The 143,044-nt window shown below is 46.8% G+C and overlaps 2 protein-coding genes across 2 annotated transcripts; both read left to right on the top strand.

Moving 5' to 3' along the window:
* Positions 1-22,219: 22,219 nt before the first annotated feature.
* Pla2g4e (phospholipase A2 group IVE) lies at positions 22,220-57,097 on the top strand. The gene is made up of 19 exons (XM_059258925.1): positions 22,220-22,247; positions 28,988-29,124; positions 30,940-31,071; positions 32,032-32,072; positions 33,872-33,914; positions 34,802-34,865; positions 35,936-36,099; positions 36,220-36,306; positions 36,680-36,717; positions 39,060-39,195; positions 40,361-40,497; positions 44,688-44,910; positions 48,854-48,968; positions 49,447-49,584; positions 51,587-51,694; positions 52,195-52,398; positions 53,300-53,466; positions 54,609-54,792; positions 55,185-57,097. The coding sequence occupies exons 1-19, from the start codon at positions 22,220-22,222 to the stop codon at positions 55,400-55,402; spliced, it is 2,364 nt and encodes a 787-aa protein (XP_059114908.1). The 3' UTR covers positions 55,403-57,097.
* A 10,982-nt stretch (positions 57,098-68,079) lies between these two features.
* Ehd4 (EH domain containing 4) lies at positions 68,080-142,480 on the top strand. The gene is made up of 6 exons (XM_059261187.1): positions 68,080-68,375; positions 86,569-86,745; positions 96,305-96,402; positions 123,124-123,536; positions 131,214-131,378; positions 140,105-142,480. The coding sequence occupies exons 1-6, from the start codon at positions 68,140-68,142 to the stop codon at positions 140,639-140,641; spliced, it is 1,626 nt and encodes a 541-aa protein (XP_059117170.1). The 5' UTR covers positions 68,080-68,139; the 3' UTR covers positions 140,642-142,480.
* The last annotated feature ends 564 nt before the right edge of the window (positions 142,481-143,044 follow it).

The following is a 143,044-nucleotide window of genomic DNA, read 5'->3' as shown; positions in this document are numbered from 1 at the left end:
TAATAGACCATTTAAAACACTCAAAATGCTACCAACTGTAGCTTGGAAATCCACTCGTATGCGGAGAAAGAGTGAGGAGTGTGGACATCCAGGGCTGCAGCAGATCGGGCTTTTCCTAGGAGGACACAGGGAATGTGGCAAGTGCCTCCTTCCCCTGGGGGCTTCTATTCTGTTCCAGTGTTATTTTTTCAGGTGGGTAGAGGATTGTCTCCTGGGTGTTCGCTTGATTGTTCTTTATCGACTTCCCATATCATTGCTTAATACATTTTGAAAAGGAGGAACTCAGATTAGAAGATACTCAGGTAAGGCACACTTTTCTAGGGGCAGAAAAGCAAGTCAGCTTCTGCCTCTTCTCCCTGACCTCTCCCTGACCTCTCCCTGACCTCTCCTTGACCACTCTCAGACCTCTCCCTGGCTTCTCTCCAGCTTCTTCCTGCCTGAAACCTTCAGAGTAGAAGGCATCCTGAAGCCCAATGTCCAGATCACTTGTGAACCCTTTTGGAACTTTGATTTCGTTTAATCAACATACATTTTATTCAACATATAATAATTATCCATACTCCTGGGGCATTTGGAAATCCTTATCTGAACTGTCACAAGCCGTCACTTCATTTCCTGTGCCTTCTTTGTCCTGTCTGCTGATCCTGCCTCAGCCTGTCCTTTGCCCTTTCCTCAACTAAACCTTCCTGTGAGAGAGGCTAGCTGATGCCACACACACACACACACACACACACACACACACACACACACACACGAAAAATGGCACCACCACCCTGTCTTCATTTCTCACCGTCCTTCCCACAGAGGCCAAAGTGAGGACCTGCCACAGAAGGGGACGGGCGAGAGTAGACAAACTGCTTCCACACAAGAGGCAGAGTAATTGAAGCCAAATTTGCGTAAGCTGAAACAAAAAGTGCCCTTGTACTGTCCCTGCACCTGTGGCTTTACCCCTTGACTCCAGAGTCAGTAGCAAGGACTGCTGGGATGCCCTTGGTCATGATGCTCTTCCTGAAGAGCGCCTGCCCCTGGCTTTAGCTTAGCACAGCCTGGAGCCCAAGGTCACCACAGATGGAGTCAGGAAGGCTGGGCAGGGACTGACGGGTTTGCACCAGGTGGCACCCACCATCCTACAAGGCCTCACTGTGTCACTACAGCCAGCTCAGCCAGTCTTCCATATCCTCGCCAATGAACTTGAACCTTAAGCCACAGGAAAATGCCCAGAGTGTTTCCTTCCCCAGGACCATTTATGAGGCTGACATCATCCCAAGTCTGGCTGGACCAGTGGAGCCAAGTCTTGTGTGGACAGTTAGAAACGAGCCTTTCCAGTCATACTCCAAGGCCCACAGGCTAGTCACTCTTGTCTAGTCTTGTATGATGGGCTTATTCACCTGTGACACTGCAGAAACCTTTTCTTTCCAAGGTCTGCATCCAGGAAAGAACAGGAGCAACCTCTGTATAAACCAAGGACACGAATGCCCCAAGGTATCTCGGAGGGGAAGGTTTTTATTGTAGCTATGAAGGAAGAACAGCCAGAGGCATCTGGAAGAGTCCAGAGCAGAGAGAGAAAGGAGTAGACTGAACGTGGCCAGCAGACTGGACCAGGCCATGAGAGAAGAGAGAGGAGATAAGGAGAGGAGAAGATAAGAGTGAGGGAGACCCGAGAGAGGGGGGCAAGAGAAGAAGACAAAAGAGAGCACGTGGCCAAAATGGCGGGAAAAGGGAAGAAAAGCCCATGAGCTGGAGAAGTTTAGGGTAGGGGCCAGGGTGAGAAACGCTGAGAAGAGCCACAGGTCATTTTGATACCAAGAAAGCCTGGAGGCCCGCATGCACTTTCGTTAGGTACCACAGATAGCCATTTGTCCCGAGTTTCTTTCAGACTTGACAACCTCCAGGTGCACACAGACACACAGAAATGATCACACACAGACAAGTACACAAAACAGATGCACATGTGTGCACAAAGAGGCACACAGACATACGGACAAGCACACAAAACAGGTGTTCAGAGGCACACATAGACTCACACTCACGCACACTGACAGACATACACATATAGATTTGCAGACACACATAGAACTATACAAGACACATAGTCCACACAAATACATATATACACTCCCACAGATATAGATACATAGTCACATACTCAGACCATGCTCACATACACAGACACACAGAGAAATACATGAATACATTCATAGAACACACACACACACACCACCACCACCACCACCACCACCACCACCACACATGTCACCACATGGTGTCCTTGTCTTAGAAATACCCTACCAATCTCTATCTTATCCCAGTCTACGCTGGTGTCCAAGCATGGCATGGTCCAGCTGGGCACCAAGGAGCAAGCCAGACCCCAAGTCCAGCAAAAGGAGAGGTGTTGTTTTAAAAATGATAAGTGGTGCTGTTACGAGGCAAAAAGGTCATGAGACACAACAAAACCCAGCATCAGAGCTTTATTGGGGGGGGGGGGGGCGACAAAAGAACCAGGCCTGGGGAAGAAGCACATGCAGAGAGAGAGAGAGATTGAAAGAGAGATAGTAGGGGAGGAGAGAGAAGGGAAGGGAGAGGAGGAGTCTGTGTCTGGCTTTTTAAGGATTCCCATGCACACGTACAGATAGGCTTATGGATCTATGCCATGCATGCACTGATTATGTGACCATGCTGCATGCAATGCACAATCATGCCGCACACTGATGATGCAAGACGTAAGCCCCCTTGCTTAGGTGCTGAACTGTGCATGTGCGGTCATGCAGCTGGAGTGGCGTCCGAATCCTAACATTCCAGACTTTTTGCTTATTATAAAAAGCGGGGTAAACAGGAATAGGGGCGTCATTTCTCCCGGAAAAACTGCTTTCAGCTGACTTGGTGGGCGTCAGTTGACTCTTGGGGGCGGGTAGGGAAGGGGGCTTCTGAGGTAGCCAGCTGCCCTGGGGTCGCCTGCTGCTTTTGGGTGCTGTCCAGGTGGATCCAAGCTGGTTCTGGAGCTTGCTGACCTGTCCAGGTGAATTTTCTGGAGCTTGGAAAAATTTTGGACATATTACGAAGAAGCCATGAGAAAATTAAAGTCTTGAGCTGGTGACCATTGTAGTGTTTAGTACTCTGCTTATACTGGTTAGTGTTAATGAGAGAGAGAGAGAGAGAGAGAGAGAGAGAGAGAGAGAGAGAGAGAGAGAGAGAGAGATTGGAACATGTTTTTAATTATTACCTGAGATAAGCTTTATCAGAGACAGATACTTTTAAGACACCTATTTCTTTTATTAGTTTAGCATCCAGGAGACACAGGTGATCAATTGCTGAGAGCATTTAACAGTAATAGATTGTTATATTAAAGTCTGTTTTTTTGCAGTGCCCAGACCCTTTTTGGTTTGGGGGTGTAAATATCTTTTAACTGTTACTATTCTTTACCACCTGGGTATGTCTGATGGTCCTTGGACTCCAGCTCTATGGTGATCCTGTAACAATTAGCTGAACAGTTAATTAGAAGAGGGAACCAGGAAGAGAAAAGCTTGTGGAGTGAAACCTCATTCTTCTGGAATTGGTGACAAGGCAGTGGATCCTGATGTCCCCTAGAACTTGAGAGAGAGCAGGGCCCTGTCTGTGTCACTGTGCATGAGGAGGAGAAGCACTGCTGACTGGTCTGGAGTGAGGCACATGGAGGGAGCAATGAAATGAAAGCTCCTACTTTAGCCGGAAAATCTTTTCCCATTAAGTAACCCTGAAAGTACAATTAAGTCTGGTGAGGTGGGTAAGGCTGTCCCCCAACCTGACAATAGGGAAATGAGAAGGAGAGGTGGGACCCCAAAACTCCCTCAGGACTGATTAAGTGGCTCAGTGTCCAACAGAAAGGAAACGGATTGCCCCATGCTGCATCCTGGGTTTCCTGCGAGCCTGTGGCCAAGCCTAGGAGGTCTACTGGAGGTCTTAGTTTGATGTCCTCATGCCCTTGGGTGCATGGGGCAGTCAGCTGATTATCTCTCTAGGTGGCACTTTGAACAAGGCTCATTTGATGGCCCGGCAGGGCACACACTAGCCCACGTGGCCTTTTGTAGCACACGTTTAAAACAGGGACCTGGAAGTTCTTATGCAGCCACTCAGATAGAGTGTGTCAGCATTTGGCAATTCTGCTCATGGGCTTTCTCATCTCTCCCATGGTACATATTAAATGCCACAGCTGAGACTTCCACCTGTGGGGTCAGGAGCCTTGCTCTCCAGATGCTTAAGTTTTAGCCCTAATGTCAGGGAGCTCTGGGAGACAAGAGACAGATTTTATTCCGTGTCTTGAATTAGTTGTTGTTCTTTTTTTGTTTTGTTTTGTTGTTGTTGTTTCTTGGTTTTTTTTGTTTGTTTGTTTTTTGTTTGTTTGTTTGGGGTTTTTTTTTTGATAGTTTTCTGTCTTGAGGACAGCTTTAGGAAGACCTGCCAGAAGGCAGGCTGTAAAATGATCTCTGGCTAAAGAACCATCCGGATTATTATGATGCCAATGTGGGTCCTGATTGTAAACTTATTTGCACGCATCCTAGCCTGCTTCCAGACCTGCCCATGCTTAGCAGCCTGTCTGGTACCGGAGAACAGAGTGGAGAACAGAAAAGATAAGGTTCTTGGGAGTGAGAGATTCCTCAGGTTTGGGAATGCAAGTGGGCAGGAGAGAAAGACTCAGAAAGGGAGGGTGCAGAGCTTAGGTAAAAGCGTGGGGATAAGGTAGCTCTTTTCATTCACTGGCAGAATTAGATAATTCCTGTGAAATATCAGGGTTCAAGCAGCCGTTACACGGCCAAATTTATTGGTATCTATCTGGGAATATTTAAGGCATTTTTCAAAGAAGTAGTGGAACCAAGAGGAGCCAAAAGAAAAAATTAAAATAACAAATGGGATCCCAGGCCTCCATCTCAAGCGTCCCTGAGGATAGATAATCTGTGGATCGGCATCAGCACAAGTTACCCCAGTCGTCAAGAGAAGGGCAAGGGCTGGAGAACATACTTACTGGAGGACTCCCTTGGAGTCCAGAAAGCATTCAATACTTCGTCAAGAGAGAATGTGTCATAGTCCAAAGCCAAGGACCCCCTGGGGGTCCGGTGCGAGAAATATCTCAGGCTACAGTCATGGGAAACGGTGGGGGATTGGGAAGGGAGAACTCATCAATCTCAGTAGTCGGTGGTGTGTGCAGGAATCCGGCACCTGGGCAAATGAAAAAAGTGGAGCAGGCATTTGTAGGTCCAATAAACCTCGGTACAGGGTCCTAGACACAGAGTCCTGGATGCAGAGTGCCAAGACAGCCTGTCTCTTCACAGTACCAACGTTGTTTGTTTTGAAAATGATAAGCGGCACTAGTTACTGTGCGGAAAGGTCATGGTCCAACTGGACAACAAGGTGCAAGCCAGACCCCAAGTCCAGCAAAAGGAGAGGACTCAGAGATGCCTGGTGGATGAGAAGACAGAGGTTCCAGCCTCACTCCTGGGGTTCTGGACTGACCTGGTCTGAGAGAAGTCTAGGGACTGGAGCCCACAGCTCCAGCTCCCGGCCGGTACTCTGCCCCGCAAACCACACTGCCTTTCTAAACATTTGCCTATGCCTGCATGTGTTTTGGTTGGCTTTGAGTATCTTCCTCCATAATTTTCAACTTTATTTATTTTTTTTTATAAAAGGTCGTACTATGTAGCTCTAACTTGTCTAGAACTCACTATGTGGACCAGGATGACCTTGAACTCACAGACATCTTCCTGCCTCTGCCTCTGCCTCCCAAGTGCGGGGGGATAAAGGCCTGTGCTAGCACTCCTACCTGGCTAGCCCACCTTAGTTTTTTAGACAGGATCTCTCACTGAACGTGGAACTTGCCATTTTAACTAGGCTGGCTGGCCGGCTAGCCCCTGGGATCCATCCACCTGGCTCTGTCCCACAGAGGTGGGATTACAGGTGCACCCCACCACATCTGGCTTCAAAGCTGTTCATTCTTAAATACTATCTGCTCAAAACCCTGCTATGAGTCCCACTGCCAACATCAGGGGGGTCCAGACTTTTGCTCCCTAGCTGAGTTTTTAATGTCCTCTCCAAACTTTGCCTTTGCTGATGCCCCCTCACCTCTCTACTGATGGGGCTGCTACCCTTCCTTCAAGGGCAAGGTCACATGCTTCCCCTTCCGGGAAGCCTCTCTGGCCCTATTGGCCAAACTCTCTGAAAGCAGTTTTGAACTCCTCATATATGGCCCAATCACCCTAACACCTTTGTGTCACTTTTCAATCTCACCCTTGGTGCAGGGGTGATGCCTCTGTGTCTTGATGTCCCTGCATTATGGATCACAGCACTCAACAGCCATCCATCACAGAGTTGAGATTAGTTCATTTTCATGCTGCTATGACAAATCCCTGACAACAGTGACTTCAGGAAGGGTTTATTTGGCTCACAGTTTGAGGGCACAATCCCTCATATTGGGGAAGGTGTGGCCATAGGATCCTGAGGCAGCTGGTCACAATATGTCCATGGTCTGGAAGCAGAGAGAAATGAGTGTTGGTGCTCAGTTTCCTGCCTCTGTTTTATTCAGTCTGGGACCCCAGCCCATGGAATAACTCTGTCCACATTCAGGGTGGGTCCTCCATCCTCAGTTACACCTCTCTGGAAACACCCTCACAGACATATCCAGAGGTGTGTCTCCTAGGTGATTCCAAAAGCAGTCAAGTTGATAAAAAAAAAAAATTGAGCACCATAGCCAGCCATGTGCCAACTAAGCCCTTTGTATCTTGACAACCATTTTATGAGGGAATTTTATTTGTGTCCCTCATTTTGAAGATGAAGAAATTTGACAGTAGGTAGACAGACTCACTCAAGTTCACGGGGCTTGTATGTGACAGAAGCCAGATCTTTCACCAAGACACAGTGACAAGGCTGCCATCACCATGGAGACGGTGATGGAGTTGACACAATGTACAAAAGACTCCTAGCAATCTTGCCTCATCAACAAGAGAGTAAAGAGCAAAAAAACAAAAATAAATAAATAAAAAATAAAGATAAAGCCAATTATCTAATTGAGACAAGGTGACAAGTTTTATTAGCAGAGACTTTCACAAGACTGAGAAATGTTGTTCTGCAGCCACAAGCTCTCTGCAGGGTGTTGAGTGGCCTTTACTGCCTTGTAAAGACAAAGGAGGCAGGAAAATATTTGTGAGCCACATGCACTGCTGACACTAAGAAACTAAATCTGGGGGTGGAGGGGTGGGGTTAAGCAACAAGCATGAGGATCTGAGTTCAAACCCAGGCACTCATGTGAAGCTGGGCATGGCCGCAAATGTCTTCAATCTCAGGGCTTCTGCGGGAAGATGAGAGATAAAGACAAGAGAATCCCTGGAAGCTCCAGAGCCACCCAGCCTGGTGTGTGCAGCAGTGAATGAGAGACCATGTCCCAGTCAAGACTGAGGGCAAAGAGCAACCACTGAAGTTGTCCTCTGACCTCTGTACCTGTGGCACCTGCACACTCACATTCAGAAGAGAACACACACACACACACACACACACACACACAGAAGAGAACACACACACACACACACACACACACACACACACACACTAAAAAGAAAACACAAATACAAACAAGCAATTTTAAAAAGAAAATTTAGGAAGCTGGGCATGGTGGTGCATGTCTTTAATCCCAGAATTTGAGAGGCAAAGGATCTCTGTGAGTTCAAGGCCAGCCTGGTCTACATAGTGAGTTTCAGGAGAGCTGGTCACCATGCCTGGCTCAACACATTAACTTTGATGGTTGACATTTTCAAATCTCTCACAACCTGAAGAGACGATAACACTTCGTCTTTCTTTACGTTGTGAGAACTGCCTGTGATCGTTGTTTGTCTTAGGACCCGAAGGCTTGTGTAACAAGGGAGTGAAGGAGCATTGGAAAAGCCTTAGACAACCAACCCAGGACCTTGTGGTCTGGGCCAGGAGCTTCATACCAGAGCAGTGCACCCCAGATTTAGTTTCTTAGTGTCAGCAGTGCATGTGTCTCACAAATATTTTCCTGCCTCCTTTGTCTTTACAAGGCAGTAAAGGCCTACTCATCCTTCAGAGCAGTGCAGGTTGTGTCATACTTCTGTCACCTGCCATGGTGATCCTGAGGGAGCCATTGATCCTCTCTGGATCCCTGTCAGTCTTTAAAAGGAGCTGATGACAGCATCTTCTCCACAGGAAATATAAACATTGGTCCAGTCCCCATCACCATGTAAATGATACATGTGAACCACCTTGTCTCGCTGACGTCGGTGCGGGGCCTCGTATTCCCATCCCCTAAACTGTTGGCTTGAGGTATTTCCAATCAACAGCAAGACAAGCAATGGCCCTGAAAAGAGCTATGCTCAAGAGGAAAGTGAAAAAGGAAACAAACAAGGCCCAGGAGGAGGAAACAGAAAGATCATACATTTGAGTGAGACAGTTGAATGATGGCCAATGTTGGTGGCCATGTGGAGACAGAGGTATCATTGTGTTACCCTACGGAAGAGGAGACTGGTACTATAATTGACCTGGGACTGTTAGTCAAAGTAAATGTTGGTATAGCAACGTTAGTTCCAACACACACCCCAGGGGAGCCTCTTACAGGCCAGAGGGAAATGTGCCTCATGGTCTTATCTACAGCCCAGTCTCCAGTGTTACAAACAGTAAAAATAGAAGCTGGAGGGATGGCTCAGTGTGTAAGAGCACTTCTTGCTCATGCAGAGGACTTAGGTTCAGTTCCCAGCACTCACATGGTACTGCACAACCCTCTGTTATTCAGTTCCTGGGGATCTGATGCCTTCTTCTGACACCCACAGTCACTCACACACACACACACACACACACACACACACACACACACACAGTCACTCACTCACACACACACACACACACAGTCACACACACACACACACACACACACACACACCCAATCCCACACACAAGAAAATGAGTAACTTTGATAAAATATTTTAAGAAGAAAACAATGAAGACATACATAAGGACATTTGCTGTACAGCATCTTAAACTGTGGGCTGCAGCCCCTTATAGGGACATTGTATATGGAAGTCACAAAAATCTGGCAATAGTAGAAATCTAAATGAATCTTGTTTGGGATTAGGACAGAAATTCCAACAATTTCTTAAATATGCCAACATACGCCTGTCATTTTGTACTATGTAGTTTTGAGAAGTGGCAGGGCCTGGGCAATGCCAGTTAGAAAATAAAACATCAGTCTACTAAAAAGCATTGAAGATGCTCGACATTCTGCCATACCAAACATTTAGGCAAGATTTAACTTTTTACATATAAAATAAACACATCTCATTAGTATGGATGTGTTCTTTCATCATTAACAAATGGTATTTGATCAAAGTAATGGGTATATTTGTTTTTAAATACATTGCTTTGTGATTTCTCGCACTAAATGTTTTATTTGTACGCTTATTTTCTATATTTAATTCCCAGAGGAAAAGGGTCACGGGTGGGAAAAGTTTGTGGAGCCCTGCTCTGTGTTGTCAGAACTCCAAAAGCATTGAAAGCATGTTCATCACTGGACAGGAGAAGGTGGGCATGAAGAAGCCAGAGCCGCAAGTTCAATAGGAGCCTGAACAGAAATGGGCAAGTCAAAGTGAGAATGGAAAAGCAGGAAGCCGGGCAGTCTACATCACATACATATAGAGAAATTAAAATGGGGTCACGCAACATAGACACATTATGTATCCAACATACTACAATAGAAGCCTTCCTGCAGGGAATGGAAATGTTATGTGAGGATTGGGAGATAGAAATTTTTTTATGTTATTAATTTTTTTTAATTTATTTTACATACCAACCACAGTTTCCCCTCCCTCCTCTCCTCCTGTTCGCAACCCCCACCTCCTTTCAACCCCCGCCCCATCCACGGGAGATAGAAATTAATCAAGAAACCCAGTGCTAGACCAAAGATGGTAATGGCCGTGTTACAGGCACAGAACTGACTCAGGCCTCTGTCTCTTGGAGAAATTTGGCTTCCTCCAGCCATTGTTGCTGTCAATTGCCCTACTGGGAACCACTACTATCCCCATCTCTGCTCCACATTAGACTAACAAGCCCATCTGCATCTACTTTCACTTTCTTTGTGAGCCATTCTTTGGGGGAGATGCTGGGGATTGAACCCAAGACTTCATGCATGCTAAGCAAACACTCTGCCACTGAGCTACACTCTTAGCTCTCCTCTTAGGTAATCTACAGAAGGACAAGAAGTGGTCTAAAGACATCAGCTGGATATTTCTTTTTCAGATAGCATTTAAGCAAGGGTGCTGTGTTATTTTACTCCGCGTAGGAAGTCACTTTTGTCTGTACCATCTATTAAACTGTTGATTTCTTTCCTATTGATTTTCAAAGCAAATATCCATGATTTTGAGCATCTCTTCCAATACCTGCTCACTTTTTGGATTTCTCCTTCTGAAGGTTACAGATTCAAGTCTTTGAAATTTTTTTATGTTGACATCTCTTTTTAAAGATTTATTTTTATTTGTGTGCGGTGTGTGGGTGTGGGTGTAACACGTGTGTGGGTATCCTCAGAGGTCAGAAGGTGGTGACAGATCCCTACTGGAAGTTGTGAATTGCCCAGCATAGGTATTGAGAACAGCAAGTGCTTAACTACTGTGACCCTCCATCTTCACCAAGGTCATCTTTTTCTTGTGAATTATTTCTTTGTGTATTAGATATTAATCATCTGGTGATGTGCAAACGCATTTGCACAAATATTCTGTCAGTTAATATTTTCTGCTGCATGGAAATGTTTGATCTTTTTCTCCTTTGTTGTTGTTTTTTTTTTTCAGTCTCATGTAGTCCAGGCTAGCCTTGAATTCCAAATGTATCTAGGGATGACCCTGAACTTCTGATCCTCCTGCCATTACCTCCCAAGTGGTAAGATTACAACATTTGGTACCATGCCTGGCTTAAAATATTCAAATCTTATTCAGTCTAATTTAGAAATGTTTTCTTTATGGTTAATGTTTCCAAAATGTTAAAAAAAAAAATTAAAAACAAATTTTTTTCTCCAGGGTCTAGAGGTGTCTATCTCACTGGTGGAACACATTTTTAATATGTATGAGGCCCGGTGCTCAATCTCCAGCACCAATGAAAAGAATTGGGAAAGAAATCCTTTTCCGTTGCTAGAACTCATATACTGTCTTCTATTAGTTTTCTATTTGATGTTCCATGTGTCAATCTTACTTATCTTGTTATGTAGCACTAAATGAAGTACTCTTTTTTATTTCTGTGTAGTCCTCCATGTCTGCATATCATCTGTTAGAAAGTTTGTGTTTTCCCTGTTGATCTGCATTGCCAAGGGTGTGTGCGCGCGCACGTGTGTAATTATGTGTGACACACATACGTGTGCACCTCCCAGTATTGAGATAATAGGTATGTGTTTCTATGCTTGGCCTTTTATAAAGATGTATTTTTTTTCACTTTTTAAAAAATTATGTATATATATGTACGTCTACGTGTGGGTTTGTGCAGGCTCCCAGAGAAAAGGTGAAGGACCCCTAAAGCTGGAATTATGGGTGGTTGTAAGTTGTGCTGGGAACCAAACTTGGGTCCTCTGTGAGAATAATACATTTTCTTAACCACTGAGCCATTCCTCTAGCCCTGTAATGACATTTTATCATATATTAAGCTCCCTTAAATGACAAAGGTTTTCAGCCGGATGGTGATGGCACACACCTTTAATCCCAGCACTCGAGAGGCAGAGGGAGGTGGATCTCTGTGAGTTCGAGGCCAGCCTGGGCTACAGAGTGAGTTCCAGGAAAAAGCTCCAAAGCTATACAGAGAAACCCTGTCTCAAAAAACAAACAAACAAACAAAAAAAGACAAAGGTTTTGCTAGGCATGGTGGCACATATCTTTAATACCAGCACTTGGGAGGCAGAGGCAGGAGGATCTTTGCGAGTTTGAGGCCAGCATGGTCTACATAGAGAGTTTTAAGACAGTCAAGACTAAATACAGAGACCCTGTCTCAAAAAACAGAAACGAAACAACAACAACAAAAGACAAAGGTTTTTCTCCGATCCTTTTGTTTTGTTTCCACTGAGCCTATTCTCAGTTCAACAATATTCCATTTGTATTAGCGTGGCTTTGTAACCGATCTTAGCGTCAGCAGAGCAAGGCTCTCCTCTTCAACATTAGTATCTATAGGTATTTATTGGAAGAGGAAATTGGACCAGGGCTGACAGCATCTTTTTCTTTACTGAAGTTTTTCATTTCCACCCATCAAGTCAGGTACAATTTCCCTATTTACTTCTAGATTTTGAACCTTGTTTTGGAAGATCCTTCCCACCTCAATATTATAGGAATATATTTTAAATCATCTATAGGTTTAATGGTCAGCTAGTTCGCCTCTCTGGGATTTATTTTGTCATTAGGTAGCCTGGCTCTAACTTTCCTCCAAACAGTGAACACCGCCCCCATAACGAATAGTCTATCCTTTTACCACCGATGCAAAATGCATCTTTCATTGTAGAGTAAAATTCCATATGCGCAGAGAGATGCTCCTGGGCTTGGCTTCCTTTATGGAAGGCACTGGACTTGAGAGGTTGTCACCAAGGATGGGAGACAGCAGATGCCTTTGAAAAGGAGAGAGGCTGATGGCCAATCACCAAGCTTCAGCCTGGGGTGCAGGTGACATCAGATAAGATGGGAAGGCAAGGGCATGCCCCTGAAGCCACGTGAAGCTCAAAGGTGAGGATCGTTTGGTTGAGGTGGAGCGGGGCCAGCTGTGCTAAGAACATATAGATATACACTTGTCCAGAGAGGGCTCCCAGGCCAAGAGGCTTCTTGTGAGAGGACAAACCCTGAGGATCAGCTGAGAACAGTGGCCCTAACCTGGCCACTAAGGAGAATTGAGGCTCTCTGCTCACTGAGGAGGTGGGAAGCCAGCTAGAAAGGAGCGGGATCCCTTCGTCTGTTTCCAGCATCACCTCCATGGAACGAGACTATATGAGGAGCATCTGGGGGATCTAGCCTGGAGTGGCTGGTGTGCTCCACAGCGGAGTCCTAGTCAGGGTTTCCTGAGCTGGTGTGGAGACTCGCTGGGTGAGAGCCAGACTTCACTCTGTCAAGGGTCATAGGTGACAGTTCCTCTTTGTCTTGCATTCCTGACACATCTATGCTCACTTCCACCTTCTCCAGAGTCCTCAGAAGGGACAACTGACCATTGAATTCAGTTCCACCTTGACCCCTCCCCTCTACGATGACCTCTTGTCTCCTTCCAGAACCTTCCTGGGTAGTCAGCTCAGAAGTAGACACACAGCAGGCAACAGTGACTTTTTATGCCTCTGTCCACGGGGTCCACGCAGTGGGAGGTTATAGGCTCCACCTAGGTCAGAAGTGCGAGGAAGAGCATGGAGGAAGAAACTTCCACCACAACTTGCCTTAGTTCCAACTGTTTAATTCAACTGGTTTAATCTAACTGAAAGTAGAGGCGTTGCTCTTGAGGCACTGGCAGATGATGAGGAAATTGCCAGAATGGATGGGGTGGCTGGAGTGTGCATGGGGATGGGACATATAGACAGACGTCTGTAGCCAGAAGAGGACCAAATGCTAAACATGAGGAAGGTCTTGGAGTGGTGGGTCGGCCCTCAGCAGACCTCCTGGGAAAGGATGGAGGGGCAGAGGAAAAGGAGTCGGGAAGACTCCCTTGCTTTGTGGACTGCGAGGTGCTTGCCACAGCACCTCCCAATCCTCTTCCTACTGTCCTGTCCTCTATTTTCTCATGTCCTATTTCCCTCTGCTAAGTGGTTCCTACATCACTTTCTAAGCACTCCTCTGCTTCAACATCAACCAGCCTTTCCTTCTAAAAGTCCAACTCTGACCATATTGTTCTCCTGCTCAGAAACCATCGATGGTTCCCTATTGCCTGGAGACTAAGTCTAAATGTAAACTGCAGCTTTTGAGAGGCCGCTCTAAGGCCAGGGTTTATAGAATGCTGTCACACAACTAAGAACCGGCTTGGGGGAGCAGAGGAGGAGGTGACAGGCCCTTCTTCCCTTCCAGGTTTGTCCTTTCCGGCTCCCACATCCTCCTATGTCCCCATCTCTTCCACCCTCCTATATGAGATAATATACAGGAGATACCACGGTAATCATATAAGTCATTTGCATACCTAAGCAAACCCTGCCCTTGTTCCTTCTGTTCCGGCCTCCTAGGGTGCCTTTCCCTCCCATCACAGCTGTTGAAATCCTATTCTGTAAGGCCCACATCAGATGTTATCTCCTCCTCCATGAAGCCTTCTTGGACCCATGCTGTTCCTCCCTAGGTCCCTCAGCCAGGTACTAGTTATATGTCACAACTGAGAACCACGGGGTTTCTCAAACATGGAGGATTTACGTTGATTCTTCTAGGACCCTTGCCAATCTAAAGAGATCTGGACCTTAGAACTACTCAGGGGTTAAAGTATCTGGCTCTCCAGCCAGACTCTGAAACTTTTAGGCCTGGGGTTTCTCTGTTAAGTAAGTACCATGTATACAGCAAGTGCTCACTAGGAGCATGAACTTAGTTGAATTGGTGAAGTTTATTAAAGGATGTGGGCATCGTATTTGCATTCATGGCAATGGGGTTTATGACAAGAGAAGCTTCAAGGCCATTAGGTTAAATGAAGGGCCTGTCCTCTCTGGGGAGCCAGACAACCAAAAAGACACTGCCGACCACCTCCCACAAGTTCCTGTGTTCAGGTCTTACCTGTAGTTCCAAAATACAGCCCATCTGTGGGCCAGAAAAGCCGGTTGTTGAGCCGTCGGCAAGAGCCCAGACAGGAAACTCCCAGTGAGAATTTGGGCAAGCCAGAGGTGAGCCAACACAGGCAGAGATAAGAATCATGGAGGCAGGGCAATGCATCCTCCAAGCTGTGTAGTGGAGACTAGCAGGGGCTGGTGCTCTCTCCTCACAGGCTGCCCAGGAGGCTGGTAGAGGTCACGGCCCTGGACCCTCCCCCTTCTCAGCATGGCTGGGGCAAGCGTTTTCTTTCTTCACCCTCTAATGTAAAGACCTGAATTTTGGTCCTTATATCTTGAGAAGTTTCTGCCTACAGCTCCCGGAACATCAAGCCATGGTCCTGAGGCAGAGCATCTATTCACCTCCCAGAGGAGCAGCCATGCATCCATCTGCATGAATTGGAGAGACAGGGCTTTCCTACATCTTGGCAGAAACATGCCAAAATCCCAGAATGTTCCTTCTACCATCCTGTGTCCGTAACCTGGTCATTCTGAGCAACTGGGGCTTCAGGCTGCTGACCCCAGTGACCAGGGCCCTGACTAGATTCTGCGTTTGCAAGATCTGAAGACCTCTGTGATTCCTTTGGTCCTGAGACCTAGGCCCAGGCAGCACAAATGTCTACCCACTTTAACCCCTCCCTGAGCTGTCTCAGCCTCTGCCCAGGGGCGGCCAGGAGGGTGGAGCTCTGAGTCAGAGTATAAGTTCCCAATTTTACCGTCCAGCTGGAGAGCCGCCACGATGCTTCAGAACCAGATGCCTGCTTGGGTTTCCCACTCCCTTCCAGACCCATGCCAAACAGAAGATGGCAGGTGTTTGGCCTCCTGTGCCTTGAAGGTGAGAGTACAGTGGTCGTGGCGGGAGGCTTGGCCAGAGGCAGATGGCCAGTGAAACATACCCAGGAGATGAAGAGTCTGGGGCCAAAGGGAAGCAGCCAGGTCCCAGGGAGGCTGGTGGGCATTGTAGACTAGAGAGGTTGTCTTAGGATCCTCTCTGCCTAGCACCTGGGAAAGGTGCTTTAGCCCAGTCTGGACCAGGGCTCCTGGCTAGGAATGGAGCAGCTGAGTATACTCAGAAGTTTTACCAGCCTGCATGCAGAGAGTCGGGGCCATCTAGGGCCAGCCAAGCCAGCATCCAGCATAGACAGTGTCTAGCACTGCCAGAGAGAATCCACATGTGGCCTGTCTTGGTAGTGACTGGTTATTAACCCCGTGGGCATCCTAAACTTCTGTGTTTTGTGAATGTGTGGCATGGGGCTATTTTGAAGTAGGAGAATTGGTGATATTGCCAGTTCATTGCTATCAGTTGCCCCTCTGGGTGTGTAGTCAAGGACCATAGACCTAGACTAACTCTCAAAGTCTCTCAGGGAAGTCCCTGGGTTTGGCAAGGTGCTACTTCTTGAGAACCAATCTGCCTTAGTTTTCCTGTCTGGGCAATGGGAAGATGCCCTCCATCTCTCTGTTGGCTGTAGACATACTGTGGAGAGGACTATCAGTAGCAAAGTAGTGCCCTTGGCCAGCCCTTACTAAACCACTTAAGGAGCTGAATGAAACCCTGAGAAGGTTTTGTCCCTTTAGAGTGGGAGATGGAGACACTGGTCAGTCTCCAAAGAGCCTAGGTAGGAGCTCGCTGTGGCACTGGGACAGTCTGCCTTGTTGTTCTGAACAGGACTGACATTGCCTCCTGGTTTTCCCCCAGAAGCCTTGGGTGTCTAGAAGGGCTTCTAATCAGCACTTGTTCTTTGCTGACCCTCCAGAAATTTGGGCTAGGACAGATCTACCACAGATAGGAGAGAGTTTACCTCAAACAGGGTGAGTGAGGCAGCCAAGACTCAGAGTGGGGGCTCCAGGATACAGACAGACAGACAGACAGACAGACAGACACACATACACACACACACACACACACACACACACAAGCTATGCTGTTCCTGTCGGGTCCTAGATGGTCTATGTCTCTCAGCTGTATTTCTTGCCCTGACCACTCACCTAACGTGAGTAATAAGCAAAACAACTCTGTGGGATCCCTCTCATGTGACCCTCCTCCCCCAGTATGGGATGTTGCTCAGATCTCCTGAAACCTGTTCTAGAGTTTCAGATATCACTATCTGGATGGTCTGCTGTGAAGGAGGGACCATGTAGACCGGAAGCTATCACCAGGCTGCTCAGAGCTCTGATACAATGTTTCAGGGAACCAAGAGCTACCCCCAGCTGTGAGGAGATGAGGGGGCCTCACCTGTGCAGCTTACCCTCAGACGCCCCAGGAAAAGGAGCTGCCATCCTCTCTCCAGGCATTCAGGCAATGGCTTAGGGAGGGGATGCCTAGCCTGGATAGACACTGGACCCATCACTTCTGAAACTTAGTGGTCAAACTCTCCTTAGGCCCTGTCATCCAGGAACCTTCTGGTAGAGATGAGGGGAAGCTGTCTGTAATGTAACTAAATAGCTTTGGACTGATTAGAAAGAGCTGGGCCCTTGGATCTGGGGAGAACCCCAACCAAGTAGAGGGAGCTGAGGGTCTTATGGTTGCCTCTGACATTAAACTGCCTGGTCATGGCCGTTCTTTATGGACAGCCAGAACCACTCTCCAGTTGGAAAGCAAGCAAACCAGCCTGGCGAGGTGGTAGGTTCTCACTGAGTCCTGGGTCCTACCTAGCTTCATCATCTCTGGCTGTGCAAGCCTGGGTGATGTGTAACTTCCCTAAACCTGTCTGTGCTTCTGAAAGTCAAGGATTATGTCTTCCTTGGAGGCTGGCCAGAGGGCTAAGTAAGACCCTCTACAAGGCACCTGGTTCTAGGACAGGGGCAAGCACTGGGTTGGCATACAAGATGACAGCAACATATTTCCCCCTTCGTCACCCCCCTAAGAGTCCTATCTCTGAAATTAGGGAGAGGGGCAGGCATTAAACTGTGTAACAGACAATCCATAGCTCTCGCTTTTCCCCTTGTGAGCTGGCAATGTTTCCTGTCTTGAGTAACTCTCAGGAGGAAAGTGGAATCCTGACAAGATCAAGCCAGAGGTCAAGGCCAGGGAGGAAGCCTGGACTGTGCATGTCGGCACCCTGAGCATCCTGGTTCCCTCTCCCACATGGCTTCCCAGAAAGCTGCTGTCCATCGTCTTCCCTGGCACAGCTGTGCTGATTGTTCCAGAGGCTGGATGAACCTCTGTACTGTTTGTCCCAAAGTTCCTGCCTTGACCTCCAAGCCCCTGAGTGCTTCCTGCTCCTCACCCAGGGCTTGCCAAGTGCCCTCTGAGCTGAAGGAGTATGCCTGTCTTTACCCCAGGGATGTAGCCCCAAAGCACCTGGTGATGCCTGTAGTTAAATATTTTGACTTTCGCCCTTAAACCCAGTCCCAGGCAGGGGTGGCTTGTCCAGGTCTCTAAGGTTTTGGCTGGTGTACCAGGGCTCCTTAATCTGACCGGTTTCTGGTTCCCATTAGCATATTCCCATCAGCATATCAGCTCAGGAACCATACTGAGTTCTATGGCATCTTTAAAAAAAAGTTCGTTTTTATTTTATTTGTAGGACTGTTTTGTATGTTGGTGTATGCATGTACAACAATTGCATGCATGTTGGTGTACCATATGCATGCCATCCTCTAGAAGGGCCAGAAACAGGTGTCAGCTCCCTTGGAACTAGAGTTGTCGACAGTTCCAACTAGTTGTCAACTAGAGCTGCCATGTGGGTGCTGGGATCAAACTTGGGTCCTCTGGAGGAGCAGCCAGTGCTCTTAGCCACTGAGCCATCTCTCCAGCCCCTCTATTATATCTTTTTACTGTAGATCAGCTTCCTCTGGGGCTGTGAATGTTTGGTCATCTAATACCATTTGTAATAACCTTGTAACATGAGGAGCAAAAGATGTACTTCTTTACCAAACAAAGGTGTGTGTGTGTGTGTGTGTGTGTGTGTGTGTGTGTGTGTGTGTGTCTCCCTGGTTTGCTTCCCGATTCCTGAGATCACAGGCTTTCCTCACCCACCACTGGGGGACTTCCACCTGGCTCTGTAAATGCACCTAGACCCAGGCCTAAGCCCAGTAGTCTCATTTTCTTTCTCTGCATCTCTCAAATCCCTCCAGCATTCCACCTCTGTGCTACTGAGATGTAAGAAGACGTAAAAACTCCCTTTGAGGGGCTTCAGAGTTGAGCCTCTCCTAAAATTTTTTTGAGCCAGAAGGAATTTCTAGGTGAAATCTGAAGTTCAAGGTAGACCACAAGGTACCCTCAGTGTCTATTACTAAAAAAAAGTCCTCAAGGACCCTGATGGTTGTGATAGGTGTTCTGGGTGCTCACAAAGAGAATGATCGTGGGGTTTGTCTATAGAAACACAGCCAGTAAGGGCACAGCCAAGTAGAAAGATTGCCAAGTTTGGGGGTTAGGAGAGAGCTCCATGAGAATTCAGGGTGGAAAACAGGAACTGGCCAGGAAAATTAGTCTTGAGGGAAGATCAAGGCAGTGGAGTTGAGAGCAAGAAGCATCTCAAGTGAGAGCTGACAGTGGGTGTGAACCCGGGACTGAGAATCAGAGGTGAGTTCAAACTCCGACCCACACTGAGAGCCGTGGGTCAAGGGACTCAGTCCCAGGCTCCCCATCTGTGACGCAAAGCGAGTGATCACTGCCTTGTTAGGTTACTACCTGTAGCACAGGACACTGCAGGATGCTGTGGGCTGTAGACTGAGGGGTGCCCCTGTTAGGGACCTCCATTGTGATGTGGCCAGCCTTGTAATGCAGGAAAGAACTTCAGGACAAATCAGCATGAAGCTGAGCTGGGTTTATTAAGATGAGAGATGGAAAATGAGGAAGAGAGGGGGAGGGAGAGGGCGAGAGAGACTTGAGATACTTAAAGTGCAAGAATTGAAAGAAAAATGTGCCTAAATGGTTGGGTGGCACATGGCTATAATGCCAGCACTTGGGAGGTGGAGGGGGCACAGGAAGACCAGTTCAAAGCTAGCCTGAGCTACATAGGAAGTTCAAGGTCAACCAGGGTTACATGAGATCATGTCTTGAAACACCAATTAATACTCTCTAGTGATTATGCATACACATAATGTAGAAATGGTTTGTGGCTTTTAAAGTGATATTGCTTAAAGGATGTAATTTACAATCAGGTTCAAAGATTTCAAAAAGTTTAAAACTTAGGTTAAAAAAATAATGAACTGGTTTACTTCTTTTCTTTGTTTTAAACAATGTCCTGTTACAAATGAAATTGTAAGACTTATGAGGTTCAGTGTTAGGGGCAAAAGGAGTAATAACTGATGTTTAATAACTGATGTTATTAAATCCAAAAACTGCTCACATCCATTTCAGTTTTAAGCAAGCCTGGTCCATGGTAGATTTTTTGTTTGGTTGTTTTGTTTCATTTTGTTGACACTCTTGTTTGAGATGTCTTTGGGGGAAACTAATTCCATGTAGGCAAATCTCTACTGATTTTGTCAGTTGTAGTCAAACATAAATCAGATTCCGGAGCAAAGGGCCTCTTTTCTTTCCCCATGTCCCTTGAATTTTCCTCGTCTCTCTATACTGTCTCAAGGTGGTAGTAAAACTTATGCAAGAAAATCCATAGAGAGCTGGACATGGAGGTACATATCTGTAATCCCAGCATTAAGAAGGCAGAGGCAAGAGTTCAAGGCCAGCCTGGGCTACATAGCATCTTTCCTCAAAGAAGCTGTCGTGGTCATCATCATCATCATCATCATCATCATCATCCCACCATGACCTCAACACAGCACCTCCACCCTGTGGTAGCCCCATGGTCACTTCTGTCGTTGGTATTGTAGGAGAGAGTGACAGAGGAGGAAGAAACAGCCAGCCTCACTGGCAGACACTGGGGGTGGGAGACAGGAGAGAATAGCTCCCACCTGGACTCTGGGTGCCCTCTGAGGAAGTGAGGAGTAGGGCAAGGCTTGCCAGGACCATACACACTCCTTCTGAAAGTGATGCTTGCCTCCACACTCAGCCAGTCCATGACCTGCTCTGCCAGGACAGGATGAGAAATGAAGAGCTCATTTCCTAGAAAGGTCCTGCCACAGGCCACAGACCACAGGCCACAGGCCACAGGCCACAAGGAGTTAGTATTGTGTTTAGTCTTCAGTCCAATTCACAGGGCTCACATCAGAACGCTGTTTGAACAAGGTATTGGCCCCGAAGACTTCAGAGTACTCACAGAGGGGATCCTTGGACCCACAGGCAACTTTAGGGTAGACTCTTGTTCTGTTCCCACAGTGGTGGGAGACCTGTGTTAGTGAGAATATGTGTCCTTGAAGATCAGCCATTCACAGGCAGAGGGAAGAATGAAACAATCTAAAAACCTGGGGCAGGGACCCTTGAATAGGTAGAGGAAGACTAGGAAGAAAGACATGGTCCTTCCATGTGATGCAGGGACACTTGGAGAGTGTGGAAACATGGTTTGGGGACATCTGGGAAGCAGAAAGTAACAGGATGGAAAAGGACAAAAGTGGACCCGCAGCTAATAAGCAACTCACAGAGGACAAAGACAGCTGCTGAGGGAAGTGGGTCTGGCCTCAGGAAGCCACACGCTGGCTTCAGGTGGGTGGGATTTGAGATGAGGGCAGGGCTCTCATCAAGCCATTAGAGCAAGAGCAAGACAGCTTCAGATGAGCATCGGGGAGCGGCTCAGGGTGTGCCCCCAGTTCCAGCTACTGGGCTAAAGCGCTGAGGGAGAGGCAGAACCCGAGGGCTCCAGTCCCTGGGGTTAGCAATACTGAGAGAGGTATCTGACAGCCATCAGTCATGTGTTGAAGATTATCCATGCTTTTGTCATCGTGAAAGACAAGCCACCACACATGAGCCAAAACATCACAGACATCCATAACAAGGCATGGTGAAATAAGAGGCAGATGCCTTCCTGGGAGAGAAGTACAAGGGCAGGAGTACATGGAAGGGTTACTCTGAGGAAGGGGCCTGCCAGGCAAGAGAGAGACAAACACCCTGAGCAGAAACTATGACCCGGGGTGGTAATCTCCTGGCATGATATGCCCAGGCTTCATAGATGTCTACCACCCCTCCTAGTCAGACTGTGCCTACCTTCTGAGCAAGGTGCCATGTTGGGTGGGCCAGGGGAAATTTTGTATCTGTGTGGCTGGAATAAGAAATTATTCATTGGGCAGGAGAATGGAAACAGAGAGTCTCTGGACTCCTTTAATATTTCTTGTGCGCTTGGGCCAGAACACTCACTGTCTCACAAACATTCATTATTAAATGTGCATATCTCAGCAGAGAGGTAAAGAGATGAAAAGGCAGCATGTCTCAGCTCTAGAGACTTCCATGTAGGAGACAGAAACGAGCCAAACTAAACAATGACAGAACAGCATGGAGGTTGCTGAGAGGTGGGCCGGGAGGTGTGGAGAGGTCTTCCCAGCAGCACTGGCCTCGAGGTGGTACTTGAAGGGTGACTCCGCTTCCTTTTTAATCCACAGGAGGGACCGTCTCCATGCCGTCTGTTGACAGTGAGGGTCATCGGCATGAAAAATGTCCGGCAGGCTGATACGCGTAAGTATCTTCTCCACTCTGCCCCCCCTGTTTTGGGGGTCCGGATAGAGAAAGACGTGGCTGCAGCCAGTCAGGCGTATCTCTGTGTGTAGAATTCCACAGACCCTGAGCCGTTGCTGTGTATCACCAGTGAGTTTAGGGGCTGCTGTGGTAGAGTAGTAGAAGCCCTTTAGCCTCATGGAACTGTCCACCAGCTCCTCTCAGAGCTGCTTCTCAGGACACCAAACCGGGCTCTTGAGCCACAACAGAGTCTGTAGCGTCCAGAGCTGCAGCCCAGCCTCCTCCATGTGGTTGGATATTGAAACCACTGGGCAGGAAGTCCTGGTAGACCAGCTTCCCTTCCCCTTCATCTGTCTCCCGCTGCATCTCCAGGCCACAGGAGCTCAGGGAGCCTCTGCTTTAAGAGGAAATCAAGCCACTGGACTGGGCCAGAAATGCTTTACATGTCTGTTATGGTGTGGTGTTTAAGAAATCAGTTCTCATCTCATATAGACCTCTGCTTGCTTGTAGGGAGAGAAAGCTTGTAAGGCGAGAAAGCTCTATGTCCAGGGTGCACATCTGTGGGAGCTGCAAAGACTAAAAAGGAGCATTGAGGCCCTAGGGTCTGAGTGGCCAGGTTATGAGCATCTGGGGGCCTGGAAGCCTGGGCTGAGGAGGAGCAACCTAAGAGAAGGGGCTCTGTCTTTGGAGCACCTGCTGTGGGCTGGCCACCAGGCATCCAAACACAGTTCAGTTCTCCCCACACCTGAGTGATCATCACAGGAGGCCCACTTTGTAGGTGAGGGGTTCATGATTGCCTGAGGTAGAATTGATTCTAAGCCTGAAGGGCTGGTGAAGAGAGGGGACCCTCTAGGGTAGTGGTTCTCAAACCTCCTAATGCTGTGACCCTTTAATACAGTCCCTCACGTTGTGGTGACTCCCAACCGTAAAATTATTTCACTGCTATTTCGTAACTGTAATTTTGCTACTGTTATGAATCATAATGCAAATGTCTAATGTGTGCAGGATATATGATATGATATATGATATGACCCACAACTGAAAACCACTGTTCCCTAGGGGAAAGATGCTGTGGTCAGATGATAGACAATCAGAAGATGATAGAAAAGGAATCTGCTGCATGATTTCCTGAGGATTGCATGACTTCCGGATACTCATGTGCCAATCATGCTGAAGGGCAGATTGGAGGGAGAGCAGGTGTGGAGGAGTGACAGCCCTGTAGTCCCAGAGACTGCAAGGTGACAGACATGATTCAGACTGAGCCTACAGAGTGTGAAGCATTCAGGGCCCGGGCCAGTAGGAACAGTTCCAGCAAGCATTAAGTTCGGCTTGTGTCAGCCAAGGGACCCACTACAGAGCAAGGGATCCTCAGACACCTGGGGACTTTCTCAGTACACTGTGATCTAAGGAGCCAAGAAGTGTGCCCAGGACTAGACCATCCAGCTTTCCTGCTCATTCCAGAACGGGTCTCTCACTCTATTTCTTCTTGGCAGAGGTCACCTCTCCCCTCAGCCCTAGCTCCCACACACCTTCTTCCTTCAGCTTCTCCAGAGGTGTGTCTGTTTCAACCCCGTCACCAACACAGTCACCCAGGATGCTCATTCTCAGTTTTCATGCCTGCACCTGTATGCGAGACCTTCCATTGTCCAAGGCCCTTTCTTCTGTCATGTCCCTGCCACGCCTGTCCCCTGGAGGCTGGCAAGCAGTGAGGCAGCCTACGATCCGGCTTTACCAGTCTCTTTTCCCCTTCACCGCATGCCCCTTGGCACACAGGCAGACTCTGGGGTTCTCTCTGAGATCCCCTGGTTTGTGTTTTTCTCACCTCCCCTAAGGGACAAAAGGCAGATATGGTTCTGGCAAGGTCACGTTGCGTCTGGACTCCACAGTTGTCCCAGGCTAGGCTATGTTACTACCTTCTAGGGTTCAGTGGGGATTATCCTGACCACTCTTGCTCGGAATGACCGCCTTCTACCTTAACTCCAAAATGAATGGTTTAGACATCTAACTCATGTCTGTTTTTCTGGAGATGTCAAGAGGCTGATAGCAAGAAGTATTCGGAGGTTCAGGGATGACACCTCACTTGCCAAGAGCTGAAGAGTACCTGTCCCAGGCCAGAAGGCAGGCACTCCTAGAAACCCTCAGCCACCAGATGTCTCCTGTGGTAAAAACAAGTTGAAACCCCAACCAGTACCCCAGGGCCATCAGGCAGGTACCTCAAGAGATATTGGGGTATCTGCCGGTAACCACACAGGAATGTTCTGAGCATCTGTGAAGATAATTAAGTCATTTCTGCCACCTACAATTCAAGGAAGGGAACATGTCATTCACATGACCAAGCCCTCTGTCACTTCCTGGGAAACAGGGGCTAGAACCTGCTTTTGCCTAGGAAATCCCAGGCCTTGAAATTCCCAGCTTAGTCACCTCTTCCGTGTGACCCATGTCCGCAGTGTTCTTAGCTAATGTGCCTGCCTCAGACTGTCCCCTGTCACTCATCTCTCCCCGCACTTTGCACAGTGCGCTCCTTGTTCCCAGCCTTTAATGCACTGGGTAGAGGAAGCTTTCCAATGAACCCTGGAGTGTGGGCATCTGATCACCTGATCGACCTTCTCACTTCCAGGAACGTTTTGTTGTTGCTGCTACTCTCTGTTTGCTTGTTAGTTCGTTAGAAGAGTCTCCCTACGGAACTGAGACTGGCCTTGAACTCTGGTTCCTCCTGCATCTGCCCTCCCAGTGCTGGGGTTCCAGGCCGCAGCAGCATGTTCTAACTTGGTTTCTGTTGCTGTGACAAAATACTGACCCAAAGCAACTTGGGGAGGAAAGGGTTTATGTCATCTTACAGAGTTCAGTCCTTCGCTGGGGAAGCCAGGGCAGGAACTCCAGGCAGGAACCAGGCAGCAGGAACTGAAGCAGAGACCATGGAGTGGTGTTGCTTACTAGACTGTTTGCCCTGGCTTGCTCAGCTTGCTTTCCTGTAAAACCCAGGACCACCTGTCCAGGGGTGGTGTGGCTCATAGTGGGCTGGACCCTCCCATGCCAGTCATTAATCGAGAAAACACCCCCACAGACTTACCTACAGTTCGATCTGATGAGGCAATTCCTCATTGAGATTCCCTCTTCCCAGATATGTCTAGGTCTGTATCAAATTAGCTAAAATTAAACAACACTCACCACTATTCCTGGAAAGAATATTTTTTATCTTCACTTGAGATGTAAGCCAAAACACTGAGATACTATTTAATGGACTCGGTGAGAATTTTTTAGGCATGGGTTGACAAAAGAGGAGCAGTTTTAGGGAGACAAAGGCCTCTGCAGGGTCCTTTAAGTCATACATGCTGAGTGGTCTGACAGAACCAATAGGTCGGCAGAATCCCACTGTACAGAAAGCAGAATTGAGAAGAGTGTTCCAGGCCCGGGGGAAGGGTTTGGGACCAGGAAAAGCGAAGGGATGGGTCCAAGAGGACGGAGCAGGTCTCTGGTGAGTCTCCCTTAAGGAGAGCAGTTACACACACTGACTTGCCCACCTGATCCTCTCAGGATCGCTACAGCAGGAAGTTGTTATCCATCCATTTAAAAGTTGTCTAGTGAGTGCCTGCTCTGTCCAAAGGTTGTAGGTCCTGGCTTTCTCAGTACTCACAGTGTGATGAAGACAGTGACTGGACCTGCCCTGCCGGTACAGCATAGCAAGTGCCCTCTCAGGAATGACACAGCCAAGGGGCACCTGGCAGGAGCTGGGCACTCAGAGGAGGGGTGCAGAGAAGATTCTAAAACCTTCTAAAGGGCTAGTGAGGAGAAGGGTGGGTTACAGTAGAAAACAAGGAGCCGGGTGCTGGTGGAGCACACCTTTAATCCCAGCACTCGGGAGGCAGAGGCAGGCGGATCTCTGTGAGTTGGAGGCCAGCCTGGTCTACAGAGAGAGTTCCAGACAGCCAGGGCTACATGGAAAAACCCTGTCTTAAAGAAAGAAAGAAAGAAAGAAAGAAAGAAAGAAAGAAAGAAAGAAAGAAAGAAAGAAAGAAAGAAAGAAAAGAAAAGAAAAGAAGTAGAAAAGAAGGGTGTGAGGGCTAAAGCGATGACTCAGCTGTCAAGAATACTCAGTGCTCTTGTGGTGGACCCATGTTCCATTCCCAGCATGTACATGGAGGCTCACAACCTCCTGTAACTCCGGTATCAAAAGATCTGATCCCCTCTTCTGGACTCTACAAATTACTGCATGCACATTGTGCATATAGCATGCAGACAAGCACACATGCACATAAATGAAAGGAAGGAAGGAGGGAAGGAGGAGGGAAGAAAGAGAAAGAAAGAGAAAAAAGAGGAAGGAAGGGAGGGAGGGAAGAAGAAGGGAAGGAAGGAAGGAGGGGGAAGGAAAGAGAAAAAGAGAGGAAGGAAGGGAGGGAGGAAGGGAGGGAGGGAGGGAGGGAGGGAGGGAAGGAAGAGGTTTCTGGCACTAGGAGCAGTGGGTTCCAGGCCTGAAGAGAGACACATAACCCTTTGGAGACCTAAGAGTGACTAAGCTTGTCCTGGAGTCAGAGTGAGTGTGGGTGGGTGTCAGCATGCGTGTGTAGGTGTATGAGTATGAGCGTGAGTGTGTGCATAAGCACATGCAGGGCAGGGTGGGGAGTCAGGAAGGGTGGAGAGATGAGGCTAAAGCTGAGGAAATAGGAAGGAGAGTCATGATGGGTAAGGATGAGACTCCTTCCTGAAGCCAGATGGGAGCCATTAAACTGGGTAGTGACAAAGTCATGTTTCAGAAGCCCCTGCTCTTATGAGAAAAGGGTGGCAACATAGGAGACAGAGAGCCCGGTGGGGAAGCTCCAGAGATGATGGTGACCTGCACCCAGGTAGTGCAGTACAGATGAGAACTCAGTGTGAGAATCAGGAGGATGCCTGGTTCCTGGTCTGAGTACCTGAGTCAGTGGGAGAGAATGAGGTGGGCCTGGAGGGGAGGGGCTTTGGATCTCACCAGATGGTGAGATCATCATTTTCTTCTCATTCTGTCAAGGTTTGGTCTTTCTGTGTGGATTAAGTCATGGTTAGGACAGGTACCGATGCCATCCTCTTACCTTTACTCAGTGGGAGGAGGGCTGGGAGTGTCCTTTCACCAAATGGTGAGCCATCAGAGACTAACTGTGACCAGAAGCCAGAAGACATGATGTAAAATGGGGTTACAGACACTGCAGAACTTCCGGTGCAGTGACAACATGGACTTCAGTCCCGGGGGGCGGGGGTGGGGGGGGGCGGGGTGGGGGGCTCTGCTTCCACTCACACAGCAATTACTAGTAAAAATTATGAACTAGTTCGAGTCCCAGCCTTCCCAGCCTCACCACCTACAGGACTTCTGACAGTGGAAACTATCAACTTTCACTAAGTTCTACAGATGTGGTTTGTACCCTAAGACTTACCCCAGCAAAGACAGTCCTGGTACCTCTTCCTCCCTCCTCTCAAGAATAATGGCATGAGGAAGCCACTTAGGCTATCCTTAGTCCTGTCTATTCTGCTACTCCTACCAGAAGAGTTACACTAGCTTCCATTTTGGAAAAGCCTTACAGGAGTCACAGCTGTTTCCCTTCCCCAGGACACACAGAGCAACAATCACACTTGGTTTGTCCATTTAAAGGGAAAGAAGGCACTTGGCCACAAATATGGGGGTTTCCTGGATTGTACACCTCATGCTAGGGGATCAGTACCGTATGGAGAACCCACTGAGGGCAGCTGCTTTAAATCATATGGAGACATGGCCCGTGCTCAATGTTTCATCTGATTCCCCTTCCCACAATGGCCCTTCTCGGCTGACCCGTGGAGAGCTATGCTTCTCCTCTCCACGGCTTCTCAGCTCAGCTCTACTTTGGTTCCCTGGTGCTAAGGCCACAGGTAAAGTGGACCTTTGGAGCAGGTCTTCTAGGTATTTCCCTGACATCTGGAGCACTATGTAGCTTATCTTGTTCCAAATCAACAGGCATAGATTAGTCAGGGTTCTCTAGAGGAACAGAACTGATGTAATGAATATTAAAAGGGGATTTATTTAGCGGGCCACACAGAATGTGATCTGAATAGTCCCACAGTGGCTTTCTTGTGATGGGAAAGTCTGAGAATTCAGCAGTTAGTTGTTCAGTCCATGAGGTTAGCTGTGTCATAGTCCCAATCTAGTGCTGTAGGTCTGGAGTATTTCTGGAGAGACACTGGTCTTTAGTATATATTGGAATCCCAAAGAAGTTGGTCCCAATATTGGTGTAGGAATGCTGTAGCAACAGGATAGGCGGTCTTGTCAGTGAGGATGAGGGCAAGCAGGCAAAAAGCAAGTTTCCTTCTTCTATGTCATTTTATATGGGCTGCCACCAAAAGATGTGGCCCAGAATTAGGGTGGGTCTTCCTGCTTCAAATAATCTGATTAAGAAAATTCCTCACAGGAACGGTCCAAAGCTTGGGTTTTAGTTGATCCTAAATTAGTCAAATTGACAACCAAGATTAACCATCAAAGTGTTTGCTCAGGGCCTGGGGTACTTCCACTTTAGGTGACCCTTGTCCATGACAAGGTCAGCAAGACCTGCCCCCATCCCATGTAACGTCTAGCCTTCGGTCTGTGTGGTTCTAGGACCAAGTCAGAGAGGTTGACCTTTGCATCAGGAAAAAGATTAGCAACTGAGAGGAGGCCCTGCTCTAGGAGAGATTTGTCTGAGGTTTTTTTGACTTCCATCTCCATCTCCTCTCCTTTCTCTTCTACCATTGTTGTCCTTGGACAGTGAGTCAGACAGACTGTTTTGTCACCCTCTGGCTGCCAACTGCCTCTCGGGAGAAGCTGAGGACCAGAACCATCTCCAACTGCCGACACCCAGAGTGGGATGAAAGCTTCACCTTTCAGGTCCAGACTCAAGTAAAGGTGAGCCACAGAGGACCACGCCTGTGTGTCCTGCCCACGTGTCTGCTCCCCTCTCCGCCACCTGTCCCTCCCCCACCCTGTGTCCCTCCTAAGGCTGTTTGTCTTCCTACATGTCCCACTAACCTGTCTTCCCACTCACCCACTACTTCCTTCTTCCTGTGTGTGTTCCTCTCTGAGTCTGCTAATCCTTCTACTCTAGCTTCCCCTGTCCTCCTAATTGTTGTTGGTCCGATCTCTTGTTCAGAAAAAAAAAAAAAAAAGTGTTTTCAGTACCTTCCAGAGCATTCTCCCTGCAGGAGAATACACAGTAGGGAAAGTCCTTCTATTGACCAGGTCCAACCTGATCTAATTTCAGCCAGAGGCTTTCCTCTTAAATCTGTTCTTTATTGCTTTAGTACTCTTCTCTTGTTTCTATTTCCTCAGGTGTGCGCTCTTTCACTCCTTAAGCCATTATTTCATGGTGTTGTTTTTCTTCAGAAATATGGTGGGTCTAAGTCATAGTCACATTTCTTATACTTGATCAGCTTGAGTTGAGGCAGCCTTGAGACAAAATTAGCCTGGTGATGAAGGCATCAATCCTGAGATAGTGGTGGCTTGACACTCCAGATAACTATAGTTCTAATTCATGAAGAGTCCTTTTAGTTTTCAAGAGGGTTGTGATCATTATGGTTCTTTTTTTTTTGGTTTTTCGAGACAGGGTTTCTCTGTGTAGCTTTGTGCCTGTCCTGGAACTCACTCTGTAGACCAGGCTGGCCTCGAACTCACAGAGATCCACCTGCCTCTGCCTCCCGAGTGCTGGGATTAAAGGCGTGCGCCACCACCGCCCGTCTCATTATGGTTCTTAAAAAAAATACCTTTTCACCAGTTGTGGTGGCTCACACCTATCATCTCAACACTCAGGAGGTTGAGACAGGAGGATTTCAAGTTTGAAGTCAGCCTGAGCGGCACAGTGAGACCTTATCTCAATAACATAAAGTAAGATTCCTTTTTTATATCTATGATGTACATGAGTTTGGTGAGGGAGGAAGATTTCCATGTGGATGTAGTGTGCCATCTTGGAATCAGTGTTTAAGCTTTCTTTTTTGTTTTGCAGTTAGTGGGTTACTCTGGTACCTATGTAAATTTCTAGAAATTACAAGACCGACAGATCCTATATAGTTGAAGGTGCCCAGAACCACATTTATATCCACTAGATAGAAATCTAGGAGGTAAACCTTGCCTTGAGTCACAGCTCCCAGGATCAGAGGTTAAGAGCCTTAGAAACTAGTCCATGCCACCTGAGGCCATTGAGTACAGACCACTTGCCACTTGAAGAGCTGGTTTGGGATCACGCATGAGATCTTATTAGGGGCTGCTGGATTAAAGAATAGAATTCACACAACTCACCTCAGTCCCCCCAGTCACTGGTACCACAGTAGCCTTTGCTGCCCGCTTCCCTTGGAGTACCAAATCTTAATTTCCTGCCTTTTCTAGCTATCTGCAGCTCCCAGGTGTCCCGTGTCTTGTAGGACCTTGCTTGGCTCTTCATCCTTCCCCAGGTGAAATGAAAACCCTCTCTATTTTCCCCAGGCTTCTCAAGCTTTTCAAGGGACCAAAGTCTCCTGAAACCAGAGCAGAGGGGTGGCAGTCTCTAGAGAGCTGGGGAGCAGGGGAAAGACGCTTCCTCCCTACAACGTCTCTGGCATCCAAGCAGAAGAATCTGTGCCCTCCTTCTGCAGACCTCTTTCTCTGCTAGGACTGAGGTCCTGTCCCCTGTCCTGGGAGTGGGTCACTGTAGCCATGGTAACCAGGTTTCCACTGTCCCCTCTCCTCTAGAATGTACTGGAGCTGAGCGTCTGTGATGAGGACACAGTGACACCAAACGACCATCTCTTGACAGTTCTCTACGACCTCTCCAAGCTCTGCCTTCGGGATAAAACCCACGTGAAGTTTCCACTCAACCCAGAGGTGGGTGCCGGTCACAGACCCCGAGCCTCTAACTTCATGGGGAATAGCCACTTACTACCGTGCTACCCTTGCACGGGCTTCTCTGAGCACATATACAAACTGGGAAAAGGATATGCTTCTGGTTCAAATCCTAGCACCCCCTTGCATGGAAATGACTTAACTCCCCTCATTTTCTACTTCTTCATCCATGTAACAGTGACAATAGTCCTCCAGGCAGGATTGCTGTGAGGCTTCCATGAGAAAGAGTAATGAAGGCACCTAGCAGTGAGTGCTGGTGATACTAAATAGAAACGTGGGTTCCACTTCCGTTTTCTTACCTCCAAGTCCTATTTCTGGAACGCCCTCGAGGTAGAGAAGGCAAGTCAGAGAAGTTCAGAACCAGAAAGAACCAGGGTATTCTAGATTCAGCCATCCAAAAATACCTGGGTGCTTGGGGGTGAGGTTCGGTTCTGGGCTTTGGGCATACATCAGAGGGCAAGCATCTCTACCTTTGCTCTATGTATTCGGATGGGGAAACTGAGGCCCAATGAAGCCATGGTTCACCCCCAGTTACACAAGAGGTATGGAAGCAGAGGTAAGGAAACAAGCCTGCCTTGACAAAGCTGGGCTCTCTAAAGGCACCAGCTCAGAGCTCCCTTGCCCAAGCCCTGAGCCCCATGAGAAGACAGGCAAACAGTGGAGAACCGTGAGTTGAAATAGAAAACCAACACTCTGGGACAGAAGAACGCATGTTCAGGGCCAGGTGTCACATCCACACCTGAGTCCCCTGCATTGCCAGCGCTGTGCCTGGTGTCAGAGACTGGGGCAAAGAGAGGCGGAGAGGGCAGGAAGAGCTGGGAGCAGCCATTCCTTCCCAGTGGGCCCATGGGCAGGGCATGCAGGTCTGCAGGGGTTGAAGAGGGTCCTTGGAGGGAGGTATGCGGACATGGCCGACAGCCTCCTTCCCGTCTCTCTCCTCAGGGCATGGAAGAACTGGAAGTCGAGTTCCTGCTCTCAGAGAAGTAAGTAGCATCAGCCCCATGTGTCAGCGAAGATCCTTGACTTCAGAGCTGTGTCTGCCTCTGGGCTGCCCGCTTTGTCCCAGCCTCACCCCTGCCACGGGTGCTGCCCCCCTTTGTCCCAGCCTCACCCCTGCCACGGGTGCTGCCCCCCCTTGTCCCAGCCTCACCGCTGCCACAGGTGCTGCCCCCCTTTGTCCCAGCCTCACCCCTGCCACGGGTGCTGCCCCCCCTTGTCCCAGCCTCACCGCTGCCACAGGTGCTGCCCCCCTTTGTCCCAGCCTCACCACTGCCTCTGTGCTGCCCCCCTCTCCCCGTCCCAGCCTCACCGCTGCCTCTGTGCTGCCCCCCCTTGTCCCAGCCTCACCGCTGCCTCTGGGCTGCCCCCCTCCCCTTGTCCCAGCCTCACCGCTGCCTCTGTGCTGCCCCCCCTTGTCCCAGCCTCACCCCTGCCACGGGTGCTGCCCCCCTTTGTCCCAGCCTCACCGCTGCCTCTGTGCTGCCCCCCCTTGTCCCAGCCTCACCTCTGCCTCTGTGCTGCCCCCCCTTGTCCCAGCCTCACCTCTGCCTCTGTGCTGCCCCCCCTTGTCCCAGCCTCACCGCTGCCACAGGTGCTGCCCGCACCCCCCCCCCCCGTCCCAGCCTCACCGCTGCCACAGGTGCTGGCTCTCTCCATGTGTGCCGGGTCTCTTGGGTGCCCAGGTCCTAACACTATTCTAGTTCCACTGACGCCAGTATTCTTTTAAAGATTTATGGGGTTGGGCATATAGCTCAGTTGGTAGAATATTTGCCTAGCATGGACAAAGCCCTGGGTTCAGTCCCTAGTACTGTATAAATCAAGTATGGTAGCACACACTTGAGACCTTGTCTCTCTCTGTCTCTGTCTGTCTATCTATCTATCTATCTATCTATCACACACACACACACACACACACACACACACACACACACACACACACACTTCAGTGCTTGCCTCAAGTTCACAGCATTTCCAACAGGAGCTTCCTAGAGAATTCCTGCCACCATGGTACGGGGTCAGGATAAGAGTTCTCCTCTTTGACCCAGAACTATTAGAACAAACATAACCCCTGGCCAGAACAGAAGAGGTGGGCGACAAAACCCAAATCTGGAGGCTGAAGAAATGGCTCGATGGTTTAGAACACTTGTTGCTCTTCCAGGGGACCTGGGTTCAATTCCTAGCATCCACATGGTGGCTCACAACCACCTGTGACTCCATTTCCAGAGGGCCTGATGCCCCCTTCTGACCTCTCCTGGCACTGCATGCATACAATATTCATACTTAGGTACATCCTGCATGCATGCAAAAAACCCATACACATAAAATAACAAAATAACTTAAATTTAAAAGCCAACCCTATTTGCAAAATGTATACATTAATTAAAGCACAGAAGCTTTGTTGGTACAAGAGTATTTGTGTCTGTTCTAGGTGAAGGGCTGCAGTCTTACTGGCCTCAAACCTGTGCATCTATTTCCCCCTGGACATTCTGTTTTAAATGTACATCACTTTCCTCCTCGACAACCTACAGATCTAGATCTAAGTTGGAACAGGTCACAGAGGCTGGCTTAGGGCTCTGATCCTCCTGCCTCTGCTTCTCGGGTGTCGAGTTTACAGATAGATGCTACCAAGTCTGCTTCAAACCTAGTTTTTCAAGCAGATATTTCTCATGAGAACTGAGAAGGATCTGCTATTTTATGACTGATATGATTTACGGCTTTTGTCGCCTTCATAAGAAACCAGCCAAGAATATTGTTACTGACGGAGAGCTCTCTTATTTTTCAGTCTCTCTTCACCAGAGATGCTCATCACCAATGGCGTGCTTGTGGTAATTATCCTTCTGGGCTCTGGTCACTCCAGAGGCCACATGTGGCAGCTGCTCTCAGCAGAGAGGGTATTGGGCCCAGCTTGGAGCCTTGTCCTTATGCTGAGCCCAGGGAGAATTAGACCAAATGGTTAACTAAATGAGGTGCACCCAGGGGTGGGCCTACACTCTGGGATCCTGGATCAAGGCAAGAAGTATGAGGGTATCACCCTTGCCCAGCACCCTACATCCCCAAAAGATCACCCCTTTCCCAGACTTAGTCACTCACAACTCCAATACCTCTGCAAGCATGATTTCATTACTAAAATTATTTCTTAGGCCAGGTGTGATAGCACATGCTTTTACCAGCTCTTGGGAGGCAGAGACAGGCAGATCTCTATGAGTTTGAGACCAGCCTGGTCTACATAGTGAGACCCTGCCTCAAAAAAAAAAAAAAAACAACAACAAAAACAAAAACAAATAAACAAAAAAACTGTTTTAACTGAATGTACCCAATGTCCCAAGAAACCTCTCTCTTAAAAAGCAGTGTTTGGAATGTGTGGCAAAGGCCTTTGTCCAGCCTCTGCTTCTTGGAGGTTATTTCATTCCAAGTCCTTATTTTCAAGGCTGAACACTGCTTTAGGTCAGCCCCTGATGCTCCTGTAAGCGTGACTCCCAGTAAACCGTGATGTGTGCCCTGGCGTGGTCTCCCCGCTCTTGGAGTGAGGCACTGTGCCTTGATTGGGTTCAGAATTGTCTGCAGCATGCTCAGTACCCAGCATGCTCAGCAGAAGCCCTAGGTTAACCAACACTGAATTCATCGTCTGTGTCTTTGCCTCTTCCCTTCGAACTGGAAGCGAGGGGCGTGGCTTGTGCTTCGAGTCCCAGTGACCCTCTTTGCTTTGTCACAGTCCCGCCAAGTCTCTTGTCTGGAGGTCCACGCAGAACCCAGGAGGCCGAGGAAGAGGAAGAAAAGTGAGAGCTTCCCTTCTCTGTCTAATGGCGGGTTTGGGCATGGGGGCGGGCGGAAGACGGCTTCCAAGCCGTGTCGAGGTCAGTTTGGAGTGCAGGGAACCAGGTCAACTCAACCTAGTCTGGGCTGTCCTGGGTTGGGGAAGTAAAGTCAAAACTCTCAGAATCGTTGTGTTCTCAGACACCTAATCTCTTCCGCTGTCTCTGTGAAGAGTGTGTTCTTCCAGGGACCCAGATGGAAGTCCTCAGGTCTGCCAAGCGTCCTGGGGCCTGGGGCTCAGGGCTGCCCTGTGTACTCAGACAATGGCAGCGCCCGGGGCAGGTGGGCACCGCAGCTGCGGGGGTCCTCAGGCCAGACCTTCCTAGCAGCTCCCACTTCACAGCATTTTCCAGTTGGAAGAGACCTAGCGAGCCACACACGCGGCTGTCCACCACTCCCCACCTCTCTGACGCTGGACTTCCAGCTGTTCACAGGAGAGGGGTTGGCGCTGCAGACACAGGCCAGAAGGGAGGGCTTGGAGGGGCTTCCGCTCCCATCAGACTGTCTGATGGGGGTCTGTCTTCTCTAGAGTGGGCTGGTGACTTTGACTTTTGGAGGGGGGGGCGCTCTTCTAACAAAGCAGAACCAAGAGGTCTAATCTTCACTTAACATCTTGGAAGGCTTTCTGGAGAGCATATCTGTCGGTATCCTCCACAGGCCTTGTTAAAATACGGATTTCAGGGCCCTGTCTGAGGCATTTTAATGAGCGCCTAGTGATTGTGAACCCCTCCTGGCCCTTCAAGATAAGATTTTTTTTTTTAATTTTTAAATGTATTTATTTTATCTTCTGTGTATGAGTGTTTTTTTTCTGTGTGTATTTATGTACACCAAGTGCATTGGAGCCCCCCCCCCCCCGGAACTGGAGTTTAAATAGTTGTGAGCCGCTGTGTGGGTGCTGGGAACCATACCAGGGTCTTTGAAAGAGCAACAAGCACTCTTAACCACTGAGCCAAGATAGAGGATTTTTTGCTGGGCTAAATCGGAAGCAGAGACAAGAATCTTCTCATGGGTCTAACTGTATCTTCTTTCTCAGATGAAGACCTCCTGGTGATGGTGACAGACTCCTTCGAGAATACCCAGTGCGTCCCACCCTGCCTGGATCCCTGCAGTGGGGACCCGACCTGTTTCCACTACCCTAAGTACTTCCAGCCCCAGCTGCAAGCGGAGGAGGCACCTGTGAGCTATTGGAACTGTGGGGTACGATGCAGCCACAGCCATGCAGCCACAGCCGGAAGGCGGGCCGGGGGAGGGGAGCTGGGCTGGAAGGGCTCACGGAGGAGCCGCTCAGCCCCTCACAGAGCCCACCCATCCTTCCAGCTTTGCTGCTGTGGAACACGCAGGAGTGGCCCTGTCTGCCAGCCCCTCGACGGCCTTTCTGATGGCCAGGCAGTGACCCTGCCTGTGGTGAGCACCCGGGTCTGGGAAGGGGTCCCAGAGCTGTCTAGCTTCTGTAGGAGGGAGGTGGGACGCGCCCAAAGACACATGGGGAAGGTAGCACGTGGGGTCTCTCATATGGAATGGCCTTGTAGGCCTCGGTGGGAACCAGGAAACACGTGGCGCCTGAGTGAAGAAGGTGAAATGTTAGTATCTAGAAGCAGGATGTGGGAGGGGAGCATGCGCGTACGTGTGTGAGCATGTGTGTGTAGATTGTTGTGAACATGCATGTGTGCTGACTCCAGCCCATGAGTGAGTCATGTAGTAAGTCTCCACCTCTTTGGGTGGGCTCCTTTGCTCTCAGTGGCCGTCTCTAACAGGTATTCCCCCCTTTTCTCCTCAGGGAGAGAACTATGAATTACACATGAAGTCCACACCTTGGTAAAGTACCCTTTTCTGTCCTACCCCTAACTCAGAGGAGCAGGGATGACGTGGTGTCTCGCTGTAGCTTGATTTGATTTTCTTCAGTGGCTAATGAGGTTGAGCATCTATTCCGGAATGACTCGGCCATTAGTAGATCATCCTTGAGACGTCTTTATCCAAATCCTTTGCCCGTGTTTTGAGTGGGTTCTGTCTTGTTATTAACTTATGGAGAGTTCTTTGTATATTCTGGATACAAGTAATTTTTTGTTCTTACCCCTCTTCTGTGGGATCTCTTTATATTTTCTCTGTGTATGGGCATGTTGTTTTATACTGTGTATGAGTGTTTGTTTACACATATGTATGTATGCCATGCATAGCTAGTGCCCACAGGGATCAGAAGAGGGCATTGGGGACCCCGAAACCGGAGTCACGGATGGTTGTGAACCACCATGTAGGTACTGGGAACTGAATCCAGGTTGTAACTGTTGAGCCTTATCTTTCAGCTCCTCTTTCCATGTTCTTTCTTTTTTTTTAAATTTTTTTATTTTTCAAGACAGGCTTTCTCTGTGTAACAGCCCTGGCTGTCCTATCTGTAGACCAGGCTGGCCTCGAACTCACAGAGATCCACCTGTCCCTGCCTCCTGAGTGCTGGGATTAAAGGCATGCGCCACCAACACCCGGCCTTCTTTGCATTTTCTTGGTGGTGTCCTTTGGAAAAAAACGAAGGTTTTTAGTTTTGATAAAATCTATTTTCTTTTTTGTCATTTGTATTTTTGATGCTGAATCTATGAAATAATGCCTACTCCAAAATCATGAAAATTTGCTCCCATGTTTTCTTCTAAGATGTCTTTAGTTTTAGCTCTCATGTGTAGGTTATAATTGATTTTTGTATACTGTACATTTTACATGGGGATAGCCAACTGCTCCAGCATCATTATTGAAAAGACTTTTCCCTGTTAAATTTCAGCTTTGTTGAAAAATCAAGTGACTATAATTTTTATAATTTTTATTTTATGTGTATGAGTGTTTTTCTTGCACATAAGCCTGTGTGCCACATATGTGCAGTGCTAGCAGAAGCCAGAAGAGGGCATCCTATCCCCTGGAACTGGAGTTACAGACAGTTGTAAGATGCCATGTGGGTGCTGGGAACTGAACTCAGGACCTCTGGAAGAGCAGCCAGAGCTTTAAACCTCTGAGCTGTCTCTCCAGCCCCTTGTCTGTAATTTTTATTTATAGTTTGATTTGTTATTTTTCATTAGAAAAATTATTTAATCTCACTGGGTCTCAGTTTTCCTCATCTGCAATTCAAGTTGTTCTTTGACTCTCATGAATTAATGCATGTGAAATACCGGGAATCTAGATGGTGAATGGGATTCTCAGCAAAAGTCCACCATTGCTACTGTTATTATTCATTCCCATGACTGCCAGAAGAAGTCATTTCCTCATAGGAAGAGAGGTGCTGGGAGAGCCCAGGCTGTACCTTCAAAGACACTCAGCTTTGTTAGTAAGCTAAGAGAGGCCAGAAATTGACACCCCCTTGGAGTCTTAAGGGAGCTGGGCCTCAGAGGATTCAGGAATACGGGTAATAAAAAAGAGAGTGGTTCTATGAAGGTAAAGACCCTAACCAAGGTTCAGAAGTCAAGCTCTGAGAATCTGGTGGGTCTCTTCCAGTAGGTAGCTTGAGGTGAGCTTGGACAGATCTGGTCGGGTCTTATATGCCAGGCTTGGTTGGATTTGATGAAAAGAAGGCATACATCAGGCATGTCATGGTAGCTGTGCCTTATCTGCCTCGAAGAACTGTGGGGTGACACAGGGGGGTCAGTGTGAGAAGCCTTGAAGAACTGTGGGCTGACACAGTGGGGTCAGTGTGAGAGGCTTTGTCGGTTGCACAAATACCAGGAGAACGGTGATTCTGTGGGAGGAGGGGCTCAGAAGGAGCAGGGAGCCCCACAGGAACAGAGGGCGAGTTTGTGGGGCTCAGGAGAGTCCGCAGTCTATAGTCCTGGGGGGGGGGTATCAAAGGGATCTAAAGGACCCTTGTCACTCATATCCAGCTTTGGGATAGAGAAGGTGCCTAGGGAAACCTTTTGGAACTTTCCAGATCCTGCTGAGGAGGCAGGAGGTTCAGAGAGGCCCAGGAGTGGTCTTCAGACAAGTCCCAGCTTATTGTGAGCCAGCTAAGGTTCAGGGGCTTTGTGTCTGATGTCTCATTAAGTACTGAAGGTACTTCTGGCCAGTAAGCGTTTTGCAGATGAGAATGCAGATGCCCAAGGTCGAAGAAGAGATACATTAGCAGAAGTGGGCCCCAAAGCCACATCTGCCCGCTGAAGGTGGTGGCTACAGGGTCCCCTTTCCCACAGCCCTAACTCGCTGGATGTGCGGCTCGGATTCAACCTGTGCCAGGAAGAGGTGGAGTTTCTGCAGAAGCGGAAGGTGGTGGTGGCCAAGGCACTAGGTCAGGTGCTGCAACTGGAAGAGAGCCTGCGTGAGGATGAGGTGGGTACGCAGGGGCACGGCCTGGGCTGAGGAGGGCCTGCGTGAGGATGAGGTGGGTACGCAGGGGCACGGCCTGGGCTGAGGGGGACCTGTGTGAGGATGAGGTGGGCACGCAGGGGCACTGCCTGGGCTGAGGGGGGCCTGTGTGAGGATGAGGTGGACACGCAGGGCCACTGCCTGGCCTGAGGGTCACTCTGGGCTACACCGGTCCCCCAACTCCATGTTCTACTCTATCCCAGGGTGACTACTCTACCACCTGGATTTCTGTGTTTGCTCCAGCTAGTGGGCTGCACACACACACACACACACACACACACACACACGAGAGGGCTGGGAAGAGGGAGATGGAGAGAGAGACTAAGCTGTCTTACTGACACAGCATCGAGATGGTATTCTCACCCAGCCAGGAGACATTTTCAAGTTCCAGCACCTCAGGCACCCAGCCCAGCCTTCACCCACTTGTTCTTTCTTCCCTAATGTGCACATGTGCCCATCCCCACCAGAAACGACAGCTGAAGGAAGCTGAAGAGAAGCCTCTTCCCCTGGAGGCAGCCATAGCGCCTCTGAACCTCCATCTGTTAGTCCGGGGAACAGGTTAGCCCCCGAGCACCTTGCTTCTGAAGCTAACGAGAATGTAGGCTGAGACAGGAACAGGGCTGTGACAGGGCTTCAGCTCCAGGAAAGATCTTACGGTCCCCGCTAGATGGAGATAGGAAGCCTCCCTTAAACCTATGTTACTCCCCGCATCAGAAATGTGGGGTCTTTTGTTTGTTTGGTTGGTTGGTTTGGTTTGGTTTTTTCTCTTACTCTCACAAATACTGTATAGACTGAGCATGTATCACATGCCAGTTTGGGGACTAGTGCCCCAACATCACTGTCATGTATAGGTGTCAGTCAGTCACCATCCATGATCTACACATATTCCCCTTAGCCTCAGTTTTAACATCTATTAACAAGGAGCTGGGTTGAGTGCTCAGAACTCTTTAATTTAATTTAATTTAATTTTTTTGAGACAGGGTTTCTCTGTGTAACAGTTCTGGCTGTCCTAGAACTCACTCTATAGACCAGGCTGGCCTCGAACTCACAGAGATCCACCTGCCATGAGATCACTCCATGTCCTTTCTGGGGAGGAGCCCTTTCCAAGCAGCCTCTTCTGTGCCTACAGGTACCACTGATAGCCATCATGGCCACAGGAGGTGGCACAAGATCTATGGTTGCCCTGTATGGCCACCTGCTGGCACTGCAGAAGCTGAACCTTTTGGACTGTTCTACTTACATCACTGGCTTGTCAGGTGCAACCTGGTAAGGAACTGGGCACCATTGTTGGTGGAGCCCAGAGGAAGTAGCAAATGGGTGTGGCCTGGGATCTGGTAGAGCTCTGAACTTTCCCATCCCAAGTAAAAGTGATTCATGATGCCTGGAAAGCTCTGCCATGCCCAGCTGTGGGATTTGGGACATTCAGTTTAATTCCTTATACTCAGTTGCTGGATCTGGAAAGTTAGGTTGACAGTAGGCTTGGCCTTTCCCAGTATTAAACACAGAGCCGCTGTATACATTGGCCATTATTGGCTATGTCCTTGGGGCTGTGGCAGCAGCCCAGAAAAACATGGTGGCCAGCGATGAGTGAACCTGGTGTTGCTGTCCGTCCGTCCTGGTGAGATGCAGCCACCCTCTTAGGGGTGGGCCCAGTCTCTCAGGATGGGTGGAGCTAGCCCAATAGCTCTAGCTTGCTTCCCTGCAGACACTCAATACTATCCTTTCTCTGTATCTCTGTCCTGTCAGACCCCCTCAAGCAGCAGAAAGGAATAAGCAGAGCTTGCACAGGGCTGCCTCCTCCCATTCTGCTGAGACAGGAGGGAAGTGGGCACTGGACCCCCAAAAGGAAACCAAGGAAGGTCAGCCTTAACAGTCGGCATAGCACCAGGAGCCAAAAAAAAAAGTTCGTTTATATTTAAATCATAAGGAATAAAGGAGCTTGTAGGTCAATGAAAATATTTTGATGAATGTCATTAGTACAATTATCTTTATATGACATAGTCATAGCATAGCCTTTTTAGTTTTTGGTTGTTTTTTGTTTGTTTGTTTGTTTGTTTTGGTTTTTCGAGACAGGGTTTCTCTGTGTAGCCTTGCGCCTTTTCCTGGAACTCACTTGGTAGCCCAGGCTGGCCTCGAACTCACAGAGATCCGCCTGCCTCTGCCTCCCGAGTGCTGGGATTAAAGGCGTGAGCCACCACCACCCGGCTAGTATTTTTTATAGTGGAAGTGGTTCACTAAAATCATCAAGCAGCCCTGTGACCACAGGAAGCCTCTTAGCCGGAGCTACACCTTACTCTGTCAGGGACTGAGCCCTGCTGTGTCTTTTCTCTTGATGGAGCTCCAGGTAGCTGTTATCAGAGGGACTGGATGTGAACTTGTCCTGGGAAACCCCTTGGCTCATATCTACTCATCAGATGCTTTGGCTAGATGGGCCAGAAGGTTATCAGGGCTGTCCTCTGCATCAAACATAGCTGTCCATCAACATCCAGGAGGGAGTGGTTACAGGATATCCAGAGGGATATCACTGTCCACTGATGTTCAAGCCCCTTATGTACATGACATGGTATCTGCATAATGAAGCCCATACAGTCCTAGCAGGTACCTTAAGTCGTCTAGCACCAAATCCAATGTAGTCGCTGTGTAAGTAGATTCTTAGTTCCGTCTCAGTAACGACAGTCCATAGAGGCTCAGTAAACAGGAAGGAATTTCTGAATAATTTCCTTCTGCAGTTGGTTGGGTTTCTAGGTGAAGAAGCTGCAGGTTCACCCATAACTTCCCTCCTGTTATTTTACAGACAGAGAAGCAGAAGCGCTTGCCCCAGGTGTCAGGAGTCATAGGCCTGGGATTGGAATTCAGTCCAGGGCCTGTGTTCAACGGCAGCTCTCAGCAACAAAGATAACCCACAGCACTAGAGAAGCACTCAGCTATTAAAAGCACATAACTGCTCTTGCAGAGGATCCACCTTCAGTTCCCAACACCCATGTCAGGCAGCTCACAAGGGCCTGGAACTCCAGCTCTAGGGGGAGCCAATGACTCATATAATTTTTTTTTTTTTTTTTTTGGTTTTTCAAGACAGGGTTTCTCTGTGTAGCTTTGCGCCTGTCCTGGAACTCACTTGGTAGCCCAGGCTGGCCTCGAACTCACAGAGATCCGCCTGCCTCTGCCTCCCGAGTGCTGGGATTAAAGGCGTGCGCCACCACTGCCCGGCCTCATATAATTTTTTTAAAGATTTATTTATTCATTACGTGTACAACATTCTGCCTGCTTGTATGCCTGCACTCCAGAAGAGGGCGCCAGATCTCATTACAGATGGTTGTGAGCCACCTTGTGGTTACTGAACTCAAGACCTCTGGGACAGCAGTCTGTGCTCTTAACCTCTGAGCCATCTCTCCAGCCTAGTCTCATATAATTCCTATAATAATTATTATACCTGACATGGTGGCCCAGCACTCAGGAGGCAGAGACAAGTGGACTTCCATGAATTCAAGGCCAGCCTGGTCTATATAGCAAATTCTAAACTACCCAGGGCTGCATAGTGAGACCTCCATCTCAAACAAAATAAGTAATGATAATAAAATAAAATATGTTTAAAATGATAACTTGCTTCAGCAGGCCTGCGGGGGGGCGGGGTGTTGTATTTGCTTGGACTACTGTGTGGTAGGCAGAACAGAGAGAGGGCTTCAGGCCCAGCCAGAATGTTAGGGGAAAGGCACACAGGTCCCCTGTACTAGGGAAAACATGGGGAACATAGATTTTAAACAAAGGTTAGCAAGCTGAGGGTGGCGGTGCCTGCCTCAGGAGATACAGGCAAGAAGATCAGGAGTTCAAGGCCAGTCTCAGCCACATACTGAGTTGGAGACCAGCCTGATCTACATGAGACCCTGTCAATAAATGAAAAATAAGTAAATAAGTAAATAAAGCACTAAATGGGTTAGGGTAACTTTTTGAAAGTACAAAAATAACAGAGAAAACTTCATGGAGGGCAGGATGCTATTTGTAGAAGAAAGCTGACCATCTTCTGTCTTCTTTGGAACCAGTCCTAAGAAGGAAGCGGCTCCTGTTTATATCATTAGGGTCCTTAGACAAATCCCCCTGCCACCAGGGAGCCCTCTGGAACAGAATAAAGAGGGGCCCTTCCCTATGTTGACATACAGAAGTTTGGTCCAGGCCAACAGAATCAGAGAGATTCAGATCCCTAGGGTTATGGCCTGGATTTTTAACTTTCTTTTAAAAAGTTTTTTAAAATTGTGTGCGTGCGTGTGTGTGTGTGTGTGTGTGTGTGTGTGTGTGTGTGTGTGTGTGCATATGCCCACATGGAGGACACCTTGCAGGAGTTGGTTCTTTCCTCTCACCATGCAGGTCCCAGGGATCAAACTCAGGTAGTCACGCTTGTTGGCAAGCACCTTTACCTTCTGAGCCATCTTACTGGCCCCAAACCCAGGCTTTGAACTCAGTCCCGGGCCTCTGTTCAAAGGCTGCTCCCAAACAGCTGTAAAGTTAACTCACTTCAGCAGAGCCATGTCCCAGCTGGACTTCTGGGAAGCAGGCAGGAAACAGAGAGGACCTTGGGCCTAGCCGTGCTGCTCACCCACCATAGTCCATAGATAGGTTAAGAAGAAAAAGAGGAAATGGAGAACGAGAAAGGGGGAGAGAGATGTGGGGGAAGAGCAAGGAGAGGAAATAAATCATCTCAAAGATTATTTATGCACATGGGTGTTTTGTCTGCATGGTTGTCCGTGTGCCATGTGTGTGGCTAGTGCCTGCAGGGGCCAAGAGAGGCGTCGGATTCCCTAGATTTGGAGTCACTGATGGTTGAAGGCTCTTGTGTAGGTGCTGGAGACTGAATCTGGGTCCTCTGGAAGAGCAGCCAATGCTTTTGACCCCTGAACCCAGGAAGTGAATCTTTAATTAGCGTCCAAATCATGGGGATGAATATGGTACAACAGAAAGTGTCCAGGATCTGGAATCAGCCAGTCCAGGGATCAAATGTTGTCTCCAGCCTTGTCTCACCATAGTTCTAGTGTTTCACACAATGGTAACTTTGTGATTTTTTTTTTTTACAAGAACTGTATGAGCTGGGTACATCAATCACAATTCTCACCACTTCAGTTAAGGAAATAGAGGCAAAGAGTGCTTAAGGAGTTTGTCTAAGACCACATAGCACGTGAGTGGTAGAGCCTGGTTTTGAACCCAGGAATATGCAGGCCCAGAATCCTCATCTCAACCAACAGGGGATTCCTGATGTACAATAGGCATTCAAGAGAGGGAGCCATCAATTCTGAGAAGTGATGTCTGCCTGCCTCTCACCACAAGGCCTTTCTCATTCGGTCTCCTCCAGGCCCTCTGCCAGGTTGGGGACTCCCCATGATCTGCCCGTCTTCTGTCCTGTCTGGACATGGGGTTGATCAGATCAGGGCTGGGGTAGCTCTGTTAGCTGTGTGTGTGTCTCTCTCCAGGACTATGGCTACCTTGTACAATGATGCTGAGTGGTCCTCCAAAAACCTGGAGTCTGCTCTCTTTGAGGCCCGGAGACATGTCGTCAAAGACAAGATGCCCGCCCTCTACCCAGATCAGCTCTGCAAGTGGCAAAAGGAACTCCGTCAGCACAGCCAGGAGGGCTACAAGACCACTTTTACAGACTTCTGGGGCAAGCTGATTGAGTACAGTCTAGGAGATAAGGTGAGTGTTCTGCCTTTCCCGGGTCCCACCTGCCTAGACCGATATCAAGTCGCATTCTTTCTTCCTCAGAGAGTCTGAACCTCCATGGCCAAAGATGTTAGGTTAGGCTTGCAGGTACATCTCAGGCTGGAAGAATCATGGGGTGTCCAAATACATATTGGAGGAAGATGGTGAGGTCATCTTTCACATCCTTTTCAGAGGATGTTGGGCCAATCTGGGTGCCCCCCTGCATAGATGGAGCATAGCTTCTGAAAGCCATATCAGAACATCTGTGGGAGAATATTGGTTGTAGTATTAAGGCCACTCCACGTAGTTAAAAGGGAGGTTTATTTTGTGGGGTAACTTACAAGTAAAGGGATAGGTTACAGGGTCCAGGAAAGATGTAGCGCCGTCCAGCGGTGTTCTCTGGAGAACTCTGCTCGATCTACATCCAGCGACCAGGATCCAGGAACCAAGAGAGCAGGCACATCCGGATCGCAGGTCTTAAGGGTTCCTGTCTCAGCCCCGCCTTGTAGGCGTGACAGTTACTGAAGCCTCAATGGGGGTAGTACTTCCAGGTCAAAGCTGGAACAGCTACTCACTACAGAAGAATATGAGAAAGAAGCTGGGCTAAGCTAGAGAGCTGTCAATCATACTTCTAGTCTGACCCCACGTGGAGGACAGAAAGGTCAAATAAAGCATGCACTGTGTGAGTACTGTGTGGCCTAGGAAGGCTCACAGCAAGGACTTCGTGGGTCCTTTAGTCAAAGCTATGGGCTGTACTCTGTGTTCCCTGGACGAGCCCGCCTTGGCATCTCATCACTAGGCCCAAGGAGATGTGGCCCCAGCATAGACAACCATAGATTTCAGGGAGCAGCAGGCAGGGCCATTCAGTGTTGTTCTTGGTCACTGGAGGTCTGCAGGGTTCATGTTCGTGGCCACTATAAGGAAAGAGACCTGGCAAGGTTCCTTCTCATTCTAAGAGTCAATAGCTAAGTGATACATGTCCCCAAAAAGCCTGCCTGTGTGGGGTACAGCTGATGCCAGCTGTGTGGGATGTGGCAGAGGGGAGTGGGGAGTCCCTAAGAGATGTGATCCTGTACATCAGGGTGAATTCAGCCAATACCCAGATCTGTCACAGCAGGCTTTAGAAAAAAAAAAAAAAAAAAAAAAAAAAAACCACCTCTGGTTGTTGCTTGGCTCCAAAGCAGAGTCTCCCACTTCCCTCCATCCAGGCCACCAGATCTTGGCCCACTTCCAAAGGTGTCTTGGAGGCTCTGAATTCAAACCAGAACTTCCCAGAAGGAAGATGGACAGCATAATATCTTCCAACAGGTTCCCTCGGTTAGGTAATCAGATATTGTGGGCTAGGGAAATAGCTTAATGAATCAAATGCTTAAGTGCCCAAACTTGAAGACTGGTGTTCAGATCCCCAGAACCCACGTAAAAGCCAGGTAGACATGGAACTCCCTGTCATACCAGCGCTCAGGAGGCAGAGACAGCAGCCCTGGGGCAAACTGGCTAGATAGAAATCATTAAGTTCCAGATTCAGGGAGAGACCCTTAATAAATAAAGTGAGAAGCAGTGGGGGAAAACATATGACATCAATGGAACACACACACACACACACACACACACACACACATACATACACGCATGTACACAAGTCCCCCCACACACATGCAAACATGCATAAGTATATGTGTGCATACCACACATACATACACATCAAAAAGAAAAGGGAATGAGACATTTGGAGCAATCAATAATAACTTGATTCATTTTTTGTTGTTGTTTTGAGATAAAGTCTCACATTATATAGCTCGGGCTAGCCTGGGACTCACACTTTAGCTCAGGCTGGCCTTGAACTTGTGGTAATTTTCCAGCTTCAGCCTTTCCAGTGCTGGGATTATATCCATATGCTACCATACTGGGCCAGCTCTTATTCCTCTTTCGTTTTTTTAATTTAAAGAAGATTATTTGGATTTTTTTGTGTGTGTATGAGTGTTTTACCTCCATGTGTGTATGTACACCACACGAGTACCTGGTGTCCACAGAGGTCAGAAGAGGAGCCCACAGATGTCCTCAACCAGAGCAACAAGTGCTCTTAACGGCTGAGCCCACCTCTCCAGCCCCCATTCGTTCTTTTAACTAATTACCCCCTGCATGCCAGGAGCTATGCTGGCCATGAGGATTCTGAGAGGAATAAGATATGACCTGCCTTTGAAAACCCCTCTCTAACCTGATCCCATGATGAAGCACAGGTCGGGGGCAGAGGTTAAGGGTGTTGGCTTCTGGATTCAGATAAAACGCATTTGGAATTCTTTCCCTGCTCTGCAGGACCAGGATATCCACTATTCCTTAGTGGGAATTCCATCAGCAAGTAATTAACATTTTTAAGTTAAAAGCTGAGCATGGTAGCACATACCATAACCAGTGAGGCAGAGGATTGCCTCAAATTCAAGGCCAGCCAGAGCTACCTATAAAGATCCCATTTCAAGCCAGGTGTGGTGGTGCATGCCTTTAATCCCAGCACTTGGGAGGCAAAGGCAGGCAGACCTCTGTGAGTTTGAGGCCAGCCTGGTCTACATGTAGAGCAAATTCTGGGACAGCCAGGTTATTTAGAGAAACCCTGACTCAAAAATAAACAAACAAAAGGACCCCATCTCAAAAGAGAAAAAAATATTTTTGAGGCAGATTCTCATTATGTATCCTTGACTGGCCTAGAATTCACGATATAGACCATGCTGGCTCAAATTCACCTCATGTGTTCTTGTGTTTCACCTCCACGTGTGTACCTGGTGCCCATAGAGGTCAGAAGAGGGGCTTGGATTCACCTGCCTCTGCCTCCCACATGATGGGATTAAATGCATGCAATATCACAACTGGCACCAAAAAATGTTTTTAGCAATAATAATAAACAGCAACACATGATGAGAAGAAAACACCAAAGCGTTCTGGGCTAGAAGTCCGAGCGTGTTGCGGATCTGGAGTGGAGAAGAACTAGGCCAGAGGAAGAGAAGCAAGGCTAGGAAGCTGTGAGAAGGCCTCTGCTCTTCCACTCTGGCTGTGGCAGGAGGCCTCTTTACCCTCCAGCCCCCTTAACAGTAATAGTTGGCTGGGCTCTTTCCTGAGTCTGTGGCTTTATTTCTAGAACATTCAACTCTGTATTGCCCAGATCTCTGGGTCCAGTTGTGATAAACACCCTGTTTTGCTTCAAAGAAGGCCTAAGGGATGCTGGGCGGCACAGGTGTTTGCCACACCGCCCAGGTTCTGGAGTCAGTGTGCAGGGTAACCACGGTCAGAGCTTGGGTGCCTAGGACCTCAGCTTTGCCCCATCTGCACTGACTGATGCCCTTTGGGACACAGTGAGTGGCCCAGGCCTATCTGCAGGGCTTGCCATACTGGTTACACAACACAGGACTCTGAGGACTTGGGGCTTGCCCGGAATGTCGCCTGCTTTTAGGTTTCTAAGCCTCCAGCTGAGAAAGGGGTTGGGAGAGGAAAGGAAAAAAGGGAGATGAGAGAGGAAGAGAGATTTGCTTCTTAAATTTTAAGAGAGTCCAACACACAAGTTAATAAGACAAAAATTCCTGGCACTGCTCAGGTCCCAGTGGTGAATGGGAAGTAATGGCAATCAAAAGGGACCGTGGTGGCTTTTCTTACCATTACCATATCCTCTAGCCCCTGAGATGTGAGAATCCTGAGACCCCAAGAGACAGCCTTCAATTACAGAGCCAGCCCCACCCCACTTACGGCCTGTGTTGCCAGACAGCCCAAGATGACGTTATATATTCTCCAAGTGCATCTGAGGGTTGACATCTGGAGTCACTGCCACTTATACAGCTGCCCGGGGTGGGGTGGGGGTGGGGGGCTCCGGAGTCTGGATGTGAGTTCAGATAGTTCTCTTGTTCTTCACTGACTGCTCGCCAGCCACCTCTCCTAACCACTGGTGTCCCTACAGAAATATGACTGCAAACTGTCAGAGCAGTGTGCTGCTTTGTGCCGGGGGCAGAACCCTCTGCCCATCTACCTCACCATCAATGTCAAGGATGACGTAAGCAACCAGGATTTCAGAGGTAACACCGGTGGCTAGTGACTGGGGTGGGGGTTGGTTGGCTTCTTGGCAGGTACAACACACACTTTGTCAATCTCCACATCAAGAAATAGTGCCCCACAGCTGAAGAACTCTCCTTCATGAATGGGGCTGATTTCCCCTGGGCAATGTTCCTTAGCTTGCTGTGGCTTATCTGATGGGTCCGTGGGAAATGGGTGAAGGATGAGACCCTAAGTTTTTGTTTTTGTTTTTAGGCTGCCCAAAAGGGGGGGCGTAGAAGGTTTAGTTTTTGTCCCTGTTTATCCAGCTTTAAGGGGCAAGCCTAACAGCTCACAGAGCTGTTTAGTCCAGCAGCAAATGCTTCCTTGTGTCCCACATCGGAATTGCAGCTTGCAATTCCAAGCTCCCCGTGGCCCTGGAGCCAGCACTGGAGGGCTGGGGGGAGAAGGGCTGTGTGGATAGCTCCCTAACCTGAGACTGATATTGCTCCCTGTGTATAGAATGGTTCGAGTTCTCCCCCTACGAGGTGGGCATGCAGAAGTATGGGGCCTTCATCCCTACCGAACTATTTGGTTCCGAGTTCTTCATGGGGCGGCTGATGAAGAGGATCCCTGAGCCAGAGATGTGCTACATGCTAGGTAACTCTCTAGGATACTCAGCCCCAGAGCTGGCCAGGCCCGCCTTTGACAAGGACAATGACAGGGAGAATCTTGTCCCAGTGCTGATTGCCTTGGTTAGCCTTGAACTCTCGAACTTCCTGGTTCTGCCACATCACATTAATCCAGGAGGGACTGCTGAACCTACTTCCGGATTGTGACTGCCCTAATCTTACTGCAGCCCTTTAGGCCCACAGAGACATGAGTAAAGGGACCCTCCAGGACTCTCCCAGCACCCTGGTCTCCTGTGGTCTATCTAGATCTAGAAGCAGCCTGGGTGTGGAAGGCTGTTAGAAAACCACTGTCCTGCCTTTCTCCCTGTCTGCCTCCAGGCAGCAGTGTGCCTGCTTCCAAGGAAAACTCAGCCCCTCAGATCCCAGGCAGAGGGGGACCCCAGCAGACAAGGCAGGGCCACTGGGAAAGCCTAGCACAGCTCCCTGGTCTTTGCTCCCTGGTTCCTCAGAAGCCAAGTCACTGAGTACAGGGGTCTACTGTGACATCCAGTCTTTGTTCTTCGCTTCAGAGTCTCATCTGAAAAAAAAAAAAAAAGAAAGAAAGATCTATCTTTATAGTTTCAAGAATAGCTATTCGCCAAGTGGTGGTGGCGCACGCCTTTAATCCCAGCACTCGGGAGGCTGAGCCAGGTAGATCTCTGTGAGTTCAAGGCCAGCCTGGTCTACAGAGCGAGTTCCAGGACAGGCACCAAAACTACACAGAGAAACCCTGTCTCTAAAAAACCAAAAAAAAAAAAAAAAAAAAGAAAAAAAAAAAAGAAAAAAGAAAAAGAAAAACAGCTATTTAAACTTCTTTTATTTAAATAGGATGTCTATATTCCACTTACCCCAAAGCAACCCATTCCAGAAAGTCTAACTCGAGTCCCATTTCTTCTATGAAGTCTACACAGAAGCCCATAGCTGTTGTTGGTTATTTTTTATTCTTTTTTTTTTTTTTTTCTTTTTTTGGTTTTTCGAGACAGGGTTTCTCTGTGTAGCTTTGCGCCTTTCCTGGAACTCACTTGGTAGCCCAGGCTGGCCTCGAACTCACAGAGATCCGCCTGGCTCTGCCTCCCGAGTGCTGGGATTAAAGGCGTGCGCCACCACCGCCCGGCCTATTTTTTATTCTTATTATTCTTTACTCTTTTGGGGAGCCTACCACCCAGCTCCCAAATAAATCACATGAAGGCTTACTGTTTCTTATAAATGCCAGGCCTTAGCTTGGCTTGTTCTTGCCAGCTTTCCTTAACTTTAAATTATCCCATCTACCTTTTGCCTCTGGGCTTTTTCCTTTTCTTACTTCTGTATAACTTACTTTCACTCTTACTCTGTGGCTGGCTGGCTGGCTGGGTGGCTGGGTGGCTGGGTGGCTGGCCCCTAGAGTCCTCCTGTCTCCCTCCCTCCTTCCCTCCCTCCCCCCCCCTCCTGCCCAGGTAGGCCCAACGCTTACGATATAGCCTAGGCTAGTTCCAAATTCTTGTCAATCCTCTTGCCTCAGCCTTCCTACTGGGATTATAGATGTGAACCACCACATCTGGTTTTATTAATATTATTTCATAGTATCATTATATAATTTTTTTATAACCTTATAGTATTATTATATAAATTTTACGTTAAAAAATAAGAGCTAGCTTTGTGTGTATCAAGGCTTACTGCATGCCAGACACTGTCTTAAGTGCTTTCTCAGTGTGAACTGATGCAAAGGTTCGAACTGGGTTTGAACTCAAAGCCTGCACTTGCTGGCTCTCAGCCCCCTGCTGTGCCTGTGTCTTGAGCACCCTCCTGCTCCCTGTCCTGAGGGAAGGGAGAAAAAGACTGGCACCATCAGACATTGCCTGGAACTGCTCAGTGGAAGACAGAAATCCAAGTCCATCCCACCCGCAAGCAGTCTGGCCTGGAGTAGGCATCTAGGCTAAGGCTGGACTAGTGAGATCTGGGTGTGGGGGCAGGGAGCCTGGGGAGAGTTGCTCATGGCTTCTCTGCTTCTCTAGGTTTGTGGAGTAGCATCTTCTCCCTGAACCTGCTTGACGCCTTGAATTTGTCCCACACCTCCGAGGAGTTTTTCTACAGGTGGACAAGGGAGAAACTGCATGACATCGGTGGGTGACAGCCTGGTTTCCCCTCTTGGGTAGTGGATCTATAGTGTATGGATCATGAACTAAGGACTGGTTGCCTGTCACTGTTTCTACATCATCCCCGGGTTCCAGACAAGGGAAGGCAGTTGGGCTACAGCATTTTCCTTCACTGGTGACAGTGGTGGGGGCAGGGTGGCTATAGGTAGTACTTATGCTGGGGCCCAGAAGGATACCTCCAACCTTCGGGGAGCTGATGGTCCTAGGGACCTGTGAGCACAGAGAAAAAGACAAACTTCTGGGCTCACCATCCTCCCTGGAGCCTTTCTTCCTGAGTATCCTCTCTCTCCCTCTACATGTCCTCCCCACCCCTGTCTCATACCTCTGTCCTGAGTCCTCTTGGGTTCAGAACCAGGGCTTGGGCAAAGAAGGCATGAACTGCACTTAAAGTGGCTCACTCTCATGGGTCAAGCAGTCAGGTGCTACCCCAACTTCTGTAACCTGCCCTCCATCCCTTCCCCCTGCAGAAGATGATCCACTCCTGCCTGAAATCCCCAAATGTGATGCTAACCCCTTGGAGACCACAGTCGTGATCCCAGCATCGTGGCTGTCCAACACCTTTCGAGAAATCCTCACGCACAGGCCCCAGGTGTCTGAGTTCCACAACTTCCTGTACGGGATGCAGCTGCACACTGACTACTTACAGAACAAACACTTCTCTATGTGGAAAGGTATGCCCGCTTGGGTGCCCCTCCCACTTGGGTGCTCCTCCAGGGCTGGCTCTGTTGGGAGGAAGAAGAAATAGGTATTGAAGTTGCCATAGAAAAAGATGGTCTCCTCTGGTCACGTTAATGGACAGAGACACAGCTGGCTTTTTTGGGGAAGGCGGGGCTAGTCCATTTATGGCTGAGGGCTTGAATGAATTCGGCTTTGCCAGCAGGGGGCAATGCAGGCATTAGTTAATTGACTAACTGCATTATCTGAGCAACAGTCGCTGCTGCAGAAGTTGGCCCCATTGTACAAATGGAGAGATGTGAGCTCTTCTGGCAATACCTTTTGGGAACACCTTTCACTGTGAGTGGTGCCCCCATTGTAGTTGAGCAAGTACAGCCTAGCTCAGCCTCACAGCCTCAGGCCTGAAACTGCACTCTCATAGCTTTGACTCTGTATGCCTCTCCTTGCTAAGGCTTTAGGGACAAGGTCTAGCGTGCCTCATCTCCCACCACATGGAAATCTTTGATGTTTTATTTGGCCACAGCCTGGAAAGTCCTTCGGTCTGAACTATTATTCTTGTCCTCGCTGTCTGGAGCAAAATGGGCAGCTGGCTCTGGGTCCATGGGTATCCCTAGTTGATAGGATGTTAAGTCCCTGCTTCTCCACAAGCTCTACAAATGAGTCATGGCAGGTTGTGTGCATAACCCACAGAAGACTTGCTAAAGCCTCAAGAGCATGCTGCGGTATGTCAGCCTACCCGGAGAAGTAGGACTCAGTGTCCTAGAGAGAATGTGGGAGGCCCAGGCTGAAGAAAGGAAGCTCCAAGCAGGGTATTCTGGCCATATCAGTGCCTCCACCTGACCCGTAACTGACATCAGGGCACCAGGTACGATGTTAACTAGAAGGCTTGACTTTCAGACACAGTGCTGGACACCTTCCCAAACCAGCTGACACAGTTTACGAAACATCTGAACCTGCTGGACACTGCGTTCTTTGTCAACTCCAGCTACGCGCCCCTCTTTAGGCCGGAGAGGAAAATCGACCTCATCATCCACCTCAATTACTGTGCGGGATCCCAGACCAAGGCAAGTATAGCAGCAACAGCGCCAGCCTCAGCTGCTCCCGAGCTGTCACAGAGTCACTGGCACGACCTTAGAGACCTGTGCAGCTGTCACGTGGGAGGATGTGCTCCGCTGGCACACTCTGAGGCTGCGTGAGGACCAAACCTCACTGGCAACCAGCTGGCTCTCACATGCTGGGACTTGGGAGTTTGTTTGAACTCAATGATGGCAGTTGTATTATTGCTTTTAAGTATCTGATGCACTTGGCCATTTTTTCAGCTGAAAACAATCTTGATAAGTTTGTAATATCTTGTTTTCAAAATAATCTCAGCGTCCATGTAATCACAAGACCTCCATATGATTAAACAAGTGACCAGTGGTGGTATTATTATTATTATTATTATTATTATTATTATTTGTTTTCTCTTTAAGGGAAAACTCTGGTTTTTAGTTTTTCTTTGTTTCTTTTAGGTTTTTTTTTTTTTTTTTTTTTTTTTTTGGTTGACTTTGTACAATCCCCTCCTGAAGCCAGGGAAAGAAAAGGAATTATAGACAGATGGCTGGAATGAAAGCAATAACCATGTCCTAGGTTTGTCAATAAACAACAGTGTGCTTCCCTACCCAGGCTCTCACTTGGTCCTTGCACCAGTTCTGTGTGGTAGACAGGACAGCCGCTGTTCTCCCGAGGTCACAGAGGACGGGACCTAGACTAAGTAGCTAGCATGCTGGGGGGGCATGCAAATAAGCCAGTTGTGGGACTTGGGGCTCTTTGTGACTTTAAAGGTATTTTTTCAAAGTCCAGCCCTTGGACATTGTCACCTCCAAAATCTCTGAGTGGCCAGTCAGGACTCCAGGCAGCCAGGCCCCCCAGCGTCCGTCAATCACAGAAGCCACCCGTGTGTCCCCAGGTCTGTCTTTGGGTGAAGCAGCCACAGCAGGGCTTCTGTGTTTTCATTCAGGGAAGGAGCTTTCATCTGTATGGGCACCAGCCTGCTACCTGGGCCTTTTGTCCTGACCTGGCTTTCTTCTAAAAATACCACCCATTGGCAAAGCAGTTTGGGACCAGGGTTAGCTAGGAAAGATCAGGAAAACAGACCCAGGAACTCTATATGGCTCACCCACACCCAGGCTTCCAGTGCTCAAAGTGTCCTTCCATGATGTTACAGCCCCTGAAACAAACCTGTGAGTATTGTACCGAGCAGAACATCCCCTTCCCCAGCTACGCCATCCAGGAGGATGACAAAAGTCTCAAGGAGTGCTACCTGATGGAGAATCCCCAGGAGCCTGATGCCCCCATTGTGGCTTACTTCCCACTCATCAATGACACCTTCCAGAAGTACAAGGCTCCAGGTAAGCTCCCTCTATGGTATGCTCCCAGCCTCTGCTGGAAACAGACAAAAGCCCTTGTGTTTAGATGTATAGAATCTTCTGATGACCCCAAAGGGGAGGCCTGGCTTAGTCCTAGTCTGAACCCAGAGAATTCCCGCCATCGTCCCCCATGAACTTACAACACGGTCTCCTGCTCTTTTTTTTTTTTTTTTTTTTTGGTCCCCTGCTGTTTTAGTCATTTATAACCATTTACTGATACCTAGGTATGTGGAATCCTGAAATGAATAAATTATGCTGTGTGTGTGTGCCCATGTGAGTGAGTGTGCATGCATATAAGTGTATTTGTATGTGCAAACACGTCCTTACAACCTACCACAATAAGGATCTATAGCAAATTCTTCTTCTGCCCCAAGGTGTAGAACGGAGTCCTGAGGAGCTGGAACTGGGCCAGATGAACATCTATGGCCCCAGATCTCCCTATGCCACCAAGGAGCTGACGTACACAGAGGCCAATTTCGACAAGTTGGTGAAGCTCTCGGAGTATAACATCCTCAATAACAAAGACACGCTTATGCAGGCGATAAGACTGGCAGTGGAGAAGAAACGCATGAAGAGCCAGTGTCCCTCCTAGGCCTGGGGGCGCCCTGTTCATCCTGTGTCTGCTGCTGTTGTCAGGAGCGTCCGCCCACCAAGCCTGACCTCACCCACCGCTGTCCCTGCTCTCCGGCTAGGGCTTCGGGCAGCTTGGCCTGGGCTTTGGAGTGAAACATTACAAAAGGACAAGGAGGAGAGAGGAAGGAAAGGAGGAGTCTGTCAGGTTTATAGCCCTGGAGTTTCTCTCTACTTCCCAGCCTGGAAGGTGCCATGTGCGCAGGCTCCCACCCAGTCTCAAGTGTAGCATGTCAATGTGTGGCCGCACCGAGTGGCTAGTTCCCAAGAGACCTCACCCTTAGAGCTGCAGGCAGAAGTCCCCCAAGCCTCCCTCCTCCCATGACCAGAGAAACGCCCGGGAAGACTGAGAACTGCTCTAAGTTCCTCTGGAAAATGCTTTGTAAATTTAAGGTAATTGCATCCTTGGAATTTTTGTTGTCAATAGTATTTTGTGGTTTATTTTTATTTTTATATTTTACTATGATGAAGAGAGTATTAGTAGAAAGCCTGGTCTCTGCCACAAACAGGTCAAACAGATGACCAACCCATGTCACTGATGCCTCTTCAGCTGCCAGAGCCCTGGACTGGTGTGCATCTGACCCTGACCAGGACCAGGTGTAAGCACTCAGCTCCAGGGAAACCAGGCCCTGCCAACAATGCAGCAGAAACCCACAGAACAAGGACATAGGATGCTGTTCAGAGAGGCCTGGGCAGGCTGTAAGCAAGGGGCACCAGGTGCCAGTCCAGTGCAGGAAGCTATCCAATGCCGTTAGTGCTCTCAGATCTCTCTCTGGCTTCCAGGTGGAGTTAATCATTTCTAAGTATGAATCCTCTCATTTATCACAGAAAATGCCACAGCCGGTTTCTCTAAGTTCTTATACAGTGACTCGGAGAAAAAGGTTAGGAAGGACAGCCACACAATGGCAACTTAGGGCTCTGAGAAAGACCTCAGCTTTGGAGGGGAGTCTCTGGGGGACCCCTGAACACAGAGACACCCAGATCCAGGCTTCACTAAAGGACAGACTGGGAGCCCCTGGGGTGAGAAAATGGAAGCTGAAGGGCAGCTAGACATGCGGCCTGAATGGAGCCCAGCGTGCCTGGAGGACAAGGCCCTCTTTCTGAGCCACATGATCCCTCCACAGTCCTTGGTTGTTGAGAGATTTTTGTGTGTTTGTTTTAAATGGGCTCCTGTTTCCATTATTGCTATTCAGAGCGTGATTGGGGCCCGGCTGTAAACCCAGCCACACTGACAAGAACCTGTACTGTGAAGAGACTGGTGCCCCCCTCTCCTGCCCCCAGGTGACTCCTATGTGAGTAACGTGGGGGAAGAATGGATTTACTGCACGTTTCCATCAGCTTGGAGAGCAGGAGGCCACAGACTCCTTTGAGGTATTGATAAGCTAGGCTTCTTGGCCTGCAGAACTGGTCCCTACCCACTCGATGCTGATGTGAGTTGGACGTCCCTCATCTCCTCTAGCCCTTCACAGGAAGAGCTGGTTGCCATTGCTTTTCCCTCCCTCATGCAGGGATCAGGCTCTGAATGATCGGAGAGAGCCGGGACAGGACCTGCACTTTGCAAGGTGAAGGCAGCCATGCCTTGGACTCACCATAGCCTGTGACATGTGTAAGATCACTGTACCGTTTGAGCACAGAATAAAGTGGTCACGAGGGCGAATGTTGGTCCATCTGCTTTCATTATCTGATGCTCCACAGCACTTCTGACCTGGACCCTCATCCTTTCCCCTACCCTCACTTCTGCCCTCATCCCTGCAATTCTCTGATCTTTCTTCTCCCTAGCGGTTACTAGAGGAGGCCTGGTCTACCTAAGCCTCTTCAGAGAGCTTTGTTGCCTGCTCCTCAGGTGAGGCCTCCCCTGTTTTTATGAACCTGGGGCAGGCCAGGATGCTTCCAGCCCGTGTGTTTGGCAGGAAGAACTGAAGGAAGCCAGATGATAGCTTGTACCAGTGGGGAGCACATGTTATGCACAGCCTGCATCAGTGGGGAGCGCATGCTGTGCACAGCCTGCATCAGTGGGGAGCACATGCTGTGCACAGCCTGCATCAGTGGGGAGCACATGCTGTGCACAGCCTGCATCAGTGGGGAGCACATGCTGTGCACAGCCTGCATCAGTGGGGAGCACATGTTATGCACAGCCTGCACCAGTGGGGAGCGCATGCTGTGCACAGCCTGCATCATTGGTGAGTGCATGCTGTGCACAGCCTGCATCAGAGGTGAGCACATGCTTGAGCACAGCCTGCATTAGTGGGGAGCGCATGCTTGTGCACAGCCTGCACCAGTGGGGAGCGCATGCTGTGCACAGCCTGCATCAGTGGTGAGCACATGCTTGAGCACAGCCTGCATTAGTGGGGAGCGCATGCTTGTGCACAGCCTGCACCAGTGGGGAGCGCATGCTGTGCACAGCCTGCATCAGTGGTGAGCACATGCTGTGCACAGCCTGCATCAGTGGGGAGCGCATGCTGTGCACAGCCTGTACCAGTGGGGAGTGCATGCTGTGCACAGCCTGCACCAGTGGTGAGCACATGCTGTGCACAGCCTGCATCAGTGGTTAGTGCATGCTGTGCACAGCCTGCATCAGTGCACAGCCTGTACCAGTGGGGAGCACATGCTGTGCACAGTCTGCATCAGTGGTGAGCACATGCTTGAGCATAGCCTGCACCAGTGGGGAGCGCATGCTGTGCACAGCCTGCATCAGTGGTTAGTGCATTGGGGTTGTGTTGGCAGTGTGACAGAGTCACAGCCCCACACTGTCACTCCCAGCATCCTGAGGAGTCCCTCTAAGCTTTAGGAACATTGATTAAAGTCAGACTGAGGTTCCTAGCTTCAGCACAGAAAGAATCTCAGGATGACCTGGAACTGTGAAACACAGTTGGTGTTTTTACTAAGGAGATTTTAATATAGGAGGTTAAGGGAAATAGAAGCTCAGAAGAAAAAAAGACACACCCCAGTGGGAGCGTGCTCTTCCGAAGAGGAAGTAAGGGAGAGTGCCCACGTGTGAGCATAGACTCCTCAAGGGAGAGTAAGCAAACTCTCTTAGCACTAGCCATGCATACATTTTATTGGCTCTCAAGTTACATCTCAAAAGGCTGCCAAGAAACCTCTTTTTCCTTCTCCTTTCCCAGCCTCTTTTGAGGTGGCCCCAGAGATGCACTGGATAAAATTATAATCTGATAAGGTAAAACCAGAAGCCAGGGCCAGCGAGATGACTCAACAGGTAAAGCCAAGTTAACAAAACAAAACAAAACCTCATACAAGCCTGGCCACCTGAGTTCAGTCTCCAGAACCCACATGAAGGTGTAAAAGTGTGGACTGTGTGGCACACGGCACATATACACAAATATGTCATGCATACTAACATGTTTCTATTTTATTAAGAGGATGGGCGGGAGGAAGGACAACCCAGAAGCCACTAGAGTTAACAAGGAGTTGAATGTGTGTCTTTTCTTTGTAAATGGGATTTCTGGTGAGATTCCTAGAAAATTGCCGTTTGTGGCTGGGAAGGGAGCAAGGCCTTAAGCATTTGTTGATTGTGTTGGAATTCTTGTTCTGATGCTGATTAGAGGCTTCAACTTGATGCTTGGGTGGGAGCTCTTTTTCCTTCCTCATGTCTCCAAAATTTCCCCCTCTCTCTATCCTACCTCAGCAGGAAAGGAACCATGGAAAAACTTTCCCAGGGCATGGTGGTGGAGTCCCATGCCCACAGCCCTCCTGGGCCCCCTTGTACCTGAGTGCTGTCAGCTCCTGTCTCTTCTCCCCGAGCCCTGAGCTGCCCACAGCTTCCTTGCCCAGCAGTCCAACTTGCAAATAACTGGAACATGTTAGTACTGTAGCTACTGAGACACAAGAAGGGGCCAACCAATGACTAAACTTCAAGGACCTCCCTTCTGGTCCCCCATGGGAGGGCCCACATGGAAACTGATCCTCACAGGCTCTGTACACAAGGGTTCAGGAGGTGCAAACAGCAGGAGCAAAGAGGCCAGGCTAATGATACCCTCCCTCCTGGTTTCTACTCAGGAAGAGGGAGTCCCTCCTTGGCTACTCCTGCTCTCCTGGTGGCTGGTGTTCTGTGAGGTCCTGTACCTCTGCTCCTCCCCCACCTCAACCCCACCCCTCTCCAGGCAACTCCATACTCTTCTTAGCAATCTCAGCTACACCCACTTAATGGCTGCTTCTTTTTTCAACAACTCAACACTCCAGTGCCAGCTAAGCTAAGGCAACTCTCCCTTGTTCTAAACAAAGGCATTCTAAGTCTCTCTCTGCTAACGTGGTTTTTACTCTATAACCTAAAGATCTAAAATTAAGCCACTCAAACAAAACTGAAGCTCTTTGTTTCTCAGAAATCTGGGCCTCTTTCAGCTCTCTATGCCATCCTTAAGACTGCCTTTCGGCCTACCATCACCACCTGTGCCCCACCCATCATGCCTGTCTGCTGAGCAGCAGGGAAGATAAGGGGTCTTGGGACTTTTGGACTATGTATGACGTTACCAAATCAGGCCTGCCTGTCTGCTGCATCTGAACGTCTTTTCTTTGAAAAAGAACTCAGCTCTTATCTAAAGAGAGGAATTACCGGTTGTTCCAGTTCTGGTTTTCTAGTCTCTAACTTTGTAGCCTGTAGCCTAGCCTGGAACTTACAATGTAGCCCAGGCTGCCCTTAAACTCATAGCAATTCTTCTGCCCCAGGATCCCAAGTACTAAGATTATAGGCGTGTGCCAGCACACCCAGCCTTTTCCAGCTATCTGTTTCTCTGAGTGAGGACATAAAATAACCACCGCGTGACTAGGGTCAGAGTCTGTTGGCTCAAGGATCAGGACGGCAGATCAAGGCCAGCTTCTCCACTCCATGTTTGAGACCTCAGCATGAGTGACTTGAGGGGAAGACTGACAGCTTGCCTCTGAAAAGAAGAACCCACTTCAGGATGGCTCCTTGGGCCAGTGAGATGGTTCAGTGGGCAAAGCGCTTGTCATGTAAGCCTGACTGCCTGAGTTCAATCCCCATAACCCACTTAAAGGGAAAAGAGGGCTGACTCCACAGAGTTGTCCTCTGACTGCCATAGACATGCCAGGGCAGCCATGTATATTCATGCATACATCATGCACATATGCAATAATGTAAGTGAATAAATAAAATTATTAAGTTTTTTCAGTTAATCTGGGTGGGTTTTTTTTTTTTTTTTAGATTATAATATGGTGACATAATTTCTCCTTCCATTTCCTCCCACATACCTTTTCTTGCTCTCTTTCAAATTCATGGCCTCCTTTTCATTTTTTTTTAAATGATGGCTTTATTCACTTCCCTGACCTGTGTTAGGAAGTCCGGGAAGGTTGGACAGGCTTACCGAGCTGTCAATCAGAGTACCTTTCTGTGGTCTTCCCTGTGGCCAGTCTCCTGGGTGAGATTGAGATGGTGGCATCTGCTGGTCTGTGTGACTAGATAGAGAGCACAGAGCTGTGCTTCCACAGAAATCTATTGGGGGAAGTCATCACAAGCCAGGCCAGGGACCAAAGAACTCACCTCCAAATAAGAGGCAAGTCAAAAAAAAAAAAAACAAACAAAAGGCCGGGCGGTGGTGGTGCATGCCTTTAATCCCAGCACTCGGGAGGCAGAGGCAGGTGGATCTCTGTGAGTTCGAGGCCAGCCTGGTCTACAGAGTGAGATCCAGGACAGGCGCAAAGCTACACAGAGAAACCCTGTCTCAAAAAACCAAAACAAACAAACAAACAAACAAAAACATGTGGCAATGTTTTAAATCCTAGCCTGTGGTATTTGAATACTTAAACACAGCCTTCGTCCTCATCTACTAAGTGGACATCACATTCCAGGTTCTGTTGTTAGCACGGTCCACTCTACAGACAAGCTGTTAGTTAGGAATTGCAGTTTTGTCTCTGAAAAGTGGTGGCTTTAATGAAGTCCACAGGGATGAGGTCTAAGGTCCCTGCACAGAGTGCGAAGGAGCCTGCTTCTGCTGGCTCTTTGCTTTTCCGTCCCCTCTACAGTTCTTGGCCTCCAAAAGATAGGAGAATTAAAAAAAAAAAAAAAATCAAGAGCCAGGCATGATGGCGCACGCCTTTAATCCCAGTACCCTGGGAGGCAGAGGCAGGCAGATCTCTGTGAGTTCAAGGCCAGCCTGGTCTACAGAGCGAGTTCCAGGACAGCCAGAGAAACCTTGTCTCAAAACACCTCCTCCTTAAAGGAAGAGGGGAAAAAAAATCAATTTTCTTCCTGTTAAGAAGACTTCCTGGAAGCCCTACACCTTGGGCTCAAATAACTCTGACTCAGAACTTAGTCTCATGACCACACTTGCCTGCAGGGAACTTGGAAAATTTAGTTTTTTACCTAGATGGCAATGTGCCCGAGTACAAAGTCAGAGTCATCTTGCTAAAGGTGTCTTCCCTGAAGAACCTACAAGACACCTATGCCCTCCTAACTACATTCCAAGTGACCTCAGTGACATAGAAAAGTGGCCACAGAGAAAGCAGAACAGGGTTCAAGAGTGACGGAGGCTTCCTTCACAGGCCAGAGAAGCTGCTCTCTCCTCCAAGGCCTTTAAGGCACTCTGCAGTGGAAGGCGCTGGCCTTGATCAGCTCTGCAGCCAGCCATTGAACACAACCCAAGACAAACCCGTGACCAAGGAGTAAGGACAAAACCCTTCCACGGGAATAACGATAGAACTTTGACAAATATTACAGTTGTCTCCCATATACAGACTCCATATTTTTTAATTTATTTATTGTTACCACTTTATGTGCATTGGTATTTTGCCATGGATGTCAGGTCCCCTGGAACTATAGCTGCAGACAGTTGTGAGCTGCCATGTGGGTGTTGGGAATTGAACTCGGCTCCTCTACGAAGAGCAGTCAATGCTCTTAACCACTGAGCCATCTCTCCAGCCCCCAGAATGTAGATTTAGAAAGAAGTATGAAGGTAGACTAAGGACTGTTTAGGAAGAGGAAAGAGTGCAGTGGAGAGAAGCGGGGGGACGGGAGGACAGGAGAGGACGAATGTGAGCCAAGTACATGATGTACGGTGTGACAATGTCAGCTGAGGGACTGGAGAGACGCCTCGGTAAATGAAGAGCCTGCTGTGCAAGCATGAGGACCTGATGTGGATCCTTAGCATCCCCACAAAGGCTAGATGCTTAAGTGAACGACTGTAACTTCAGGCGGGGCACTGGCCAGGCAGCCTAGTGAGTCGGTGAGCTCCAGGTCCAATGAAAGACCTTGTCTCAAAAACCAAGGTGGAAAGCAATGGAGGACACTTGACATCCATCTTTGACTTGTACAGACACATGCACACCTTCGGACATGCATCCACATGAACACACACACCTACCCCACATATACAAAATACAATGGGAGGCATAATTTTATACAATGACCACTGTGCTAATTGTATAGTTATATACAATTGTATAATTATTTTTTAAAAAACTATTTTTCCATACAGCAAAGAGAATGGAGAATCTTATCATCAGGCTACGTTTTTTCCCAGGATTATATAGCACAGCAAATTTCCAGGCCTCCCTGTAGAACTAACTGCAAGTTGTAGGATTAGCTTGGAAAAACAACTGGCTTCGGAGGAAAAGCTGAGTGGAGCTGGGACGGTTTAGTGGGAAGAAAGCAAAACAAAGGAGAACCGCAGTTTAGAAATGGATGCAAGAGGACCAGTCACTCCTCCTCTAAGTCAAGGACTTAGCAAGAGCAGGAATGCTGCGGGACAGCTGCAGGAAGCAGAGGGAGAGAAGGGAAGGGCGGGCACCATGGGTGCTGGGAGGAGGGCGAGGCACACAAGCACGGCAGGACTTCCTTTCCGTTTTTTTTTAAAGGACTAAATGCAATTCATTTATGTTTCTTCCTTACTTTTCTTTCCTGCTTGTAAAACAAGAATGTGATTGTTCTGTAAAGTTTAAAAAAATTCTAAAGCCCATAAAGACAAAACTAAGGTTATCTATTCCCACACTCTGGGAGCATTACAATTTGGGGGTTCATCACTTCTTTTTCTTGAGTACTTCAAAATTCTTTAAACAAAAATATGAAATCTTGTACAGCCACTAAAAAGAAAATTTAAGTTGTAGTTTTTTGGGGGTTGTTTTGCTTTGCTTTTTTTGAGATGAGGTTTCTCTGTGTAACAGCCCTGGCCAATCCTGGAACTCATGTTGTAGACCAGGCTGGCCTCAAACTCGCAGAGATCCACCTGCCTCTGCCTCCTGAGCGCTGGGATTAAAAGTGTGTGCCACCACTGTTTGGCCAAGTTGCAGTTTGTAAAACACCATACAGGGCTGAAGAGATGTCTCAGGAGCTAAGAGCATTGGTCATTCTTCCAGAGGACCCAGGTTCAATTCCCAACACCAACACCCACATGGTGACTCAATCATGTGTAACTCCAGTTCAAGGGAATTCGACACTCTCTTCTGGCCTTTGTGGGTAGCAGACACACATGTGGTGAACAAACATTCAGACAAAAACACCCATACATATAAAATTAAGTTTATTTAAAAAAGACAAGACCCTGAACCAAACAACAAAATACAACACAATACCATACAACACAAGATTCATCATCTTAAGCCATTTCTGAGTACACAGCTCGGCAGGAGTAAACATTTCACATTGTTCTGCAACAGCTCTCTGTAGCTTTTCCAACTTACAAAATGGGAACTCTATACCCACTGAACTATACCCTATTTCCTCCTCCCGAAACCTCTGGTAACCTCCACTCTAACTCTGCTTCCTGTTTCTATGAACTTGACTCTAAAACTCCACAAAAGTGACATCCTATTATAGTCATCTTTCTGTGGCTGGCGTCTTCACCACAGAATACCTTTGAAGATTCACCCATGCTACATCATGTGCCCCCCTCCGAGCTACAACCCTAATCCAAAATACTCTGGTTTTTTCAGATCACTAATATTCTTTTTATATGTCACAACATTTAATAACTGCATGGGAAGCCACCATTTGTTTTACTCTGTGGGGAGAGAGCTAGTTGCAGCGTTTCAGTATTATAAATGACAATAAACATCCTCTCAGATAAAGTTTTATATTCATTATTCCTCAGGGTAAATACCCTCCGGTTAGTTTCTTCAACATGTAATTCCTGAGTCAAAAAATATATGAAGTTTTGGCAACTCATCAAGGAATGACTGACATATAATCACCTGCATGTATTGAAAAGTACGTAATTTGGGGTCTGGGGAGATGGCTCAGTAGTTCAGAGTATTGGTTGTTCTTGCAAAGTACCTAGGTTCAGTTCCCTGCACCCACTTGGTGGCTTACAACCGGCTGTTAACTTCAGTCTCTGGGGAGTCTCGTGCCCTCTTCTGGCCTCTTCTTGGACTGCATGTGTGTGGTACACAGACACACAAGCAGGCAAAATATCCATACACATAAAATAAAATATTTTTAAAGAAACATACTATGATTAATGTCCTATGTGTACAAATGTGAACTATAACCACAATCGAGGTCATGAAGGTCATCTTTCATCCCCAAAAGGTTTCTCTTTGCTCTTCTCTCTCCTCTTTATAACTCTGCCTTCTACTCCTCCTCCCACTAGGTCATGTGATAGGTGTGTTTACCTTTCCAAGGAATAACCAAACATCTCCCAAAGATGTCGGGTCATTTCACATTCCCACAAGTTGTATAAGGCAGTTACAACTTCTCACCAACAATTTGTATGGTCTTGATAATTTTACACAATCTACTAGGTATATTGTGATGCTTTTGTGGTTTTAGTTTTCCTTTCCCTAATGATTAATGATGTTAAACATGTCACACTTTTGTGAAGTGTCTGTTGAAACTTTTTCATTATTAAAATTTGTTTTTATCTTTAAAACTTTTTCCTTTATTTTTTGTTTTGCCTTCCTGTATATGTACTATGTGCATACGGTGCCTGCAGAGGCCAGAAGAGGGCGCTGGTTCCCTGAGTCGACATGTGGGTGTGTGTAATTAAACCTGGGTCCTCTGGAACTAGTTCTCTTAGTCACCAAGCCATCTCTCCAACCCCTTGTTATTAAATTTTTAAAGGTCTATGCATTCTGGATATAAGCCTTTGTGAGATGTTATCTGTAAATATATTCTCCAACTCTGCACCTTACCTTTCCCATAGTTCTTAAGTTTGATGAAATCCAGTTTATCAACTAATTTTCTTTATATGGATGTCCCTCTGGGGTTATCTAGGAAAAAATTCCCTACCTTACAACCACACAGATTTTCTCCTACGTTTTCTTTGAGAACTTTTATAATTTGTAAGTTTTACATTTAGCTCTAGAATTCATTTTTAGTTAATTTAAACATAGGGAATGAGGCTTGGATTAAAATTCATGTTTCTCTATACAGGTATCCTTTTGTTCTAGAACTATATGTGGGTCGTGTTTGGTGGTGGTGGGATGGAACCCACTGCTTCATGCATGCTAAGCATCTACATTCTAAACTGTTTATATAAAAGACTTTCTCAGCCAGTCTTGGTGGCATACGCCTGTGATCCTAGCACTTGGAGGCAGAGGCAGAAGAATCGAGATGAGTTCAAGGTTATTCCCATGTATCTGGTAAGTTCAAGGCCAGCTTGGGTGCATGGGACTCTGCTCCAACAAGAAAAAGAAATAGAATTTGAATTATCCACTAAATTGCCTTTGTCCTCTGTCAAAAATCAGTTGGCCATGTATGTGTAGGTCTCTTTCTAGACTCTGTTCCATTGATATGGTGATTCGTCACTAAATGATGGCATGTTCTGAAAAAGCAGTGTTAGGTATTGTGTGAGCTCATGGAGTGTACTTACATAAATTAAATGTGACGTCCTAAGTCAAGAAAACCTTACAAAAGCCCGTCGCCTGCTGAAATGTTATTAGTGTATGCTTATAGGATAATTTTTGCATTAATACCACATTGTCTTGATTTTTTTTTGTAGCTTTATTAGTCTTGAAATGAGGTAATATAAGAGCTCCATTTTTGTTATATTTTACATTCTTTTTGTCTGTTCTGGGACCTTCACATCCACTATATGAAATTTAGAATCATTTTATTAATTTTGACTAAAACAAAAACCTGCTGAGATTTTTATTAGGATTGCATTAAATGAATTGGGGGAAACTGGTCTTATTGTTGAGTCTTCCGGCCCATGGACATGATACAGGCAATGTATATCTAGGCCTCCATTTCTCTTAGAAATATATTGTGATTCTCAGCATATAGGTCTGGTACATTTGATTAGATTTAGCTCTAAACGTTTGTTAGTTTTGGTGCTATTCCAAGGGATGCAGATTTTCCACTTCAATGTCCAATTGTTGTTTCTAGCATGTAGACATAGCTAGCTTTTGTATCGAGAAACCTCACTAATAAATTCACCTCATAGACCAGCAGCTTTTTGTCTGGATATACCATGGTTTATCCATTGTCTGCTGAAGGCCACCTTGGTTGCTTCCAGGTTTTCGTGAAACAAAACTGTCATAAACATTCGCGCTGCACCGGCAACACCTGGACGATCGTTCAAAACGCGGTTTTACAACTACCTCACGAATCAACTCCGCATTTCTTCCAAGTTCAAGAAGTAATTCATGAGCCAGGCGGTGGTGGCGCACGCCTTTAATCCCAGCACTCGGGAGGCAGAGGCAGGAGGATCTCTGTGAGTTCGAGGCCAGCCTGGTCTACAAAGCGAGTTCCAGGACAGTCAGGACTCGGTTACACTGAGAAACCCTGTCTCGAAAAACCAAACAGTAATTCATACACGATCTTTCTCCAAATTTTATGCAATCAAGAATCACCTGAGCTCCATCTCTCAACATTTTAATTTAGTAGGTCTGTAGTGAGAACTAGAGGTCTGTATTTTAGCAAGCCTCTCCGGTTATTCCTATGCAGCTGACCTCACTGACCACGCTGAAAAGGCGCCGGAGCGTTTCTCGCCTAGGATACACAGGTGATGGCCAATTATTTCTACCAGTGTCTAGGTTTTAAACTGGAAAGGGGGCGGCGAGGAGCTGACACCAGCTGTGGTGTATGTTAGTGCTGAAATTAGATTGTAATAATGAGGGTTCCATGCGATAGAAAATCAAGTAAAACCAAGGAGAAAGGGGGCCTTTAATTGATCCAGAATTCAGTGGAGGCAGGAGAAATATCCACGCAAATAGACTGACGTTTATTTCCTCTCCTTCAAAATTTGCCAGTTGTATCAGTGAGCCTGAGTCTCTTCGGCAGTAAACGGGGGTAATAACCTGCCAGCGGAAAAGGAACCTGTCCGTCAACTTTCTGAATTTTCCGTCTCCAGGATCCATGTCCAAACGCTTAGGATGAGTCGAGTTCCAGAAGGGAGGCCTCGGGTGGTTCATTCCTGCCAGCTAAGACTTGCCCGGAAGCCGACGCCACCTGGCCAAAAGGATGTACCCGGGTAGACGCGCCCGTGCCACCCCGCCTGGGCTACTCCCTCTCCTCGCCTAGCCCTCTAGACCGATGTCGTCATCAATAATTCATTAAGACACGCCTTTCCATTGGCTAGAGCCTCCACTCCTCGCTGGCACACGCCCAATGAGGAAGGACCTGAGAGCGCTTCTGAATAATGAGCGCCCGCCCGTGACGCAGCGGCTGATGATTGGTCGTCGCGGCCCGGGGGGGGCGGGCCCGGGGAGCGGGCGGCGGCGAGAGCTTAGCCAGGCGCCGAGCTCGAGCGACGCAGCGTCTGAGTGGAGCGCGGCGGGCGGCGAGTTGGCGGCATGTTCAGCTGGATGGGACGGCAGGCGGGCGGGCGCGAGCGCTCGGGCGGCATGGACGCGGTGCAGACGGTGACGGGCGGCCTGCGCTCGCTCTACCAGCGCAAGGTGCTGCCGCTGGAGGAGGCGTACCGCTTCCATGAGTTCCACTCGCCGGCGCTGGAGGACGCCGACTTCGAAAACAAGCCCATGATCCTGCTGGTGGGCCAGTACAGCACGGGCAAGACCACCTTCATCAGGTAACTCGCCGCGCAGGCTCGCTGCCCCTCCGCCTGGGCACCGTCTGCCCTCAGGTTACACGCAGAGCTCGGTGGCCCATCGCCTCTCCCGACCCCGACGGGCTCTCGTCGAGCGAGGCTCCCCTGAGCACGGTGCTGCGAGCCCCCCCCCCTCCTCCCTGTTGCAAAGGCCTTCCTTGAGCCTGTCACCCTGGCCTGGGAGCACCGGAGAGGGAGGGCGGGCCAGGCTCTAGAGAGCATCATCAGTACAGCCTGGGGCTGGAAGTGAGAGTGGAGGTATGCGGGACCTAGTTGGAGAAGTAAGCTTCCTTCACAGTGGCAATGAATGAATGAATGAATGAATGAATGAATGCCACGGTGGAGGTATTGCCATGTCTTTCCGTGCCACCCTCTGTCACAGCAGCTGCCATCCTTCAGCTTTATGGTCTATAGGAAGTTAGCCTACAGTGGAGCCGCCTCACCAGCCTGTGGAACGAAGGGGAGTGTCAGGTTACTGTTTGCTAGTTTCCATTTCTTCACCCTTGACAAACTGAAAATATTTGTCACGTCCCCGGAAGCAATAACCGTGCTTGCCCTGCGGTTCCATTCACATAGCTTCCTCTGAAGTGACTCGATGAGAAATAATTTACAATGAAACAGACTGCTTTTTAAATAAGGCGTCTTATTTCTAAAGCAACCAGCATATTAAAACTCCTTTTCAATCGGGAGGTGGTGGCGCACGCCTTTAATCCCAGCACTCAGGAGGCAGAGGCAGCGGATCTCTGTGAGTTTGAAGCCAGCCTGGTCTACAGAGTGAGTTCCACGACAGCCAGGGCTACACAGAGAAACCCTGTCTCACAGAACAAAACAACTCCCTTTCTTTGAGAAGATTTGTGTTTTGTTTTGGGGAGGTGGTTTTTGTTTTTGTTTTTGTTTTTGTTTTTTGTTTTTTGTTTTTTTTTTGAGTTTAAAGCCCCTGTCAGTCAAAGCAAAGTGACTCAACATTTAAGATTTGGATCTGGAGTTTTGGAAATCAGAACACTGTCTTCATCATTTGTTGTTCAACAGGTGTTCAGAAAACTGCATCTGTCTTTGGGGTACATGCCATTTCTGTCATAACAGTTTTGTGACCTACATGGTTCCAACAAATAGAGTAGTTGTTACCATAAGAAATGTGTTAAATCCAGGCCCGTAGATACACTGAATGAATTCAGCTAAGGAAATACACTGTGTTTTGAAATATAAAAGGAAAGTGGGGAAAATAATGTTGAAATTGTTTCATTTGATGCTTTTTATTAAGCTGAAAATAGTGTTGGATATATTACCTCAGAAATGAAGGTAGATATGTATTACAGTAACTGACTCCTTGAAAGATGACAAGTGTCTGGCTGTGATGGTGTTTGCCTGTAATCCCAGCATTTGGGAAACTGAGGCATGGGGATTATGCCTTCCAGGACAGCTTGGGCTATATAAGGCATTCTAGGATAACCTAGGCTACACAACAAAAGATCCTGTCTTCAAAACAAAACAACAGTGTTAAGAACAAAAAACAAAACTTAAGAAACCAAATAGATGACAAACAGCTTAGTAGCAGCAGTTGTGAATGATTGGGATAGTAAAGTACTACAAGAGTGGGGAGAGAACTTTTTAAGCTTAGAGCAAGTAAGAGAATAGCATTGTTAAAAATGTTCTGATGGCAGGTCCATAGCAGCCCCACCATTTCCTCCTCTTTATCTTTGCCATGGGCTTCACTGTACCTATTCATAGCTAGGGAGCCTTTCCTTGATGCTATACCAGCCTAGCCTAAAGACGGTGTCCATAGCCTGGCTAATAAACAGGCCTGAGATAGGAGAGTACAACTCAGTTCGAAGGGATGTGTATTACTTTCTCCGCTTCAGATTATTTTGTTATATTCTCATTCTTCTCTGCTTCATTGATTAGGAGAAGTTTTGTGAAATAGTGTTATGACAGGTTCTAAGATTTGACTCATGGCTATACTTCCCAGTTAAGCATTTCTTAGTAGTAGAACTCAGTAGGAGCTACAACCCAGGGGTAAGGGAAGAATAACCTTAACCAGAAGCTTGGACCGAGTGGCTTTGTCATTAACCAAGGGCCCAAAGGGGACCTGGGGGTTAGAAGATCACTGTGGACAGGGAGCTGGATGAAGCGACACTTGTGGCATCTGAAGTTGGTTTTAGAGTAGAGTAGGAGGAAGTGTCTGGTCTCTGGGAGGAGAGCCCCAAACAGAGGGCAGCTGTCCTGGAGACATGAGCACTTGGAGTAGCAAACAGGAGAGAGCTATGAGAGCTGGCCTTCCTGGACCCTGCTTTTGGTAGGTCCTGGGTGCTTTGCTTCTAGCTGTGAGCATAAAGTGCTCATTCAAACTTGGGGAAGGGACCTGTCTATAAGTCACGGGTTCTTTTCCTTCCAACCAGCACAGGACTTGGAATCATGGAGGGAAAGGTTCCTCTTCAATGTAGGGCACAACACCGACTTTGCTATGCACCTCACACCTTTAATGAAACTCTGTTTCTCTCTCTCTCTTGCTTTGGAGAAACTAGGAGTCCCATTGTATGTGGTGGGCCAGGAAATTCATCAGAACTGAGACAGCTAAGTGTGTCCCTTGTTTGATGGAAAGGTCTCCTAGGTGGGATGCCTGAAGAGCCTGGGGCGTCAAGAAAATATGCTCACTCCTTGATGGATGATCACCAGGAGGGGCCGAGTGCCAGGAAGAGGGCAAATTAAAAGAGTGAGGTTGAGGTTGAATGGAAAGAACAGATTGGTACAGTCTCCTGTAGGTCATAGCATTGAAAGGCTAGAGGAGGCGGCAGATGGGTTAGAGATATTTGTCAAAGTCTCTTTAGGGTAAAGGCAGAACAGCTGATAGCTCTCTTGTCTGGTTATTCCATTTCCCCAAAGACAGGATATATAGTAAGAACTGTTGCATAGTCTGCTTCTGACAGGCAAGGAGAAATTGTCCAGAGAAGAAGGGATTGGCAGTGGTGAAAGTGACCATATCATCTTTGATTTTAATAGCCGAGGAAGGGCAGGTGTCGGGCTTATCCAGGATTATGTCCAAAGCTTGAAAGGAAAGGGAAAGTTTCATGGGTTGGTTCAGCAGTTAAGAGCACTTATTGCTCTTTCAGAGAACCTAAGTTTGGAGTTTGGTTCCCAGTACACACATCAGGTGACTCACAACCACCTGTAACACCAGCCCCAGGAAATCCAATGACCTCTTCTGGACTTCATGGGCATCTGCATTCACAGGTGCACACACACCCCCATACACAATTAAAAATAAATCTATTAAAAATTCAATTTTAGAACTTCCTCTAGGAAAAAAAAAATCACCGGGCCCAGCTGCTATAAAGCAAAATCATTCCACTGTGAAACATGGGAGGCTCCCCGGAAATCAGTTAGAACTACAAACTGCAACTTTTGCTCTTAAGGGTTCTACTTCCTCTCTTCCTCCTGTACCCTGGCACCTTCCCCCAAGAAAATTTATTCTAATGAGGAGAAAAGAAGAAGTGACTTTAGAAACTACGTAGGCTGGACTGGGGCTAGCTCAGTGCTTACCTAGCATGTGTGAGGTCCTAGGTTCAATCCCCAGAGCTTAAAAACAAAAAACAAAAAAAAGAAACCAGTAGGCTTTAAAGGGTAGAGAGCAGGGCAATAGGTGGGGAAAGACACAAACTGCATCCTGACTGGAAAAGAGTGAAACCATTTGCAGACCACATGGTCTTTTATATTTAAAAAATCTTGATAAGAAACAGAAATCTATTGCATTTCTATAGACTTGAAATGAACAGTTTCAAAGTGACATTAAGCAAGCAAAACTGTGATAGCATCCAAAACAGATAAAGTATTGACACCTGGGAATAAGCCCAACAAAAAGCAGTGCAGGACTTCTGCATTGAAAACTAGAGTCATTACTAAAAGAAGTGAAGGAAGACCAAGTGGAAAACCACCCTCTCTCTGCGGATTGGAGGCCACGGTAAGATGGCAATGCTCCTGGGCTGCTGTTTGTTTGCTGAGACAGAGTCTCAATGTATATATTGGTGGCCTGGACCCATTATGTAGCCCAGGATAGCCTCAAACTTGTAGTAGTTCTACTTCTGCCTCTGGGGTTCTAGGATTCTAGGGTGTGCCACCATACCTAACCAGTGTACCTGAATTGGTTGTCAGGTTCAAAATAATTTCTGTTAAAATCTTTGTTTTTTAATTGTTTGTTTGGGGCAGCAATTGACAGGCTGACTCTCTAATTCTTGGGAACTCAGGATTGCAAAAAAGCGGTCCTGAAGAACTCAACATTTCCTGATTTAGAATTTATCATGGAACTACTGACAACCGTACAGTGTGGCACTAGCAGAAGGACAGACAGATTAGTGGGACACATCTGAAAGCTCCAAGATAAACCTTCCTATTTATGATCAACTGATTTTTGACAGGCTGTCGTGATAGTTCAATGGGTAAAGAATAGCTTTTCAGCCCATGATGCTGGGACAACTGGATATGCATGTGCACAAGCAGTGAAGAGAGATTGGTCGTGGGCATGTGGATTCTTTTCGGAGGGATGGAAGTGTTCTGAAATTGGGTAGTGGCACTGATCATACAACATGGATCTACTCTTTAGGAGAGTAGGTTTTCTGACATATGAATTGTATTCCAGTTGGGATTGGGGGGTAGCTCAGCTGTGAATGCTTGCCTAGCCTGCACAGGGTGCTGGGTTCAATCACTAGAAATGAAAAATAAAAACAAACCAAAAAAACATTCTTCCAGGATGAAGCAGCCTGTAATTTCCATAATTTCCACTCATTTCCATAATTCTGTAATTAGTGCCAGTCAAGTAATTTGTGCATCTGTATATGCTAATTTAAAACAAAAAAAACATATTTCAGAGAGAAAACAAAGTAGAAATGAGCTAAAGGGACAAAAGAACCAAGAGAGCTAGAGAGTCAGTGGAGGCTGAGGGAGCACAGACAGCTGCCGAGGGACCCGATGGCTTATTCCTCCGGTGTGTCTCAGTCAATAGACATTCATCACTCATGATACTTAGGTTGATAAAATAAAATCCTTAATAAGGACTGGAGAGATGACTCAGTGGTTAAGAACACTGGCTGCTATTACAGAGGAGCCAGGTTTGGTTTCCTGTATCCACAGGGTGGCTCACAACCATCTATAACTCCAGTTCCAGGGCATCTGACACCCTTTACTGGCCTCCACAGGCACTGTATGCAGGTGGTATACTTATATTTATAAATGTAAAACACTCATACATAAAAGAAAAAAATTAATGCTTCATATTATTATGTATTAAACTTTAAAAGTACTATTTTAGATTTAATGTATCAGTTGATAGAGTGCTTCTCTAGCATGCAAAGGCTCTGGGTTTCATCCCTAGTACCACATATAATAGGTGTGATGATACATGCCTATAATTGTAGGAGAGAGAGGCGGCAGGAGCAGAAGTTCAAGGTCACCCTTATCTGCCATAGCAAACTTGAGGCCAGCCTGGGCTGAATAAGACCCTCCCCCTCTCTCTACCCACCCCACACACTTACGTGTATATGTAGGATTTAGTAGGGAAAGGAGGTGGAAACTCCAGCATTTTCACCAAGTTTCTGGTTTTAATCCCATGGATTCATATACCTGTCCCTGTAGAGAGAGAAGACAAAACATGGAATCGGGTTTTCAGCCCCTCACCTACAAGGCTGAAGAGTAGGGGAAGGTGATGCCTCTGGATGCTGTTATCAGAAAAGGGAGGGGGTTGATAAACAGGCAAAATATTGCAGAACCTCACAGAACCTACAGAAACCAAGGGAGGAGAGGGTCCAGAGAACCAGGTATTTCTTGGGGAAAAGGATCGAAACAGAGCATATAGGTGGATCAGCCATCAGGAGCCAAAGTGACCTTGGTAAGAGCTGTGCCAGAAAGTGGTGATGGTGGAAGCCAGGTGGTGTTGGGTTGAGGGATGTGTGGGAGGCATTCAATACAGAAAAGCCTCAGTGGCAGGGCACTGGAGTGGAGGAACCACTGTCAGAGACATTTTACTGGCTTGCTTAAAGAAGAGCATGACCTCAACACAGTTATAAGTGGACGGAAGGGGGAGGGGTGTGGAGAAGAAGCAACAGGTCCCCGAGAACAAAGTGGAACTAGGGCTTGAGGAAGGGTGGGAAGGCTGTGGTGCAGTCACTGGGTGACATTGGTGACAGTATTCAGCACAGCCACTCATTGTATTATCTGTCTGCAAGTGGCTGAGTATCAAGACAAATGTTGGTGGAAAGAGGACTTTTTTGGTGGGGTGGCGGTAGTAGGTTTGTTTTGTGGCACTGGGATTTGAAAGAAGGATGCTGCATGTGCCAAGCAAGTAATCTGCTGCCGAGCTATGACCTTAACCCAAAAAGAGATTTTTTTTTTAATTTAAAAATTCTCATTTAGACAATTACTTCTGAAAGACATCTACTATACATTTCAAACCTTGGGATTGTGACCAAGAAAGTGTTGGTTCCTAAGTCTGGCTGTGTATCTGAATCATCTTTCAATATAAAGATCCCTTGGTCCTGTCTGAGATATCACTTGGAAGGTGGCTGCCATAAGCTCCCTCTGATTCTTCTGTAGCCTTATCCAGGGAACATCTGAGAACCGTTGATACCAGCCAGTGGAATTATGACAGCTGAACCATCAAGCCTTAAGCTCAACCTTGATCCAGCAGAGGGAGACTGACTCCAGTGAACTCTCCACCTGTTCCTGCTTTATTTAATCACATTTTTAGTAATGACTCAGATAAAGACACAGAGGTCCTGCTGGAGATTACATGATAAATACAACTCAGCAAAGTGATGTTTTTTTCCCCACTTAATGTAACCCGTTGAAAGTTTCTAGTATCACTAAGTAGTCTTCAAAAGTAATTTCAAGGGCTGGGAAGATGGCTCAGTGGGTAGGCACACTTGCTCTTGTAAGCCTGAATGCCTGAGTTCAAATCCCCAGCACCCACATAAAAAGGTGGACATGGCTCTTGGGTACCTCTGACCTCAGTAGTGTTGAGTAGAGATGGGTAGCTGAAATGACTAACTAGGAAGCTTGTGATTCAGTGAGACTTTGTCTCAAGTCAATAAGGTAGATAGAGGAAGACTCCTGAAGTACTGCATCTCACATGCATGTATCACCCACCCCAACCCATGCAACGTAAATGGTTGCATCTTCCGGTATCACAGCTTGAAGCGTTTGTTTCTAATCTTGCACTGTTGTGCACAATACTATGATGAATACTTTTGATCAGAAGACTTTATTTCCAATTTTTTTCTTAGAATAGCCTGAGCATAAAAACTGCATTCAAAACAAAACAACAAAAAACTAGGGAGATAGCTTAGGCTATAAAGTGCTTGTCATGCAAGCATGTGGACCTGAATTCCAATCACCAGAACCCACATAAAAATGTCAGGCATGCTGTTGTGCATTTGTAATCCTAGGACTTAGAGGGGCAGAGACAGATGGATCTCCAGGGCCAGCCAGCTTACTCAGTGAGTGCTAAGCCAATGAGAAAACCTGTCCCAAAGCTAAAGGTGATGCTCCTTGAGGAATGTCACCCAATGTCATCCTCTGGCTTCCACAAGCATATGCACACAGGCCCACATACCTATGTACACATGCAAAAACACCTCACTATTTTTTCAGGCTTATGTATATTATTAAATTGTTATATCTGCCAATATCCATGGATACATACTATTTTTCAGAAAGGGTACTCCAAGTTAAACTCCCACCAGAAATGAGGGTCAGGATCACAGTAAATTTGCTTTTTTTAAAGCTGGTAATGTTGAGCATACAAAATAGTTACTAATTTTATTTCTTTGTGAATTCTGTGAACTTTGCTCAATTTCCGTTTCAAGTGCTAGTCTTTTTCATGTCAATAAGTTGGATATTTTCCCCAATTACACTTACTAATAACTTGTTATAATTATTGTAAACATTTTTCCAGTTAGAGGTTTGCTTTTACATTCTAATGAGAATTTGTATGTAAATGTATTTAATATTTATGATCAAATCTAATAGTTTATATTTTTGATATATTACTTTATGGTAAGAAGAATCCTTGTTTATAATCAATCACTTGGGAAATAGTCACTCATTATCTTTTATTTATTTTTTCAGTATTTGTATTTATTTTTTGCATTGTTTGTTTTATGAGTCCTGGGAGGGTAGAGGGCATGCATGCCAAGGTACAAGGGTGACAATTAGAGGACAACTTGCAGAAGTTGGTTCTCTACTTTCAGTATGTGAGTTCTGGGGATTAAACTCGGGTTCTCAGGCTTGGGGTAAGTTCCCTTATCCACTACCTGAGCCATCTCAGTAGGCCCTATTCTCCTCTTAAATAGGCTTGGTTGAAAAATTTATATATTTAAGGCCAGGAATGGTGGCACAAGCCTTTAATCCCAGCATTTGGGAGACGGGGCAGACAGATCTCTGAGTTTGAGGCCAGCCTGGGCTACAAAGTGAGTTCCAGGACAGCCAAGGCTACCAAGAGAAGCCCTGTCTTGAAGAAGAAGAAAAAAAAAGTGTGTATGTATGTATGTATATATACACTCTCTGATCCATTTTAAAAGTAAAACTTGTCTTAGTGCTATTAGTTGTTTTTGTCTTTGGCCATTTTTAACACTACTATTAAATAGTACTAGCTCTTCCTCCTATTATGTGAGGCTTCCTCATAGGCTGTTATTTAATATTAGGTCTATTGAGACCTTTCTCTTTGTTATTATATTTATGAATATTATAATCCCAGCACCATACCATACTGAAACACTTTTTAACAAATGCTAACTCCAGATCCTTCTGAATCTCTTTATTTTTCAACAACTGTTAGTTGTCATTTTCTATTACTTGTTGAGAACTTTAAAATCACATTTTTAGGCGCTTCCTTGAAAAAAATCCCACTGGGATCCATTTGCATGAGAACTGTATTTTGTCTGAGTGAGACTTTTGTTTCCGCTCTTCCCAAGCAGAAACTCCAGCTGCTTTGGTGGGACCTTCTCTCATCCATCCGGCTGCCAAGGTGACTGCTTTACTTCTCCAGCCCTCTGCAGCTCTTAGAAATGTTATCCTTGGGTGCTCCAGCTGCTGCTGCTTTTGTAAGGTTTTTTCCCTCTGTTATTTATGGCCTGCTGTCACTAGTACGTAAGGTAGCTGTGGAGGTTTTGTTTTCATTCTGGTCATTTGGCTGAAGGAGTATTCTGACATCTTTTGATTAGACAGGCCTGTGTCTTCTGGATCCATAACTGTCAATTACACTTTATGTTGTTTCCTCTTGTCTGAGGAAGGAACTGAGAATGGAACATGCCTGTCAAACTTCTCATTTTAGTGATTTTGCCTTTGTTATTTCATGTAAAGGTAGAGTATTCATATCTCATGAATTAATCACATGAAGAGTTTTTTCCATTATTAATTTTTAAAGAATTTTATTTAGCTGAGTGTGGTAGCATGCACCTTTAGTCCCAGCACTCTGGAGGTAGAGGCAGGTGGATGTCTGTAAATTTGAAGCCAGTCTGGTCCATTCCAGTCCCACTAAGGTTATATAGTGTGTAGAATGAATCTTAGAGAGTCTTATTAATAAAATCAAACCTGAGGCCAGTTATTGGGGTGAACTCTGGAAAATCAGAGAGACAGAACAAGCCACAGCCACCTCGCCTCTCCTCGCCGGATCCTCAGCTGGTCCTGTCTCCTCAGACTGGAAGCTTCTGTGTCCTCATCCCAATGGCTCTCAGCTGAACTGCTGCTCGAAAGCCTGAAGCTTAACCAGCCAAATGCTTAACCAGGCCAAATGCTTCTAGTTTCTGGTCCTCACACCTTATGTACCTTTCTGCCTTCTACCACCACCCCCTGGGATTAAAGGCTCGCTTTCTGGGATTAAAGGCGTGTGTCACCATGCCTGGCTGTTTCCAATGTGACCTTGAACTCACAGAGATCCAGAGGGATTTCTGTCTCTGGAATGCTAGGATTAAAGGCGTGAGTGCCACCATTTTCTAGCCTCTGTATCTAGTGGCTGTTCTGTTCTCTGACCCCAGATAAATTTATTAGGGTACACAATATTTTGGGGAACACAGTGCCACCACAATAGTGAGATTCTGTCTCAAGAAAATTAAATAGAGAGATAGATAGTTAGATAGGTAGGTAGGTAGATAGATAGATAGATAGATAGATAGATAGATAGATAGATATAGATAGACAGAAAGACAGACTTTATTGGGGACAGACAGACAGAAAGAAAGACAGACTTTATTGGGGACAAAACAGAATATCTGTAGTTTCAGTTAAGACCATCTGATCTTTCCTTCATACCTGTACTCTGTAGAATGATTACTAGAGAGTATTAGTATTCATAGAAAAAGAAAAGTGTTCTGTAGTTAAAAAAAAAAACTTTGGAAATACTGTATTCTGCAAAGCCCTTATGAAGAACTACAGTGCTCTAAGATCAAAGAATTTACAACCTAAGTCTGTCAGATTATAAATTACAAATCATAACATCAAAAACAATGAATGTTCATTGTGTGATTGAATGAAAAACTAGAAAAATCAACAGTGCTTCAAGAAATTGATTTGATTCCAAGAGATTTCTCCACCCTTCTGAGAGCATGGAAGGAAGGCACAGGTGCTGATAATCATGTTGACAGCAGTTGTCCAAAGCACAGCTCAACCCCAAGTAGTACGAATTCCTCTGAGAGCTGGAAGAGCCATCAGAGGGGTAAGATTTCACCCAGCAAATTCCAGTTGTTTGGTTCAACAGGGTAATGTCCATTCCATTGCTAGGCACAGCAATTTCTAAAATAATATCACCTAAATAAGCAATCCTAATGATAATAAGGCAGATTTCATACTTAAGAAAGACAGTTTTGCCTGGTATGGTGGCACACACCTTTAATCCCAGCACTGGGGAGGCAGAGGCAGGCAGATGACTGTGAATTTGAGGCCAGCCTGGTCTATGTAGCAAGTTCCAGGACAGCCAGGACTATATATAGAAAGACCCTGACCAAAAACAAAACAAAACACCCTAAATAAAACAAAAAATAATAATAAAACAGAAGTTTAAGGAACAAAAAAAAATGGAATTGGAGATTGAATTTATTTATTTGTTTACAGACTGATTTGGGTGTTGGGGACTAAGCCCAGGGCTTCATACATGCTAAGCGCCTGCTGTACCACTGAGCTGCTTCCCCTGGCCCAAGTGATGAAAGATGCCTAGCTACCCAACAGTTAGGAAATGGCAAACTAAATTGATGCCACCTTAGAATAGCTTCAGCCATTAAGCTGAGAGAGAGTGATGGTTTATGCCTGGAATCCTAGCACCTAGAGGACTGAGACAGGAGGATTACTATGAATTAGAAGCCAGCCTGAGCTACAGAATTAAACTCTGTCTCAAATAAACAAAACAAAAGAAAAAGTATATAACCTTTAAAAATTGTGTCAAAGATTTTTTTTAATGGCATAAAGAAAAACTAATGGTGAAAAAAATCTATGTGCAAAATTGTTTAGGCAGTTTATAATTTTAGAAGAAAAATTATATCCACAGAAAAAATACTGGATGGAAATATATCAAAATGTTAAAAATAGTGGTGCTGGAAAGATAGCTCATTGGTTAAGAACACTGCCTGCTGCTCCAGAGGACCTGGGTTCAATTCTCAACACCCGTATGGCAGCCCACAACCAGTTCCAGGAATTTCAATTCCAGGGCATCCAGTATCCTCTTCTGGTCTCCTTGGACATCAAGCACTCAAGTGGTACACAGGCAGGCTTTCAGGCAAGAGACCCATACACATGAATTAAAACAAACAAAAAATATGGTTTCTAGTGTGTCATGGTGAAGCCCACCTGTAATATTAGCACCAAGGAGGATGAGGAGGCAGGAGGAGCCTAGTCTGGCTACATAGTAAGACCCCGTTTCAAACATAAAACCAAATAATTTCAAGTTCAAGACAAGTCAGAATGGAAGGACTCTTTCTTCCAAATCCCTTCCCTTGTGAAATAATGGGTCAAGTATTAGCAATAAAAATACGTTATGTGAGAATCCAAATATAAGTTGAAATGTTTTAAGACTCATTCTCTTGAGTTAAAAATGAAATTTTCCATTGATCTCGATTGTGTTTTCTATTATGTTTCTTTCACACTTGTGTGATTTAAAATTTTAGTATGTAGAGGGTAAGAGGTCCTTGTGCACGTAGATAAGCACTTGGGAAACCAGGCAAGTTAAACACACAGACTTGTCTCTTCAAAGGAAAGAGATGTTTGCCTGTTTTCCACCTGAATGCTGAGAATGGAATATTTTATAACCTGGTGATCTTTGCTAACTGTAGGGCCAGTCTCACCAGAATCCTCCAGACTATTATGTTGGTCCCAGACTTTCCCCTAGATCTTGAGCATTGCTTCTCAGTCAATAAAACCCATCCTTATGAGCGAGCCTTTTAACGTCTGTGTTGTCTTAGGCCAGGCCGATCCTGACTCCCACAGGCGTTATGTTCACCTCAGTACCCCCTAGACCCTATCTTGAGCACTATTTCTGAGTCAACAGAACCCATCTTTTGGAAGAGGGCATGTGTATTTGTAAAGAGTTTCAGTATAAATGTATCTTAAGCTTTGTTGTACACATGGGACTGAGTTAATTATCAGGAAACTTCTTTTCTGAAATTGTGCTGTGCTTAAATATGGCTAAAATAAACTGCCAGGTTTAGTAAACTCTTTGAACCAGCACCAGCTACTGAGTCCTCTTGAACAAGAGTTTCTTCTTGCCTCTCATGATCGTCCTCTGCTGGCCAAAGCATTTGCAGAGACTCCCACATTAGTAGGGCTGGGCATGTAGTACGGTGCCAGAGTATTTGCCTGGTGTGTTTGAGGGCCTGGGTTCAATTCCAAGTACTACTTACAAACGAATAAAACCTTAAGACTCAAAAGATTGAGGCAACTATTGGTGTTAGTTTAATTCTCCCTCTTTTTAAAGATTTATTTTTATTTCATGTGTATGTTTTGCCTACATGTATGTGTGTATATCCCATGCATATCTGGTACTCTTGAAGGCCGGAAGAGGGTGTTGGAATCCCCAGACAGACAGTTGTGAGCCACTATGTGGGTGCTGCGAACAAAACCCCAGTCATGCAAAAAAGTAAGTGCTCTTAACCACTGAGCCATCTCTGTAGCCCCAAAATTAATTCTCTTTTTAAAAAGGTTTTGGTAGGCCAACAAGATGGCTCAGTGAGGAAAGGTGCTTGCTACCAAGCCTGATGACCTGAGTTCAATCCCCAGAACCCACAACACGGAAGGAGAGAACCAATTCCTGAAAGTCTGGATTCCACTTACACATGTGGCACACACTCATACACACCACACACACACACACACATACACACACACACACACACACACACACACACAGAGTAAATAAATTAATTTTAAAATGTGTTTAAAACATAATAATAATGAATTGAAACTGCACAGATGCCAGGATGTGCATGAATGTTTCTTTAAATACTTTGTTTTCATAAGCTGTGTCTGTAAATTTTAGCTTCAGAATGTAATACTCAAACAACACCTCAAATATATGTGGAATATTTTTAGCATACTTAACTTACTGAATACCTGCTTAATAAGATCTTCTGTCTGAACATTCCTTGTGACTCATAGAGCATTTTCCTGTAAATGCTCCCGTTGGTGGCTGACTCAGCCTCTCTAATCCTGATTTAACTCAGTTAACCTGTTTGACCTGTAGTTTATTCACCTGTAAAATGGGGGTGAAAACAGTGTTTGCCCATAAGGTATTTACCAGTTGAGACTATGTAAAGGCTTTTTACGTAAAGTCCCCAGTGTTAGGTAGAGTGTATTGCTAAACAAAATAAAGAAATAGGGAAGTACCAACCCAGAGAGAATGCATGATAAATACCCACGTGACAAAAATTCACAGCTGGAGTTTGGGGTATTGTTGAATAATGTACCTCCTATTTTTCTTTGTTTTTAGTCATTCTTAAACCCATCTTTGAGAAAATGGTGCTTCGGTTATAGTAAACGACTTTTCATTATCCTAAGGTTTTCTTTCTTCCCTTTGTCACAAATAATACTTTTCCTTTGAAGTTAATTTCCCCCTCTAGCCTAAGCAGTAAATAAAAGACACCATCTACATGCAGTGACCTCATCAGACCAGGACACAGAGAGGTCGGGTCTCCTGCCACCCTCCCCACTTCCGCCCAACCACATGTGATCCAAATGTCTGGACCTTTTTACGTTGATGGCTTGGCTCAAGACCTTGGAGCAATCATCACTAGAATTGGCAGGCCTCTCTGAGAACACAGGAAAGGGGGCAAAGTGGTGCCAAGGACAGACACCAAGCCTCTAAGGCACAGGATGCCTGTGGAGTGGGCTGCTCGGCTCTGTACCACGCGGATTCTTTTCTGTCGTCTTCCTGTGTGGCCTCTTGTGTTCCTTTCAACTCTTGTTACCAGAGATAACACCTCAGAGTCCCTGGAGCTCCTGCTTTGGTAAAGCCTCTGGCTCAGCCTTACGCTAGGGTCTGCGAGGTTCAAGTTTCTGTGTATGCCATACCTCAGGGTCCACTGTCCCCTCCCCTCCCAGCCGCATCTCTTCAGTGTCACTTTGGTCACATCAGACATTTGGTACCATGGATGTTCTTGATTCTCTTTTTACATTGATGTGTAACTGCCTGCCCAACAGTGTGATGTACATCTGAGGGTCAGAAGAGCCCTTTGGACAGCCCACTCAGAGTGTGTCGTTTGTTGATTCATACGTGTGACAGGCCCTAAAGTAACCACTGAACTGAGAGTACTCTGGGGCCCCAAGGTAACATGTGGACTTTAGCCTCGTCCAGCAGTGAGGGGATCTTTGTGTGGCCACTAGTGAGTTTGAGCAGAAAAACAAGTCAGGAGTCTACAGTAGTATCCTCCTCTTTAGATGGGTTAAATCAAATGATTCCCAGAGACTTTGTGAATATATGTGTGTGTGTGTGTGTGTGTGTGTGTGTGTGTGTGTGTGTGTATGTATGTATGTATGTATGTTATGCCCTGTAGGTGCTGGTGGTTCACAGAGGAGAAAAAGCAGGCCCATAGATGACTCCCACAGTAGACAGGAGAGGACCCACTCCACGAGGCAACCCGTTGTAAATGCCTGTTATGTGAAGAAGTGTGTGAGGACCTTTGCAGTCAGGTTGCACCAACTATTCCTGCAGCTACATAACGAGGTGGATTTTGTGACCCTCACCAGCATAGAGTATATGGGAGGGTGTTTAAATTTGCTACTGTACTTGTGTCTTTCATTGGTACTCCTTTGATAATGAAACTGAGCATTGAGCGTGGACATTTTTAGTACCTGTGGGAGAGTACCACTGAACATTTTCATATCCTAAGAAAGTGGCACAGTAATCCTCCCTAGTTCTTATCTGTGTTTGGGACCCAGAGCCGGAATGCTTTACCGAGGTCACAGTTGAGGGCACCCTATGCTTCAAAGTAGTTCATATTTGCAGCTGCCTTAAAAAATAAGCACTTGTTAACATTGGGCCTGGCAGGGTTGCTGCTGGGAAGCTGGCTTCTCTTACTGTAGAAACTTGGAAGTCAGACCCTGGAGGTCTCTCCTCCTCCCCAGGCCTGGTGAAGGCACTGAGAAGGGGTTACATTCTAAGGAGGCGTGCAAGATAGAACTCAACCCTGAGTTCCCCTTCCCCAAAGCTGCTGGGACAGCTCCTGTCTGTTTCTTCAGTTTTACTGGGATGTGTGAAACCCCAGTAAACATTGCCTTCAGGTGTCGGAATGTGCTTGGACGTGACCCTTTTGTGAGTTGGAAACTGTGTGCAACCAGGAATCCTGCAACCCTGGCAGTTGTTGGCACAAGCTTTGCCATCTGCACGGTTGTCTGTCGGCCTCAGTCCCTCTCTCCCTGCCTAGTCCTCAGTCCCCCTCTCCCTGCCTGTCCTCAGTTCCCATCTCTCCTGCCTAGTCCTCAGTCCCTCTCTCCCTAGTCCTCTGTCCCCCTCTACCTGCCTACTCCTCAGTCCCCCTCTCCCTGCCTGTCCTCAGTCCCTCTTTCCCTAGTCCTCAGTCCCCCTCTCCCTGCCTAGTCCTCAGTCCCTCTCCCTGCCTGTCCTCAGTCCCTCTCCCTGCCTGTCCTCAGTCCCCCTCTCCCTGCCTAGTCCTCAGTCCCCCTCTACCTGCCTGTCCTCAGTCCCTCTCTACCTGCCTAGTCCTCAGTCCCTCTCTCCCTGCCTGTCCTCAGTCCCCCTCTCCCTGCCTGTCCTCAGTCCCTCTCTCCCTAGTCCTCAGTCCCCCTCTCCCTGCCTAGTCCTCAGTCCCTCTCTCCCTGCCTAGTCCTCAGTCCCCCTCTACCTGCCTAGTCCTCAGTCCCCCTCTCTCCCTGCCTAGTCCTCAGTCCCCCTCTCCCTGCCTGTCCTCAGTCCCCCTCTCTCCCTGCCTAGCCTCAGCCAGGCTGAGGGTGTGGAAATCAAACTAGACATTGCCGAGGTAGAGCCTGGCTCTCAGTTGTAGCTTTGCTGTTGAATGAGCAGACTTGAAGTTCCCGAAGGGCTGTGTGCCTGTGTTAACATGTTCTGCTAGTGTGTGAAATTGTGAAATACACACTGGTCTCACAGTGAAGTCATCTCACTGCAGCTCTTGTCTGTCTGTCTGATTTGTGTGGAATTTTGTAAGAATTAACCAATTGAACATTTCTGCTCCTAAGGCTGTTGACTGTGCTATTAGACCTACTAAGGCTTTGACTGCAAAGGAGTTTAATATTTTGAAAAAAATTAAATATGGACACATTTTGAATCAATAATATGTTCTTGCTTCAGCTTTTCTTCAAGGAGAATGAGGCAATGTGCCCCATGTCCTTGGGGAGACTAGGGGATTGTGTGTGAGGACAGTCTGGAGAGCGAGCCCCTTTCCCCTCACATTAAAGAAAGTGGAAAGTCCTTATTCCCAGGACCATATCCTGGGGTGAGGGTCCTGAATGTTTCTGCTTGTCTGAGAAAGGCACTAATGCCACACACACCAAGTTTAAAGCTCTGAAGACGGCACACATCTGAGAATCTGACTGCTTGCATTCTGTCTCCACTCACTCACTGTGTAACTTAGGCAAGTTGCTTGGCCTCTCGGATAATCTGTTTTCCTACCTGTAAAATGAAAATAATGTTATCACTCACTTGGAAGTGTTGTAGGAACTAAATGAAACAGTTTATGCATAAGGCACAATGAATACATAAGGTATAGTGCATCTGTAAGGCACAGTGCATGCCTATAGAATGTCAGTGCATGCAAATAGTACATGCATAAGGTTTGCTGCCTACATAGGGCACAATACATGCATATGGCATGGTGCATATATTAGGCATGGTGCATGTATAAGGCTTTATGTTTTCAGTAAATGCTGGGAGTTATTAACCAGATTTTTTTTTTCATAATTAGTCTCAACTTATAGGACATCTTAAAACAATGCTTCTATTCTGGATTTCTGCAACTTCACAGAAATTTAAAAACTTTGGGTAAAGTTAAAAGTGGCAGTGACATAAAGAAAAGGTTTAGAGTAAAGCCTACTAATATTGCTAACTAGTTTTTAATTTTGTTTGTGTAAGAAAGAAGTTTCACTTCTCCTCATAATGATGGCAAAATTGTGTTTGACTTCTGACATTCAGTTCTTTCTCTCTGTCCCCAGAAATAGTCACAGGCTACATTTGACTAATCAAGATGTATAGAAACAAAGATGGTTTACTGTTGGAGTGGGGAGCTGCAGAAACTGAGGTAGTTTCTTCCCTTGACCCTAGGTCTTTCCCAAGACATCTGATGTACCATGATGGCTTCTTACACAAGGTGCCTGGGAACCATAGAAAAGGTGCTCCACATGCAGGCCAGGGACACTTTTCTAGGCGGGGAGCGAGGTCAGCAGTTGTCCAGAATGCGTAGGAACGGTGAGGTAACTGAGTAATGCTTCTCGAAAGGTGGTGCCCGTTATGTCAGTGGGACCTAGATGTCTACTTTTGGTTTAGGGTTGTTTTGTTTTGTTTTTTGAGACAGGGTATCATCAAACTTAGGTTGGCTTCAAACTTGTATGTAGTGGAGGATGATCTTGAACTCCTGATCCTCTAATATTTTTAATAATTGCGTCTGAGTTGGGTAACCCGGGGGCAGCTTTTGGTCTCTTATTTATGCCATCATGCTAAGCTTTTCCTTTCCTTTTCCAGATACTTACTGGAGCAAGATTTCCCCGGCATGAGAATTGGCCCAGAGCCGACCACAGATTCCTTCATTGCTGTGATGTATGGGGAGACCGAGGGAAGCACCCCTGGGAATGCTTTAGTTGTGGATCCCAAAAAGCCATTCCGAAAGCTTAGTCGCTTTGGAAATGCTTTCCTGAACAGGTAAGGACCAGCAGGCTGCAATCTTTGATTAGGTTGTTTAAACTTTTCTTCAAATTATTGCCTATCACTTATAGAGTCAAACAGGACAGAGCATGTGTTCTGGTAGAGGAAAGTGTGTGTCGGGTCAATCAGTCATATTCTAAGACTGTCAGACAACACGATTACTTGCATCTGTTCTGAGTGACTTCCCTGGGCATAGCTGAGGCCCAAAATGGACATTATAGCTGCCCAGTATGAGGGCAAATGTCTAATGATGTGGTTTGCACAGGAATAGTTCAGGTTGCCCAGGTCCTGTCACTAGCAGTGTTAAATGGCAGTGGGACAACCACTTCTCGGGTATGGCACCCAGGGCTTCCCACACTCAGGAAACAGCCCAGAGAAGACAGACATCCAGATTTGGTCTTTTGATTCAGGATAGGTTGCCTCATCTTCCTGAATGTTTCTCTGACTTTTCATTCCTGTGCTTTGAGCTACTTCCGTATTCCCTGGAGCAGAGCTGAGGTGTTGGGGCCTGGGGAGAACACATGCCAGGTTTGCTGCTGCAGCTCTGCAGTAGGATGAGATCCACTGACCTTCTTTTCTGTTCCACTGTGTTCCTCCCTCTTTCCTTCCTCCCTCCCTCCTTCCCATCGCTCCTTCTTTCTCCCCTCCCCCAACTATTTTTCTTCCAGTTTTATTTTTTAATTATTTTATTTATTATTTTAGTTCTAATATATATATGAAAGAGAACATGCAAATCTTTTCTTTTTGTATCTAGCTTATTTCATTTCACATGATACTCTGGTTCCGTTTTGCTACAAAGGACAGGATTTTATTTAATGGTCAATAACACTCCATTTGTATGTATATATCACATTTTCTTTCTTCTCATTTGTACTGGAGCTAGGGATTGAGTGTAGGGCTTCCCATGTGCTCTACCTCTGAGCTGTATACCCAGTCCTCTTTTTTTTTTTTTTTTTGCAGGGGTGGGGTGGGGAGTAGGGGGCATGGAGTGCTGGGGAGATGTTGCCCAGGCTGGCCTTGAACTCACTCTGTAGACCAGGCAGGCCTTGAACTTGAAGTCATTCTGCCTCTGTCTTCTAGTAGCTGAATTGCAGCAGTACCACAGGCCTAATTACCGTATTTTCTTATCTCATTCTTTGTTGGTGGGCACCTAGGCTGCTTTCATGTCCTAGCTCTATGAATAGTGCCACAATAAACCTGGCTGTGCAGATTTCTCATGTGTACCAATTTCATTTTCTTCAGGTGTATTATATACACAGCAATGAGATAGCTGGGTGGTAGGTAGTTCTTAGTTATTTGAGGATACTATATGTTTTCTGTAGTGGTTACCCCACCTGACATTCACCACAGGGTGTAAAGGTTCCTTTCTCCTCCACATCATCCCCAGCATTTTTTAATAATATCCATTCTAACTGAGGTGAGGCAGGATCTCATCGTACTTTTGGTTTTTATTTCTCTAATGGTTAATGATACTGAGCATTTTTTTCATGTGTTTAACTGACATTTTTATTTCTTTTGAGGTCATTTGGCCATTTTTTTATTGGATTCCTGGTTCTTTGGGAGTTATTGTCTGAGTTTGTTCTATAGTCTGGATATCAATACCCTGACAAATATTTTCCCATTATATTATATAGGTTGTTTTTTCACTCTGTTGATTGTTTCCTTTGCTGTGCAGAGGCTTTTTAGTTTTAGATAATGCTATTTGTCAATTTCTATTTTTGTTTTTCTGTGCTTTTAGCCTTATTTGGACGATTAAGTTCATGGTTGGGACAGTTAATATTGTTAGAATGTCTGTTTTCTTTTTAAACCCTTTCCTCTTCTTTCCTGCCATTCCTCCACACCCCTCTCTTCCCTCTTTTCTGAGTGTGGCTTTGAAGAAGGGGAGCCAGCCTTCAGCTAGCAGTGGAGACCAACTGCAGCCTGCTTAGGAAGAGGAAGTGGGGCTGGCCCTGAGGCCCAGCAGGAGCCTTGAGCAGCACTTCTCCTTTCTAGATGTTTCTAAGAACAGCCCTTCCCTCTGACTGCTGCCTGTCCAGAGCCTGGGGCTCCATCCCTGAGGACTCTGGGGTGAACACTTGCACAGTGGCTGTGCTGAGAGGAACCCAGGCAGCCTCCTCCAAGTCCCGTCTGTGAGCAGACCCTCCTTTGAACGCTTGCCGACGCTGCTGCTGCTGCTGCTGCTGCAGTCCAAAGAGAGCCTCTGAGGGGTGGCGGAAGTGTGCAGGTGATGTAGACGGAGAAGTTCGTTCTTGTTGCTAACAGTGACTTACAGAACACTGTCCAGATGGCCTCCCCTGCGATTCTCTTCTTCAGGAGGGGCGTGTGTCTTACTCCAGAGCTGCGATGGGTGGCAGCTTTTCCCTGTGCAGAAAGAAGTTAAACCCAAGGGGATTCTCATTTAGCGAAGTGCATTCTTTTAAGGGAATATGCAGGAAGAATGATTATTAGTTTGTCTTACTTTGTCAAATAACTTACTTTCCTAAAATAACAACTTGTTTTTAAACTCAAACATGGAAGAAAAGTATAGAGGAAAGATTTTGAATGGCAAGGTTCAGTATCTTAGAATTTAAAGTGTGCTGAAAATAATCCATGCATTATACAAATTGAGTATTAATTGAGTCCAGGATAATAGAAGAACAAAAAAACTATATAGCATGTGTTCAGCACTGCCTCAAACTTTACTTGTCTATGCAACACGGAAAGCTGAGATATGTTAATTTTAAGTCCTCATGAAGATGCATTATATGGCTGCTATCATTATCCCCAAGCAGTGATGAGGAACTGATGAACAGCAAGGGTAAGATAATATCTTTGGGGTCACTCAGCCTAGTGGCAGTGTTGTGGTTGGAACCCAGATCATCTGGCTTCAGTCCTGGAAACCACAGTGCTGAGCTTCCCAATGGTGCAGTGTTTAAACTCTGCCTACTACGACCCCCATTTAACTATAAAATAGCCCTGCAGTGAAGACAATGAAGACACTATCTACCAAGGTATAGTTCACATAATTTTATTAGTACTATGCTTGTGGGACTAATAGAGAATAAAGTGGCTGTAACAAGTCTTTTTCTGTCCCACCAGCCAGTTCTCAAATAATGACACAGAGACTTTTTATTAATTATGAAAGCTCAGCCTATAGCTTAGGCTTGTTTCTAACTAGCTCTTATAACTTAAATTAACCCATTCATATTAATCTACTCTCTATCATGTGGCATTACCTCTCTTCCATCTTGCACCTCCTGTTTCCTCTCTGTGTCTCCTGGTGTCTTCTGCATGTCTAGATCCTTTCTCTCCCTGGAAATTCCACTTATATTATACCTTCTGCCTAGTTATTGGCTCTTCAGCTTTTTATTACACCAATCACAGCAATATATCTTCACACAGTGTACAAATATCCTCCAACAAATGGCCAGTTCACAAATAAGAAAACTAAAAGCAAAGAAGTGATTTGCTGAAGAAAAAGTGATCAGGAAGAAGCAGAATTCAGGTTTCCCTCTTTATACCATTTTCCACCCTGTGCCCCAACAATGAGGAATGTCGGCCCTTCAAGCCATCCTGGTGGCTGTGCCTGTGTGAGGCTCACAAGTACAGGATGTGCCTCATGGAAATCCACAATGCTGATAGCCCAGTTAAGTGGTGTCTGCATGACAAGGCAGCTGCCTCACACAGCGCATAAGAAAGAGCATTAGTTATAGTGGTTATAGTGGTTATAGCAGCCCTCTGGGATACAGCAGGGTTAGCGCCAAAGGCGGGAACTCTTAGCATGACACATTTTCTGGAAACTAGGTCAAAACGTAATAGGAAGGAAAACCAGTTGTTTTCTGGGTAGAACTTTCTCCCTAGGCCTTGATGACTTCAGCCACTGCTCCCCAGGGCGTCTTTGAGTTAAATATCTCACAGGGTGCTTCAAGTCAGGTGATGCCTGGAGGACGAAACCAACTTCCCCATTAAGCAAACCTTGGGGACCTGAGTCCCCTAGGCTGGTTGTTGAGAGACTAAAGGATCAGTGGCCCATTTCAAAGAAATGGAGATGAATTCCTGAAAAGACAGGTTTGAATTAGGAAACGGCACACTTGAACAGCACAAGGGGGAATTAAATTTAGAACAAAAAAGAGTTTGATGGAAACGAGGCTTTCAAAATTGGCCCGCCTCAAGTTCTCGCCACCAAGCTGCTTCATCTGAGAGAAGTCCCACAGCAGCCTGTTTTGGAGCGTGAGTTGATATTCCAACATGTATCAGGAGGCAGTTGACTTGACAGAGAAGGAACAGACACTGCCCACAGCACCCTACGTGTGAGTCCTGAAAGACACCAGTGTCTTCAGTCAGTTCAGAAGCATCAGGCCTGACATTTTCCTCCAGCAGTCTGCGTATGAATTAGATGCTGTGAGTTTCCCTCAGTGTACTTTTCTAAAAATAGCAGTATTTTTAATACAGATAGCCTCAGATACTGTTTTTAGTTTTAGCATCTAGTATAATTTCAAATAACTGTTTTTCACAAAAGAAATTAATTTATTTTACACTCTCTTTCTCTCTCTCCCCACCAGACGCACACATGCGCACATGCATGCATCTGCCCATAATTCCTTAAGTTTTTCCCAGTAATCTTTCACCTTAGGACTTGAGGTGATTCTGGGTCACAAACGATTGTTCCTTAGTTTTTGTTGTTGTTGAGACAGGATCTCACTGTGTATCTCTGGCTGGCCTTGTACTCCCTTTGTAGACCAGGCTAGCCTTGAACTCAGAGATCCACTTGCTTTGGCCTCCTGAGTGCTGGGATTAAAAATGTGTGCTACCATGTCCAGCTACAATCTGAGTTTTTTGTTGTTGTTTGTTTGGGGTTTTTTGTTTGTTTTGGGATTTTTCGAGACAGGATTTTTCTGTGTAGCCCTGGGCATCCTGGAACTTGTTCTGTAGGTAAGGCTGGCCTCAAACTCAGAGGTCTACCTGCCTCTGCCTCCCAACTGCTAAGATTAAAGGCGTGTGCCACCACTGCCCGGCTGCTTTTTGGGTTCTTGTTGTTGTTGTTGTTTTATATATATATGGATATTTTGCCTGTATGTGTGTTTATGTACCACATTCGTGCCTGGTGCTGGCAGAGTCCAGAAGAGGTCTGCAGATCCCCTGGAACTGGAGCTATAGCCACCAAATGGGTTCTGGGATTCAAACCTAAGTCCTTTGGTAGAGCAGCCAGAGCTCTTAACTACCAAGCATCTCTCCAGATCCCAAACCATTGTTCCTGATTGACAGCTGCCTGTATGATTTTGGTTCTGCCATTCCAGAAAATGTACTATTTTCCCTTGGTTTGGGCAGAACCTTCTAGACTAGAATACTACTTCTGGCTTTCCTCCATAGCAGCTGAGAGAGGGGCATTTATGTAGTCTAGATGTGAACATCACTTCTTCCTGGCACTAGAAAGTTAGATCAACCATTTATAGTGGGGCTGTGTGATATTTAGTTGCCTGGGTCTTTTTGTAGATTTTCTGTTTACATCATATAATCTCTGGGTTTGCACTCATAGTAAAGCAGGCAAGATCAAAGGACGTATTTGAAATGCTCTGTGCTCCCTTCTTCCTGTTGTGATTTGAGCGTGTGACAAACCTGGTTGAGTTGCATAGAGAGACTTAGAGACCTGTGCAGGTGAGATTGCTCAGTCCACATCTCCTGTCTGTTGTTCACCACCACCTAACCCTCCACACCATTAGGTAGACACCGGCTGACACGGAAGCTCCAGGGCCGTGGTACGCCAGTCCTCTGTTTAAGGACATTACCCTGAGTGTGGTAGAGACTCAGCAGTGATTCCAGTGTGTGCCGTGATAGTAACAGCCATGTGGTTAAGACGCGCCCAGGACTGCCAGCTTCCATCTCAGCTCTGTCACTTGTCACCAGTGGGCTATGACAAGTGACAGCATGTGGCCCTTCCAAGCCCCAGTCTGCCCTTTTGTAAGGCCTCTCAGATGGCAGTAAAGATTTAATTCATGAACACATAAAGTAGAGCAGGCCTGGCACATGGTCAGGGGCTAGTCAATGCTGGTGTTATTATTATCATAATTACTACAAACCTTATTGTTCCATTGAAAAATCAAAATCAGTATTAAGGTGCTGGCCAAGTCTTTTACAAGTCTAGTTTTTTTGCTTTGTTTTGTGCTTTGAAAAAAATGGAGAGTCACATGTAGCCTAGGCCGGCCACAAACTCAGTATGTAGCTGAAGATAATTCTATCTCCCAATTTTCCCCATTCTACCTCCCAGGTCTCCCAGGTGCTAGGATTACAGGTGTGAATCACAATGCTCAGCCCACCAATTTAGTTTTTTAATTCTTTAAAATACACACACACACACACACACACACACACACACACACACACACACAATATATGTATTTATCAGAAGAGGGTTGGCCATACTTGCTACTGTGAATGTGTGGAGGTCACTGAACAACCTGTGGGAATCAGTTTTCTTTTTCTTTTTCTTTTTTTTTTTGTTTTTCGAGACAGGGTTTCTCTGTGTAGTTTTGGTGCCTGTTCTGGATCTCGCTCTGTAGACCAGGCTGGCCTCGAACTCACAGAGATCCACCTGGCTCTGTCTCCCAAGTGCTGGGATTAAAGGCGTGCGATACCACCGCCCAGCTAGTTTTCTTTTTCTACCGTGTAGATCTTGAGGATTGAACTCAGGTCATCAAAAATGGCTGCAAGCATCTTTACCCACTGAGCCATCTTGCCAGCCCAAATTAATTTTTTAGACATTAATCATTAACCTAGAATTTTAGCTTTGGGAGGCAATTCTAAGTAACCTAATACTCTTACCTCCTTGTGTTCCTGTGAGGCAGAACTGGTGACCTGCTTGAGACCTTATGATCCCTACCTTTACTTCATCCTCTGCCCCTTTGCTACCCTTGACTTTCCCCAGACATGGAGTTGGGGGTCCAGTGAAGGATCTTGATTGTTTCCTTTTCCCCTGGGAAACAAAATTCATCTGGTCAGTGGGAGGGACCTGTGGGAGCTGAGAGGCCCTGGATCTCTGCAGCATGCCCGTCTTCTGTGTGAAATAGAGAAGGCCAGGTGATTTAGCCACTCCAGGAAAGAGGGAAATCCATCTGGAAATGTTCCAGCAGAAACCTGCAGCTGGGGACTGCCAGACCTGCCCTGCTGTGAGGGCACGACAAATCTTGCCTTCCACATTCCTTTCTCAGGGTGGAAAGGTAAGTGGCGATTGCCATCCTGATGTTAGGGTTCCTGATTACAGTGGAATGTGGTTTTAGGAACATGCCCACATGTGTAGTCCTAACCTTGCAGTACCAACCTGCTGTGGCACCCTTAGGGCCCAGTGCCTGTTTGTACTCCCTGCCCTCCTGCCCCTGCCACACCCCTTACAGTCTCTCTGATGGAGTGGAGCCTGGTCCTGCACACACGGCCTCCCTCAGCAGCCCCTTCTCTGGTCCCCTGGAGCCCGGCTAGTCTCCTTGTCTTTGGCAGTTGTCCTTGCTGCTGTATGAAGACAGCTCAGAGGTACCATCTCTTGCTCTGTGGCTCGCACACGTGACCCGGGAGCTGTTGACATGCTCTTGCTCTACATTCCAGGAGTGAGCACTGTAGGAATTTTAAGTCCTTCTGTTAGCCTCACACTAAAATCTAGGGATTTTGTGTTTCGGAAAAATTGATACTGAGTGTGACCTTGTGGTTTTAGAGAAATATCAGCCTCCCTGTGGGAACAGTTTGTGTAAAATAGTTTCACAGAGGTACAGCATTACCACCTGTTTCAGGATGGACTGACAAGAAATGGTGTCCACCGAGTTGTGCTCAGATTTCTGTTTCTCCCTCAGTTCTAGAGAGCAGAATAATAAAGTCAAGGTCTCTCTGGGAACTTAACAAACGGTGTTGGTGGCCCCTGTGTATTCTGCTCACATACCTGCTCTGCTCATATTGGGCAGTTAGACTTAGGGTACAAGAGAGGCCAGAGGAAAAGGTAAATGAACGGTTTCTCTTACATGTGTTTGGCTTTATTTTTTACGTTATGGAGATTTTTCACCTTTATGCACTGAGTTCTGCTCATCTGACTTAGGAGGTACCAGCTTGCCTCCTGCAGCAGCCACACATTATTGCGAGACCCCACGTTGTCATAACTAATCTGTGCTTCAAAGAGCTGCCTTTCCTCCACCCCCTATCTGATTGGTAAATACAGAAAAAAATGTGTGACTACCTAGTGCAGAGCCCCTTAAAGGACAGTTCTCATGAATGTCAGTGACAGCACCTTGGGCCTGGGTGCCCTTCCCTGCCCACAGGGCTGCTCTAACCACAGCTGTGGAGGCTGTGAGGCCTCCTTGTCCCGCATTCCCAGCATACTTACTTTCTGAGTAATCCCCACCATTTCCACTGAATGGAAGAATTGAGCTGTTCCCAAGTGTTTCCAAGCCTCTGCCCACATAGATACTGAAGTTAGGCTCTTTTAAAACAGGAAGAGGAGAGGCACTGTTTCCCCCTTTAAAACATACACAAGCCTAACAAAGATTCAAACCAGGCTCTTTGCCTGGGGTGGAAGTAACAAAGTGCTTCCTGCTATTACTCATTGGTTCACAATGGGAGAGCTCCCAAGGACACGTCAGATTCTAGTTTAGTTGTCTCCTTTTACTTATAAGGAAACGGGCCACAGGGAAAGGCCTTTGTCTAAGGGCTAATAGAAGTTTACTGACAAAGCTGAACAGACTCTGAGCCCAAGTCTGTTAGAGCACAGCTCAACATTTTCCTTCCATCCCACTCTGCTTCCTGTTGTTAGGGCAAATGCCTGGAAGCCGAGCAACAGGGACCATGGTCAGAAGGAGGAGGCAGGCAAGAGAGAGCAGCAAAGAGGCTTGAAGATGCTCGGTCAGGACCTCTGCTGACTCTGCCCCTCACCTGTTCTCAGGGCACCCCTAGGGCTCCTAAGCATCTGAGGGGTGATATTACCCCGAGGTACCTGCCCCTTGCTGAACTTGAAGCCCAGGGGGCTTTGGACTAGATGATGGGTCCTTGGGGCATCAGAAAGGGACCTCGGCCCTAGGACCTCTAGCAGTCTGCAGAACAGTATAGGGCAGACTCAGATACTCTGGCCCAGAAGTGCACCCTAAAGGAGGCGGCAGAAGCTTAGGAGGCTTGTGGGGGAGGAGTGGAACTGAGTCTAAGGCCCGGTTCGGAGGGACTCAGCTACTTAACCTCTCTGAAACCAATGGAAGGATGTTAATTAGGGACCAAAGTAGGTAATACTTGTAAACCACCCAAGTGTTTGATAAATATTAGCTAAAACCACAATTGACAGTCTGGCATCAAGTGGCAAGTAGCAATGGGTTGCAGCAGGTCTCCCACACCTCTCTGTGGAATGGCATCTATTCTGTGGTCCCAGTGAAGTTACCATCAATTTCCTCCAAGCCCTGCTTTACACTCCATTTCACAGGCATCATTAGCCTCTATCTGTCCCCTCCTCATTCCCTTTTACAGACATCCGTGAAGAGAGAGCCCCAGGAGCCCCACAGTTAGAAGAGACTTCTGCAAGGTCCAGTTTCTGGCCCCAACCTTGTTCTTTCTCTTCCAGATTCATGTGCTCACAGCTGCCCAACCAGGTTCTGAAGAGCATCAGCATCATCGACAGCCCCGGCATCCTGTCTGGGGAGAAGCAGCGCATTAGCCGAGGTCAGTGCCCTGGCTGCCCCACCCTCTCCAAAGCTGTCTGAGGCCCTTCAACTGTGAGCAGAGCATTTCTGCTCCTATCCCATTCTCCTCACCCTCCAGGACAGCCACAGCCCAGGACCTCCCATAGTATCCTAGGCAGCCAAGAAAGCCCCAAGAAGCAAATGAGGTGGGTCATAGCTTCTGCCATTTTAGCTAGTACCGAGCTCAGGTAAATCTCCACACCCAAGAGGGGAATACCCCTTGGTAACTTTTCACTTGGACACTTGACATTCCTCCCTCTGGTGTGGATTTCACCCCAGGAGCCCTTGAAGCATCTTGCCAAGGGGAAGCTTTTACTAGGCAGACACTATCCTGTGCATGGAAACCCAGCAGAAACAGGCATGGTTCTGTCCTTGGGGAACTAGAAATGAAGCAGACATTCTTCATGTTGTCATAGAACTAAATGAGGATTGGGTGAAACACCACGAACTGCAGCCCAGTATCAAGGTATGAGGGAGCCTGGCCTTGTATAGGAGTGTGGAAAGAGGCACCCCTGAGGCAGTGACATTTGAACCAGTATCTGAAGGATGAGTAAGGATTACTCAAAGGAAACTACTGTGGAAAGAGCCTGTATGTAGGAAGAGCAGAAAGTGCTTGGACAATGACATGGTTCCACTGGCCTTGGCAGACAAGGCCATGGTAATTGATAGTTGTTTCCAGACCTGGCCATTGTGGTTTCTATGGGTATACTGCTGCCTTCTGGCCTCACTTCCAGAGAAAAGGTCATGGGACAGATCCTGGGTCAGCAGCATAGACAAGAAATGCTTGGCCGGAAGAGTTCAGGGTGGATCCCAAGGTTATGGTTGTGAGGTGGGTCAAGCGAGCCCTCCCCCACACTGCCCTTTGAAGGAAAGCATGCTTCCAAGGTGCTCTGCTGCTGTCACTTCCTGCTGATAGCTTCCCAGCCCTTTGCACAGCATGCCAGTGAAACCCTGCATGCCAAACTTGAGTGGCAGCCAGTCTGGAGTCAGCCATGTGTGTGACCGGCGGTGAACTCCTCACAGTCCAGGAAGCAAAAGCGTAGTTGCTCTGTCCATGCAAGCTGCTTTGCTGGCATTGAAAGGGCTTCTGTGGCCAGTGATCCTCCTTCCTTTGGCATTCTGTGGACTCACAGAGAGCTGGGTCTGCCTGAGCTAAGGCCTTCCCAAGGCTCAGCTTGTGGTTCTTTGCTGATTCTGGCAGGGATACTCAACAGTGCCATTAGCTACCTTGAGTCTTCACAGAATCTGATGATTAGAGAGAAAAGAAAAAACAAAACAACAAAAAGCAGTCTTATACCGCCAGGCGGTGGTGGCGCACGCCTTTAATCCCAGCACTCGGGAGGCAGAGCCAGGTGGATCTCTGTGAGTTCGAGGCCAGCCTGGGCTACCAAGTGAGTTCCAGGAAAGGCGCAAAGCTACACAGAGAAACCCTGTCTCGAAAAACCAAAAAAAAAAAAAAAAAAAAACCAACAAAAAGCAGTCTTACACTGGTCTTCTCTCACGAAGATCTTTGTTGTTGTTGTTTTCTATTATAAAAATAATGGCTATTACAAAGAATTCAAATGAGTTAGGGTGTGAAGAAACTCACGCTGTCACAACAGTTCTTCCTACATATCTGAACATATAATTTCTAGTGGAAATACAATGATCAAAAACATTTTCTACAACTGACATTTTGCCATAGTGGTCTCCATGGGCTTAATGAAAGGAACATAGGTATTTTATTTAACTAATAATGTGGCTGTCACAATGTTAACACGTTTTTATTCTTACAAAGAGTATTAGGGTTTGTTTGTTTTTATGGAGCTTTGTAGCTCAGTACTCATAGATGATTTTGTTTAGTTTCATTTGAGACAGAGTCTTATGTATCTCAGGCCAGTGAGACTCTGGCTCAAAAAACAGGATAGATAGCACCTGAGAAATGACAGCCAAAGTTTCCTCTGACTGGTGCATGTGTGGGCATGTACATGCACATTTGTGACCAAGTACATGTGCACATATGCTGTGGGATAATGCTTTTGTACACTGGTTTAATAAATCACTGATTGGCCAGTAGCCAGGCAGGAAGTATAGATGGGATAGCAGACAAGGAGAATTCTGGGAAGAGGAAGGCTGAGTCAGGAGATGCCAGCCAGCCGTCCAGGGAGCAGCATGTAATGGCACACAGGTAAAGCCATGGAACACATGGCAACATATAGATTAACAGAAATGGGCTGAGTTTAAGAGCTAGTCAGTCGTAAGCCTGCGCTAATGACTGAGCAGTTTTAATTAATATAAGCCTCTGTGTGTTTACTTGGGTCTGAGTGGCTGCAGACAGGGCAGGACACAGGAAAACTTTCAGCTACACACATACACATAACACACACACACCCCAGTTTGGAACCACTAATCTAAAAGGCTGGTGAATTGTTTGGGGAAAAACCAAATGCTATAGTTTTTCTGAGCTATCCCATTTACTGCTTCCACATGACTGGCTTAAATATTCTGAAGAAATATGTGACCCTGATATACCACAAAATTTTAGGGTTTCTAGGGTGTAGCTTCCACCTCTTGACCCATTGGCAGGTCTTTCTTTAGACAATGCTCACCTTCCATATTCTTAGTGATTCTCTTTTGTATAATAATTACAATAATAATTGTATAATAATAATATCTTTCAAACTGTAACTCCTTCCCAGTGGTGCTGACGCTTGGCATGATGCTTCTAGTATGCTTTGAAGATCAGTTTCTTTCAACACTTGATATGATCTGACTCATATCCTGGTCTGACTTACTGTATACTCACATCCTATGCACAGAAATAGTACATGTGGCCCAAGGCCACCAGCTGGTCCCTGCCATTCTGAGGGACACAGCAACTATGGGGAAGGACCTTGGACTCTAAACAACAGTGCTGTGGGCTATAGGCAGGGTCCCCAAGCATGTTGGCACATGGTGTTGGGGACATAGTTGGTGGTGGGAGTCACTCAATTGACATAGTCAATATATTAACTACAAAGAATATATAGTGTCTTAAATCTGCTTCAACTTCAACAATTTGATACATCTCACATGTGCTCAGACTAATGCCTTTCTGTCCAGCTTGGCCCACAGCCCTTTGCTGGCAATTAAGGTCAGCACAGCCAATGGAGTACTTACTAGCTGTGACTCCACAGTCATGAAAACATTCCATGTTGACTTTATTGGTAGGTGTCTGACTCCCTCGCAGACATTTTGCCTGTAAAAGAGGAAGAAAGGGAGTGCTGATGTCTCATCCCCACTCTCCATTTTCCTTTAGGCAGTGGATGGGTTAACCCTCAGCAAGCCTTGTGACTTACTCTCTTATGGGAAAAGGAGACTACTTGAAGTGGGTATTTCTAATAATGCAACAGCCACGGTGTACTAAACCCTTGCTATATGTCACTATAAACACTGTTAGTCATTGGGATTTATGATTTAATTTAAACCTGAACATAACCATGAGCAGATAGAACCAAAGACTCCTCACCCTCCCACCTCTGGGAAAGCAGCCTTGAAAGCAGTTATGAGAATTTTTCCCAGTTGCCAGGCAGATGTGTGACCAAGTTTGAGACCTGAGGAGCAGGGTAAAAATCACTGACAGTGTCACATTTGCAGAACAGGCTCAGAGGAGTGGCAGTTCCCAGCACTTGCTACCGGCCTGAGATGTGTGGAAGCCTGCCCACTTTCCTTCCTGTGGGGAGTCTGCAGAGGGCCTGCCTGCCAGGAGGGAGCAGTAACTATGGGAGGAAGGTTGTATGCTGACTGCTGAGCACCCCCAGGAAGAAGTACTGACTCCTGCAAACCCAGTGTCTTTCTTTAGCTTGGGACCAAGCAGATGGTAAGGAGGCAGTTGAGCATTATGCTACTCTGCTGCAGGTCACATTAGACAGGATGGACCTGAACTGGAGAGCTGGCTTCATGTCACATTGGTAGTCCTCATGCACATTACCCAGAGTAGTGAGGACCAGGGTCCAGAGATTTAGAGACCAGGCAGCCTAGCGCCCAGTATATATATATTCAGGAATGAGTCAGATACTTTAGTGGTAAAAGCAGAAATGGGGACCCTTGAACCTGGGGTTCAGTTTCATGCCTTCCCTTGCTTGTGGCTCTACACATTCATGTTAATTCTCACATTGCATTATAAGCCCAGTGTCTTTATTCTGTACTGGGTAGAAGGGCAAGTGTGGTTACCAGGGTGAAGTGAGTGCTTTGCAGCCATTCCTCACCTCTAGGCCAGTCACGGAGAGAGAAGAAACGTATGAGGGTTCTGAGTGATACCTTGTATTTTATAGTGTTGGGCTTGAAGCAAAGTATGTCCAACCCCACTCTAGGTTAGAAGCAGCCTTTACCAGTTTTATGCCTCTGCAGAATCTGACAGACTCGTCAGTGAGCCTAGAAGTCAGGACATTGTACTCCTTGCCTCCTGCCTCCTCCTGTTGGAGTGTTCTATGCTCCAGAGTCAACAAGAATGTTGACAATTCGGTGACTGGTTTTGAAGTAACTGTTTTATACCTCTCCATATGGATCCTTTAGATGTGTCTTAGTTTAATCATATTTAGCAGAAAACCTGTAGGAACAGACAGTTTATGTACTGAATTATAGCTTTTCTTGGCTGGTATGAAGGATTGAATGCTTATAAATCAGGAATAAAAATATTCAGATATTTATAATAATTTTATTGAGATCAAGTAACAGCTACCTATAAGTCCTACAAATGTTCTTGCCAATAAAATAATGTGTGGTTTCTTCAAATTATTTTTCTGAAATGGGTGGGTAACTTCTGAGCTGGTTCACTCTTTGGCGCCTCCTTTGCCCCAATGACAGCATCCAGATTGTTGACACTATGTAATGGGAAGGAAGAGCACACTTATCCACATGCACATCCTTGTTTTGACCCGCAGTCTGGTATCATTCTGGCTCTCAGGCTGCCTGCTTCCTAGACTACTGTTTATTCCATGCAGAACCTAAACATCACCTAGGATTTATTTCTGGACTTGGCATGAAAACCAGTGTGTTCTTAGCTGCTTAGGACAAAACCTCCTCAAGTCCAGCTCTAACCATAGCATCTGTGTCTGAGAAAACACGGAGGAAAATTGTGACGTGGTAGTCAGTGCTCTTGTCCATCTCTGTAGCCCAAAGGCATTGAGGTGCTGTTTTAGCTGCATATAATTCTTCCTGTGGATTCCAGAGACTGAGGTTTGTCTCTAAAGACTTGATTATGGCAACAAAATAGAACAATTTTTCCACTCTAAAAATGCAAAAAAAAAACAAAACAAAACAAAAAAAAAACCCACTAGGCGGTGGTGGCGCACACCTTTAATCCCAGTACTCAGGAGGCAGAGCCAGGCAGATCTCTGTGAGTTCGAAGCCAGCCTGGGCTACAGAGCGAGTTCCAGGAAAGGCACAAAGCTACACAGAGAAACCCTGTCTTGAACCCCCCCCCAAAAAAATAAATAAATAAAAATTAAAATGCAAAAAACACCAGACATGATGGCTCATGTCTGTATTCCCAGCACTTGGTAGACTGAGGCAGGAGGATTTAGCAAGTTCAGAAGTGACCTAGGATACATAGTAAGTTTGAAGCCAGTGTGGGCTGCAGGGTGAGACCCTGTCTCAAACAACGAAGTGAAGTTTAACCTCTGACTAGATGTGGTGGCTCACACCTACAATCCCAGCACTCAGGAAGCAAGAGTTTGAGGCAGACTAGCCTGGGCTACAGAATGAGACCCTGTCTCAAAAAAAAAAAAAAAAAAAAACAATGCAAAGCAGTCTAGAGGGAAATCACCTCTTGGCTTGACTCTTCTATCCAATCTACTCTCTCTCCCAGAGCTCATAGTCATCAAATGAAAACTGAATTTCTTTCTGTGATGTAGAACCTTTGTATCTGTTACTTTCCAGTCCGTTTATTAAAACCAGTGACTACTAGAACTGGCCAGACGGTGAAAAGATAAAAGGACAGAAAATGCCCTGCTAATAAAAGCGATACAGTGGTGGTGTATGAGACAAGGAGGATTTAACTGTCTTTCAATGACAGCAGCAGACTTCAGAATCATTTGAGTGTGGCACCTGAACACTGGCAAACCCTGTGAACACAACCCTGAGGGCCTCAAACTTAACATCACAAAAGAATTGCCGGAGCTGGGAAACAGGGCATGGAAGTCCAAAGTGTGATTAATAAGGGCACAGAAAGAAAGAAAAAATAGAAAAGACAAAAACAGACCGTAATCAGGGAAGCACAAACGTCTACTTGACAAGTTTTTTGAACTTTAAAGACAAAAGACCGGATTTTGATGGCTGCTCAGGAAAAGAGAGAGAACATTTAGAGATATCCAGATAAGAGTAACTTCCCCTCTTGGGTTTTGGGAGGGAGAAGGATTTAAGGGAAACACATACACATAAGTCTGTTCTGGAAGACTAAAAGGCCTGGAGCAAGGTGTTAGGCATCTTCTGCAGCAGCAAAGACCATGGACAAAACTGTGGGAGAGCTGCCAAGGCCCAGCGGTTCCCAGGACAGCAGGTGTGGGGGCACAGTGCAAGGCTGTGGGTATAAGCCCCGAGTTAGAAGTGTGATGTGTGTATATCACACTCTCCTGTGCCTCAGTACAGGGTTTCATTCAACAGATACTTAACTGAACAAACAAGGTGGATACAATCACGCCCTGGTACAATTTATGTTAGTGAGTCGGACAAAAAGAAACAGGTAAATTATTTTATCCATTGATATGAGTAAGTATTGAGTACTAAGAAGGTGATATGAGACGTGCTCAGTGAGGAGCCAGTGAGGTGGGCTGGCTGCACTTAGGATCCTGCATACAACCCTTTAGGCAAGACCTGAGTACTGAGAAGGAGCTGGCCTTGCAGAGTTCGGGCAGGTCAAGACTACACATTTTGGCTGTTCACATTATTCAGCTCTATCCCATCTAGTGTTTGGAGGATAGTCTTGCCCAGGACCTAAGTTTGGTTCCCAGCACTCAGGTCTCACAGCTCACAGCTGACTGTAATACCAGCTCCAAGGGATCTGACATCCTCTTATGGCCTCTGTAGGCACCTGCACATATGTGTGCATACACATAAATAAAAATAAAAAATTATTTGAAAATGTTCAAAGGTCATATGTTCATTCATTGGTTTAAAATACTGCATATTCAGTTTGTTCTGAGATTGTTTCTGTAACAGTCAGTATAAACCTATGATCAAATTATTTTCTTTGGTCCAATCAAAGGGTTGAAGTTCTGGAGTTAGCACCATGTATGTCTTAGTTTGCTTTCTATTGGTGTGATAAAGACCATGACCAAAAGCAACTTAGGAAATGGTTTATTGGGGTTAACGTGTCCCAATTGCAGTTTATCATTGAGGGAAGTCTGTGTAGGAACTCAAGGCAGGGGTTGATGCAGAGGCCATGGAGTAGTCCTGCTTACTGGCTTGCTCAGCCTGCTTTTAAAAAACTACCCAGGACCGACTGACCAGGGGTGGTACACCCGCAGGGAACCAGGCCCTCCCACATTCATCAAGAAAATGCCCCACAGGCCAGTCTGATGGGGGTATCTTCTCAATGGAGGGTTCCTCTTCCCAATGACCCTGGTGTGTACCAAGCTGACAAGAAAACTAGCCAGCACAATGTAATAAAGAAGGAAGAAGACGCTGGGTGATTGTGGTGCACCCTTTAATCCCAGCACAAAGGGGGCAGAGGCAGGCAGATTTCTGTGAGTTTTAGACCAGCCTGGTCTACAGAGTGAGTTCTAGAATAGGCTTCAAATCTATAGAAACCCTGTCTCAAAAAAAAAAAAAAAAAAAAAAAAAAAAAACACAGAGGGAATTAAAAGTCCTGAATTCAAATTCAGCTCAGCTACTTACCATTTGTGTGGCCTTGGGAACATTGTTGCTTGCTTTATAAAATAAAAAATACCAATTGCTTAGGCTTATTGTAGATAAGTTAATACATTGAAAGTAGGTAGTAGAAGCGGAGCATAGTGGCACATGCCTGTTGGACTAGTACTTAGGAAGTAGAGAAAGGAAGATCAGGAGTTCAAGGCCAACTTCAGCTACATCGAGACTTTGAGGCCTACCTGGGCTAGGGGAGTCTCTGCCTCAAAAATCCAAGGTGGGCTTTGAAAGATGGCTCAGAGATTGAGTGGGTTTACTGCTTTTGCACAAGACTGGGTTTGGTTCCCAGCATCTACATAGTGGTTCTAACCACCTGTAACTCCGTTTCCAAAGGATCTGATGCCCTCTTTGGCACTGCATGTACACGGTACACACAAATACACTCATACACACATACACACACACACACACACACACACACACTCACACTCACACTAAAAAATAAGTTTAAAAATTTTAAGTCACGAAGGAGAGAAAGATAGAAAACAGATCAGAGAGTGTGGCATAGGCCTATAATTTCTAACATATATACATGTCAATATGGGCTACATTTTGAAATTGTCTTAAAAAAAGCCCCAGGTGTGATGGCGCACATCTTTAATCCCAGCTCTTGGGAGTCAGGGGAAGGTGCTTTCCTGAGTTCTAGGAGGTCAGCCAAGACTATAGCAAGATACTGCCTCAAACAGGGCTGGAGAGACGGCTCAGAAGGGCCCTGTGCAGGTGCACACACTTCATAGAGACAAGTGCCCATAGAACTGGACCACCCTGGTATCTCTCCTGGTGTCTCAGGAGCTGTAGCCAAGAGGTGCACCCAGCAGGAGGCAAAGATTAGCTACTGAGCAAAGCTTCTTTTTTTTTTTTTTTTGGTTTTTCGAGACAGGGTTTCTCTGTGTAGCTTTGCGCCTTTTCCTGGAACTCACTCTGTAGCCCAGGCTGGCCTCGAACTCACAGAGATCCGACTGCCTCTGCCTCCCGAGTGCTGGGATTAAGGGCGTGCGCCACCACCGCCCGGCTAGCTACTGAGCAAAGCTTCTAAGAGGATTCCTCCTCCCTTTTGGGGCATTGTATTTTCTTTCTTGCCTTAAAAAAAAGTAATTCCAGGCTGGAGAGATGGCTCAGCAGTTAAGAATACTGGCTGCTCTTCCAGAGGACCCAGGTTCAATTTGCAGCACCCACAGGGTGGCTCACAACTGTCTGTAACTCCAGTTCCAGGGTATCTAAAACCTTCATGCCAATATACATAAAATAAAATTATCCTTTTTTTTTTTTTTTAAGTAACTCATTGGTTTTCTTATATTTAGAATTGATTCAGTCATCACCACAGTCAAGTTTGGAACATTTGTCACCCCAGGAAAAAAAAATGTATTCTTAGTAATCATACTGGTTCTCCTCTCAGCCCTAGCTAGGCGATCACTGATCTAACTTCTGCCTCTTTGGATTTGCCTACCTGTTGCATGAATCTTTTTTTTTTTTTTTTTTTTTTTTTTTTTTTTTTTTTTTTTGGTTTTTCGAGACAGGGTTTCTCTGTGTAGCTTTGCGCCTTTCCTGGAACTCACTTGGTAGCCCAGGTTGGCCTCGAACTCACAGAGATCCGCCTGGCTCTGCCTCCCGAGTGCTGGGATTAAAGGCGTGCGCCACCACCGCCCGGCCTGTTGCATGAATCTTAAAAGTTCTTATTAATAAAATCAAACCTGAGGCCAGTTATTGGGGTGAACGCTGGAAGATCAGAGAGACAGAACAAGCCACAGTTAACCTCACCTGGCCAACTTCTCAGCTGATCTTGTTTCCTCAGACTGGAAGCTTCTGTGTCCTCATATCTGAATGGCTCTCAGCTAAACTGTGCTGCTCAAAACCTAAAAGCTTAACCAGCAAAATGCTTAACCATGCCAAATGCTCCGCCAGCCAAATGCTGCTAGTTTCTGGTCTCCACGCCTTATATATCTTTCTGCTTTTGCCATCACTCCCTGGGATTAAAGGCTCACTTCTTGGGATTAAAGGCTCACTTCTTGGGATTAAAGGCGTGTGTCACCATGCCTGGCTGTTTCCAGTGTGGCCTTGAACTCACAGAGATCGCAGATGGATTTCTGCCTCTGGAATGCTAGGATTAAAGGTGTGAGTACCACCATTTTCTAGCCTTTGTATCCAGTGGCTGTTCTGTCTCTGACCCCAGATAAGTTTATTAGGGTACACAATATTTTGGGGAACACAATAACACCACACCTACCCGTATATTTCATATTAGTAGGACCACCTAGGAAGTAAGTGTTTGTGTTTAAAACGAATCATATTTGCAAGGCTTATATGCACTGTAGTATATACCAATACTACTCTCTTTTATGGTGACATAATATTCTGTCATATGGCTATACATACTTTATTCATTCATCAGCTGATAGACATTTGAATTTTGTAATGTTTTGACTGTTATGAGTATCCTGTGAGTATTCATGTGTAAATTTTTTGAGGACATGTGTTTTATGTAAAATTGCTAGATTGGATTGTAACTGAATATTTAACCTTTAAAATTTTTTAGATTTATTTACTTTATTTCATGTGTGTGAGTGTTTACCTACATGTATATGTGTGTACCACATGTGTGCCTGGTGTCTGCAGAGGTCAGAAGAAGGCAAGCTGTCTTGGAACTGGAGTTATAAATGGCTACGGGCCGCCATGTGGATGCTAGAAACAGAACCCTAGGCCTCTGCAGTAGTAGGCAAGTGTTCTTACCTCTGAGCCATTTCCCTGCCCACCCCATATTCCTTTTGGACTGGGTCTCACTATGTAGTCTTAGCTGGCCTATAACTTGCTATGTAGACCAGGCTAGCCTCCAATTCAGAGAGCTCTGCCTGACTCTTCTCCCTTAAATATTGGGATTAAAGGAATATACCACAAGTTGACCTGACTAATAATTAACCTTTGAAGAGCTACTGAACTGTTTTCCAAAGCAGCTGTACCATTTCATGTCCCTACTGTCAAAATAGTAAGGAATCTGCATCCTCATCAACGTTTGCTGCTCTCTACCCTCCTGCTGTGGTAGTAGTAGTCAGGGGCTCAGTACCACTAAGCTACGACCCTAGCCCTGAGTGTCTTTTGATCTTAGCTCTTCTGGTGGTTATGAAGCAGGATCTCATTTGGGGTTTTATTTGCATTTCCCTGCCAGCTGATGATGTTGAACATCTCCGTGACCATTTGCAGATCTTTAGAGAAATGTCCATGCAGATTCTTTGCCTATTCTTTTTAACTGGGCCTGTTTTTATTGCTAAGTTGCAACAACTCTTTATATATGCTGTATTCTAGTCAGATACCTGATTTACAAGTCTCTTTCTTCTTCCACTGTGTTTTCACTTTCTTCTCGTTGATATCTTCTAAGATACAGACAATTTTCATTTCAGTTTAGTTCATCTCATCTTGTTGTTGTGCTTTGGCATCTTAATCTGAGAAAGTCAACACAAGGTCAGTAATCTCAGCACCTAGGAGATAGAGGCAGGAAAATCAGGAGTTTAAAGTCATCCTTGGCTATAACCTGGACTACATATATTTTGCTCATATATTTTTCTAATAATTTCATAGTTTTAACTGTTACATGGAGTCATCGATACTTTAAGCTAATTGTTTTATATGGTGTGAATCAGAGGTACAGCTTCTTTCTTTTGTGTGTGGAAATTCAGCTGTTCCTGTACCGTTTGTTGAACAGATAATTATTTTCCCCCATCAAAGTGTCTTGGTACCCTTGTTCTAAAACTTACTTAGTTCACCAAGTATAGAGATGCATGCTTGTAATCTTAGCACTCGGGAGGCAGAAGGATCAAAAATTCAGAGCCAGTCTGGGCTACATTGAAAGTTCCAGTCTAGTGCATGCTACATAGTAAAATTCTTTCTCCATCATCATCATCATCTATAGATGTGAGTTCATTTTGGGACTCTAGTTCTAGCCAATTGATCTATTAGTCTGTCCTTATACAGGACTCTTTTTTGCTCAGCACCAGAATAAATGGGCAAGCTCCCTCACCAGTTATTCTAGACAGACCAGGGTGAAGATAAAGGGAGCTGTTGATATGAAGCTCTTACCACAGCATCTGTCTGGAGTGTAGGCAAGGGAAGATAACCGCGGTTGCCCTTACCCTTATCTCTTCTAGACTACAGAAAGAGGGTAGAAACAAGGATGTGGGAAATGGGGGCGAGCGGTGTGTGTGCTGGAACATGGGCACATAGCCAGCGGGAACACACACATCAGGAGACTTGGTTTTGTTTTGAAGGTTACGTGGGATACTGAGCATTAGGAAGTGGGTGGTAGCATGGTAGAAGATCCTGTAAAATGTGCGTCTGCAGGCTCAGGTCATGAAACCATTTTTACATTTAGAATTGAGTTTAGTGACCTCTAAACTTTGTCTGGATTTGGCATCAACAGAAAAGCGTCTGTCCCCATGTCAGCTGGGGCTGACCCCGATGATTTGTTGTCAGATCCTGTTTTCTGGCTGGTACTAAGGCTGGTCAGGTGGGGCTGTGAGATGCTGGACATCACTTGCCACTCAGGCCTCCAACAGGAAATCCTGATTTCTTTTTGTTTTGGAGAAGTTTGCTGACAAACACATTCATGTCTCCTTTTCCACCGATGCCACAGGAAACTCCACACCACCAGTGTGGCTACTTCTGACCTGAATGTGAACGCATCACCACTGTGACTCACAATGGTATCTGCCGGGCCTTGGCAGATTATACTAACATTTTTAACGCATAATCAATCATGAGGAATGACTGTTCTTTTCTAACCTTCAAGCCTGGACTTTCACTTGAAAAAATATATATATTTTGATAGTAAGCAGACGTTTTTCTTAGTTTATGTAGAGAGCAACTGATAATTATAAAACATTCCACAAACTATTCCATAGACATTGGAAATGCTTCTTACCCTGTGAGTTAGTATGAACTAATACTTGCACAGTGCAACACTGAGTTCTTTCCATATGTTAATTCATTTGCTCCTTGCAGAAACTCTATGGGGTAGGAGCAGTTGTCCCATTTTACAGAAGACTTGAGTGAGGCACAGAGAAGCTAAGCAATTTAAAAATAACCATTCACCAAGCAGTTCTCGCCACCACACTCCGTACTACCCTCCAATATTCACATCCTTGTGAAGTCTCCTCACCTTGAGTCCGGTCGATCTGACCCTCTCATCTCACTCTTTGATCAGTAGAATTGAGTAGAAGGGATACTTCGTGATGTCCAAGTCTAAGCCATAGGAAGCCCTGCAGGTTTCACCTGGATCTCTTGGAAGGTTTGCTTGGGGAGAAGCCGGCTGCTGTGCCCTGAGGCTCCTAGAGCTGGGGAGGTCCACACCCATCCCCTGGAGAGGCTCAGCTAGCCAGCCACTCGGCTGGCCTGACTCAAGTGTGAATGAAGGCACCGTGCATCACTCAACCAACTCAATTAAGCAGTTGGGTAACTCCAGTCCTAGCTGCCATCAGACCTCATGAGGGACCCCAGCTAAGAACCAGTCAACTCTCAGAGCTACCAGGGAAAATGAGTTGCTGTTTAAACCATGGCTTAAACAAGGCAGCTAAAGAGAAGCTGAATGGGACCCTTGTCCACCAGCCCTAGAGCACATGTTGTGATCTGCAAGAGATATGTCCACAAACTGGGGCAGTGCAGTCCACCAGCTTCACCCTTGAGGAGGCAGCCTTGGAAAGCAATGTAATTGATGCTTTCCTCTTTGTGCTGACTAGTTCTTATGTCAATTTGACACAAGCTAGGGTCACCTGGGAAGAAGGAATCTCATTTGAGGAAATGTAAGATTTGCCTGTAGGTGAGAGAGCCCAGCTCACTGTGGATGATACTACCCTTTGGCAGGAGGTCCTGGACTGTATAAGAAAACAGGCAAAACGAGCCAGTAAGCAGCATCCCTCCATGGCCTCTGCATTACCTCCTGCCTCTAGGTCCCTGCCCTAACTTCCTTTAATAATGGGCTGTGATGTGGAACTGTGAGCTGAAATAAACCCTTCCCTCCCCAAGTTGCTTTTGGCTGTGGAGTTTTATCACAGCAACAGAAGCCCTAACTAAGACACTCTCCAGGTACTAAATCTATTTTTTTGTTTGTTTGTTTGGTTTTTCGAGACAGGGTTTCTCTGTGTAGTTTTGGTGCCTGTCCTGGATCCTGCAGAGATCCACCTGGCTCTGCCTCCTGAGTGCTGGGATTAAAGGCATGCACCACCGACGCCCGGCCTAAATCTATTTTTTCAGAGATTTCGATGACAGTCTTGAGGAAGACTATAGACCACCCTGCAATTCTCATATCAAGGACAGTAGAAAGGGCGGGAAGGAGGTTTTCTGACATTGGCTGTCACATGCCACACTCTGCCAGGTGTTCCTGGTCAAGCTCTTAAGCACCTCCTCTGTGTGCCTATTGCTTTAGATTTCAGCAACAAGACAGTTGCTTGGCTGATTCTGTAGAACAGGTACTGTGGAGGTGGAGGATGAGCCAAAATACAGAACAAATGCAAGCTAAAACAGGGCCTTAAAAAGAAAGTCTGGTATCTATCCCACAACCAGTGGTATTCCTACAGTAGTTGTCTAGGCAGGGGTTGTCTCTGAGGAGGAGACGTATAGGCTGGACGGACAGAATGGCAGGTAAGGGTAGGGATATGTAACACTCACTGGTAGAGTGCTTGCCTAATAGGCTCTTGATTTGATGATCCCTAGGACCACCAAAAAGAATGGGGAGTTTGCCTAGCAGAGCTGAGAGAGACTCTGCAGAAGATGCCACGTTGGCAAAAGCTAGTGAGGAGGGGTAATAAGATCTGCTGAGTTCAGGCGCACTGGTGAGTAACCAGGAATAGTGGATGAGGAGATCCAGGAAGGCCTGCAGGTGTGCCGGAGGCCTAGAGAAGAACCACATAGATTTTGCTCTGGGAATAACAGGAAGCCATTGAAGGGTTATCTTTTTAACCTTCTCTTGATTACCCAGAATTATCATTATGAACATCCGGACATTCTTGCCTGCAGACTGCTGGTCAGTTTCTGTTGTTGATTGTGTTTCTCTTTGCTTGGTACCAGGGTGTTTCTGGGTCTTCTTGTATCCAGCCCTGCTTTCTCTGCTCCCCAGTTAATTTTGTTTAAGGGATTCATGGCCGATTGAAGTGATGAACTCCAGGCTGAGGCACAGGTGCCACCACCTCCTGGCACACAGTTCAAGGAGCCTGGGTGGGGGACCAGAGGCGGCTGCTCAGGGATTCTGATATAAAGAGCCCCACTTTGAAGATTTGGGAGCAGCATTAGGCCGCTGCTTATGAGTCAGACCCCCAGTACATCCTTCTACCCCAGACAAACGGAGGATAAGATGCTGGCGGACTTGACAGCTCTCCTAGACTTGGAGCTGTATCCCCTGGGGCCTGTCCTTCCTCTAAGAAAAGGCTGCCTGAGCCAGCACTAGGCTGGGTTCTGAGGCTAACCAGTATCTCCCAGGGAGAACCTCCAGTGAGAGCAGAGCTCACCAGGTGACCAGGTGAAGGGAATCGTGGTCTGATGCTGCTGTCCTCCGCCTGTCCCGTCACTCCGTGCAGAGTATCCTCTAAGCATTTCAGATCTCTTTGGAAGGTAGGGTTTTTACAAACCTCTAATGAATATAATTTTTTTTCACATTTCTCATTTGTACTTTCAAATGTTTAATAGCCTCCCCTAGTATAATGGGGCCTTTCATTTTAGATTGCCTCAATCCCTACTGTGTGTGTGTGGGGGGGAAACATATAATATCTCCGCCCCCCTTTCCCAGGGGTACCCTAGGGTGAGAGGACTACAAATGTAGGTTTCTGGGTAGTAAGGAACAGCATGCTGAGAAATGCTTCCTGGAATATCTTTCTATTTCCCAGACCCTCCCACAAAATGGGTGACCTAAGCTTCAAGCTTCAAGGTTCCATGCACCCTTCCACAGAACAGTAAGAAAATACCTTACCAGATAGTCCATGTAAATACATAGGTGCTCCATAGATGTTAGCTAGTCTCAGTATAAGCCATTTAGCTTAAAGCTGTGGTAAATAATGGACATGGTGGTCACTGTTTATTGTATGGAGCTATGGTTAGACCCAGGATTATATAGACTCAGGGTTAGCTTGGCCGAGTCTGGGACTCAGAGACAGACCAAACATTTTTTCATTTGTTCATCAGGGGACAAAAGAAAAAAGGGGGAGGGGTAAATTGGATGTTAATACTTGACAGTAGAGTTGGGGAGGCCTGCCACAGAGAGCAGTCAGGAAAGAGGAATTATGTGGTGACAGCCCAGTTCCCTCACAATTCTAGTTTTTTCTCCCATGGTCCTCTTTTCCTGTACCTGGTGATATTTCTCACATGTGCCCTGGCAGCTTCCTGGAGCAACCAACATTTCACATATTTCGACTGGATTCATTTTGTTTCTGTTTTGAGACAGGGTCTCACTATATAACCAGGCTGGCCTTAAACTCCTAGAGATCTGCCTGCCTCTGGCACCACAATGCCCACCAGGCTTTATTGACCATTTTGTACTGTTGGTATCTATAGCTGTACATATGAACTTCACTTGGTAAAATAAGTGAGTCCTTTTTTTTGTAAGAGCCCATTGTGGACTCACATGGTCCCTGCTGATTTGATCTGCCTATTCGTTTGTGACATAAACCCAGAAAATCTCTGAGTAATGGTTTGGTGAGCCATAACTTGGTTGCTGAAGCTGATGGTCATCGTCTGGCCGCTGTCCCATGCTCACGGAACACTCAGGCAGTGCTGGGTGCTTCAGAACAAGGGCAGGCTGGGTTGGGGTCAGAAACTTCTTTCAAGGCCTTTCTTGATCCTATCATCTTGGTTTGACATTTCTCTTTAGAAAACCATGGCTTGGAGAATCGTTGTCTTTTTGCCCCTCTGAACTTGGGAATGACAAGATTCATCGCCAAGGTCAAAGCCTTATTTGTCAGTGTTTGGCTTTATCACACTTGGGTGGAGCCTGATGATATTGGCATTTTGCCTCAAGAAAAACTCAAGTAATGTTTGCCAAGCTGACTCCTGTGATTTATAGATGTATTGTGTAAGAGTTTTTTGTCCAATGAATACAAAGCCCACTCAGAATGAGAAATGGGTATTTTTCATGTGTGACATTGATTCCTTGATTCCTTGATGCTGTTAATTTTGATACAATATTGGAAGGCTGAGGCCGATCTTTTTTAAAGCATCCTTTGACTTTCCCTCTGGTAATTTCTTTCAGTATAGAATTGTTTGGAATCGGGTCACAGAAAATTAAACTTTTAGGACAAACTACCTCAATGGAAACATTCAAGGACCTAGTGATCACCAGATTTATCTCATAGATGTGGCAACTGGGGCCTAGCAACATGGAATCATTAGCTGGTCCAAGTGACAAGACTTGTATATGTCGTATTGATAGATTCTTAGCAACTTCCCTCTCCAGAAAGAACCTCAAGTGTCACATAGCATTCTGTCCTTTTCCAGTGCCCAGCTCTCTTTAAGTGAGCCTGCTTCTTGACCTGATTTTCAATCTGAGATGGAAAGATAGGAAACTATTTTCCTTTTCACTTGGCCACACTACAAGAAGCAGTAGAATTCACTGGGCTAGGATTCACCCAGAACCTTCCTCTGTCCTGTGTAGATTGGACTGACCCTGCAGGGTGAGGCTTTTCCTAGTGGTCTGGACACACTCCCACAAATCTGCTCTACCTTTATCCTTACCACCTTCCTGAGGGCTGTTACAGGCACATCTGGGAGCAAAGGGGACCCAATTCCAGGCTCTTATGTCCCAGGAAGAAGGACTGGTTAGAAATAAGAATGGAGGGCTGGAGAGATGGCTCAGAGGTTAAGAGCACTGCTTGCTCTTCCAAAGGTCCTGAGTTCAATTCCCAGCAACCACATGGAGGCTCACAGCCATCTGTAATGAGATCTGGTGCCCTCTTCTGGCCTGTAGGGATATGTGCAGACAGAACACTGTATACATAATAAATAAATAAATCTTTAAAAAAAAAAAAAAAAAAAAAAAAAGAATGGAGACAGTTTATTAAGAAATAGAAAGTACTCCCAAAGGGAGTAAAGTCTTGAAGTTTAACCTCCATGGTCCTTTATAGGACATTTAAATAGCACCTGCTTCTCCTACATTGGGGTAGGGGGAGCTTTTTTCCCACACTTGCTTTGTTGTTACATAAAGCCCAGCTAAGGACGTGTTCCTGGTCTTCTGCTGACTGGCTTCTTTTATGTCTTGATCTTTTTAACTTGATTTATTCTAGGTGTGCATTCTGTAGGCACATTGAGCATGACACTTGTGTGGAGGTCAGAAGACAGCCTCTGGGAGTGCGTTCTCCCCTCCACCATGTGGGTTCTGGATATATCCCCAGCCTTGCTGTGTTAGTCTTGATCTAACTTTGTCTGGTCTCTATTTCCCTGCCACAGGATGGAGGCACAGGCTGTGAGGTTAGCTTGTTTGTTTTACAAGGAAACAGGCATAGACAATCTGATTTACAGGGTCTTGGACTGAATCCCAGAAGGAGAAGGATGGGAAGGGAAAGAAAGTAAACAAGAGCTCGAAGCCCAGGCTTATCTGGACCTTGTTTGTATCTAAATTTTGGCCAAATCTCCTCCAGGCCAGGTTGTGCTAACGCAAGGACTGCTCCTGAGCTCAGAAGTCTTATTCCAGCTAGTTGTGTTCCCCAAGAGGTAGCCATTACCCACTTAGATCTTTGAGGGAAAACTCACGTTGAACCTCCACAAAAAATAACTCTTGTCAGGGGATCTTCTTGTGTAGACAGGGTTACCACAGCATGTGTTCTCCCTGAGTCCTACTCCTGCTAGCTTGTCCTTGCTCTGAAACACAGCTAATGGGATCTTCCGGGCAGGGAGCGGGGTTACTGCAGGGTTGAGGAGATGCTACTTCACCCTCAGAGTGGCAAAAGGTACACCAGTGCAGCTTGTATCTCGAAAGTACTGGAAATTAGAAACACACACCCCCAGACATACTATAGAAGGAAAAAGACTCCTCAGTAATGTTCCACCTTCCCAGCATCCCTGTGGTGCCATGCAGCAGATAAAGAGAGACTCGGGGTTCAGAATGCCTGGGATTAGCTCCTGTTGCTCTGGGAGAGTGCTGTGTGCATTGGGGAAGTCAGATGACCTCTCTAGTTAGTTCCTGTCTGGAGGTCAGGGGAAATGGTAGCAGCACCCTGCAGGAGTGTTACAAGGCCTGTTGAGATGATTCTCTGGGAAGCTCTTGGGCAAGATTGGAGCAAGATCCAGTAAATATGTACAGCTATTGCGTATTTTTAGCTGTCACTTTGCTCTCAACAATGAAATGTCCAGAAAAATACTCTGTTAGCTGTAAAGCAAAATCAGCCTGGAAACAATGAAAAGACTCCCCTCACAGGTCTAACTGAAGTGGCCGTCATTGTTAACTCAAGTGCCTCTTTTTAAAAATATGATTAGAATGCCTGGACCCAGATAGTTGATGCTTATTTTTAGATCGTTTACACTTCCTGTAGTTAGGAACAGCCTTTTTCTAGAACTATTTAAGCAACTGTATCATCCAAGTTGCCAAGAAAAAGATACTTGTTCAAGTCAACCCAATTGGTTAAGACAAATTCATTTTATTTTTTATTTCATTGTGGTAAGAATATTTCACAGGCAATCTAGTCTCCTTATAATTTTCTTTCCTTCTTCTACCCACCGCTAACAAAAACAAACAAAAATGTACTTATTTGAATGTTTGAGGGGGGAGCTTGCACATGGACCACAGCACATATGTGGAAGTCAGAGGATGAAATACATTAGTTCTCTCTTTCCACCAAATGGGTTCCAGGGATCAAACTCAAATTGTCAGACCTGCTGACAAGTGACTTTACACACTGAACCGTCTTGCTGGCTCCTCTTACCAAATTTTTACATCCAGTATGGAATTAACTCTGAGGCTCTAGGGCTCCTTCGTCTGGCATGGCGGAACCATTCTGCCTGCTGGCCCTTCTTCCCCAAGACCTAGCGGCCACCACTCTCCTCTTGGAGTCTGTGCGTTTGACTGTTCTAATATTGCACAGGTAGGATCACACAGCATCCGCATTTGTCCACAGTCTGCCTTGTTTCATTTAGCAAGGTCCACCCACGTTGTCACATTGCCGCATGCTGCAGAATTTCCTTTTTCTTTAAAGCTGAATTAGGAGTTACCACACTCTCCTTATACATTCGTCCCTGCATGGACACTGTGTTTCACAGCTTGACTCAAAATAATGCCACATTTAACATGGACTGAGTGCAAAGCTGTCTGTCTCAATTTCAGTTCTTTTCTAGAAACAACCAGAAATCGGATTACCAGATCATATGCTAGTTCCATTTTTACTTTTTTTGAAAAAGAGGACACATTTATGAAATACTTACTATGTTCAATAGTAGATCCTGGGTGTGTAGTAGTGGACAGAGTGAGGAGGGAGCCCCCCATTGTGGATGCTAAGACCAGGCTCAGGTCCTTTGGAAGAGCAGCATGTGCTAGTAACCAGTGAGCCATCTCTCCAGCCCTGAATTTGCATCTCCTAATCACCAAGTAAACAGCCCATTACAGACAAAGTGCTAGGAAAAGAAAGCTATTGGTGCTGTAAGAACGTGTCAGAGGGAACCTGACTTAGATGGTGTGAAGCCACTGCAATGGGATTTGGGGTAACCAACATAATGAAGACCTCCCCTGCTCTCTGACTTCCTGTGGTGTCTAGTCTAGGGGCTGCCTGGGCCAGGAGACACTCCAAAGCCTGAAGTAGAGAATAGGCCTATAGGGAGGTCACATGAGGGAAGTCCCAGCTTGCTGTGTTGGGGAGGGACCCCATGGGTGGTCAGATGGAGAACAGAGCCAGGCAGAAGGAAAGTACAGGTGCCTCTGACCCATAACAAAGAGCCTTATGTGTTTTGTAGGGTGGGGAGGGTGGGGTTCAGTAGGAGACTACTAGAAAGGACCCAGTGATGAGGCACAGGCTAGTCATGGAGACTTTACTCTGTAAACATTGACTCTCAGAGTAGCGAGGGTACTCATAGTTTTGAAGAGCTAGGGTTACTTGGGGGCTGGATTGGAGAGGAAGGCACCTGAGGACAAGAAGGGCAGTTTGGTTGGGTGGGAGTGAGCATGGTCAGCATTCTCAATGCCTGTCTCTAATGGACACTCGCCAGCTGGGTACTGGAGGACACAGGTTAACCAGGAGGCCCAGGAGAACTTGGGATCCCGCTAACAAACCAACACAGAAGTAGAGTATCAGGGCCCCAACTAGAACCAGAGCTGTTAATTCTGGGAGGTAGGACCAACCTTAGCAAGGAGGAAGAGTTGGAACAGGGAGTGAAGGCTTCCCCAAGGCCACATGAAGACCCAGGCAGGGAGAATCTGGCCTTGGTTCTGACTGCCTTCCATTGTCTTACATCCTTTTATTGACACACATCTTGTTTAAAATTTGTGTAATTAGAAATTTGGCTCTGGGGAGAAATTTAAGCCCCATCCTTATTATAAATAGACTGCCAAGTTTGCTTCCTCGGGTCCCTGATTTGTTACCTGAGCCAGGGAGCAACTGCAAACCCTAGCTGCCATTTCCTGGCAGCTGTTTCTTTGGCCCAGATGAGGACCACAGTTTCCACAGGCCCTGTGACGGGAAGCTCCTGATTGGATGGACGGGCCCCTTCCTTCCTGACCCTCCCTTTGTTCCTGGAACATGGAGCCAGGAATGCCAAGCTGGAATCTTCCGAAGGGCACATACCCTTCCCCAGCTCCCAAAGCTTCACAATCGGGCTGATTATATCTCTTTCGTTTCATATCAATAAAATTTCCACTGGAGGGTCTGAACGAGTTGAAATGTTTATAATTAAATGAGTAGGGCTGAAGAGGTAGCTCAGTTGTGAAGAGCACCGTTGTGGCTCTTGCAGAGGACCCCACTCAGTTCCTAGCACCCACATGGTGGCTCACAACTATCCATAACTCCAGTTTCAGAGGATCCGATGGCTGCCTTCTCATCTGCATGGGCACCAGGCTTGCACGTGGTGTATACATGTGCATGTAGGCAGAGCACTCATACACATAAAAATAAGTCTATAAACAATGAAATGAATGTTTAAAAAAGCATCTTGAGCACCAAAGGGGAATGTTGCTATGCAGTTTCTGCAGGTTCCCCACACGCATGCATATGTGCATGCTTATATAACATATAATAAAATGTATCTCTTGGTAACTGCAGTTTGGAGAGTTGTACCAAATCTGTGCACACATGTAGCCACTACCTTCGTCAAGGGATAGAATTCCATCACCCCTAGGAAGTCCCTCTTTGTTCCAGTCATTTAGGGGTCAGTACCAGCCCCTCCCCTGCTGTAGTCGGCACTGATGTGTCACCTAATATTGCCTGCTCAGAAATTTAAGTAGATAAGTTGCTTAGTATGTGCTCTATAGTAACTGGCTTCCTTCACCCCAGTTCATGTGTCCGGGTGGACCCATGTTACATGCATCCCTCTTTACAACAGCTGGATTGTTTCAGTTAGGGGCTTGACAAAGCTAGCAACCTGAGTTTTATAAAGTCCCTCAGGAACATCCTCTTTCCCTAGATCTAGACTGTATTTCACCCTAGCCAGGCATCTTTTGATAAACGTTTACTGTGACCTCACTGTGCCTCAAGCCCTGGATACAAAATTTTGTTTTTTTACTATGACTGGTAGATAACATTTTGGACAGTTTTCTGAATGCTAAGGTGATTCTAAACGCCTCATATGTTAAGACTGCAGCCCTAAAAGGTATATGGGTACTGTTATGGGCTCCATTTTACAAACAAGGTAACAGAGTTGAGGCCGCTTGCACAGAATCACAAAATTACCATGATATAGGCAGGATTAGATTCAAGGCACATCAGTGTCTAAACCCACATTGCCCACAACAATGTGTGCAACTATGAAGAAGATGGGCCCTGTGGTTAAAGAAGTCATAAGCCAAAGAAGGGTGCTGAAGAGACCGCTCAGCAGTTAAGAGTGCGTACTGCTCTTCAGAGGCCCTGAGTTCTGCGTTCCTAGCACCTACCTCGGGCAGCTCACAACAGCCTGAACTCCAGTTCCAAGGACCTGACACCCTCCTCTGGCCTCCATAGACACCTGCACATATGTGGTGTTCACTTACACAGACACACTCACACAGACAGACACACGTACACAGTCAGACAAACATAAAAATCTTTAGGGCCATGCATGGTAGCACATGCCTTTAATTTTAGCACTCTGGAGGCAGAGACAGGCAGAGCTCTGTGAGTTCTAAGACAGCCTGGTCAACACAGTGAGTTCCAGGCCAGCCAAGACTACATAGTGAGACTCTTTCTTGAAAAATAAAATATAGTAAGGTTCAGTGAGAGACCTTGTCCCAAGAGAATAAAGCAAAAAATGATCAAGCAGGCAGGAGACCTTATATTGTCCTCTTGCCTCCATACAAGTTCACATGTACACACATGTACATATACCACCCCCCCACACACACACACACTTGCTATAGTCTGGATGACTTTTATTGTGCCATGTGAAACCAGCCAGTTACAAAGGACAAATACTATATGATTCATTCATATGCAGCACTGACAGTAGTCAGATTCATAAACCTAGAAAGGAGAATGCTGTTCCAAGAAATTGGGGAGATCGGGGGTGCTGTATCCAGTACGGCTCCAGGAATGGACCTGACTGAAATAGTGAGTGAATGAAGAAAAGACAAACACAGCCAGATACACAGGAAACTGGGATTGGGTGGTCTGAACTCTTAGCTGGAGAAATCACAGCACCCTGGAAGCTCAGTGTGTTTATTATATCCAGGTTAGCAGAGTCAGAGTTACTGTATACAGCTGAACAAGAAGATGGGTTATCACATAAGATAAACAAGGAGGCAAGGCTTATGGTATACATCTGGATGGAGGGAAGGGATTTAGCTAATCTCAGTAGGAGCAGTCTCTGTAGGGAGCAGTCTTCAGGCCATAAACACTGGGTGGTGGGAGCTATGGTGGACAAACTCTGAACATACAGTCACCACTTACACTACTTCCCTCTCATCCAAGGAAGGCTTTGCCATTCCTCTGTGGGTCTAAGGCTCTGGGGTCTTTGACATGGCCAGCTCCCATCAATAGCACACATTCTCTCAAGACCTTACTAATTCAAGGCTCCCTATTCCCTACAGAGGAACAGAGAATTATTATTTGATGGGCTTAGCGTTTTAGTTGGGAAGGATTAGGAAGTTTAGGAAATGGTGTTAGTGATGGCTGTGCAACAGTAAGAATGTTAAATGCCAGTGAACTAGAGTCTTACAAAATGCCTGAGACAGTAAAAAGGACATGGTACACATGGGCAGTCGAGCAAACCAACCTCTCCCTCTTTCGATAACTCTGCTCTCTTCTGAGATGTCCAGTTCTTTCTGCTCTTGATCGTGTTACCTGGTGTGTGGCAAGCAGTCCTTTTTACCTGTTCAGTGACACAATACTATAGCTCCACCTACCTGACTTCTTGATTCCCATTGTTACTTCAAAAAGGAGAAATACAGATGGGCCATTCCTCCAGAGATGTGTAATGGCTTCACCTAGAGTGAACTTGCATAGCAGCTCTGTTCCCAATAACAGGATCTCACTATAGCACTGGGAGCTACTCACTGCTTCTGTGCTTGATAACTGTCTGTCTGTCTGTCTGTCTGTCTATCTGTCTATCTCCCTGTGTGTATATGTTTGCACCTGAGGATCCAGCCCAAGTCCTCAAGGGTGCTCTGTCACTAAGCTACATCCCTAGCCCAGAATCGGATTGTTTACGAATTGTGAATTTTAATTTAGGCTGTACTTTAACACATGTTGCATCACAGCCAAGTAGTCAGCTGAGGTGACCTGAGAGGAAGAGCCACCATGTCTGCATGGCTGTGCCGACATTGGCAGTGCTGCTCTCAGCTTATCTACAAGGGTGACAAGCTTCCTCTGGCACTTAGACAGTAACACCTATTTCAAAATCAAACAAACAAAACAAACCTCTTACTAACTCTAGATAGCTTGTATAGCTGCTCCCCTTATGCCCGTTTTTCAAAGGGCTGAAGACTAGTCCACAAGCCTCTTCATTTTTCCTACAAGATCATTCTTCCCTGGGTACTTCTTAATCTGCCTTAGGACCCGTAGGCCCTCCCCAGCTAGCATCCTGGGTATGCTAACAGTTTGGGCTTTTGCTGCAGTGGGTATCCATAGGATACTGAGCATCGCCTGGTGTTTAACATTTATGTGAGTGTCATCATTCTATATTCATATTTTTTATGTTTTGTTAGATGAGGGTAACTCTGTAACCCAGGCTGACCTCAAATCTATAGCAATCCTCCTGCCTCCGCCTCTCAAGTGGTAGGATCTTGCATATGAGCCACCATGTCTAACATTATTCCTCTCTTTGGAACTGATTTCTACCCAACACTTTCTTGTTTATGAAGGGTAGGGTTTTTCTTTTTAACATTTCTTTATTTTTGTTTTGTATGTATGAGTGGTTGCTTGTACATAAGTCTGTACACCATTGTATATGCAGTGCCTATGGAAGCCAGAAGAGGATGTCAGGTCTCCTAGAACTGGAGTTACAGGCAGTTATTAGGTACCATGTGGATGCTAGGGACCAAGCCCAGGTCCTCTGGAAGAGTAGCCAGTGCTCTTTACTACTAGGCCATCTCTCCAGCAACCACCCCTGAGGGTGTTTTATTGTTGTTGTGTGTTTGTTTGTAGAGAGTCATCTGTGCAGACAGGTGAAGATCTAGTTTATTCTTTTTGCTGTCTGGTATTTGATTATCTGAATCAACCAAGCTTGATTTTTAAAAGCATTTGCAGTAAGCAAGGTACAGTGTTAAAATCGTGGCGCTGTCTCAGCACTCATCGTACTCTTCTCTAGACTTGGACTGAGTTTGGAATGATTGGCAGTAGGAAGGCGGCAGGAGAGGTGACTGCTCAGCTACTGGACCAGATGGAGACTGCGGCCCTGCAGCTGAGCAGCCTGAGAGTAAGATAACCTTTGCGCACTGGCCTCTGCGTGCCTCTCCTGGGAACTTGCTTCCTTCGGGGAGATGGCTGAAAGTCTTGACCTCAGGAAGAGTGTTTACTTAACTGCTTGATTTGGAACAGGTTGGTAGGTGGCCAAACACTCAGTGGGATTTGTTGTGGCCCTGTCCATTTTAAAAAGGAAATTGGCAAATGACCATATTCTTTGTGACAGATTTTTAAAATACTTTTTAAACACACTTCAGCTATAAACAGTCCTCATGATAAATATCAATCACAACTTTTCCCAGACAACTCTTGACCTCCTCAGCACTCTATAAATGGACTAAAAGAAATTCCTCCATTCCCATGCTTGCTGGACACCCTGGGAACTGCAGGTGACCTTCAGGCTCTCTTCCTTCTTCATCTCAGATGTTTTCTGAGAAGTAAGACTGGTCCAGAGAGCAAGCCTTTAGCCTAAGGCCTTCAGTGTCAGGACTGGAGGTCCGTTCTGCTACCGATCCAAAGACCTGTGCTGGGTGATGTCAGAATGATGAGTACCAAGTAAATCTGCCTACATGTGATGATGCTTCATCAAACTGACCAGAGACCCCATTCTGTTCCTTTCTGTGGAATGGTACCAGATACCCAGTGTTAACTACATACATCCAGCCCAGGAGCCCCCGTGGGAAATGGTTTTTAGGTCATCGGCTCTGCTGCCTCAGATTCAGTGCTAACACTAACAGAGCCTTCTCTCCACTCAGGGTATGACTTCTGCCAGGTCCTACAGTGGTTTGCTGTGTCCCCCAAAGTTTTCAGCACACTAACAGACCCTTCTCTCCACTCAGGGTATGACTTCTGCCAGGTCCTACAGTGGTTTGCTGAGCGGGTTGACAGGATCATCCTGCTCTTTGACGCTCACAAATTGGACATCTCAGATGAGTTCTCAGAGGCGATCAAGGCCTTCCGGGGTCAGGATGACAAAATCCGCGTGGTACTGAACAAGGCCGACCAAGTGGACACACAGCAGCTGATGCGAGTCTATGGAGCCCTCATGTGGTCTCTGGGCAAAGTCATCAACACGCCTGAGGTCCTTCGAGTCTACATTGGCTCATTTTGGGCACAGCCTCTTCAGAACACAGACAACCGCCGGCTCTTCGAGGCTGAGGCACAGGACCTCTTCAGAGACATCCAGAGCCTGCCCCAGAAGGCTGCAGTGCGTAAACTCAACGACCTCATCAAGCGAGCAAGGCTGGCTAAAGTAAGCATCCGATGACAGGTGGGCCCTGGGGCTGGTCCTGGAGTGCACTGCTGTCTCCTGTACAGTGGGCAGTCCCATCCCAGAAGGCCCAGGGGAGGGCATGTGATTGGAGCACACCTTTAATCCCAGCACTTGACAGCAGAGGCAGGTGGATCTTTGTGAGTTCAAGGCCAGCCTTGTCCTCATAGGAGTTCCAGGCCATAGTGAGACCCTGTCCAAAAAAAAAAAAAAAAAAATCACCATAATATTGCCGCACCATTAATTCCAACATTCAGGAGACAGTGGCAGGTGGATCTATGAGCCTGAGACCAACCAAGGCTACACTGAGACACTATTTATAAATAAACAAACTAACAAACTAAACAAAAAAGAACACAGCCTTGGGATCAGGGATCGCTGCTTCTGTCCCAGCCTGTGATCTCGGGCAAATGGCTGAGCCTTTGAAGTCTGAGGCAACAAGGACCTTTCATGCCATGCTTGTGCGATTCTGTCGCACAGCACTGAGCATATAGCACCTGGGGCACAAGGTAGGGTCAGTCAATCCTCTAACTCCATGGAGCTATCATGTTAGCATTATGTTAGGATGATGAGATCTCGCTGGCCCAGTGTAAGAAGAGGTGGCATTGGCAGAACCAGTGGGCGGCTGAGAGGCCACCTAGTCACTGTGTACTTAAGGGTAGAACCCAGAACTGCCTAGGAGCTGGGGGAGGGTGACCGTTACAAGAGCACATCAGATCTCTCCGTCCTTATTCTGGCCTGTAGCCCATACTTGTAACTCACTCTAGGCCCTCATAACAAAGGCACCTCATAATTGAGCCTCTTAGCAGACTTAGAGTTATCAGCCCAACTGGTAAGGAAGTGGTGTTCGGCTGAACCCGCACAGGTAGCAGAGTCAATACTCTGCCTGCCTCTGAAGAAGGAAAAGCCGATCACGCCTCTAAGAGTATAGGGTCACGGGGAGTTCTTTAGAAAATCTGTGCTTGTTTCATTTAATTATGCCCTACTACTGGAAGCATCCTCAGTCATTTGCCATATGTGGATCTGGCCTGGTTGATCCTCAGAAGTATTCAAGAGTTGTAACCAAAGGAATTTCCAGGCCCTGCCCCATGGCTGTTGACTCAGGAGGGTATGTGATCATGCACCTACACGTACGGACATATGTGGAAATGCACTTCTCAGGGGTCATTGTGGTCAGCTGAGTTTGGGATCCCGAGGGCTATACTGACTCCCTAATTTTTCAGAAACAAGGTACGATAAGTGATTTCTCCAGATTCCCCTAATCCATTCATTGAGAAGCTAGGACTGAAAATTAGTCCCCAGCTGTTAGTCTAGCTTTCTGCTCTGGGCGCTTGACTCCAGGACACAGGCTGATCTACACCCATTGAAGCTTGGTCAGGAAGTGGAGTCAACTCCTTCCTCTTGGTCTTCTGGTGTAAAACAAAAAAAGCATCCTGACTTTTGGTCTGGTCTGGGTGCACTGGGTCAGCCTTCTGGAGTTCACTACAGCTGTGCTTCATTTAGTAGACACAGATGTGGCATACCCAGGCCAGAGCTACAGAGTCCATCTTGTGGAGGAGGGGGCTCAGAGCACCCTTATATAGAGTGAGGAAGTGTACTGATCAAGGATTGGGTACTTGCTCGTGGCACTCGGGATGGCGCCTAGGTTCCTGTCTGAGGGAAGCAGGGATGACTCCTTAGAGCCTTCCAATCCCTTCTCACTTCTCCTCAGCAGCTGTCCTCATGCTGAAGCCAAATGTGTATGCTCCTGTCTGAAGAGACCTGCCCCTGGCTGCCACTGTCCCATACACACAGTGCCACAACTTCTTGGTTCCCTTTCTTACACCCCAGGGTGTACACACACTCTCCTCCCGGAGTCACCAAGCTAACAAGTGTGCAGGGTGCTGTGTGAGTCACCACTCTAGCCCTTCTTCCTGGTATAAGCTACTTCCTCTCAGATCTCGAAGCCACTTTGTTCCAGTCCTCCAAGGCAGTTACTCTAACTAGTTTGTGGAACCACTTAGCTGCAGCTCTCCTGAAAGCCCCACTACCCTGGGCCTAATGCATGGTGGCAGGAAGTCTGTCTGGTTTTGCCTGTTCAATGACCCTTTGGCACATGGTATTTCTCTTTTCTAGCTGTTTCAGGGTATAGAAAAGTCTAAATTAATTTTGTCATTGTTGTTTTTTGTTTTTTCGAAACAGTGTTTCTCTGTGAAGCTCTGGCTGTCCTGGAACTTGCCCTTTAGACTAGGCTAGCCTCTAACTGAGAGATCCACCTGCCTCTGCCTCCCAAGTGCTGGGATTAAAGGCTTGCACCACCACACCGTGGCTAGCCTAAATTATTTTCTAACCAAAGCTAGTAGCTTCCGTAGACTTTGCGAATTTCATGGGATTTAATGTCCATGGACATTTTAAATTTGCCAGTCACTGCTAAGGGGCCAGTGACTGAATATATCTTCAGTCATAGAAAAAAAGGTAGGGCCGGGCGGCGGCAGCGCACGCCTTTAATCCCAGCACTCGGGAGGCAGAGCCAGGCGGATCTCTGTGAGTTCGAGGCCAGCCTGGGCTACAGAGAGTGAGTTCCAGGACACCAAAGCTACATAGAGAAACTCTGTCTCAAAAAAAAGAAAAAGAAAAAAAGGTGGAGGGGAACAGGAATGAAAATGAGTATGAATAGAGAGCTGGGGAGAGAGAGAATGAATATGAACATGACCATGACTAGAGAGATGCTGAGCACCACAGCCTGTAGTGCTCCCTGCCATTCCAGCATGGCCTAGGTTCCTGAGACACAAAATGCCTCTGTGTTCTGACGCTGAATAATGGAAACCCTTGTGCAGATGTGGGGGGCGGATGGTCAAATGTGCTGAGCTTACTTATAGGAAAAGAAATAGCATATTCTTTTCTTCCTAAGAATAGTATCGGGCTTGTTCCTTTTCACAGAGGAAAATGTTTGAGGCACATCTACTTCCATCACCAGCTCCCCAGTGCCATTTGCACGTGGTATGTCACAATACCAGCTGAGCATTAGGACAGGAAGCTGCCTGGCTGGCTAAGAAGCAGAACTGAACACAATGGCCTTGGCCCCTAACATGGCAGTGCTGAGTGGGTGCTCTGTGGAGCTGGACCCCTAGTCCTCCAGCTGCAGGTCTGTGCTCCACATCTGAGCCTTGTCATTCATTGTTCTTAAAGAAGCAGGGAGCAGGCTGGGGGTGTAGCTCAGTGGGTAGGGTGCTTGTCTAGCATGCACAGAGCCTTAGACTTGATCCCCAGCACTGCACAAACCAGCTGTGGTGTCCCAGCAAGACAGAAGGCTAAGAAAGCTCCGGGTCATCCTCAGCTACATAGTAAGCTTGAGGCTAGCTTGGGCTACATGAGATCCTGTCCAAAAACAAACAAACAAACAAACAAAAATAAATGTGGAGAAGGAGAAGGCAAGAAACCACTGAGTCTTTCGCTTTGGATTGCTAATATTTCCTTACAATGCTTTTGTTTGGGTCATCTTTCCCTTGACACAGTTTTCCTTTTGCAGCTTACAATGCTGTAGAAGCCACAGTCTGCTTGATTATGTCAGTTACTTGACAGTTGGGCATCCTTATCCTTACTTCATACGTGAAAGCCTGACATTCAGAAAGGCAATACTTCCTGGAACTGATTCACAGCCTGGGAATATTACAGAATACACATCCCAAGCCCAAGTAGTCTGCTTGGTCCAGAAAGTCCTGATATATATCCAATGTAAACAGCATCTGCAATATCTCCTTACTTTATATTCTTGCTTTATATATTAATCTGTAATTCCACTTATTCTAGAAAATTTTCTATCCACAGAAAACCTACAAGGGACATTTTAAAATATATGAAGGATAAGTTCTCAGATATCACCTAAGAGATATGAGATCTGAGTCAGCTGATGGGATAACAGTTACAGAATTCATGGCCCACCTAGGGAAAGCACCTATATCCTCATTTTTTAAAAAAGCTCACACCTTTAATCCCAGCACTCGGGAGGCAGAGGCAGGCAGATCTCTGTGAGTTCAAGGCCAGCCTGGTCTACAGAGAGAGATCCAGGAAAGGCGCAAAGCTACACAGAGAAACCCTGTCTCGAAAAAAACAAAAAAAAATAAAATAAAATAAAATAAAAAAGCTCATAGCAGTTTCATTTAGAATAGCCAAAATGTGGCTCGTGTATGTAATGGGATGATACTCAGTAACGGAGAAGAGTAAATATTGATATGCATAACAACATGGAAAAGTCTGAACAATAACCTTCTCGGCAGCAAGTGCCATCTCTCCAGCCTTCTTGGGGACGTCAGCCCATCCCTACCCTTCACTCCTCTTCCCACCCCAGACTTGAACTCCTTATAAGTAAAGACCACCGACAGGTGCAGTGCCCATTGCCCCTGCTGCTGGGCCATGCAATGATCAGTTTTAAGTTCACATCTAAAGTACCCAGTGAAAATAGTGATGGCACACACCTGTCATCCCAGCGTTTGGGAGACTGAGACAGGACGATCACAGGCTTAAGGCCACCAGGACTATACAATGAGGGAGCAAAACACCAAGGACTGAGGGTACACCTCAGTGGTAGAGCAGTTCTCCAGCATGCTCAAGGTCCTGGCTTCTGTCCCCAGCATGGGGGAAAAAGAAGAAAAAGGTCTACACAGAGGACCAGATCTACACATCTTCTGAGAGCTTTAAGTGTCCCATGTTCCTCTCCTGGCTTCCTTGGAGCTCTGCAGCCTGTGTTTTTATTTTAACCACTCTCACAGTAATATGGGATTTTAATAATACAAACAAAAAGCCTGGAGACTGGGTAATTTTGCTGTCTTTTCTATTTGGATGCTTTCAAAGCTGTCTTCTAAGGAACAGAGACCTTCATGTGTTCTGGGTCAGGCTCCTCGCCTCCTCACCTTTCATCAGAGGGAGGTGGTCTGCCAGAAGTCTCTTTGAGATGCCAGTCAAAGCTTACTGCATGATTCTTCAGAGTCAGCTGTTTTAGGAAAGCCCACATAAGAGTCTGGGAGTAGAATTTAGTTTTATTCTTCTGTAAACCCGTGTGGACCTCAGTCTTCCTCACGGGATAGATGAACAATTCAAAAGGAGGCAAGTGCACTCTCCAAGCCCGTCCTCACAAGGTCAAGAAAGGCCCCCACCCGTTCGGAAATCTTCCCTCCACAAGGAAACAAAGCAGCTTTTGAGGAAGGAGCAGTGGGGAAGGAGAGGAGCTCAGTGACTTTCGGGGGTCACTAGAGTTCTGTGGAATTTAGTTTGCTCGTCAAAGACCTATTTTCCTCTTAGTCACATGTGATGTGTGGGGCCTAGCTTTCCTGTTTGCAGTGTCAAATTCCTTTTTGGAGAAGTTAGGCATTTTGTAGCTCATCAGGCAGATAGAGGCTGAAGAGTGTGAGAATCGCTGTGCAGTGTCTGGTGATGAGCCCTTTAATGATTATCCGCTGCAAGGCTTAAAAATAGCTTCATCCCTGCCTGGGCTTTGTAGATGTCAGTGCCCAAGCCTATATATGGAAACCTGTCTCTCTGAAGGCTGACCTCAGATGCCTTTAAAGGCCCCCGTAAGTCCTCTCTAAGACTGCTGGGATCACACGTGGTTTGGGTACCAGCTTTGATCTGAACAGAATAAACAAACTTGTTCAGTAGGACTTGGCTGCTTCTCTCTCAGTCTCATTTTTTTTTTTCACCTTTTGGATCTCGGGTTTATTACAGAATTATTTTTAGGGAAGGCGGGTGGGAGATAGGTTTCACTCAGTAGCCCAGGCTGGCCTGGAAGCCACTGTGTAGCCCAGGCTGGCCTCAACCCATGGCAGTCCTCCTGACTCAGCTTCTGAGGGCCGAGATTACAGACATGAGTTACCATACCCAGCATTAACTGCACTAAATTTATTACCATAAACCCACAAGCAACAGTCTCTGAACAGAGGTATTTCAGACAGTTGATTGGCACCACATGGTGTGACATCATGCGCAGTGCAAAGTACACATGTTGTACTGTGAAGGACGCTGCTGTGAAGTCACACCGTGTCACGGGGCAAGTGAGAAACACCGTGGACTCATTACAAGCTTGATTTTGAGTTAATCTTTGATGGCTGTGCATTCAGAAAGCTTTAACACTTGTCATTTTTTTTTTATAGCCCCACATTCAGTTAACCACCTTTTAAGAAGTTGGTCCCTAAGCAATAGTCATACAGCCCAACATGTGCACATTATCAGATGGCCTCTGCACACCACATGTGATGGTGTTACTGTTCAAATTCTGTTGACCCCACCCAGTATGCGTGCACACCCAGAGGCCCTCAGCCGAGCTGTGGGATGAATCTGCTCACTCTCTCCGACTTCCTTCTTCCCAAAGATTCTAATGAAATCTGTTTTCTTAGCAGCATTTTCCAGGCTACATAGCTATTTTATTTTTAAAATCATTGCTGTTTTTTCATCCTTTCCTATTTTAGCTATTTATTTGGCTTCTGAATTACTCCGTAGATTTGAAGTCCTATAAAGAAAATGTTGGTAGTGAATACACTTACTAACCTGAAATAGGAAGTAAAAGGAAGAATGGAAAAGCTGAGGGAAGGGCGTGCCACAGGCCAGACAATACAGTACCCTCCTGGGGAGATTGCTCGCCCTTAGGGGTTTAGGGGCTTCCCTCTCCAGTGTCTGGATTTCCTCCCCAGAGAGAGCTTTCCATCCAGCTGGTCCCATGCAGCTGGTCTCACACAGAAATCATTAGTGCCACTCACGAATATCTCAGCTTTCTGCCCATTGAGGTATATCCGGTGATCGTTCTTACTTCGTTGCTCACTGCGCACTGTTCCTGTGCAGATAAACTACAGTCAGCCTCCAGTTTCACTTCCTGGTGCCCACAGGCCACAGGTGAAACTTTCTTTGCATTTTCTGGTTAGTCACAGTGGAGATCCTCCCTATTCGGGGTCTGCCCACTTCCTGCCCAGACACCAGAATCGCCACTCAGAGGCTACCGTTAGTTGCCCTTTCTTGGGAGTAGACTTGAAGATGCAATCCCCAAGGACATTCTCTGTGCAACTTTACCTCACCCCACCTGGTTCTCAGCCAAGTCTCACGCCATTCACCATTATTCTGACCTCTCTGACCCTGGAGAACCATTAATAGTGCAAGCATTAGGTCAGCAGAGCCTCACTGTGAATCCTCCAGGGGCTCCTAATGCTCCTGCAAAGCAAGGTCTGGATGCAGCCCACCTCTCCCACCCCCGACCATGTGCATGATACACCCCAAATACACCCCCAGCTTGTTAGCACCCTGTCTCACCCACTCACTGCGTCTCCTGTTCTTCACAAGGCCCAACTCAGATGTCACCTCTTCTCTTGCCCTGTCATCCCATATCCCTTATCTGTCACATTCTGGGCCCTCCCCCTTACCCAGCCTTTGATGTTGGGGTTCTCTCTGCTCACCGTCCCTGTGTGGTCTCAGCACATCTGGTCCCTCTGGCCCTTCCTCAAGTCCAGCTCTCAGTTTACCTGGTCCAGGCCAGCTATCTGGAGCTCTGGAAGTACATTCTAGCTCCCCTTAGGCTGCCTGGTTCCTGGATCCTTACCTTCTCTTGTGGTTGAGGACCAGAGTCTGCGTGGGAATGTGTCTCATTTATCTCTTCTCTCGAGTAGTGTGGCGTGTACTCATCTGACATATCCTCCTCAGGTACATGCCTACATCATCAGCTACCTGAAGAAGGAAATGCCAAATGTGTTTGGAAAAGAAAATAAGAAGCGAGAACTTATCTACAGGCTTCCAGAAATCTATGTTCAGCTTCAGCGAGAATACCAGATTTCTGCGGGGGACTTCCCTGAGGTCAAGGCCATGCAGGTACTGGGAGCCCTGTTGTAATGTCTTGAGGAAGTTGTGGGAACTGCCACAACACCCAGCTGGTTACAGGAAATATAAGAAAGACTCACAGTTTAATGAAGGAGAATGCAGTGAAGTCATCTTCCTAATGATGACCCATGGTGATGGCCTCCTATGACTAAAGCAGACATTGTTTGCCTTCTAAAATGTCTTTTTAAAGGGGAGACAATTAGCCAGAGGGCAGTGAAGCTTACATGAGAAAGCTTAGAGACAGCCTGGCCTCGTAGATGAGGTGACCCTGGCCTTCAGACTCCCAGAACCTGAAGGGAATTAGAGCTGGGCTTGGCTTTGAAGGTCACTTTAGATAGTTCCTGCAGCCACACAGCAAGAGAGTATGCTTGGACAGACTGCTGCTGCGCATTGAGCTGGGGCTCCGGACACAGATGTACTTTGCTGTATTCAGCGACAGGTCTGCTGAAAGGCTAGTCTTGGCGGCCTCCGACCTGATTTCAGAACCTCCCTTTACTGCCTTTAGCTCTGGGCAGTCCAGGCAAGCCATACTAGAGCTGCCTTCAGCTGCTTTGGCCCAGCCAGTGTACACTGCCCTACAGTGATGGAATGTCCTTCCGAGCAAGGTCACCATCTTCTTGTCCAGTGCAGTACACATCTGCACAGGGCCACAGGCCTCTCTATTTTAAGGCAGATGACATGAACTCAGGTAGCCATGTCATCCGACTGCTTGTCTCCTCACATCTAGTGGGTTACCAGAGTTTATCTCCAAGATCTGCAAGGAGGATGATTCTGCAGTTGCCCAGTGGGAGCTTGTTCGGGTCCTGTGGGTCAAGGAAGACTGAAGAGCGTATGGCCCACCTCTGTATCTGGCCTGGGAGTCACTGCCCTATGCGAACATGAACCCTTGTGGGCATAAGAAGCTAAAGTCTAGATTTGTATGTAAATCACATACATACTTTTCAAATTTGGGCTCAAATTTTCAAAAACTCCTGGGTAGACCAAGCAAAGGCTTTCTCTTTTTTTTGTTTTTTGTTTTTTGAGACAGGGGTCTCTCTGTGTAGCTTTGGTGCCTGTCCTGGAACTCACTCTGTAGCCCAGGCTGGCCTCAAACTCATAGAGATCCACCTGGCTCTGCCTCCCGAGTGCTGGGATTAAAGGTGTGCGCCACCACCGCCCAGCCAGCAAAGGCTTTCTTTTGAGACCAATTGTTATATCATCCACTCCAAGCCACAGAGGATGGCCAAAGTGAGAGTATGGCTAAGCTTGGGCCTCAGAGGGGAGAGGAGGAGGAGGAGGAGGAGGAGGAGGAGGAGGAGGAGGAGGAGGAGGAGGAGGAAGAAGAAGAGAGTAGACAAAATAGAGGTGAGGTCAGCTCATTGATGTGGCCAGTGCAAGGTCGGGGACGGGGTATTGTGGGGGTCGGGAGACTCAGTATTCTAGTGGCAGCTCTTTATGCCTGGGTCAAGGTAGGTGCTTCTGGTCTCAGGATCTAGCCAAATCGTTTGTTCTTTTGTTTTAATTATTCTCTCACAGTATACATCCTGACTGCAGCCTCCCTCCTCCAGATCTGCCACTCCTCCCTTTCCCTTCAGAAAAGAGCAGGCCTCTTAGGGATATTGACAGAGTATAGCATAACTAGGCACAGACCCTCATATGGAGGCAGGATGAGGCAACCCAGTAGGAGGAAATTTGTTTTATGACAAATACAGAGATATCTTTTTTTCTTTCTAGCAATAAAATGGGTATTCTGTTCAGAAGAGGAATTACTTTGCTTCTGGTCACAAGATAACTAACTTGAGGACTTGTGGTTAGTTGTCTCCCAGAGACTTCTCTTTTTTTTTTTTTTTTTTTATTCTTGGTGTTTCTCTGTGTAGCTTTGGCTGTCATGGAACTTAATCTGTAGACCAGGCTGGCCTTGAACTCACAGAGATCCGCCTGCCTCTGCCTCCTGAGTGCTGGGATTAAAGGTGTACACCACCACTGCCCAGCTGAGACTTTTTCTTTTATATTCAGGTTATACCCTGCATCCCATGGCCCAGCTGCAGAACAGCTGTTTCCTTGTACCTTTCATAAGGGAACTTAGTATCTTGGCTTAATTGAAAACTACAAAGAAGTACCTACCATGTGCTATAGCACCGCATGTGTGCACTCATTAGCTGTTGTTACACTGCCCACACCACATGGTGATTCTCTGAGACCCTGAAGCTCTGCTGAGGCCCTCCGGGCTCTCACGGGGCCCATAGGAGAGCTCCCATAACAGAGCAAGGCTCCAGAGCTAGAACTGTCTATGAAAATTAATCTGGGTCAGAGGACACCCAGGCCTCCCAGAGCTGGGACAAAGGTAAATCCCTGGGAAAGGAGTCAGGGAGCCCAGAGTCTCAGGAGCAGCTGCAGCCCATTCAGCTGGAGTCGGGGTGAGTGGAAGCCTACGCTGAGAATCCCCGTGGTCAGGACCCACGTTTAGTAGCTTCAGTGAGCCCAAGTGTCTCGGGCAGAACAAGGACCCCCAACCTGGGAGCTGTCACGTTCATGCATGCTCATTTAGTCACTCATCCAGGAAAATGTTAATTACTGGGGCCAAGCGTTGTCCTAGGCCCTGGACTACATCAGTGGGCAGACACTGAAGATAAGAGTGAGAATAATTTGCTCTTTGCCTTAGTGACATACCCCTTGCTGCAGCATGAATGCTGTGGGCTTCAGTGTAATTAGTGATTTCATGGCTGTGATTCAGTGTCTGTTTGTAAGGTGTAATTCCAGAGTCCAGTAGCCATGCCATGCTCATTCTACTTCCCCATGATCTAGAGCAGTGGTTCTCAACCTTCCCACTGCTGCGACCCTTCAGTACCTCCCTCATGGTGTGGTGACCCTCGACCATCAACTTAATTTGTTACTACTTCATAACGGTAATTTTGCTACTGTTAGGAGTCATCATGTGAATCATATATCTGATAGCAGCCCCCAAAGCGGTTGTGACCCACAGGTTGAGAACTGCTGATCTAGAATGCAGTAGGTACTCAGTAAATACATGCTGAGCATGCTCCTTTCTCTGAGGCTGTTGAGGATCTAGCATCCTCAGCAACAGGCATTCAGTTAACACCAACTGTGTATGGGTCCGAGGTAGAGGCTAAAGCCTGGTCTACAGAGCAAGATCCAGGACAGGAACCAAAACTACACAGAGAAACCCTGTCTCGAAAAACAAAAAAAACAAACAAACAAACAAAAAAGGATTGGAAATAATAGTCATGAACTGGGCATATGTCAAGGTCATGAGGAGGGTTCACCACAGCTGGCTTTAGATCTATGTTCCCCCTCTCAAGAGTCCCCTGGGGCTGAAGAGGTGGCTCAGAGGTTAAGAGCACTGGCTACTCTTCCAAAGGTCCTGAGTTCAATTCCCAGCAACCACATGGTGGCTCACAACCATCTGTAATGAGATCTGGTACCCTCTTCTGGCCTGCAGGGATGCGTGCAGGCAGAACACTGTATACATAATAAATAAATAAATCTTTTAAAAAAAAAAAAAAAAAAAAAAAAGAGTCCCCTGATCAGAGGGTCTCAAATCTGTTACACTGAGCCAAGTGTGTGTTTCCATTCCCTTAGTACCAGGATAAGCTGCCTGTGTCTCCTATGCCCTGTCCCAAGGGACTCTGGTCTATTGTGCAGTGCTGACCTGCAGCTTGAGAACACTAGAAACACTCTAGTGGTATTGCTCACTCAGTTGTCTGGAGAATTTGACCTCCATGTGGATGAGTTACCATGTTTTAACAGCAGAGGGCAGCAGAGCCATCCCTATCTGCTGGTCCCTACCACACATTTGAAAATTGGCTCTGGTGAACTTTGGGAGTAATTGGGCAAGGATAACCCAGCTTGAGGCTGGGATAGGAACCTACTCTTTGGAAGGAGTAGCCCTAGGATTCTGGACCCAGTGGTACAATTGTTGATCTCTTTAAATCCTGACTGCATGACTATCCCAATAAAAAGACTGCTGTTTTGGACCTGTCCTGCTGGAGGGCAGTGGCTTGTCCTCCACACCCCTGCTCAGGTCTGTGAGTACCACAGGGACCGGAGTTTACTTTCTGTGTGCTTTCTGGGCAGATAAAGCTGCTGCTTTCTAGTCATTCCTGCAAAATTGGGGCCACTGGCCCTCTGTTTGCTCATACAGCTTCCGTCAGAATCCTGTCCTCCGCAGGCTGGTAGACAGTTTGGGCAGACACAATTCCACATGTCTGTTCCCCAGACACAGGAACCCTGTGTGCTCAGGGCTCAGACTCCTTCCCCAGGGATGGGGTAGGTGTTCCTGCACCAAAGGGAATTCAGACCTCCTACCCAGTAGCTTTGGAATGTTTATGTAGGAAGGCCTCTATCCTTCCTCCTCAGCCGGCCCTCTTTGTCCCCTCAGCTGACTGTGGCACCGTCAGCAGAAGTCCCGAGCACTGGCAGCACTATACGGTGCTGAGGGTGGAGGTGATGCCCAGGTGGCTGTCACCAGATGCAGGATCCAGAATCGAGAACTCATTTTAGAAAGCAAGACTGTTCTGCTCGAGTGCTCAGCCAGGTGCAGACCGCCGAGTTTCAGCCCGGCAGGTCAGATGGCACAGTGGGGCCGGGCTACCTGCAAGTGTGTTGGGAGATCTGTTCTGAAAGCATGATAGATAGTCACCTTCGGTCTCTGTCCCCTCTGCAGTCTGCGTGCTGTGGCTCCTTTCCAAATATGAACACAGAATTCCTGCCCTGCCACACACCCTGAACATCACAGTTTTTGTTCTCTGCTAGACACAGCTGCCATATCTGTCTATAAAATGACTTTACTAGGTAACTCAATGTTATGTAGCTATCCAGTATTAGATTAGCCAGGTGTGGTAGTACACACCGATAATCCCAGCACTCAAAAGACAATAGGACCTGGAGCGACGGAATTCTTTTTTATTTTTATTTTAGATTACATGTATGCATGTGTATCTGTGTGGGTGAGTGTGCAGTTATCTGCAGAGGTCAGAAGAGGATATCGGACCCCGTGGAGCTGGAACTACAGGCGGTTGTGAGCCACACAACATGGATGTTGGGAATGGGTGTTCTGCCGTTTTAATATGGACGTGCTTTTAACCACAGAGCCATCTCTCCAGTCCCCACCCTGAATTCCATTTATTTATTTGTTTGTTTGCTTGCTTGCTTGCCTTTAGAGACGAAGTCTCACTGTCTAGCCCTACTGGCCTGGAACTCACAGAAGAACCCTTGTCTCTGCCTCCAGAGTGCTGGGATAAAGATGTTTACCACTATGCCTGCATCCTCACCCCCACCCTGCCTGAGCTCACCTTGAATTCTTGACCCTCTGGCCTCGCCTCCCAAGTGCTGGCCTTAGAGGCACATGCTTTGCCTGGCTTAAATCTCTGTTTTCACTCCCTACTTTCCCCATTTGTTTTACGGTGAAAGCACACACTTGTCCATGCCAGTCCCCCACCTACTAGCCTGTCACACTCTCTCTGTCCAGAATAGCCAAGATTGGCTTCTTTCTGGGCTCTCCCTGTCTTATTTCCAGGAGACTACATAAGTGAATAGCCTCTCTACCTCCATACCCTCACTCTGTCCACAATTGCCCATACAGAAATACCCACATATAATACCCACTGCAGTGAGGACTGAGAATATAGAGCTCAGTGGTAGAGCACTCGCCCCAAGTTTAATTCCCAGCAACACACACCGACAAAAAATAAAACAAAAACCAACAACTCAGCCATTGGCTAGAGAAATGATAGATGGCTCTGCAGTTAAGAGTTCTTGCTGTGCACACATGAGAACCAGTGTTTGGACCCAGCACCCATGTGAAAGCTGGACATGCTTCTACTGAACGAATGATAAACGGCACTGGTGGCGGTGGTTACCAGCGGAAAGGTCATGGTCACAACAGAACCCAGTTGCTTAGTAGCAGAGAGCTTTATTAGGAGGAAGGGGAGGAGGGATAAAAGGACCAGGCCTGGGGAGGAAAGAGAGAGAAAGATGGTGGGGTGGGGGGAGAGCAGAGCAGGGCAAAGAGAAGGTGGGATCTGCGTCCAGCTTTTAAGGGCCCCCAGTATGGAGCTACACCACACATACGCTGATTGCATGACCACGCCCCCCCACGTAGTCGCCAATGCACACTGATGAGGTAAGATGTAAGACCCTTTGCTTAACTCCTGAACTGCGCATGTGCAGTCATGTAGCTGGAGTGAGGACAGAATTCTAACATCTACCCCTACCTGTAAATCTACCTCTTGAAGGGAGACCACTGAGGCTTGCTCCTACCCAAGAAATACAGGTTCAGAGAAAGACCTTGCCTCAAAAGTATCAACCAAGAGTGATAGAGGAAGGTGCCTGACAACTGCCCCTGGCCTCTTTGTGTGCTCAGGCATGCACCCACCCACCCCCCACACGTCATTCACACAGACACATGCACATAGACTCTCAGTGCTTCTGCATTTGCTAGAAAAAAATATGGAAGACCAGTTTTCATTATGTCTTTGAGTTTGCTGATGTTAGGGCCTAGGCAACTCTTCTTGTTCAAGGCCAGAGAAAGCTCAGCTCTAGTCCCATCTGTCACAGCGGTGAATAATCCAGGTCTTCCCTGGATATCCAAGGGACCCAGAATTCTGAGTTGCAGGAAATAGCCTTCCTTGACCTCAGACACTTGGTGTGATGTCCCTTCTCCCTTCCAATTACTTGATTCTTCCTTTCTACTGACTTTTTTATATTTCGTGTTCTCCTTTTTGCACAAGTCTTTTTTGAAAGTAGACAGATACTGAACAGCTGGTGTCTTCTTCCTCCAGTGTGATCAAGGCTCCTTTAAAGCAGGGCCAGTCCCTGGTCCCAGGAGACTATCTGATGCATGGGACTCAATAGCGATAGGTGATAAGGTGTGGGTACATGATGGCTGCGTGAAGGGTGGGTAAATGGTGGGCGAGTGGGTGGATACAAATATGGATGTATGAGTAAGCAAAGACAAACTAGGTAAAAAGGGCTCTCTCTTTATCACCACCCATGAAGCCTCCGTGACCCTCCTCCCCAGCCCTCTCTAGAGCCTTTGCTCTGCGGACAGGCCACTTCTCCCAAGAGATGGGGTAGAGACCGGCTGGGACCCGGCTTATGGTGCTCAGCCCTAGGTTTCAACTTGTGCTTATTTGTGCGTACTTTTGAAATAACTGACTAGTCTACAGCTGCAGGACTCCCACAGCCCTGACAGGAACCTTCTTGAGGAAGCCTTTGTGCAGTAGGCTGTGCCTCTGTGGGGATTCCCTGCAGGTTTCCAGTTCTAGGCTCATCCCTAAAGAGGTTAAATCCAAGGAGCATGTGCCCCAGGCTGCGTCAGTATTATTTTCAAATAATCCAAAGGCAAAGTTCATTTCATCAGAAGCTAGGGGAATTAAGACAGGGTGTTGCTATGTAGACCAGGCTAGCCTCAAGCTTGCAGCAGCTCTACAATCTTTACCTTCTGAGTGCTGGGATTATAGGTGTGTGGAACCACACAGCCAGCTACAAAGTTCTCAAATAATAGGGTTTTTTGGTTTGTTTTAATTTTCTAAATATAGTCCTTAAGGGTTTTTTTTTCCAGTCTTCAGTGATTTTTTAATTTATTTTAACTCTTTACAATACATTCCAACTGTGGCCTCCCTTTCTTCCCCTCTTCTCAACCTCTCCCCCCACCCTCAGATCCGCTGTTCCTCTATTTCCTTTCAGAAAAGAGCAGGTCTCCCAGTGATATCAACCGAACTTGGCATAACAAGATGCAATGAGACTAGGCATATACCCTCTTATCAAGACCCAGTAGAAGGAAAGGGTTCCATGAACAGACAAGAGTCAGAAACACCCCCTCTCCCACTGTTAGGAGTCCCACAAATACCCCAAGCTAAAGAACCACAGCGTGTATGCAGAGGGCCTGGTGCAGACCCATGCAGGCTCCATGGTTGCCGTTTCAGTCTCTGTGAGCCACTATGGCCCTGCTTGGTGGATTCTGTAGACTGTGTTCTCCTGGTGTCCTCAACCCCTTGGGCTCCTACAGTCCTTCCTCTCCCTCTTCTGCAGAGTTCCCGAGCTCCACTTAAAGTTTGGCAGTGGATCTCTGCATCTGCTCCCATCAGCTGCTGGAGGAAGCCTCTCTGATGACAGCTGGGCTAGGCACTGATCCTATGAGTATAGAGAATATCGTTAGGAATCATTTTGTTGATTTTTTTTTTCATATTTGGTTCTACCCTAGGTCTCTGAGCCATCCAGCTTCAGATCCTGACTGTCTAGGCAGCGTCAGGCATGGGCTCCCTCTTGACCCTGAGTTTTTCAGCAAAGCATAGTAAAGAGCAGATGTGGACTGTAGTCTTAACTCCATCTGGATAGCCCATGTGATTGTAAAACAAGGTTATAATACTGGCCTTTGTCACTCCCTTGATTGTTGCGAACATATTTGAAGTGTGGAGCAGAACCTTTCTGAGAACATACTAATTCTCTGGGGCATTAAAGACAGGTGAAAGGTTTTTTTCAAAGTCTCAGGGGATTGCTAAGTAGAGAGAGCAGCTACTGTACAAAAAGCCACTTTCAATCCTGAAGCTGTTTCTTGTTCCTAAGCCCCTCTTGTATGAGAGCTTGGACATGGGAGGCCCAGCAAAGAGTTCTGAAAGGCAGAGGGTGTGGTGGGATGTCTGCTTTAAGGGAGACCCAGCTCCCTCCAGCGCCTCCTGCAGAGACCATAACTCCAAATCTGGTTTCCCCTCCTGTAGGAACAGCTTGAGAACTATGACTTCACCAAGTTCCACTCGCTGAAGCCCAAGCTGATCGAGGCCGTGGACAACATGCTGAGCAACAAGATCTCCTCCCTGATGAGCCTCATCAGCCAGGAGGAGATGAACATGCCCACGCAGATGGTGCAGGGCGGCGCCTTTGACGGCACCACAGAGGGGCCCTTCAACCAGGGCTATGGGGAGGGGGCCAAGGAGGGTGCTGATGAGGAGGAGTGGGTCGTGGCTAAAGACAAGCCCGTGTATGACGAACTCTTTTACACACTATCACCCATCAATGGCAAGATCTCAGGCGTCAATGCCAAGAAGGAAATGGTGACCTCCAAGCTGCCCAACAGCGTCCTGGGCAAGATCTGGAAGCTGGCCGACTGTGATTGCGACGGCATGCTGGATGAGGAGGAGTTCGCACTGGCCAAGCACCTCATCAAGATCAAGTTGGATGGCTACGAGCTGCCCAACAACCTGCCCCCACACCTTGTGCCCCCCTCTCACAGGAAGTCCCTGTCCAAGGCTGACTGAGGGTGCACAGCTGGGGTGGGAGAGGAGGGGGTGCCTGGGCCCGAAGTCTGCCATGCCACTGGCTTGCACACCTCAGCTCCTCAATGTGGGGTGGGGAAGGGCAGACACTGACGCTAGATGAGGCCCTTTCCCCTCTAGAACCCCTAAGTTTCTATCAAAATATTGAGAAGAGCACTATATATGGAGATTAAAAGTCTAAGAAGAAAAGTAAATTATCCAAAGAAAAATGTAGGTGTGGACACAGGCTGGCGAACTCTGGGAAGTCAGGGAGTAAGCTGGGGGGGGACTGACTGGAGTCCAGGGCTGTGCTGGGCAGTGTGCTACTGTGACCCTCTCAGTCCTTCAGAGGGCACTGAGGAGCAGCATAAGTGACCTAATTTATTTTTCTTACTGTGTTTCCTGCTATATTTAGAGGGGGAACAGAGCAGAGGGTTTCTGCTCTCTATAGACTGACACCAAAGAGAAGACTAATACCCAGGTCTGAGAGAGGCTGTTCCATGTCTGTGTGTGCCCCTCCCTCCTGCAGTCCCCAGAAGAACAGGCAGCCAGGCCAGGAAAACCTGCCTTGTCCCAGCACCTGCTGCATGGCCTTGCAAGCCTCCCTCCGGCAAAGCTGGATTCAGTTAGGAATTTGGAATCCACAACCTCTGTCAGCCCTGTCAAGACCTCTAGTTAATTGATGTTTCAGATCACGTTGAGGTCTAAGGATTGGCCTTTCTTTCCAGTTCATCCAATAGGTTGCAGCAAAGTCAGTGTATCAGACTTAAGAAAAGAGACAGTTCCCATCTGTCACTAAATGTGCCCTTCGACCATTGAATGTTCCCAAGGCTTTTTGGTAGGTGGCAGAATTTAAATTCAACAAAGCCTTGTCTTGAATTGTGCAGTACTAGAGACTTTGGACCCAGGTAAAGAAAGACTAGCTCCATCCTGAGCTGTCAATGGAAGAGATCGGTGTCTTGTTGATTGACACTACTGTTTGATTTTTAAAGAAAAATATGCATTTTATTGTGTCGAATTGTGTTTTCCTCACAAGATGAAGCTTTCCTGTAGAAATCTTTTGTGTAACACCTTTTCTCCCAAGCTACTCTGCTTCCCATCAGGAGTGCCTGTCTGGGGCCAGGATTGGTCTGCACACACACCCTTCTGCTGGCTCTTCGGTGTTCTTTCCAAGCCTTTGGATTTCCCTGACCCATTTATTCAGGTGCAGGGGCCACCTCCCACCACACCCCTGCTCTGGGGCACAGCTGATGAGGACTTTTCACCATCATTTATGCAGTAGGAGTCACAGCACAGCAGTGACCACATGGCCTGGCCCTGACAGTACCACAAATGAATGAGTCTGAACTGTGCCCCTCAATATTCAGAAAAACAACCCCACCCCTAATTGCCTGCCTCTGGCAACCTCAGGGTCGGAACTGTAGATTTAAGAGAAAATGCTAAAAAGCTCACATCTATTATCCCAGTACTTGGGAGGCTGATGCAGGAGGGTTACCGTGAGTTTGAAGCCTGAACTACATTGTTAGTTTCATGACAGTCTGTTTCAAAACCAGGGAGAATGTCACCATCATGCTCCCTATCTTACTTTCTAAAGGACAGTTTTAAGAGAAACCTGGTGTGCCTTTTACTTTGAATGAGTGTGCTCTGATTAGCTGGACACACAAAGGGAATGTTTGATCCTGGGGCTGTAACTGAGTACAGGCATTTCTGTGGTGTGAGGACCCTGGGGTCCACCGCGTGGTTGTGCCTGGGAGGGCAGCCTTCCCTCCCAGGTGTCTTGCTGCTTTTCCTCTGCACAATTGTCATATATCTACACAAATATAATCACAAATGTATGTCTCATGAGTGTCTCTGAAGTGCGTCTGCATCCGTGTGTTCTTTACAGAACCTCAGAGGAGGCCTTTCTGGGGACAGCAGGCTAAGATTTCTGGGGTCTCCCTGCCCACTCCTCTCCACCTTCTGCTGGGAGAAGCCTAGCAGCTGAGCCTCACCCTGCTCTGACCTGGTGATGTTCCTGAACAAAAAGAAACCATGAGTCTAGTTTTCATAATATTCTCTTGTTCATCATCAAGTTTACCAGAGAGGAAAACACCAGAGATGGTGAGCAAATTGTATCTCCCCAGAACCAACACAAGGTTCCTAGACTGTTCAGAATGCCCCTCCCCATGCCACCTGTCTGCTCACCTTGACTGTACTGCCCCACCCTCAAGTGTTAGTTCTGTGTGTCACAGAAACACTTGACAATTCAGTTTCTAGGAGGGAAGAAGGTGCAGTGGGCTCCATTGCTGTGGGGCTGAGGTGAGGCAGAAAACCATAACGGGAGCACATGGCAGAGGAGGCTGTTGCCTCTTGGCAGCCAAGAAGCAGAGGGAAGGAGACAGGGGCCATACTTCAAAGGCGTGCCTC

This window comes from Peromyscus eremicus, chromosome 4, assembly GCF_949786415.1.
Source record: "Peromyscus eremicus chromosome 4, PerEre_H2_v1, whole genome shotgun sequence".
Taxonomy (NCBI): Eukaryota; Metazoa; Chordata; class Mammalia; order Rodentia; family Cricetidae; genus Peromyscus; species Peromyscus eremicus.
The sequence above is the reverse complement of the archived record's forward strand: the minus strand, read 5'-3'. Positions and strand labels throughout refer to the sequence as shown.

Excerpts from the sequence above, each read along its gene's own strand:
- Pla2g4e (XM_059258925.1), top strand. The coding sequence starts at position 22,220 with ATGAAAAATGTCCGGCAGGCTGATACGC. Across the intron at positions 31,072-32,031 it reads AGTTTCCACTCAACCCAGAG|GGCATGGAAGAACTGGAAGT; the intron begins GTGGGTGCCGGT and ends CTCTCTCCTCAG. Across the intron at positions 36,718-39,059 it reads CACATGAAGTCCACACCTTG|CCCTAACTCGCTGGATGTGC; the intron begins GTAAAGTACCCT and ends CCTTTCCCACAG.
- Ehd4 (XM_059261187.1), top strand. The coding sequence starts at position 68,140 with ATGTTCAGCTGGATGGGACGGCAGGCGGGCGGGCGCGAGCGCTCGGGC. Across the intron at positions 96,403-123,123 it reads GAAGCAGCGCATTAGCCGAG|GGTATGACTTCTGCCAGGTC; the intron begins GTCAGTGCCCTG and ends CTCTCCACTCAG. Across the intron at positions 123,537-131,213 it reads AGCGAGCAAGGCTGGCTAAA|GTACATGCCTACATCATCAG; the intron begins GTAAGCATCCGA and ends TATCCTCCTCAG.